This window comes from Aythya fuligula, chromosome 1 (genome assembly GCF_009819795.1).
Source record: "Aythya fuligula isolate bAytFul2 chromosome 1, bAytFul2.pri, whole genome shotgun sequence".
In the NCBI taxonomy this organism is placed as follows: Eukaryota; Metazoa; Chordata; class Aves; order Anseriformes; family Anatidae; genus Aythya; species Aythya fuligula.
This window is the reverse complement of record NC_045559.1, coordinates 63946336-64060600: the sequence shown is the minus strand read 5'-3', so window position 1 is coordinate 64060600 and position 114265 is coordinate 63946336. Positions and strand designations below refer to the sequence as shown.

The window sequence follows — 114265 nt, the reverse complement described above, 5'->3', positions numbered from 1 at the left end:
AATTGCAATGGCTCAAAGGCAGAAGTGCTTCTAACAGGAAAAGGCAGTCTCCAAAAATACCATTGCCCATTCTTTCCCTTTCTGGCTCCTCAGGACTGGATTCTGAAAAGCGTTACTGGTGGAGCTATCCCCGTAACCATCCACTGATGCTTCCAACACTCATGTGACCGACCTGAGCCTGCCCTACAGGTGACCGCCCAGGTGATCGCTCCCTCAGCTCAGACTGACAGCAGCAGCATTGTCTTGCCACAACTCGGGTGGAAAATCTCATTCACGCTCCCATCTTTTCACAGCATCACTCCTCTTTCATAGGTCTCCAGCCCTAGCTGTCCAGACAAAATTACACAGAAGTGACCCGTCCTCCCTTTTCAGCTGTAAAGAGGACATGTTTTTCCATGAACTTCACCTGGTACCTCTCGGAGCGCCTCCGTACTGCAGGTCCTGCCCTGGGAATGGGCAGGAATTGCTTTCTGTGCTTCCAAACTCCCTCTCAATGTCCACAGCACATTTACACTTCCAGGAAAAAAAAAAAAAAAAAAAAAAAAAAAAAAAAAAAAAAAGTTTTTAACTAGTTCAAGATGAGATCTTTCAAAACACCTTTCAGGACATAGTTGTTTGCCACAATGAAAGATATATCTAAATCTGTGATCTTTCTTGAAATCCATATCTTTTTGAATCTGACTAAAATCTTGCCCGAACTTCCCCCTTCCTCTTAAAAGCAGCAGTTCTTGCTTTATATTTCAAGTGATGGCGCTCATCATGCCTATGTTTCAAGTAATTTTATTAGGGATAATACTGAACACAAACCTGAACAGCTTTGCCTGTGATGACACCAGCCAGGCTTTTATCCACCAGAGCTCGCATTGAAGGAAAAAATGTTTAACTGGGCAGTGCAGGAGTGACTCTCTACTGAGCTAAGTGTTTGCAGTGAAAGTAAGTCAAGTTGAACCCTAAATCAATACAGGTGAATTCAGCACATCCTGGATATGTTTCACCAGGGTAGATCCAGGTTTTTTATTAATTCATAGTGAACTCATTTCAACAATGAAACCCTTAATGTCTGAGTAATTTAGCATTTTCTTGCTTTGACATTGAAATACTACCGTGTAGAAAGCCTCTCTGGACTTTCTGAATAGAAACCGGTAACGCATTTTTACTCAGTTGTAATTTGTCCACAATCCAAAAGCAATGCAATTTGTAAAGCACGCAGTTTGGTCAGTATAAGTGAATACTCGATCCCATTGAGGGCTCTGTTTATAAAGTTGCGTTTGGAGCTTACTTGAAAGGCAGCCACGCTGACTCATATTCGAAGACACCCATTCTCCAAACAGTTCACTTGGTGCTGCATGGGCAATAGCACAAGTCCACCCCACCATTCTCAAACACTACGGCATGCCAGAAGTGTTTCCTTCCAGCAAGTTAAATTCCAGTTACTTCTGATGGCACATTTCAAAGAGAAAACCCTAAACAATTGATGCAACTTCAGAACTGAAACAAACTTCATTCTTTACACTGTGCCCAAATCCTATGAATACAGCAGTCCAAAGGAACCGTTACACTTTCACCTCTCACACCTTTTGAATCTGAATGTTTTGGTATGCAACTCCAGTCCACATGCTAAAAATTTACTGCTACAGCTAGACTTACAAGTTTAAGAATACCTGTTTAGGGGGGTTAAAGGGGATATGTCTTACAACTCAAAGCAATTTAGGAATCTAAAAGCAAAATGTTGCAAAAAAGTAAAGAAAACTTAAAATGTCCCTTGTATACAAACAATCTATTATAGCACTTGGAATGGGGACAAAGTGACATCTTTATTAGGCTTCTGAGCAGGCATGAATACATTCCGGTGTAACAGAATTAGATGCATTTGTGAGCTGTAATTAGAAGTCTGAAAGACATAGATTTCCATGAATATGTATAGATCTAACAAAGTACACAGGGATATTGCCTCTAGCTAGTCTTAAAAAAATGTGGCTCATTATTTATCAAAGAATTACTTCCTGGCCTACATACACACACAGTTCCAGTTTACATTGTCCAGAGAGTCCATCCACACTGGCAAAATGTGTGCATTTCTGAACAAACACTTATGCAAGCAATTTGAGCACAGCTCCTGCATACAAGCATCTGTTCCTATTAGTTAGAGCCATTCTAATAGCTGTCAGAACTGTTGTTACAGTTAATTTGCCTAAGCACAGTCACAGCTTCAATTAATTTTGGAATTATTGCAAGTTGTGGTATAGGAAAAACATGAGGTTTTGTGGTGTGTTTCCCCCCTTGTGTAACCTTGCTGTGTAGTTTGAGTCAACACAGTTCCTTCTTCTATTAAGCAGCTTCATGAGTGCCAGAAAACTCTTACTGATATTGCCTATGAAAAAAATCATAGGTTCAAAGGTAAAAGGGACCATTAAATAACTTCCTGTCATTTCACGTTGTATTTTATTAAGTTCTTATGCATTGAGCCTAGTAACTTATTAAAAGAAGCTATCTTTTCCAGAGGTGCAATCATTTTTTTTAATTTTAGGATAGAGAAGGAAAATGTTCTCTCTGCTAAGTTTGTTATAATGACGGAAAAAAAAAAAAAAAAAAAACTATTTCTGATTTAAAATGTATGCTTTTTTTGGTTGTGTTTGTTTTTTTTTTTTATTGGGCTCCAGGCTTCGGCTACTGGTTTTTGCTCGGCCTCTTTTCGTTTGTGTTGTCGCAATACACGTATATTAATGATACATGTGTGTTAATCAGATCTAATGTAATACAACATGAGCTCTTGCACAACTTTTTCTCCTCTGCTGAATCATCTGTAGTTCTGTGCCTTGCCCAATATTTCAACATCCTTTCTGAAACGCATGCATTCCTTCCTTGCCTAAATAATGCTATACAATTAGTTTTCCCTTACTCCTCACGTTTCCCCTACACAAGGAACAATTTACCATCCTGTTGCACAACGTTTGTCCAGTTCCAACCTTTAATCCTTACCAGTCTCTGTATTCCAAGAATCAGCCATTTTAGAGAGATGTTACCAATTCCTCGTACCTATGTATATAACATAGCATTTAGTTGTGTTGAAATGACACAAGTCACACGTTATTAACTGCAATTAGCAAAAAAGAGACTCATTCTTTAGACTGAATGACTTTTTTTTTTTTAGTTTTCTTCACAACAATTGTGGAAGAAAATTGACTAATATGGGGTCTTGGCACCTTTTTCAGGAAACCTTTAGGAAATGCCAATGGTGCCTTACTGACATCTTAAGAGCAGTTGTCAGTGGCAGAAAGCACTTGACTTTTTAAAGTAATTCTTGGCTGGAAGGTCCCCGTTTGTTTTGGCAACATGAAAGCAACATTTCACATGATCACGTGATGTCACAGAAAAAGCACGTACAATACCTTGCACTTTCTGCCCTTGGACATATATTCAACCTTCCAAATAAAATGGATTTACAGATCAGCACTACTGTAATTTCCTCCCCTCCTCTAATAGAAAGGGTTCATAACCTAATGACAAATGAAAAATAAAGTTCAAGATGCACTTTGATGTGGAAGCACCAGCAGAGATATTGGGAATGTCACCATTTTATTCTGTTCAATCTTGCAAGGTATAATAAACATCAGTAAAGAAGACAGGAAATTAAACATTTACATCCTTCTTCCCCCAATACTTCCTCCCAGTCTTACAAATGTGAATGTCCAAGCCTACAGCCTTTGTCCAGACACACTTTGTGGCTTTCAGGTGAGGAAAATCAAATTTCAACAGCAACTTCTAGCTTGGAAAAGTTGAAAATAAGCAGAACACCATTTATTTCTACCAATTCAAGAGGCTTTTTTGCTAGCTACCCATCAGCTGAATTTAAGGTATGAGACTAAATGATGGATTGCAGTTTAATAATTTTCCTCAGCTGTCCACATAGTGTCAGCACCTAAGCTGTTCATCAATCCATCTCTGCACCATTTAGCATTTTCAGCTAAACCTGTCAGCGACAACACTTTCAAACAGCCTCTTGTAGTAGCAGTTGAACATCGAGGTACAGATTGTCAGCCACCCACACCGAAGTCTGTCTGTGATGAATCTGACTTCAAGCTTAGATGTGCCCAATGAGAGCCAAAGAACAGGACCATAAGAGACAGCAAGCTTTTCACAGAGAGGTTACACAATTGAAACAAGTCCTGACTTTTCAAAGGAATTTCCCCACTGCATTGTTTCAGCTGGTACTATAAAAACATTTTTTCCCCAAATCTTCACAGCACAGGAAAAGCAGTATATACACCTCTCCCAAATGCTGCGTCAGGATCTCCATAGCCACTACCACGTCCAAAAGAAACTGCCTGTTATTGCACACCAAGTAATTCTCAAATGGGAAGGAACTGCTGGTACCCTCTAAGTATAAACTTCAGAAAATTATTCTGCTTCCGTCACATTTAACAAGTTAGGGAATGTACATTAGGAAATGAAGGCACTGAAATCACTTTCCAACACAGATATGCTTTCCAAGGTGGACAAGATTTGCTGACGCTACAGTAAAAATACAAATAACCCACATTTATAAAAGTGGACTGAAGCCTCATTGCAGCCCTTTTCACAATTTCATCTGTTTTCAAGAACAGCATTGTCCTGATGATATGAAGATAACCACTACATAGCTAGAGTTATATTTATCATGTAGCAACTAGGCACTGGCTTTTCCACCCCAGTTTCAGTTACAGTTCAGTGACAGCTGTACCACAAGCTGACCATGACCTGTTGGTGCATGGCCATGGTATAGTTTAAAGCTACAAAGGTAGATAATAGGAGATGCCTTTTATTATGAGCTTCCTCTGTGTGTTAAGATAAACTGGGAGAAAGGGGACAGGAAGATGAAATTAGATAGTGCGGTATTTCCCTCCCCTCCACACATTCAAAGCAAGAGTGGAGGTTGCTTGTTCTTGCAGATGAGTTCTAAAAACAGTTACCTTTTCCCAACATATTAAAATCAGTCAGGTTTGTCCTGGCTGGGTTAGAAATGAACAAAGGGAAGACATTTTAAAATAGTTGTGATATCAAGGGTAGAGTCAAATGTAATAGTACATACTTTCTACACAAGGTCTTTTTCGAGGAAAATTTGCAGTCACATGCTGAATTGCCTAGGCACTGTAACAGTAACCATTTAAAAGTTCCTTCTCACACAGGGTAAGGTGAACCAAGCAAACTGGATTTTGAACTAGATCCTTCAGTGATCATTAATAATACATCTGGTTTGTCATCTGCTCCAAATAAAGTTTAAGACCAGTATACATTGCCCCCTACACCACAGATACGAAGGCAGGAAGTCATAAACATATTCCTAATATAAGTCATCTGGTACTTTCTGTACCAGTCTTATCAGGTGCCATCTCAACTGAACGAGCAACCTCATTTGGCTTGTTAGAAATGGCTCACAGACCACTGATGGATGTTATGACACTAACTGCAGATTTCCTCGAGCCTTCTGTCACTGGATGCCATTAAAGAGGCAACGTCCCCTTCCTCAAACTATGATGCCAGCTAAAACCTCAGCTTCAGCAGACCCGCAGTTCATTCTCTAAGCCATAGATTTTTGCTTTTAAGTTTTTTAGTTCTCCTTGAATTTTACGGGTTAGCCTGTTTCCTTGACGGACCTCACGGAGGACTTCAAGATCCTGGTCTGGCCCAAGAGTCAGAGTCACCTAAAAAGGAAAAGAGAAACAGATTAATACAAACAACATTGTACAGAACACAGTTTAGAGAGTACAGTGAGTCTATCTGAAAGAGAACTCTAAAGGAGATGCTTTGTAGCTAGCAAAGAGGATGCTTAAGCTATCATCACTGGGCTAATGCATATCACCAACAGAAAAGTATTCCAGAACCAAAAAAAAAACCAACAGATAAAGCTTTCATACATTAGGGTGTTACAGTATTGGTGAAAAATAAATCTGAACAGAATATTATTAAGTTTACCTATAACCTTTTGGGTTATTTTTACTTCCTGTATTATCTGGAGAGCCACAAAAAGAGGCAAGTTAAAATACTTATCAACTTTTATATGGCTCTAAGTTTCTCTTTTGATAGGAAGACAGTTTATCATCTTTTGCTGTTAGAACTAGAAGTGGTCTAACTTCTGTGGCCAACCCACCGCCTTCTGAACCACATACGATTCAAGTACAATTCCTAATCTCAGGCCAGGTCATATAGTTGATACCGAGCTGAACAGAAGCTGCCAGGTAATCATAGTTCCTGATGGCAAACTAGGAAGGGCTGCCATTTCCTGTCACCCTGGAACTGGATAGTCTGCTAGCCCGGTCACATTCAACATCACAGCAGCACAGACGTGGAAGCTGCTCTCAAAGCTCTTTTCTCTTGACCCCTCAGGGTGTCTCATTGTCATTGTGTAGTTCTTGGTCAGAGAGTTTAATATACCATTCAGGAAATGTAGTCATCTATAGTTATTTTCACTTAAGAAGTAAGGATTTAAGTATCACAGGGTAGACTTCTAACAAGCATTTTATTCTTCTGCCCTCTTGTGGCTGGAAGTGTAAAGAAATTAGGAATACGATTAAGAACATACCCAGAGTAACAAAATATACAGTTCTGAGTAAAGATAATCATAGGCAATTTTTACCCCATCCACATATGGTTGAAGTTTAGACCTCAAAAAACAAAGTTAAACCCAGAGCCAAACAAAAAAAAATCCAAGCCTTTAGTGAAGACAAATGTATTAATCTAAATGAACCGAGCTGTGTGCCAAAAACACAGAAAACAAGCAAGTCTGTGGTGCTGCCAAATAGACGACTGAAAGAGTCAGTTGGACAAAAGCAATGCCTAGTGATCCTCTCAAGCATATATTAGATAAATATCACATTGTAAACTCCAGAAAACATCAAGGCTGTGGCTTAAGGCCCGTCTAAGCTGTTCTGATATTCATCTGCACATCTAGAAGGTGCATCTTATCTCAAAGTTACACAGCTTCAGCTTCAACTTCAAGCCATTGTTTCTGCTGTGATTTTTGCAGTTACAAATGAGACATTTAAAAAGGAATAACAGAATATTCACGATACTTAAGTCAGTATTCTACCTCTTACTGGAACAAAACCCAAAACAATGGCCCCAAGGAAAAAAAAAATCAACATCATATTCTTTGCAGAATATTCTTCTACAACAGACTATCGTCCTGTCTTGGACTTTTGAGACAGCTCAGACAGCTGGAGGTATCAGGTAACTTTCAGAGCTGTAGTAAAAAGATATCGCTAATGTAGAAACAGGACAGTCCCTGGACAAACTTGATGCTTGACTGATTAACAATGACAAACCATTTTTGCTGAATAAAATACATAAGAGGGCAAACTTTATCAAGCATTAATATCTAAATGGCCATTTAGGAAAGTAATTATTTTCCTTAACTCTGGGGAAATACTGCATTTAAATACTGAGACTACACCTCTATTGGGTAAGCCCATAATGATCTGCTTCAGCAATGAGTTGTTACCTTAAACAGCTGCTTCTCTACGTCTTTCAGCTTCTGTCGAAGCTGTTTAATGTCATTATTAAAGCCTTCCACTTCTAAGTTACGCCGTTTTTCCAAAGCCTCATATCGCTGAGTCATCAGCTTCAGGCGCTTCCCCATCTTTTCTGAGCGTTCCTATGGAGATGAAAACTCAGTGGGGTAGTAGAATAAAGGCTGAAAGATCATCACATAGCTGGCTGATGATTACAGACTAATTACCTTAAAGAGTTCTCTGCCAACATCTCCCTCCTCACGAATCCTAGCCAGCTCACTTTCCAGGGTGATACACTGCTCTCTGTACATGTTTGAGAGCTGCTGCTCCTGCATCAGTTGCTCTTGCATTGACTAAGATGCAGAAGGAACAGAAAGAATTAACTCTAAAGCCAGTGCTCACGACATTTCCCCTGCTCTGGAAAATCAAGTGTGACAGATGGACAGTAAGGTTAGCAAATAACAATAACTGGAGCCAAAGTTAATGGAATAACTAGGTAAGGACCCCTCCCACAATATTCTAGAGCCCCTTCCATCATCAACACATCTTAATTAGGTGATCAGTTCTTCATGACAGTTCAAAGAACTCTCTCCACTTCCCCTTAAAAATAATAACCAACAATAGTGCTGTAGTTCCTGTTTTCTCAGCTGCTTGCCCAGTACAGCACTTCAGAACAATCTGCATTCAGTGGCAGATGAAAACAATTCCCTATTGTCTGTTTACTTGCAAAGTCCTTATTGCTTATTTACCTGCTTCAGATCTTCTCGCTGGAAGCATATTAGAAGTAGAAGAAATCCTGACTGCTGCAGAAGTGCTACGGGACACCAACTGAAAGGATTTTATTCTCCCCTAACAACAGGGAGGAACAGACACCACATTCTAAGTCCATTAACTGGAAGCATTTATACTTAAACAAGAGCACGTGCAACAAGCAGGTTAAGAACTGTTGGCCCATGTACCATGTGATTTGCACTGGGCATAAGAGAAACCAATAGTGAAACACTACCATAAATATTAGCTATACCTTTCACCTGAAATTTAAAAACACTGCAGCAGGAGAGCTGAGTTGTTGTTTTTTAAAAAACCACAGTAGTGCCAGCAACAATGCAGCTTACAGCAAACGTGTATAGCTTGGCAACAACTAGCTACTGCCTATCTCATCAAGATCCAAATGCTTGCAGTTTTCCAAAGACTGTTAGAAAGACCTCTCCCTGTGTCAAAAATTTACCTTTATTTCTCTACTGTGGAGTTTCCAAGCTTCATGACCTGTTTGAGGCATCTTCTTGGTATCTCTCTGCTTCTTCTCTTTTTCTGACTCCCTGCTGATAAGTTGATCTGGATCTTTGTCAAGTTTCCTCAACAGACTGTCTTTCTCTGCCATCCATGCTTTCTCATTGGCTCGGGCATCAAACTTGAGCTGGAGAAAGTCACGGGTACTCTCATATAAGAGATTCTGAGTCTTATGGAGTCTGTAAAAAGGGATCCCAGTGGAGTTAATTCACTTTTTTCCTAGTTCCTGTCCTAATTTCCTCAGTCTTCATTGCAAGTTGGAAGAAACATAAAACTTAGGTAGAGGTATTTTCCTAATACATTTAGTTCCTCTAATGGAAAAAGTGATGTTCTTTCTATGTGAAACCGTATTTTTGATATGTTGACTACCCTACCTCCTTCCACATACTGCCAAGCAGATGGCTGCATAATTTGCTTTTCTGCCTGCTGCAGCAAGCAACATACTGAAAGCCAACATATTTTTGTTGCTCCCCCTCTTCTCATCTCATGACTACATTACATCATGGTTATTCTCTCACACTCACTTATCTGTTAAAGTTTTAATCTTGTCCTGGTCCCTCTGATGCTGGACCTGGGCTTCCTCCATATGAATCCGCCTGTCCTCTAGTAATGCCTCAAGCTGTTCCTTGGATAATCGCGTCTGTTCTTCTAGCTGAGCTTGCAGGGCCTCCACCTGAATAGGCATGCAGAGACATTACTGAGGAAGCTCTCACAGCAGGCCTGCTCCTGTCCTTGCAAGTCCCTTTTAAATTACAGAATTCAAGTCAAAGACTCTACCCAACAATAATTTCTAGAGTTTGGAATTCTCATTTTTTGTTTTCATTTTAACATTGATTTTCTCAAATAACTAAAACATTTTAAGAAAAATATTCATGCCATGAGCAAGACAGGTATACTATACAGCAGGAAAAAAATAGAAACAACAGACAACAGAAGCAATAGATAGAAGATAATGGCAAGATTTAAACTGCACACAGGATGTAACAAATCCTGTGGAATATGCAAGCAGACTTTTCTCCCTCTGCTATCAACTTCCAATGGAATGGTGATAATTAAACCCAAATTCCAGGAAGGCAGCAATTCCTTTCATCTTGAAGAAAAGAAATTGCTCAGCTAGAATGAAGCATTAAATGCACATGAGATGAGTGAAGGAGAGAGATGCAAAGAGTCTTGACCTGGGTCAGGGAGACAAATTGGAACAAGTATTTGAAAAATGTAAGTATGTCATATTATAAGGCACTATTTGAAAAAACAAAACAAAACAAACAACTTGACATGAGTTTAGATTGCTTATTTTATGACAATTTTCTATGATGTTTTTACTCCAGAGTAGATGTTATTATGACAGGCAACTGCCCACTAGGTCAGTGACTACTGTTCTTGAATGAAAATCTTGATCTGCTGTACAAGTTTGCTATTTGCTTTTCTTGACTCATCCTTCCTCATGCTTTACATCTACTTTCTGCTATCTTCCCCAGTTCATGATTCTGTACATTTCGTCCTTCACTCTGTCATGCTATCTATACTGTCTTTCACTGAAGTCTAGCACAGGGAACTTTTTTTGCTGTACTAGTGCATTTTATTGTGGAAGACTAATTCCATCTGAGACCCATTCCTTTTGTCATACTTCCATGAACCACCCAAACCTGCAGATTTTCCATGAATTTAATGTAAATTGATAGCTGATCAAGGAAATTATGAGAGTTAACATCACTTAAAAATTCTGTATTTAAAAGCACCATATTCAAGTTGGCTTTCCTGGAACATATGCTTACGTAAAGTTTCCAGAATCAGACCCAAGCTCTTAAATCTAAACCATTCATCACAAAGAAACAGCTAAGTAAACTGACAGAAAGTGGGAATCGTTAGTAAGATGTGGGACTAATAAGTTGGTAGAATCTGTATCTTATGTAGGCAGACAGCACATTTGTCTACCAATTTCCTGGATAGCCAGAAAATATGTCCTTCGGTTAGTGAAAGATTTTACCTGAAGTAGGAGTGTTTGGTTGTCCCTCTGATACCTCTCAGGACTTTCTGGTTTCTCTCCTTTTGCTGCTCGTTTTGAAGAGCTCCTCTTGGTGCCTATTTGCAGAAATCAATGAGAAGTGGAAAAGTGTACTCCAGTCTAAGTGTAGTACCTTTCCAAACACGGCGTGCTGTATGCACTGGATGGCCTACAAGAACAGGAAAAAAATTGCAACTGCGACAGTCACAAAGACTTCCAGAGGGCTACCTGGATGAAAAAAGCTTCAGAGCTTATGGCTCAGAAACTTTTATCCCACACTATCACACCTCAATATTTAGGCAACCTACCTACTGATTTTCTTGGCATATTCAGAAAGTGAACTTCACAGATTTTCTTAAGTAAAGGATGAATAGGCAGACAACACAGCTGCACAAGCATCAAACCTTGAGTGAGTTTTGAGCTCAAGAGCAAATCCCTAAGTAGACATACAGACCCAAACTACTGTCTGCACTAAAGACAGGCAGAACAGCACATCTTGGAATGGCTTTGGCTAAGAGTGCCCATCCAGTTCGTACCTGCATGGGCCCAGAACAGCCATTCCACAGTCACACCAGCTGCTTCTTTAGCTGAGCAGATCGAGGACATGAGACTCAGCTCAGGTTATTTTAAAAGATTTTGAAGGGAAGCCTAGAGTACTGAATGCATAAGGATGCATTACTGAATCCATGGATACATTTAGGGAACTTAATGGAAGCATACCAAAGTACTCAAAGCACATAATTGTTTTGATAGACTGGACAAACGCACAAGTATCAAGAGCTGAGCTGCTGTTAGACCCTTGTGGTACAGTACCTGTTCTAGAAGCATCATATCCTTCATGTGGATCTCTGGATTTATCTGGCCTTTGCAGAACAGTAACCTATAGAAACAAGATCAGATATCTCAACATCTGACTTCTCTAAAGTTGCAGTAATCAAGAACAAATCTTAAAGATGAAAACGGATAAAGATATCCAAGAGAACAGCAGTACCGTACTTCTGTCACAAGAAAAAGAAGATATTCACGATTTGAACGGACATGTTGAAAAAAGTTGCCTTTGTAATGGCTAACTTGCCATTTCTGCTTTTTTTTTCCCCAAAAAAACAACTGGAAAGTAATCCTGCCCTTGATGGCTTCATTAGGATGAAAAACAGCACCCTCAACAGGAAATAGAGCATTTGGGGGCAGACAAAAAGAGAGAAGGTGAAAATGAAAATTATGTTATTTCCTTCTTTCATATTCCTTCTCTTAGCAGCCCAAAGAAACATGAAGCTTGATTTATCAGCACATTCACTCAAGCTACTAAATAAGCCTGGGATAAATACTAATACAGCTAATGAAACAAACCAACTGTTGAACTGAAATCCACTTAAAAACAGGAGGCCATGACGGAACAGGTTATAACCCCAATGCTTATCTCACAGCAGATACTGTATAGCATGCCTAATTTTAGTGCTACTCTGTATTACAGAATTTTAAAGCTTCTGCAAGATTTTTGCACTGCTTGAGCAGTGCAGAACAACAAGAGGATGCAGAGTCCAGCCTCTCTCCCACACCTTACTCCATGAGAAAGCCATACATTCCATCATACTCTCCGTATATTTGAATCCTGCAACTTTCTTGACAAGTAGGTTCAGATACACTGTTCTTCATATGAACTGCCATTTAACTGGTTTGATACTATTTCTTTATTTCTGAAATATGCAACACAGTATTGACTAGAGGGGATGGCTCTTCTGCAGTCTCCTGCACAGGAATTTGCAACAGCCATCTCAGCACTGCTTTACTCTTTACTGAGATCCTAATGCTACCTTACAGTGGTAGTCTGAGATAGCTGATCTTAAAACAGCAATACCAGGTGATTTTCTGCACTTCCTTTTTTTTCTTTTGTTTTTGTAGTCCTCTCTCCAGCTTCTCAATAACCATTAGCCACCTGGCTTCAGACTCCTGACATTTAGGAGGCTGATCTGTGGGTGTTCAGAAGGGGGCTGATGCTAACAAGACCTACCTTCAGTATGCCTGTTCCCATTTAATATCTCAGCAGCTATACTACATCCTGGTGTTGTTATAGAGCTACAGATCTCTCCCACTTCGGGCTTATTTAGCAACTTTTGACATGTGGGACAGATCTGGTCTCTGGTCAGTCTCTCATGTACAGATCTTCATGTTGCAATTAAAAGCACAGATCTGTAGAAAAAATGAACTTGCCTTATGTGGTGGCTCCTTGTGAAAATACGTTACTTCTCCTTTGTCTGTTCCCACTAAAGCCAGGAGGTGCTGAATTTTTTTCCTATCCTCCAGTTCCCTAGAATTCAAAGAAAGGTATAAGTGCTTTACTATTTTTAAACACATCAAGACGTTGTGACACGGTCTTTCTAGTTTACTCACTAATGTTGTCTCCAAGTTTTCCAAACTGTTCAGCTCTTGAGAACACTTCTTCAAAAAGGAACTCCCAAAGAAATTACCGACGTGGCATATTTACAAAGGAAAATACCAATTCTGTTGGCATTGGGAGGCATTCTTCCTTCCAAACATAACAATACTAGGTCGATAACACATGGTAGCAAAGAATTTGCATTCCAGAGTTATGAACTACCTAAAAACCTTGCAGATACTTCATTCAATAGATTGTAAGCACGTCGTTTTTTAAAACAAACTAGATTAAGTGCTGTATCACACTTCTGTCACACTCCTGAGAAGTGCCACAACACATCAACACATTTTTTGACTTAAGATCTTAAAACTTTAACAGAAAGCTTGGTATCACCCACACAAGTTCTTAAGAAGCTTGGAAACTCCTTTGCCACTGGCAGCCAGTCCCATAGAGCAGCGTGTACTTCAGTTCAACGGCTACATGGCAATAGAATGGAGTGGCTGCCACCATGATCCCAGCAAGTCAGGAATACTATTTGTTTTCATCTGTGTTTTCTACTTGAGTTTAAGTGGAAGACTGAGGGAAGACATTGTGCCAGGCAGGTGCAAGGTCTACTTAAATCAAAACCTCCACTGGCCAGCTTGATTCAAACATGTTCATACGTTCAACTTCTACTCTTTTTTTTTTTCCTGCTACTGGTATAGGATGTATAAGTGGAAACATATTTAGTAGCCTGACAGATTGTATTCCACCTTCAAGACTGGTATGATTTCAAAGAAGCCCTCCTTGGGAAGTGTGGCCTGACTGCTTCTCTGAAAACTCTGTATCTGGGTGAGAACTAGAACGTAATGCACACTCGCGCTACCACCAGTGACCCAGTCCACAATCCAGACACACCTGATTTTCAGCCGGTCGTTCTCTGAGTAAAGGCGGAGGACATGTTCCCTCTCCTGGAAGAGGTAGACTTGCATGTCACTCAAAGCCTTTTGCAACTCCGCAATTTCCTCTTCTCGCTGACGGACTTCCCACTGCAGTTTGTGCTAGGTAAAGAGAATGAGGTACTTGAAATGATGCAGAGCACTGGGCAGCCCTCAGAAAGTACAAACTGCTTGCGCCAGCCCCTGAGCCTGTAACTGGAATGTACCAACCGTCAGAGTAACTTATTGATCTCTTAAAAATTTGACCAGATGAGGGCAGTATTGGAAAAATTTTAAGTGGGTTTCAATAGGGAGCTCACAGTCCCTGTTGTCGTCATGGTCAGTATCCAACACCAGTAAAAAGGCTCGTGCTGAGGGCCTCCAATTTCCAATGGTTACACTTCTGCGCTGGCAGCCAGAGTGGTGCAGGTAAGAGGAGTCTGACTTCAACAAGAAACTAACAAAACCTGTAAAATAGTACCTATTCTTAAAAGCAGCTACTGAAGAATAAACACTGATCAGTATGGCTTAGCAGTAGGAAATTTGTCTAGTTACTATGTTTCATCAATGTTTGTCTACCTGGAGTGGAAAACTGACAAGCCCTATAGAAGACTGTTCCCATAGGACAGAAGGCACTATTTTGGAACTTCAGACCTCTTTTTCCTATATCTTGAATTAAAGAAGTTTGGATGTCTGAAGGCTTTAAGGCTGCTTCAAGCATGGCCAGTAGCTGAGGAAGCACCTCAGTGGCCATTCTGCTCCCAAAGGGATAATAATAATAATTATAATAATTATTATAATAATATAATAATAATTCTGTCATTCAGAATTACAAAGATGCCAGCTAGAGAGATGTATGCTGTTGAGGCGTATTAGAACACAAATTAAAGATAGCCTCTAAGATTTTTTTTCCTCTTTAAATACAGAGATATTTAAGTTTTAGAATTTCTTTTAAGTTTCTACTTATTCGCTGTGTAGTACTCCTGCTACATATAGCCTATGGCCAAGCTTATGAATTCCACTGCAATAAATACTAATTGTATCTGTATATCAAAGCTCATTAAATTTGCACAAAAGCACACTCGTTCCTCACATTAAGAGGCAAGGAAATTAAACTGGATGCCATCTGAACTGAATATCTAAACTCAGGCTTCAATTTAAAAGTAAAAAGAACAGGAACAACCAGTATGGAAAAAAAAAAAAAAAAAAAAGCAAACTATAATAAATTAAGAATAGAAGAATATCGTACAAGTGTGTTTCCCTTTGCTTTGACAGAGGGCAGACAGCTAGATTTCGAAATCAAAGCCTGAGATCCACTTATTTCTTCCTAGCTCAGTACTTCCCTATTACTGGTAACCCTTCAGACCAGGCGTGCTGAGCTCTGAAATGAAGAAAAGCATTAAGTCTTCACAAGTCAAGGAGTTTTGTGTAACAATACGCAGCCTATCAAAAAAAAAAAAACAAAGATCTTTTCCTAACCTGCTCATCGTATGTTTCTTTGTATCTCTCCAGCCTTTTTACCAAATCCTCATGCTCCTCGTCGAAGTCAGCAATCTTCTTGCGGTAGTATTCCAGCAGCTCCCGGGAAGGGCGGAGGAAGGCCAGGCGCTCGTTGATGGACGGGAGAGGAGTAGAGTCCTCCTGGTTCTGAGGCTGAGAACTAGCGTGTCTGGATGAGACATGGGGCGTTGCCAGCCTGGACAGAAACATTTTCTAATGACATGTGAGCCTCAGATAATACAATAAAACATTAAAAAAAATATATAAGTTAAACCATGAGATTTTTGCTTTTAACACAGACTCGATTTTAAACATTGGCTTGTCTGTGCTCCAGGTATTCATGGGAAATCACAGCATTTAGGGGAACCAAAACGTTCAACAAAAAGAACAGCTGGCAGGCTTACTATATTGCGGAGATGGGGCACCTTATGGAAAAGGGAGAAGGACAAAAATGTTAGGGGAGGAAAGTCTGATGGGTTATTTGGGGAGGGTAAATTTGAAAGGAAGAAGAGGCAAGAAAAAGAGGAGAGAGAGGAGAGAGCAAAGATCGCAAAGTCTTTTGCTTTGGCATTAAAAGCAGCAGGCACTATAGGATAAAGACAATCTGTCATAGTTTCTCTGATAACCAGAGAGAAAAACACTTTCTAAAGACTTCTGATTAAAGAGAACAATTTCAGGTTAGCTGATGCACAAGCCCTCATAACTTAAGATGTAGGTTTAGGAGTCTATGTGCTTTCCTTTTTGGTGTTATCCACAGAGTTTGTCAACCCTAGACAGTGAAATGGAAAATCCCAAATCACTGAATTTGGTGTCGAGGTAGTAGGAAGAGACTGTGTTGCTATTACATAAATCACATTAAGAATACGTATGTGCATTTTAAGCAACAGTGACTGCATTCAGACATTTAACGTGCTCAAATGACCATCACATTTGCTTATCCATAGCTGCACACAATTCAAAATTCTCTTGTGTTTTTTTTTTTAGTTATGTTGAACTGACACACCATCGTTTTACGATACCATCAGTATCAGAATTAAAGCTAAACAGCTTCTTTAGAAAAAAACTATTTAATGCTGTAAGAGCTCTCTCCAGAACCTGGTTCTGGAGCCTGAGCTTCGATCAGAGGCCTCTGGCGGGTGACACAGAAGCTGTGGTGACCCTTAACGAATACTCATCAGGGCTTACAGCAGAACCCCAAAACATCCATAGAAACCTTACGTGTGCCAAGCTCCTTAATTCCTGTCATTGTAAGAAAGCGATAATTAAAAGCATCCTGATTATTTTCTGTAGGAACTTCCCCAAAAAAAAACTGTGTGGAAAAGAAGCTGGACAACAGACACGCTTGAAAAATAACAGCAACAAGGGAAAACAGGTGAATACTTTATTACTGGAGCAAAGGACAGCAGAAGTAGGCAGAAGAAGGGAATAGGAAAGCAGAGCAGCGCAGGAGCGGGCACAGCAGCGCCTCGCCTGAGGCAAAGCCCGGTACAGGACACGGAGGGGAAAGGCGGGCGGCAGGGCCCGGGGTAGCGGCCCCTCTACCTTGCGGAGCGCGGCGAGGTGCCGGCACAGCGATCCGCGGCGCTCATGGCGGCCACGCAGAGGGGACCGGCCGGGAGCCGCCACCGCCTCCCTCACGCCGCCCCAACGGTCGCCTAACGGCCGCCAACCGCCCTCCGCCGCTTGAACGGCCGGCCGCCCGCCGCCTCCTCCAATCACGGGCAGCCTTCCACGCAGCGCCGGTCGGCTCCACCAATCAGCGCTGGCGACACGGACGGCCCGCGCAGGAGCCTCTGGGAGTTGTAGTGCGGCGGGGCGAGGGGGGGCAACCCGCGTAGTGGCGGGTGCCGGGCACGAAGGGGTCGCGGGGCTCGGTGGTTCAGGCGGCCTCTCAGTTCGTACCTATGTTTTTTAGATCATCGAGGTGCTTTTTAGCCCCATCCTTCCCCTGTGTGTCTCGCCATAGCCAGCAGCACTTCTTACAGTTTATGCAACGCAGCGTTTCCTAAGCTAGGTACCGTGTCTGCTAGGAAAAACCATGCACATTAACAAGATTTTTTTTTTCCTAGGCTTACAAAGCTATGAAGTTCTATTTCAAATTTCCCCAGTTATTTCCAGGAAGCTACATTTTGCAGGTGAGAAGAATTTCCTCACGTTTCAGTGAACACGCAATACACACAGGTGATGGTTGATAATTTTCAGGGCGAAGTCCAGAACGCGGTCCGTTATTAGCCTTGGTTAGCCGAGCTGCTTTCTCCACTTCACATAAAGCAGTTGGAAATACAATATAAGAGGTTTAAGTCTCCTCTCAGCAGGGGAGTGCTAAATAGTTCCAGATGACCAAGAAGAACAAAGATTGACTTGAGGTCCACAAGTCACAGCAGGCTCCAACGTTTCAGAGGCTAACAGTACCCAAACTGGAGAAAGTAACCGAGAAAACATAATATTTGATCTCATAAAAGGAAATTTGCAGAACTGATTAAAAAAAAAAAAAAAAAAAAAAAAAAAAAAAAAAAAAAATTCCCCTAAGTGCCCCTTACATGTAATAATTTAGGGCTTTTAATCTTTTTACTCTCAGGAAAACCTGCACTCTTCCCTCCAGTGCCTTCCAGTACTCTCCGCTAACCAAAACACACAAATGAAACAGCCTTGACTAGCTGAGAAGGAAACCAACAAGGGACTAGTTCTCAAAACAAAAGTTTTGCACCGATTAGGTGCTTTCTAGCATGGAGTTTTTCCCCCCATACTATTTCTGGCTAAATCATTGCTTATCTCAGAAATCAGGTATGTTGGTGATTCAGCTCTTGGGAATAGTGACTATACACATACATGCCCTCAGGAGAATCTGGTACAGCTCATCAGAAAAAACAGGTACTACCAAAAAATAAAAAAAAAGTTGGCAGGAGTATGTAGAAATACAATTTCTAGATGCTGGTGAGGCAACATCTGCACTCCACATGCTTTTGGAGTCATAAAAATACCAGGCATCCATGTCAAGAACCCCTTGCAAAAATATGTAAGGCTTTGCAACAACACAATCTGCACTGGTAAACTCACTCAATGTTTTATAATATCAGTTTGCTGTTACCTATAACTTTTGTCAAAACTAACCATTTGCATTCAAGCCGTTTGTTTCCCATATGCAAAACGCAGGCAACAGCTCTTCAATCTAGCAGGAAAACGATGGAGATAAATGTATTTGTCTGTGTGGAGCACATGTTGTGACAGGGTAACAGGGGGAGGAAATTGCATGTTCTGAGACTGAAACGGTATGCCAGGATCAAGGCTGTGACAAAGTAATAAACAATTGGTTGAAGTGTGAGGTATGGTGAATGCTGAGATCAGCCTTGGTTAAAAAACAAACAGTATGCACTTCTTTTTTTGAAGAGTGTGTGATAATAGGTAGGTAAAACTATCCAAGTCCTAAGGTGTGAGTGCTTGACTTGGGAAGGAAAACGTTCTGCATGGGGTGAGTGCAGAGTGCCTACATGTAACAAGGAGGTTGGGGGTTGTTTGGGGACTTCTTCACGTAGCCTTGTCGTTTAGAATTATGGAATAATTAAGGTTGGAAGAGACCTCCAGGACCATCTATCTGGTCCAACTGCTCCCCAACCACCAGTGTCACCCACTGACCATGTCCCCAAGCACCACGTCCAGCCTCTCCTTGAACACCCCCAGGGACAGTGACTCCACCACCTCCCTGGGCAACCCGTCCCAGTGCCTGGCTGCTCTTTTTGAGGAGAAATCTCCTCATTTCCAACCTGAACTTAGCACTGATCAGGCTTGCGGGATCTTAATTAAGAAGCACCAGGAGATGCTGTGGGCTGGTGGAGCTGCCAACGGGCACAGGTATGTGTTATGCATATGGACAAACAGACAGATACGTGTTACAGATATGTGTTATGCATGTGGACGTACATGTATGTGTCATGCACACGGATGCAGATACGTGTTAGCACCGGGTCATTTAAGCTCAGGGCTGCCCATCCTGGAGCCCCCCTCAGGCCCCAACATGGCGGCCGCCCCCTCCCGCCTCAGGGCGCCCCCTCCCCCCCACGCCCCCTCCCCCCCCGGCTGCCTGGGGGGGCGTGGCCTGGCGGCGAGGGGGCGTGGCCTGCGGGCGGGGGGCGTGGCCGGGCCGTTCCCTGACGCCGTGCTCAGACAATGGGCCGAGCCGGCCCCTCGGCACCGGAAGCGGATGGCCGCGCTCCCCTCACGCATTCCTCCGCGGCGGAAGTCGGCGGCAGCGGCCCCCTCCCTGCCTCCTCCTCCTCCTCCTCCCCCCGCTCCGCTCCCCGCAGCCGGTTTCGGGCCGGGCTCTCCCCCCCCGCTCCCCCTCCCCTCCCCCTCGGGGAGGCGGCCGAGCCCCGGGAGCTGAGGGCACGGCGCGGCGGAGGGACTACTTTTCCGCGCGGAAGCCTACTTTTTCCCTCCCCCTCCTCCTTCCGGGTGGGAGTGCCGGCACACTTCGCGTAACTTCCGGCGGGCTGGAAGGCGACCGAGAGGGGCTGCGGTGGGGGGAGGCGGCCCCGGGGGACGGGGCCACGACGCCGCCGCCGCCGCCTTCGCCCGGCAGGAGCCGCCCCCCCGCCCCGCCTCCGCCGCCCCGCCGCCCGGGGATGCGCCCCGGCCCCCCGCACAGCCCCTGAGGGCCGCCCCCGGCCCCGGCCCCAGCCCCAGCCCCAGGCAGCGGCGCCTTCCTTACCCCCCCCCCCAGCCCCAGCCCTCAGCGGCCATGTCGGGGCCCGGCGGCGGGGCGCGCTACGCCGCCGAGTTCGTGCCCCCCCCCGAGTGCCCCGTGTTCGAGCCCAGCTGGGAGGAGTTCAGCGACCCCCTGGGCTTCATCGGCCGCATCCGCGGCCTGGCCGAGAAAACCGGCATCTGCAAGATCCGGCCCCCCAAGGTACCGCCCGCCGGGCAAGGGGCAGGGCGGGGGGAGCCCCGGGGCCGCCCCCCCTCGAGGGGCTTCGTGTCCCTGCCGGGGGCCCTGTGCGGGGCTCCGCCGCCCAGCTCTGTCTCTAGGGTGCTTTGGAGGAGGTGGGGGTGTAGGGCACGGCGGTGCCCCGGGGCTCGGTGCTCTGCTCCCTTTAAAAGGAAAAAAAAAAAAAAAAAAAAAAAAGCTGCAGCGGTGCTGGGGGAGGAATGAGGCGTTTGCGCTGGGAGGAGGAGGATGTTTGGTGTAAATGGGTCACTGTTTATAAACACAGGCTTCGAGCTGTTAGTGGAGGTGCGGCCAGCCCGTGGATGCGCAGGATTTGCATGTTTATGCTTGGTAGCAGAGAAGGTAAAGCTTGGAATCTCCTCTGCCTCGACGCACAAGCCATTATTTCATGGTGACTTGCCCTACGAGCCGGTAAAGCGTTTAGGCAAGAAGATCAGGCAACACGGGAGAAGGCAGTCAGAGCCCTTCGTAATTAAAGTACAAACAACCCTTAAATGTAGCCATAAAACAGGAGATTGAAAACAGCAGAGGAGAGAGAAAAAGAACGCTGGAAGAAAGAGCAAAGCACAGCTTGTTATGGGGGCTGCTGATTAGATTTCATGATCCTTCCTCTCCTGCCTTCTCCGTGTTGCTGGAACCCGTTTCGTTGCTTTGATGACACGGTGAAAACTTGACCTCCGAGTCAAGTTTAGAAAGGGGCTGCCCCTTCTAAAATAAGCAGAATGGCTTAGGCTGGGAGGCCACGAGAAACCGAGCCAGATGCTGTTCATTGAGAATAACTGGAACTTTCCTCGCCGCTGAACGCAGCCGTGCTGCTTCCCCGGGGTTGCCCAGCCATTTGCACTGCAGCGTCCTGCTGGAGGCGTGCGGCGGGTTGATTTGCGACCTGCAAGGAGGACTAAATCAGGCGGTGTTTACCATCCTGGCTGATTTGTTATTCTTTGCCGTTATTTGGAGCTATAAATGTTTTACAGTTGTACTTGGGGCCTTTATTTTCTGCAGCAGCGCAGATAATACGTGCTTAGCGTGGCTTGTCCATCTGGATTGTTGTGTCCTTCCTCTTGTTGTATTTACTGCCCGGTGGGCTATCACCATAAATTAAGCTTTCTTAAAAGGTACTAAAGAGCTGAATTGTACTTGTTCTGATGTCAGAGCGCAGTTTTGAGAGATGGGGCTGGGAGGCACATGCGATTGAACCAGCGACTGACTGTTCAGAATGGCGTTATTTAGGATTGTGTTTCTGTGAAAGCCCTGGACTCCTGACTGGGAGTTAGTATCTCTATTGAAATATGACTGGAGACAAAGAGGAAAAAAGTTAGATGCCTAATAACGTGCTTCATTTGGTGTTTGCCGCTGTTGACAGTGAGAATTTTGCGTTGTGTAGGAAATATAAAACTTCATTTCTTTTAAGTAAATAAATGCCAACGAGCAACGGGATCTCTCGTACGTGAGCTCAGTATGAGGTAGGTCATACTGAAATGCTTTACGCCTTATTTTCTTTTTAACTTTGTGAGGATCTCTTCCCACAGAATTTTCGTTAGATGAAAGAACAATATTTTAAAAACATCATAATTGTATAAAAGTAGAAGATACTATAAATTGTAGTGAAACTCGTTTACTAGTAGGACCTTGTTTATTCAAGTGATTACTAGGGCTTTTGTGCGTTTTTTTGGCAAAGTTTCTTTAAGCATTGAAACGTCTTTCTGTCTTTTTAGGACTGGCAGCCTCCATTTGCCTGTGAAGTACAAAGTTTTCGTTTCACTCCACGAATTCAGCGCCTGAATGAGCTGGAGGTGAGCTTTTCCACTGTTGATACAATTTTGTGTTTGCGCTGAAAGCTGTAGGTCTCTTTGCTCGAGATTTGCATCTTGGCAGGTTTCTGGATGGAGAGACTTTAGAAACCCATAGACCACATCAATGTTTATACTTGGCAGTGGCAGACTTCATATAAAATAACTCTCCATGGCTTTGAGAAATGTCTGGTTTTTATTTTATTACCCAAAATAACCACAAGAGTCTTTCACATTCAACTGCAAATGTCTCAAATGAATGTCAATTACCATGTTGTGTAGTAAGAGCAGCCAGTGTCTAGCCTTCAGTGCTCCACAGGCGATGTTTGATTTATTTTTCTTAAAATATTTACTGCTGTTGTGAAGCCCCTGGTGTATATTCAACCTTATATTCAACTATCGTGATAATGCCTCTTCAGCATTAAAATTAACTGCTTTGTTTTTATAGGGCTGGTTATGCTTGGTTAATTTTACGTTTCAGAAATGTACGGGAGCTTTTTTGAAAGCAGTGTGAGTCCCGTTCCGTCCTGGTTTTCCTTTTCCCTACAGCATTTCTCAAAGCCTTGCTCTGTTCAGATACCAAAACGTCACGTATCATTTGGCTTGTAAATGGGTCTCCTTATGGAAAGTGATTTGAGTACTCCAAAAATACTCAAGGGAGGAGGTCCTTCTGCATGGTGAAGGCATACAGAAAAGCTGTTTCTAACCCCCCTTACCCTCATAGGCTTTATTAATTGCTCTTAGGTTTCTCCCTGGAATGCTGATTTATTTATTTATTTATTTATTTTACAAGTAGGCATTTTGGTTTCAGAATGAGAAATTGTTAGGTAGGAATTTGGCTTATGGGATCTTAAATGCAGAGAGCAAAAACGTGTAATTTTATGTTTATAAAGATCCTTCATCTTACTAATATTTTTAATTCTACTTTTTTTTTTTTTTTTTTTTTTTACCTATGGAATATTTGGCCTGCCAGGTTGCACTTTGAAAACGTAAACACTATAAAAACTTACGATATGTTTTCCCAGGACTATAAGGTACCGTCATGCTTGTTTTGGGACATGTGCATTTGTCTTCTGTTACTGATTGCAGGCAATGACAAGAGTGAAGCTGGACTTCTTGGATCAGTTAGCAAAATTTTGGGAACTTCAAGGGTCCAATTTAAAAATCCCTGTGGTGGAGAGGAAAATACTGGATCTCTATGGTCTGAGCAAGGTGAGCAAGCAGTTGCTGGATTTGGTCAGACAGACTTTGTTTTTCATTCTAGCTTGGGAAGCCAAGTAACAGGGAGGGCTTGTTTTATGGCATTAATCTCAACATGGAGATTAAATCTCATTGGGGAAAAAAAAAAAACATAGTGAAAGAAACTTTATAAATCACCAGGTTGTGGCAGATGTGTCAAGCATATTTACATCAGCTGTCTTCAGTTGAATTGTATACAGCTTGTATTTGCCTTGAACTGTAGTGCTTGAACATCCTGCTGTCTGTCTGTCTGCTGTTTGCCTTTGGCCTCTTTTATGTATGGCAGAGCTGCAGGAGTTTGAGGTGGTCTCTGAGAAGGTAGTAGAGATTTTCCACGTGATGTAAATGTGCGTCCTTGAGAGTTTGTGTTGTTAGCTTCTGGAACAATTGTTTTAATCTGTTTCCAGTACAGCCTATGCTTAAGGCTGGCTAAAAATTTTATACTGCTATAGTTATGTTGTTTTTCTAGATTTGTACACAAATAAAAAGCCTTTGCTGGAGGTGGCCATTGCCCTGGCAAAATGTACGTACTGCTATAAACTTGCCTGCAAGAGAAGGATCATTAGTATAAAGAGGTAGATTTCTTTAGCAAGGTGAGGAACTTAGATATGGAAGTTGTAGCATTTCTATGCTAACGCACCGGTTTCCATTCCCCTGTTAAGACTTCTTCCTCTTTGATAAGCAGAAATGTAAAGAGGTGGTTAGAGCAGCTCAAAGCCCTTAACTTTTTTTTTTTTTATGTGTTTCAGATTGTTGCCAGCAAAGGAGGCTTTGAAGTAGTCACTAAAGAGAAGAAATGGTCTAAAGTGGCAAGTCGGCTTGGCTACCTGCCAGGAAAAGGCACAGGATCGTTACTCAAGTCTCATTATGAACGGATCCTGTACCCCTATGAGCTCTTCCAGTCTGGCGTCAGCCTTATGGTGAGACACTTCTTTTCCAGGGTGTAAAGATGGGATCCGAACTGCCCCTAGAATGCTGTTTGTTACTGCACATGGAAGTAGAACATGGCCTACGTTTTTAGAAGCTGCAGCTCTGTAGACGGACACACAGCTGCCCTCATGCTTACTTGTGACAGAATAGTGCTAGAAGTTGTAACGTGACCTTGTGTAGTTATTTTTCTGGTTGCAATTTCTTTATAAGGCTGGAGCCAACCCTACAGAGAAGGAAAATAGGGCAGAAGATGATGACTGATCAGAAAGCTGTCTTTGCCTCTCTTGATAAGCTGGTGGCTGAGATTCAAAAAATCATAGAACGGTTTGGGTTGGAAGGGGCCTAAAGACCCTCCAGTCACACCCCCTCTGCCCTGGGACACCTCCCACCAGCCCAGGTTGCCCAAAGCTGTGTCTAGCCTGGCCTTGAGCACTTCCAGGGATGAGGCAGCCACAGCTTCTGTGGGCAGCCTGTGCCAGTGCCTCACCACCTTTATAGGAAATAACTTCTTTCTCTTCTAAATCTTCTCTGTTTTAGTTTAAAATTATTATACCTTGTCCTTAGTACTACACTCCCTGATAGCCTCCCCATCTTTCTTGTAGGTCCCTTTAAGTACTGGAAGTCCACTTCCCTGCAGCCTAGTCTTCTGGGCTAAGCAAACCACAACCTTCTCAGCCTTTCTTCATAAGAGAAGGGTGCCAGGACTAATAGCCCCTTGTACAAATGGCACGTGTGATGTGATTTCACAGATTGGCCTGCTTCTTAACAAAGTGAATTGGTTCACAGCCAGTGGAACGATCAGCGCTGCCTGCTCAATCACCCTGGTGTCCTTTTGTGCTCTGATCCTCTAGGGCATCCAAAAGCCAAACTTGGACCTTAAGGAAAAAGTTGAGGCTGAGGACCTCAGCTCAGATGCCCAGGCTTCCCCAAAGCAAGGCTCAAGAATGAACGTCGTGCTGAAGAGAACCAGGCGTGTCAAGTCCCAGGTACCCCTCTTGCTTGGCTCTTTCAGACAGGATGCTTATTCCTTGCACCAGCGGAGCAGCACTGGAAGTGCATCAACAGGTTGCCTGTGGGAGCCTGCTCAAAAGTGCCGTGAAGAAGCAGTCTTTGCTTAGTAAAAATCCAGTGGAAGATGTCTCTCTGAGGCTTGGTTTTCTTATGGTAGATGTGCTTTTTACTGAAAAACATCTAAAAGATGCTTTCTGTTTAGTTACAAGTAGGCTATGTACCTTGGTAGTGTGCGTGCAAATGAAGCAGATAAAAAGCCATTTGTGAAATGATGTTGAAGCTTATGCTTTTGCAAAGTTTGACACTTCTTTATTGTTTTCTTAATATGTCTTTTAGCTACCTGACTGTAATTGTGTGTGCATAACTCTTTGTTAATTGTGAAAGTTAACAGTGTGATGCTTGGGACTAACCATTTTTGTGAAGAAATGAAACGGGTGGGAGGGTGGGTGCTCAGTGATGGCATGCGAATTCCACAGGCTTTCTGCTGAGAGTTGGTTTCTCTTCATCTGCATTACCAGTATTACAGGAACATCTGTTAATCCACTAGGTGATATTAAATCCTGGGAGCACCCCCCTATGTCTCAATTCCAACGAAAAGACTGCTACTTTATATGCTGCATGTTTGGAAGCAGTCTTGGAGGCTTATGCTGACAGCTTCATTCCTTTTATTGCACTGTTTAAAGCAGGCCTTCACCTTTTCACAAAGACTGCTGTTGCAGGCAGCATCTGAAGCTTTTTCAGATCAGCTCTAGTGGCTCCCTGCTGGCCAGTTGGTGGAACATGGGTGAAAGGTGGATTTACATGTAACATTCTTACTCCTTGCTTCATGCTGTTCTAGACTTGGTTTAAATGCCACAATGTTTTGTCAAATGCTGTTTTTACAAATTTATTTTTTCTTGACACTGAGATTTTTTGAGTGCCCTTTTATAAACTTTCATGTTTTTCTCTGACATCATGGCTGACTCAGACAAAATTGTCCCTTTTAGCCTGTTCCCTCTACTAACCGACACTGACTTGACCTTATTTATTGTAAACATAAAACAGTGCCTCATGCAAGCAGTCCCAGGCTGTGATCTTACCAGATCTCTCCACTCCTGTATTGTTAGCGAGATGCCCAGGAAAACAGAATGGTGCAGGAGCTGCAGCAGCCATTCATTAGGTGGAATTCGGCTTTGGATTTGACCCAATCTTCTAGGATAATACCATGTAGGAGGAAAGAGGTCACACTAGCATAAAAGCGTTATGAAGTTATTAATGTCCCGTGGGATCTTTTCTCCTGCTGATTTTAGTATAATGATGATACCTCTCATTTCTTATTGGAAAAATCCTTCTGGGGTGATCCTGGGTACAGCACAGCTACATCATTTCACGTAAAGGTGCTGCATTTAAGAAGTGAGAGAGAGGATTTTTACTGGAATGATCTGCAAAAAGTCAGCATATATATATATATTTAAATGCCTTTTAAAAGGCCATCAGCCACATTATCATTTAAGCATTACAGTTACTAAAATAGGGAGAATGAGTTCTTAAATACAGAAAAAACTCAGCCTACTCACGTAGCTTCCACCACAATCAAGAAATACTTATTTGGCTATGTATAAATATGTAAAATCAACACTGGAACTGTATTTAGAAATAGAAATTTGTCCTCAGTTGCCCCAAACCGTAGAGGCATAGATATCTGGGGAATGCTTAGAAACTGTTCAAGATTTCAGTGTAACTCACTCTGGACAGTGCTCTTCATGTTGTTTGAAGTGCATACCTGGAATTTTACCAGAGGTTAATTCAATAGTCTTCAGAGCAAAGACTAAAAACAATGTAAAAACAACAACAACAACAACAACAACAAAAAACACCAACAACCTGCTAAATAAATGCCATTTTATTGCTAACTACACTGAACAGTGCATCTCAGAAGACTTTCCAAGATCTAAAAGTATTTTCCAAAGGCGCTCTGTGTCTTTTTGCATGTGAATTGGAAACGAGTAAGAAAGCATAATCAGAATATCCCGAGTTGGAAGGGACCCATAAGGATCACCGAGTCCAACTCCTGGCACCACACAGGTCTACCCAAAATTTTAGACCATGTAACTCAGTGCACAGTCCAAACACTTAACCTCCACCAGGCTTGGTGTAGTGACTACTTCCCTGGGAAGCCTGTTCCAGTGTGCGACCACCCTCTTGGAGAAGAACCTCTTCCTGATGTCCAGCCTAAACCTCCCCTGCCTCAGCTTGACACCGTTCTCATGTGTCCTATTACTATATAAATATAGTAATTGGAGATTACTGAAATAAACAGATCTTCAGTAGTAGGAGATGGCACATTTTAGAGAAGCAATTTTTTAATTTTTTTAAAGCAAAAAATGAAAATAGGGAATGACAATTCTCCTTCGTGGAAGGAGGAATTTTATTTCCAAAGAGAAAGAGGACAATTTAGGTATGAGACATTCTGTTCAAAAATAAATGGAACGCTTCATTCTCTTTCTCCTGAAGAAAGCTATTAAACAAAATGTGGAGAAGGGCAACTGAAATACTTACGAAAGGCTTGTAAAGATACAAACAACAAAAATAAAAAGGCAAATTCAGATTGGGACAGGGGAATATCCTTCAAGATAAGTTAAATTTAAGGGGATCTTACGGGGAAAAAATCTTCACAAGTTATCTTTTAGGATGTATTTTAACTGACAAGGGATTTGTCTAATGAGGTTACATCATGATGAGTTCTGGTAAGGAAATGCAGTGCTGGAAGAAAAAGATAATTAAGTGCTGTCTGGTCAAATATGATCAATTTGGATAAATAATAAGGATATTAATATCCAAGCAAATTTGGGAAAAACTAAAAACAATTGTGGATGGTTTTAGAACAACAATAAAGCGATTTTTTTTTTTTTTAATTTGAGAGATTTATTTGATGGCAATAATTAAGTAAAACAAAAGAACTCTGAGATGCTGACAAATGGGCAAAGAACACACATTTGAATTCTTGTTTGCAACTATTCTCATCATTTTACGTGATTTGCCCTTATACAAGAAAAGCCTTTGTATTGTGTTTTCTGTTGAGAAAGTAAAAAAGATATCTTCATCAAGCACCCTTCAGGAAAAAGAATTTCGATTTAATCGAGTTAATTTTGCTTTTCATTTTACAAAAAAACTAATGCAAGAACATGAAGTTTTGTACTATTAATAATGAAAAGATGGCAAGGAATGTAAGATACCTGTTTTTATGTACTCATGGTTTTGAATTGGGTGTTGTTATACTATTGTGAAGGATACCGTGGAAAGACTCCTCATTAAGCCTTGTGAATGCTTTTGGTTTTCACAACTTACAATATCAACAGCCTTGCAGCATTTGTAAGGTTATACAGGAATCTGTTTTTTAAAAAAAATGCTTATGTTCTAATATATAATCTTTTTTTTTTTTTTTAATAGTATAATTTTTTTTTGGCCTGAGCATGGATTATATCCACTTAGTTTTAGTGGAATCCAAATAAATAAGGTCAAAGGTGTTCTGAAAATAGTATTTAGGCAATGCAGTTTTAATCAAAGCTATAAAACTGAAGAGGATGGTAGAACATCAGTGATTTAATTTTAGTAAATATAATAGTTAAATTATTTTTTGGGTGTCATTGAGAAATTTAAGTCACAATAGCAGGAGGGATATTTTGGAGATTATTAATAAATGTTGCTCAAGTGATGGAAAATCATACTGTGATGAGATGTGTGATGTGGGCTGATTCAGTCAAGTTCTGTTCATTGAGAAAACGGACAAAATATGAACAAATTTCAAATAGGAACAAGCCTAGGTTGTAGGCTTTTCCATACAGCAAAAATAAGTCTGTATTTCCTTATGACTTGTTAGCCAAATACTGAAGAGTTTAAGAGGAAAAATTTGCTAGCTGGGGTGCAATTTCAGAGTGGACTTAACAAACAAATAATAAATATATATATATATATATAAACTGAAAATAATAGTAACATTGAATTCATAAATATTCAAAATAAGAATATTAGCGATAATCACTTTGGCAAGATTGAATACGCAGTTCAGTGGGAACAGGGCCTCTAAATATCACTGAAATTTCCCTGGGTAATAATGACTAGGAAAAGAGATTTCTTTCAGTGTGTTCTGGCAACAGAAAACAACAACTGATTAAATGGAAATGGATCTACTTCCAGCTTTGCAAAAAGTACACTTGAATTTCTTATTTTAAGCACTTTCTGGGAGAGGTCATTTTGGTTGTTTTGATTGAAAACTGTGAATATTTCTCTCCCCATTTGTCATATGGGACAAATCAGGTCTCAATTCTGTGAAAAATAACACGAAATAACATGAGTAGGTTATGTGAAGATAGCCACTTCAGAATTAGACACTGATCTTCTAAATTGATAGACTTGCTGAGATCTTTTAAGATCAGCTAATTTCAGGAGGAAGATTGTGAATGGTGACAATTTGGTGGCTTTACCAGTCTTAGAAAGGGTTTTCAACATGCAAGGCGACAACATAAATACAAATACCAAGGTGATTGTGTTGTAGATAAAACCAGAAAATTGAGGTTCTTTGTGCTGCTAGGTTAGCAGATGTGATGTGGGAGAATGAGATTGGTTGTTAATGGGGGCAGGAAGAAGTTCACTTGAACGGAATGCTTCAGGAATGCTACAGGTCCCTGGAGGTGTGTCATCTAACTTAATAGGTCTTTTCATCTCTGATTTTCAGGTTGCAAAGGCACAGAGAGTAGCTGTGATCTCAGTTATAGCTTGCCATCATGAGTAAACCCAGGAAATAGATTGGAACTTAGTGCCATATGTCTATTCAAGGAAGCATATAAAAACTCTTGTTGAAACATGATTTGTGTTCCCTTCCAAGCACTTCATGGTATTATGGCAGTCTTGGAGGGATAAAAATGCTGTCTTTTACTCCATCTGCATTCACTCGTTGGCTTTAGGAAAAGAAAATCATGTTTTTTCATGCCTCTGTTGCCTTTTGTTTGAAGAGCTGATGTTGGGTGTTACGAGATTGAAAAATAAGCAAATGACGGGGAGAGCTGGAGGAGAAGCATCGTTAGTTTGTGCTGATGTGGTCTTATTTTTATTTTTAGGCGGAGACAGGAGAGATGAGTAGAAATACTGAACTCAAGAAGCTGCAGATCTTTGGAGCTGGACCCAAGATGATGGGACTGGCGTTGGGAGCAAAGGATAAAGAGGGTAATTAAATATTGGGCTCATTGCTTTGTAAAGTAGTAAGGCTATTAAATCTTTCTGCATGTCTCCAGAGACAACATTAAGAAGTAAGCAAATCATTGTAACTGGAAAAAAAAAGCCAAGTATTTTAGATTTTAATTCATGAGAAAGATTTACAGGGTGCTTCATGTAACTTGGCAAAGTTTCATCTCTTTATGTACTACAGAGTAACCATAACAATTAAGCAGCTGTTGCATGAACTGAATGACTGAAAGGGAAAACAGGATTTGATGATTCTGAAACTGATCCCACCAGCTAAGTGCACAAATTATGAGTGTAATTCACTCTGTTTTGTCAGGCAATTGGGATGAACCGGGAGGCTAAGCGAAATATATGTTCCTAATCCCTGTTTAGGTGGTGAGGTTACAGCAAGGCATTTTGTCTTTCTGTGGACCATCGGGTAGTTTCTGATCTGAAAGGCAGGACACCCAACTGGACACCTGTGGTTTTTTTTTGCAAGTTGTGTCGTGTGATATTAATAACATTTAACTTTATTTTACTTAAAGATGAAGTGACACGAAGACGCAAGGGAACCAGATCAGAAGCATTTGGAATGCAGATGAGGCAACGCAAAGGAACTCTTTCTGTCAACTTTGTAAGTTTGATTCTATTACTGTGGTTTCAGGTAATAAAAAAAATCCTCGATTTATTGTTTTTTTCCCCCTGAAAATCCCTCCCATATAAATAAGTGGATGGACACTGCCAAATATGATACAGCTAGTGTGGGAAAAATGAACAGTATTTTGGAAGATAATTTCTGCATAGGTTTTAGTTTTAATCTTCCAGACAGGAAGGGTGTTTCAACATGAAGGTACTTGCTGATTACAGGTTTGAGGACTTCCTTTGCTGTGCACTTCTTGCATGTCTTCAACAGCTCGATTGCAAATTGAGCTCCCCTTTGTGAAGCAATAATACAACTTCTCTTCCATCAAACGTGTGATGCGCTCCAGTATTTTGATATTAGCATTTTTAGCTGTTTTTATCTTGTCTTTGCTGTTTTGAGTTTAAACTAGTCATTATATAAGTCAGTGCAGGAGGAAATGAGGAGAGAACCCAAGGGGAAAAATGAAATGTTAAGCTCTCTGATGTTTGACCATGGAAAAGTAGTGTATTGCTGTTCTTAATATCTTTAGTAGCACGATACTTTTCAATTTTAGTGCAATAATTTAGCATGTCTACACAACAGTGAATGAAGACGTGCTTTTAACGTCTTAAGAAATAAACTCATTCACTAAGAATTTAGCTGTTTTTTTTCTCAGCCCAAGAACACTTAAAAAAGTTTATTTTAAGCTAGACCATGGAAGGCCAAGGCAGCCAGAAGTCTCCAGTAATCATATTTTTATATGCGAAAATGCCTTCTGGGGAAGAAAATGTGGGAGAAGTTGGACACTTAAACAGATCATTGTGCCATTGTAGCTAAGTTAAGAGACTTGAATTTTCTTTTAAACTGTGTCACTACTGAGTAGATGGTATTCCTAGGCAGTGTAAGTATTGCAACCATTTTGTTAAAGTATGCTTTCATTTAAAAATATTTTATCCAGCATCTGTTTCTGTATAGAAGACTATATTTGTATACGTTCTGTTTATTCCTGTCTAAAAGAGAAAATGGAACTACTGTAGCAACAGAACTGCTATTTTGGAATGGAATTCCTCTAACTAGAGTCTTCTGAAATAACTGTGACTTAGTACCATTTGGTTCCATGCTTTTTTTTTATTTTTTAATGTGATGAGAGACCTTCAAGGAAAGCAGTTTTGAAGTGCACAGGTGATACATCAGCCTTATATAACTTGTCTGAAAAATACTGTGCTGCAGTTTTGTTTATACTTCTCCCTCAGCCATTTATGCTTTTGTGAGAGGCAATAAATAACATATACCTTTTTTCTTTTTATCCTCTCCTCCCCCCTTCTGAAATCTATAATCATGTATCATTATAGTCTTACTGTGTTTTAATTCCATGGCTAGGAGGCTTACTTGTGGTTACTGTGTAACCACAGGTCTGCATTTTGTGAACACGTGTTTCAAGGCAGTCTTTGTGTTTGACAAATCATCACTAGGGTTAACAAAAAGTTACATTAGTTCATATGAATTTTGAGGGAAGAAGGTGTTAGCAGCAGCAGGTAATGTTCAACTAGTGAATATCATAGGATAGCCTCCTATTAAAACTGCTATTTTAATGCATTTTCAGTTTTGGGATGAGAACCTGGAAATGTTAGATAGGTTGCTAAGGTGCCTTTCTCCCTTTTATATACTTGCAAGGCAAGTAACTAGTTATTTGTTAACTCATTTAAGATAGATGTGATCTTCCATATTCAGGTCTTTTTTGGCCTTAAAAAGGGGAAAATGCTGAGTTTCTTGATAGAGCTGCATTATTTTCTAACATTGTTTCTTAAGATAGTTATTAAGCAATCTTCCCCTAGAGAAGTTTCTTATTGCGTAGCTAGGAAGTTGCATACTTAACCAGGCTGGCATAACTCAGATGGGGTTGTTTTCATGTGTTTGACATAACTCTGTGAGTTTAATGACCTGAAAAGCACATGTTTTTTTTTGACAGCCTGACCAGAAAGAAAAAATGACAAATCCTTCCTAGCCCCCCCCCCAAACTAAACCCACCCCTTCTGGAGGATTTTGAGCCGTGTGAGGAAAATACACAGAACCTGAGTTGCTCAGTGACTGTGAGAGTAGTACTGGCAGAATTTGGAGAATTTAGTGGAATTTAGTGTTATTTGTAAAGTTCATATTATTGTTAGATGTTTATATTGAAGACATTTTTTTAGTTGTGGTAAAGCAATACACAATTTCTTCATTTAGATTCCATCACAGATCTTTGGTTCTGTATTAAATGTTTAAATTAAAAGTCATTTGGACAGTGCATGAAGCAATAGCAGAGAAAATTTGAAACCTGATGACGTCCCTGAGACACATCTCCCAGTCAGTGTTCTTGCTGAGAGGTGATCTTGGGCAGACTCCTGCTATTTTTTTTCTCTGTTGTGTTGGGTTTAATACTTCTGTCATTTGGAATTTATATCCTCTATTTTGGAGAAAGCAAGAAAGGGTTTCCTACCTTTATATCAGTTTCCTCCCCTTCCCCTTGGAATTTGATTTAAATGTGTAGGTTAGTTCTTGTGTCCTCTTTTCTTGTCCATTGCAAACATAATCACCGCTCTGTTGCAATTGATGGCATGGATGTTTCTGAAACAGCATATGATTGAAGAATATCTCCAAAAACTGTCCGTAGTGATTTCACTTTGAATTGTTCTCAGTGCTTGAAGCTCAAAGAGAGGGAGAGCATGAAGTGTTAAAAAACGTAACCTACTGTTTTGCTACTGTTGTTTTGGGATAACAAGTGAGATGCTACTTTGAATTATCTAAAAAACAATTACCCAACTGAACTGGATAGTTATTTCCAGCAGCTATTTCCAGTTATTCTCCTCCACCCCGACTGAAGCACGATCAATTGTTATCGGTGCTTCTCAACAACCAGAGAAGGTTGTGTTGATGTTCATATCGAACTTCAGGATTACATCTTTTCTTTGTTAGGAAGAGGAAGGCAGGTTCTGGGTGAAAAAACTTTTATAACAATTTTTTTTGTTTTTTCTTCTCTATGCAGGTTGACTTGTATGTTTGCTTGTTCTGTGGCAGAGGAAATAATGAAGACAAATTGCTACTATGCGATGGATGTGATGACAGCTATCACACCTTTTGCTTGATTCCTCCTTTACCTGATGTACCTAAAGGTGATTGGAGGTGTCCAAAGTGTGTTGCAGAGGTATGGCTGAAGAACTACGTGAGCTTTTTATGTATGGTTGTGGTCCAGGAAACATCAGAAGAGCTGCAGTTCAGCTCTCATTGTTGTTCCATCTGAGTAGGAGCTGTACTTTTGTTTGGAACTTTGTCAAGATACAAACTGTGAATCTCCAGCTGTTCTTGGCTGATGAGCTTTAAGGAGAGAGAAATATTCCTTCCAGAGCCTGGGTATAACTTTTGTTTATGACACTGCCACATGAAAGCTAAAACTCTAGCCTTTATATTTTAAGAGTTGAAACTCAATTTGATGAGCTGGTAGCAGCGAATTAAGTGAAAATGAGGGTTGTGATAGGTGTTTCAGCACAGTGATGAGAGGTTTTCTAAGCAACAAAGTAATCAAAGCATGTGATTTGGGCATAGCAGGGAGCTTTGATTATTGAGAAGTCATTATGACATTGTTCAGAATAGCATGTTGCAGAAAGTGAAAGAACTAATTTAAAAACTAGCTATTTTAGGTCTTGTTTAGACTCAGAAAGCAACTCAGAAAACTCTAAAAGTGGAAGCTAGTTTGAATTTCTTTGCTTAAAAAATACCATGTTCAAAGTGACGACTGATCAGCAGCCTAAAGGCAGCAAACATCAGTTTATTGGCTTGGTATTTGCCTTAAGAAAACAAATTTTTCAAGCTCAGAAGATAGGTAGATGTAGAATTCATATAAAAAAAGCTTGCCATTTCTAAAGCTGTAATTTTGTCACTGGCTTTAACTTTTTAAAAAAGACCATGTTTCTAGACCATGTTTTTTCCAGAAAGGGGCAGTAACACGTGCATACTTATTTATACACTCATTTCCCTGAAGAAAAAGAAAGTACTGATCTTGAATTCCTCTTTAGTCTGGTTTCATTATGACTAAACACTGACCATTAAGTCACTAATTTTTGTGCCGTGTTAGTGCTCAAATACATCTTGTATACATAAATACTGTGTGAAAAAGACATTGTAGAAATGGATGGGAACAAGAGCAGAAACATAAGTTGGTCTTTTTGGACTCTTGGTATGATTATAAGACAGTGGCAGATTTGAAGATCTTGTCAGATGGACTCTGTGTTATTAGATATTACTAGTCAGCTGCTTTGGTACGTGTTGCATTGTTTTGATTTTCTTCTTCCTCCTTCTTACTTCCAATGTGCTAAATCAGCTGATGTTATGCTGTGTTAAGACTGAAGCACTGGCAGGATTACTTCCTTTGCAGCTATTCTGCTTGTACTTGAATCCAGTGCGTCTAAGAAATGTCTTCAACACTAAATTCATCTTGTGCACAGTCACACTCTGCTGCTAGCAGAACCGATGATGACACTTAGCTTGGACAGGCAAGCAGGAGTGTATAGTGTTGGGGTTTACCATGTTACATTAGCTTCCGTACAATCAATTCTGCTGTTTCCATTGAGGTAGGACTTCCTCAGCTAAGAAGAACACTAAGAACTGATAGCTTATTGTGTTTGTTAAGGACTCAGATGGACACAAGTGTGGTTTAGAGAAAAACAGGAAGTGTGACGGTCTACCATAATCTGCAGGGGACAATATTTTCATGTTCTGTCTCTTAGGAATGCAACAAACCCCGTGAGGCCTTTGGATTTGAACAAGCTGTCAGGGAATATACTCTCCAGAGCTTTGGTGAAATGGCTGATAACTTCAAGTCTGATTATTTCAACATGCCAGTCCACGTGAGTTTCAACTTTTGTTGTCATTCCTTGTAGGGGAAAAAGAAAAGATGTTTCAGCTGATCCTGAATTTCTGCTGAGGCATCTTAGGTTTGTATAAAGAGGCACAATAAGCTTCAAACATGTAAACAAATGATTTAGCTTTCTGGCATCTGGTCTTGCTTCAACTTCATTTCACCCTTTTCCTGTGATGGATAGATAGCTTTATTGCTTGAAGGGCTATACTCCATTTAATTTTTTTCCCTTTTTGATTATTTAAACCAAGTATAGAACTGTTATAGTTTGTCATAAGGGTCTTTCTCCCACCCTTCCTATGGCTTTTGTCTTGGTTTGGTTTATCAAAGGATTGTTTTTCTCCCTGTTACAGTCTTTCCTTGCAAACAAGTCAATAAATAGACTGAGTCTGTCAATCTTTTGTGGGTTGTGGTTTGTGTGTTGTTCTGCACCTCAGCAGCATTTCCAAAACTGGCACGTCTGTTTTGGCACACCTTTGTTATTCCACTGTCACACATACTGTATGAAACACCAAGCTACTTCTTCTCAGCGTTCTTTGGTAATTTATGGGCAGCATTGTCAAAGCTTCCAGCTTTTAAGGACTTTGATTTATTGTATGGCTTTGGGACACTGAAAATAAGCTTTTTTTGTTATTTTGTTCTAACAAGCTTCATAACTAAATGCTTACAAGTATGGGGGTGTAATGAGATATATGAAGACTACACTCTTGAACGCATTTATCTGAATTTTCTTGCTGTTATTCAGAGGTTTTGGTTATCCTCTGAAACAGTTTGGAATGTGCATGCTATTTATTCTGTTTGCTGCTTGGCTTCTGCTGGTTGTCTCCTTCTCCCTTTTTGTCTGTCAAGAATTAACCTTGTTTTAGCTGCGCCTCTGGTAACCTCATCTTTCTTGTTCATTCCATCCCTCATGGTGTGGCATTCTCTTTCTATTTCATTGCAGCTACTGTTAGGGAATACAAACTAAACTGCCAAACTGTATGACACTGAAGAGATGGTGGTTTGAGGGGGAGTGGCCTTAGTATTTGGAGATACGTGGGGGATTCAAAACAATGTATTGCTTAAATAGTAGCTTTTAGGTTGGATCTTGTCTGCACATACCCTAACTTTTTTGCTTTCAGATGGTTCCCACTGAGCTTGTGGAAAAGGAATTCTGGAGATTGGTGAGCAGCATAGAAGAAGATGTCATTGTAGAATATGGAGCTGATATATCATCCAAGGACTTTGGAAGTGGCTTTCCAGTGAAGGATGGCCGAAGAAAGTTGATGCCAGAGGAAGAGGTGAGGAACAGGAGATGCAAACCAAGCCCATTCTTTGTGCTACATAAAATTTCACAATAAGAATACAGGTCTGGAATCAATGTGGTTTTTATCATGAAAATTAATAAACTCTTGCTTACACTTAACATTCTTTTTGAGCAGGGCATTTATCTGACAGTTTAGGTTCTTTGCCAGATGAGGTTGCTGATAGCTAGGCTGTTTGTCATGATTGAAGTCACACCTGTTTTATATCATTTAACAACTTGCGCATCTTTGCCCGTATTATGGGATATCCAAGTGTAAGGAAACTGATAAGATTTTCTTTTCTTGTTCTGAAGAGTTATCTACCGAAACATAATTCTAACCTCCTCAGGAGGTTCATAATAAATAAAACAGACTAATCAGATTTAGCTTGTTTTTCTGGCTGTGCATACTGTAAGAATGAAAAAAAAATGTAGCATCCTATTATGGAAAATAAGATAAAGAACATCTGGTAAGTATATTACCGACTTTTCCTGAGACCTTACTGTAGCATATCAATTTTATGGCTGCTTATATGTTTGAATTCTTACAAAATGAGATTAAGGGTGTGTTTTCATGATTACACAGCACCCAAATCAATTCATTGCAATCCCTGGAAAAGGTAATCCTGCTCACTGTTGTCTTCCACCCATGTCTGCACCTTCCTACCTGTGCCTTTGGTGGTGCAGTGATTTTGTAACTGCTGGGTGAGTCAGAAGTGCTTGTTGATCTATTTGTATGAAAGTAGTAATTAAAAGAAAATACTTTCTAGCCAGATCATTGTACTCACTGCTTTATCTTTAGTGTCAGTGTGACGGAAACAACAGTAACATGGCTGAAGTGAGGGTGGGACCATTCCTTTCAGCAATTGTAGGATATGCCTAAGCTGACTGAACGTGTGCTAACAGCTTTCGTTAAGGTTAAGAGTAGAATGGTAGCAGCAGTCTGAGTTTTCATTTTTTTTTTGTACAGACTTGAGCACATTTTGAAGTAAATGTGGAATTGCTTAACTAGTGGTGCTGATTTCTGTGAAATAAGTTTGGGAATTTCTTCTCTTGAAAACCTGCTGAAATAATTTATGAAGATCAAGATAAACTGCAGCATAGTAAAGCAGGTCTCTCAAAAGCTGAAATAATACCATGAGTTTCATTGTGGTATTAAAAATTATAAGTTACCCCATTTTATTGAAGACTTCTATCATTTGCTTTTCTGGTAGTGTTGGTATTTTTTTTTTCCTTCAGAAATGCATGAAACTTGGGGGAGGATCAAAGTTTAAGTAGATGAGCGTTGATCCAAAAAATAAGGCCAGTTCTAGTATTTCAACGTACATAGCCCATAGTCTGATTAAATGCCGACTAAAGAGTTTAAGGAAGTATTTCCTAGTTCAGGTGCTTCATTGTTGGAGAATACTGTGCAATGTCTGCTATAGAAATGGATAAGTTGATCTTTCTTTGTACTTCTCTTTTCTAGAGTTAATGTCCTTATGGTCATCTGCTTTGTTGAGAATTTTCTCCTTTTCTTTCTTGCAGGATTATGCACTTTCTGGTTGGAACTTAAATAACATGCCAATTCTGGAACAATCAGTCCTTGCTCATATCAATGCCGACATCTCTGGCATGAAGGTACCTTGGCTGTATGTAGGGATGTGCTTCTCCTCGTTTTGCTGGCATATTGAAGACCACTGGAGCTATTCCATCAACTACCTGCATTGGTATGGGCCCTCCTTTGCACATCTATCTTACACTTCCTTGTTTGCTTTTAGTAAATTTGTTTTTTTAATTGAAAATACCTATGCTTCCTCATAACTTTTAAACCAAAAGCTATACAGCTATAATGAACAGTCCCTACTCTTAAATGAAAAGGAGAACACAAATACTGTTTTAAGCACTTCAATATTTTTCATGATCTGATTAAATATTCTTGTGTTGCCAACAATCTAGTATCACTGCAAAATCATGGTTTAGAGGCTAACATCTTTTCTAAGAAAGTTTTTGGTTTTGAACTGACTTGGAGTTCACTGGTGTGGAATATAGTGTGGAATATCGACAGATTAACTCCTTGCATTGCAGTTTTCCCAGTTTATCAGGGGAGTAGGATGAGGGGAGGCTGTAGGAAGCACCCCTTCAGAAAGGAAAGTTTGTCGTACATCTGGTAAGGATAAGTTGATAGCCTTTAGACTGTGACTGCATGTTTCTGGAGAACTATTTGTTAGTAAGTTCTGATCCACAGGCTGAAGAGGAGGATTCAGTTTGTTTAGAGTTCAGTTATTGTCCTCAGCATGCTATTAACTGGATCAGTATGTGAGGAGTTTGTGTTAGCTGGTAAGTTCCAGCAGCCCAGGCAGATATAGAGCAGTACATACTTACTGGGGCTTGCTAGCTGTGTCCGACCAGCAGATGTCACTGAAACCTGTCGGAACCAAAGATAATGCTACACCATTCCTTGTCTAACTTTTGGGAGGATTGGTGATAATAAGGTTATTAATATAGTTAGATAGCAAGTGCTATATAAATTGATTCAGATATTTCAGCAGATATTGTACTTCTTAATAAAACAAAATTAATAAAACCCCAAAATTTCGATACTATAGTTTCTAGATCATTACAGTTTATTTTGCTTAACACAGGACTGGAAAGACTAGAATGATATGTTCTCAAGTAACTCTGTTTGATTTTGGCCCTGCGTGTCCTTTCTTCTCTTGTACTTAAGTAACCCATTTTATTAAGTATCTTCTGTCTTAAGGGTCCAGTGAAACACTGGTTTTTAATAACTGGTTATGCATATTAGAGGGATTGATTATACTTCTTCACACTGGTTCATTCCACTTTCTTTATGTGATATTCTTTGCCACTGGTTTCAGACATAAGACTTCTTCAAGACTAATCGAGAGAATGGAGGAATACCGTGATGTTTGTGGTTTTTTTCTTTTCTATTAAACAGTGGCTGTAATGGCCAAGATTTTGCTTGATGTATTTTCTTTTCTGCTTCCTAAAGGAAAAGGATTGCCCATTTTATCCCTTTAGAGCATGGTAAATGACAGTATCTTCCATCTTAGGTTTGTCATGGCAAATCTGCTGTCAGATGTGTTGATAGTTGTTTTGTAGAGTAATTGTTTTTTCAGATGAAAATTATACATGATGAAAAATGACACACAACATCAAATCGTTTTTGATTAAAGTGATTTTGTGCCTACGTGTAAAATATTTGGTTTGTGTGCACTGTGCGGTTAGAAATACACTTTGCAGTTGGTTGGCATCATTGCTTCTCTGTAAATAACATGTTGATTATTGTGGTTATTTTATTAGGGGAGAGCCGAAGACGTGGTATGGCGTGCCATCTCATGCAGCAGAGCAACTGGAGGATGTGATGAAGGAGTTAGCTCCTGAGCTATTTGAATCCCAGCCTGATCTCCTGCATCAGCTGGTCACTATCATGAACCCCAACGTACTGATGGAACATGGTGTACCAGTGAGTAGAACACGAGCGTTTTATCCGCTCACTTTGTCATTCTGTGCCAAATCTCTGTAACAATGGTTTGACATAACTCTGAAGGATTTTTGCAGTGGACGTTTACATCTCCAATTCATTAGTTATGGAGTGGTTTTAAAATACATTTTCTAGTATCCTTCTCTATCATCATCATGAAATTTTAATCATCTCACGTCAGAAGAGCATGCCAAACTTCTTACAAAAAATATCTTACAGAACAAGAGTACATTGTGTTACATTTCATTTTTATTGAAAATAACTCCTGCTATAGCAGCACATTTGTCTGTGAATTGGTTTTAATATTTTTTGACAGTGAAACATTTATGTTTTATAGAAATCTCAGCTTTACAAACTGTTTTGACCAAACACTATTGACAGCAGACCTTTAAGCAGCAGTCACTATCATTTGCTTTTTTGTTAAGATAAATTTCTTCTCTGGCAAATACTGTAGAAAAGCAAACCATAAACTGTTTCCAAAAGCTTTTGCACTTTGTGGTCTGGTGGATTAAATAATGATAGAGAAACATCCCTTTTGGGATTCATAAAGAGAGTTTTAAACTGTTGAGTTACATATCTAGCTTTTTTTGAGTAAGGCTATGAACTGAGGATTCACTTTGAGAAGACAGAACCAATCCTTAACGCTTTTGAGATGGCTGTTTTGCCTGTGATGGTTCGTAGGTAGAGAAGGTGTTGTTCAGACACCGCATAATAATGTCTTAACCTCTGTTGCAAGTTTCTTTTTATTTTTTCCCTTTTATCCTCACTTTTATTAGGTATACAGGACCAATCAGTGCGCTGGCGAGTTTGTTGTGACCTTTCCTCGTGCCTATCACTCTGGGTTTAACCAGGGATACAACTTTGCTGAAGCTGTGAACTTCTGCACTGCTGACTGGGTCTGTTCTTTTGTATTTGTTTCATATGACTCTGCTAGGTGACCTTTTGCAATGAGAGTGTTAGTAGTTTTTATGCTACACAGTATGTTTTATGTTTCTGGTTCCTGGTACAACAGTGAGATTGATGTCAATTTACATTACAGAAAATGATTTTGAGCACATAATTTTAAACAGCTTCAGACTGAAACTTCTGCATTTGATCTTCCTTTTCAATTATTGATTTTACAGTACCTTTAGTTAGTATTTCTGTAATGCATCTTTCTGGATTTCATATAGATTAATGTACTGTATTGAATATCTGTTGTCATTTGCTTGTTGGAGATAGCTATATAACTGTCTCTTGTTCTCCTTTTGAGCCATCTCATTGTATCTTTTAATTATATTAGCCCACATTATGATAGCCATGGCACGGCAGAGCATAGCTTATGTGGATTCTCTTTCAATAAGATGTCAATAGTGTGTCCTATCACTATCCAGAGTTTACAGGTGGAAGATAAAATCACATCTCTAGTTTATTTATCTCCAACTTCTGTTTTAATACATTTAAGTACGACTCCTGGTCATTAACCAGAGACGTTTGTTCATTCATCAGAGAAATTGTCTGCGGGATTGTCAGTGGTCCCTTTTTCTGTGCTCATGATGTGGTCTGTGTATAGCCCCTGGGAAAACTTCTAAACTGACACGAGGCATGTGAAACTTCTTTTCTTTATGCAAAATGTAACCCAGAAATCTGTAGCAAATGTATCTAGTATTTATGTTTTTTTTGTTTTTTTTTTTTTTTTTTAATTTTTTTTTTTTTTTGCTTTAAAGGCCACAAAATGAGTGGTACCAGTTTCAGTTAACTTTTAGTCCAAGCATAGTAATTTCCAGAGGGCAGTGTATTTCACCTTAACAGAGACCAGGTGACTTTATTATGGTTCCAGTTCCCTTCACTGAAACTAAAAAGAGCTTAGGAGAGCTCTTAAACTTGTATCTGAAAGTTAGGTTATGGCAGATGCCTGCCTGCCCCCTAACATGCCAATGGATATCTTGTTTATCCTCATATGTGATATGATTTAACGCTTTTATATTTGTCTCTGTCATGAAAGATACAATGGTATCTCTGAGTGTCAGTCTTTCCCCAGGTTTTGTGAAAGGAAGGAAAGTTGGGGTAAGAGATGATCTTGAAATGTCTTTTCCCAAAATGACAGACGTGGTTTTTGCTTCTGTTTTTTTTTGTAGCTTCCAATTGGACGTCAGTGTGTGAGTCATTACCGAAGGCTGGGACGTCATTGTGTTTTCTCCCATGAAGAGCTGATCTTCAAGATGGCTGCAGATCCAGAGTGCTTGGATGTTGGGCTGGCTGCCATGGTCTGCAAGGAGATGACATTAATGATAGAGGAAGAAACACGCTTAAGGGAATCTGTTGTACAGATGGTGAGTAATAAAAGGCAACTCTTTTACTTTGTTTGCAAAAGGAATTTTGCTCCCCCCTTCCCTTCCTGTCTTGCCTGGATTAGAGTTTGTAGCAAGTGCCTTATTTTTTTTGTTAGGGAGTGTTGATGTCTGAAGAAGAGGTGTTTGAACTTGTTCCAGATGATGAGCGTCAGTGCACAGCTTGCAGAACCACGTGCTTCTTGTCAGCTCTTACGTGTTCTTGTAATCCTGAGCGTCTGGTGTGCCTATACCATCCTTCTGATTTATGTCCATGTCCCATGCAGAAGAAGTGTTTAAGGTACACAAGTGTGTTTTTTTTTTTAAATCTTTTCTTCTTGTAGTGTGCTGGAGGCAGTGGCCAAATATAACATTTGGTGATGCTTTTCTTCCTTTAATCAAAGAGGTTTTTATCCTCTTTGCTTGGTTCTTGCATTCAAGGCAGAGGATATTTTGTGTTTTTCTGGCTTTTTAGCTGGGAGAACTCAATATAAGCAATATCATGGGTTTTGTATGAGCATTAATACTCTAGCTTGATTTTCTTTCTGCATCTCCAGGTACCGGTACCCACTGGAAGACCTTCCTTCCTTGCTGTATGGAGTGAAAGTTAGAGCACAGTCTTATGACACTTGGGTCAGTAGAGTTACAGAAGCTCTGTCTGCCAACCTCAACCACAAGAAAGGTCAGACTTCTGTTGTTCATTGCAGGAGTTTCAGGACGTCCCACTTCCTTTTCCCCTGTGTTCTCATTTTAATGAGGGAAAACACTGTGTATTGTTTAGTGGAAAAAAGAAATGAGCTAAACTGAGAGTATAATACTACTCATCATTGTGTGTTTCAAATTGAACTAGCCTGTTGGAATGTTGATTGAAGGCTTTGGAAGCGATCTAAAATGTCTTTTGTTTCTGCATACAAACTATACGCTATTATTACAGATGTCATTGAGTTGAGAGTGATGTTGGAAGATGCTGAAGACAGAAAATACCCAGAAAATGATCTCTTCCGCAAGCTGAGAGATGCAGTGAAAGAAGCAGAGACCTGTGCTTCAGTAGCACAGCTGCTTCTGAGCAAAAAGCAAAAACACAGGTAGGACAGACTTTTTCTTTAAAGTTTCTAAAGTTGTTATTGGGTTGGACTTGGAAATATGAGAGCCCTGAGTTTCTCACTTCCTACCAACTTCTCTTGGTGTTTGCCCGTAGTGAGGGGTTGGGGAGACAGATACAGTGACACAAAGGGCCTAACAGCTCTTGGAGTGTGTCAAACATACTGTTTTCCACTGACCTATCTACTGAAACATGAAATCCTTCAGAAAAATTGTTTGATCGCTGATCAGGTATTTTTCTGAATTTCTGGGGACAGAAATTAACCACAGAAAAGTAACCACCTTTCTTGTGCCAAAGGTTGTATGATAAACTTTTCTTAACTTGGATTTCCTATGTTGAATATAAGAGTTGACTCTGTATTTTTGTATGCATAGTTTTTGGTGTAAAATGTAAGGCTTATTTAAGGGAGGGAGGTGAAAAGTAAATATGTTGTGAATTATAATAGCCAGCTTTGCTACACAGGACATAAAGCATCATCATTGCTTCAATTTGAAAACTGAAATCTTAGAGTTATGCCACAGGCCTAATTACATCAGGTATTACACCTTGAAAACTCTTCTTTGGAATAGAGAAGCATTTTTGCTGAATCTGAGCAGGGGAAAGAAAGCCCATGTGTTTATTTTATAATTGCTTGTAGGATCCTGCTAGCGCAAAGGTACGGTCACTTAGAACTCTGGTCTGGATGGAGGAAGCAGAGCTACAGCTGTTGTATTGCCCTGTTCCTGGTAAACTTTAATTATTTTGGTAGTTCCCAGATGTTTCGGATCTGTTGCTGCTGCTTCCTCCTCCAGCTGTTGGAGTATGTCAGCCTTCTCTCCAGAGACGTGCCTCCAGTTAATTGGTGCATTTCCAGGCCTTTTGCAACAAGTAGATCCGTTAGAAAGAACCAACAGTTGTCAGTGGTGTATCTGAACTAAGATGAATCCCAGGGGTCAAGGGAAGACTTTCATAACCTAAGGGTGGTTGTATGCTAAGTCGCAATGTGATACAAAACTGAGGTTTGAGAAGTTTTCCAAAGCAAATATTTTGAATCCTCCTTAAATGGTGTTAGGAAGTTTAAATATGGAGGTTGCCTTCAGCTTGTTCTTTAACATTTATGCTCATATTTAATACACTGAGGTGGGTCACATTTACACAAAGGATAAGGTTATAAATAAATCAAAAATGGGTGTTGAAACTGAACTACTTGGCAGGGAATAAAGCAGCAATAAAGCCATGATCCAGGTGTAGCTAAGGATGTAGCATCTGATGGTATGTAAAACAGAGAAATAGGTGACACAGAACCGTGGCGATGGGTTCTATACCCCCACGCTTTTTCTCTCCCTTAATGCTGAAAGTTGTGAGTTTTCATAGGCAGGGGTAGTTGTACCTTTTTGTGCGCCACGCAGTGCTGTGGCAGTCTGTGCCTGGACTAGGGACAGAGCACTAGGGTGCTGTGGAAGGAGAGCGAGCCCTCCTGCAGGGGTGTCTCTTGGAGCTCTGTGCTCCGTTCACTGTCACACACAAGAGTACTGGAGGCACAGCGGGTCCAGTGCAGCTCCCTCTCCTTCTCACTGTCTGTCATAGCAAATCAAGCCTACAGTATTTTTTTTTTCTCTCTGAGACTTAGATAGCATAATTACATGTGATGATTCATCTAAATTTTATATTTAAGACCATGGGTTGAAAGACTGAATGTTGTTTTTCTTTAATGTAATAAAATGTAGATTGCTTAGCAGGGAACAGCTCTTCAGTCTTTAAAATCTGTCCTGCTAGCGAGACTGTTGTGCCTGCCAGTGATAATTTATACCAAGTGTTTAATTTGTGCAGTGTCACAACTGCTGCATTCATCTGGTTTGTGATACTTGCTTCAAGTGATACTTGATGGAAGTGTCTTTGCAGGACATGTTCTACTCTGTAGCAGTCTTTTCCTGTTGCAAGGCCAGTTTCATCAGTTCTCTGGCAACAAGTGAGACAGCTTTAGAAAGTAAGACTTCTTTCCAGAGCTTATTGCTGTTCCATATCCAAGAATTCTCATCAGTGCCTGTCATGGCAGTCAACTGCTTGAGCAAGTACATACCCCACATGGATCTTGGAAATAGCTCTGTCCCTCAAGCTAACTACAAGAGAGGATCATTGCTGAAATTAGTTCCTTGGAAATGTCTTATGCTATCAACTTAGAGACAGGGAATCAGTGTTACTTCTTTTTCCTTTATTTTTTGGCCCATACGGCTTCCTGCATACCATTTTGCATGCCTCTTGCTCAAAATCTGAATTGATGAGAAAGATTCTGCAGAAGTCGTGGCATCATCACCACTGATGCTGTTTAACTCCATGCCCTTCACTTCCAGAAATGTTTTTTACAGTTCCCACAGATTTGTTAACCATAACCTCAACCAGTATCCTTATGGGTAGATACATCCCTTGCTGGAGGTGCCCAGGAGTTGAATTCTGAAGGTGTTCATGTATCAAGTGTTCTGAGACTTCTTCCATTTCAGTTTTTTTTTTTTTTTGGAATAGGTTTCTATGCTTGAGTGGTGGGTTTCTTCAGGTTTTGTTTTTTACTATATTCTCTCCCATATGACATGGAGACCCTTACAAAAAAAGCTTCTGCTTTCATCTGGAGGGGGTTTTGAATGTGTCTTCCAGTGCCTTGAAGATGTGTAGGTCTTGTGCTTCAGAGCAGTCTTGTTCTTCATTTCTGTTTTCATCAATTCCTGACTTTGTCCTTATCTGCATCTGATCAACCTGAGTAATTTTTGAAGGGGTTCCTCCTTTTCTTTCCTTTTCTGTTTCCTCACATTTGAGGCATCTTGAATTACTTTATATTTGAAGCACCTGGGACTTTATATAGTTCATGTAGCTGCATAATGGATTTGTGTAGTTCATTCAGTGTTTTTTCCCTTACTTATTTCAACCAGTGGCATTTTGTGTCTAATCCATTGGCTTACAGGAGGAGAGAAAGCAATTCTACCTGCCATTTACTTGCCCTGGTTATCTTATGAAGCTGTGACCACTATTCTACCAAAAACAGTTTGGGATTTTTGTTCTAATCAGAGTTAAGTAGTTCTGAGGAAAACAAACAAAACTCCCCCCAAAAAAACAAACACAAACCAACCACCCAAATTCTATTCATGCTGCTTTTTGGGGCTATGTTCTTTTACTTATTTGGAATAAACAATTGGAAAGTCATCTAGACACTCCTGCTTCAAAGAATAGGGTAAATTCTCTTGAAGATGGTTAGAGGAATTACATTAAATATAGTTTTTAAGATACTGGAATTCTTGGGAAGGCTTTTTTTGAGTTTTGAAGTGAAGAATTTTTTTGTAATTTCTCAGTAATCTTGATAGATTTCTGTCAATGGGATTAAATCCAGGGATCATTGTCCTGTCTCCCATATAATACTAATTTTGTCCATTCACGCAGCAGACAGAGCCAAGACAGTGGAAGGACACGGACCAAGCTGACGATGGAGGAGCTGAAGGCATTTGTGCAGCAATTGTTTAGCTTACCCTGTGTTATCAGCCAGGCCCGACAAGTAAAGGTAAGTTTGCATCTCTTCCTTGGATATACTGTAAGTGTGATGTGCCCTTTGCTTTGTTCAGTGTTTTTTTTTAACAGATAACATTGCCTGGTATAAAGGACGAAAGACGTTACTTTAAGGATTAGTCCTGCGCTGACAGAGATGAATTGAATGGGGTGTTTCATAGCAAGTAGTTGCTTTGTAGTGAAGTTCGTAAAAAAGTAGAATACTCTGGATACATTTAGCCTGCCTTATTGGGTAATCTTAGTGTTATTGAAGTTGTGCTGATGACATGTTGCCATCTGTCCATGCTGGAATGGCGATGTGTATTTCCTGCTCATCTGCAAGCATGTCTGCAAGTGGGCAACAATGGTGTTCGTGCTATGCTAGCGTGCTCGTGTAGTCCTAGCAGCTTGATATGTAGGGTTCAGTTTGGTCACCTAAACCTGGATATCTAGTGGCTCTAAGCTGTTCTGTCTGGCCTCCATTGCCATTCTGGAAGAATACCAGAGATCTTGTGTGGCAGTCTCAGACAGAGGTATTGCATGGTGGCCAGCACTTAGGCAACTGAAACAAAGCATTTTATGTGAACATATATTTTCAAGGTGCCTGTTGCACCTTGACACAGTCAGGTGTGATGGTCTTATAGCTACACCAAGATTAAAAGATCCCTTCTACCTGTCACTGTCCAAGCAGCCCAATTTTATCTCAGTCAGGCAGTTACTCTTATTCCAGCATCTTTAATGCTGTCTATAGTAGTGGAATTTCCTATTAAATCATACCCTTCATATGTTCTGAAGGTTATCCTGGTGTGCTCCTTTATGGGAGCAGGGAGGCAGTAGCACATTGGCAATTCTTCACATCACATCCTTCTCAGCCTTTGCTTTTCAGGTTATAGCCCACTTAATCTGTATGCGTGGCCTGCATTTCTTGTCCTTCGTATATATCTGTGCACCTGTCGTTGAGTGAATCTAGACTAATAAGCGATCCAGATCATACTGATACCCCTGGCTGCCATTATCATTTATCACGCTGGCAGTTTTTATCACAGCAAGTGTTTTCAGCAGTAATTTTAATTTGTTTCTGTATCACTGATGAAATGTTAAATACTGTTTGGCCTGCTAACCAGCCTCTAGAAAAAAAACATTCAAGAAACATCCTTTTCTTTTTTTTTTTTCTTTCTGATAAACAGTTCTTGATGTATGTCAACCATTTATTAACTCATATGATCTCTGTTGATACAGTTTTAAGAAGAATGTTTTATAGTGCTAAACTCAGGCCCTAAAATTCTAAATATTACCATTTGTGCAGCTACTTCTACATAACCAATTATCTAGGTTAGAACATAATCGAGTTAGTCTTGTTTGAAAAGATTTGTTTTTCTGTCAAAGTGTTTACTATTGTTGGTTAAGACCTTCTTCATCCGTGATTCTTTGATATTGATACGACAGAGAGACTTAACATTGGACTTGTTTCTTGTCTTGATGATATTGGTGGTGGTGTTGCTGAAAACAGGTACCGTCAGTAAGCTCTGTAGGACTGCAGGATTCTGATTATCCAGGCCTGTTGACTCTAATCTTTATCCTTCAAAGATGTTTCTGAATGTGTTTCCCAGCAGTTAATTGAGTGGAAGGTATAAGATAGGAAGATCTTAGTGCATTTCTTTCCAAATACAAAACAAAGTACAAAAATGCATTTTCTTGTCTGCCTTGTGAAATTTTATCATCTACTAATAGACCCGTAAGATTGTTAAGAGCCATTTGATTATAATGTCTTTAAAACCTGCTTCTACTTAAGGCATAATCCGTAGATGACAGAGTTGAGGACATCATTATATTCTTTGCCAGTTTTCTGATTGTCACTTATTATATAGCAGTTCCATGCTGTTGCATCCTTTTTCTGGGTGGCTTATTAAGGCTTTTTATCCATTTTGTAAACTCTTTTAAGAGTTTTAAATTTAATTTTTTGCCTAAATATTTTCTCCCAGCTGGTCTCTCTCTAAAGCTGTGGGGTTTTTTTGAGCACTAGGGAACTAGTTTTGTTGAAGTACTTTGTGCAAGTGCGTGTCCTTGAAGCTTCAACAGTCCCTAGCTAGTAAAATGGATAAATATTATCATTTTGCGGGTTAAAAATCATAGTCTTAGTTTTTGAATGAAGTCAGATAATGATCATTTATGCCTAAGCACTCGCTAACTTTGAGCATGGCATTTGAATGCAATTATCCATCATAATGAATTGCAAAATAATTATCATGTTGGATGATGAGTATTTTCTAACACAAAAGCCATTATAATTATTAGACTGTAATAATTTACTGTTGTAGCTATGGAACGTTCAGCATATGTTCCCTGCATCAAAATCCTTATAATGTGGGTCTTGTTCTTTTTTTCTAAATGTCTTCTGGTTTCCAGACAGTCGTGAAAAGCAGCATCAGACAAAAAGGGCAATAAGCTAAGGGATAGGAAATGCAGGTTTTGCTCTTCATTCTGCTACTGAATTGCCATCAGTAATATCTTTCTGTAAGAGTCTCGGGAGTGAATCAATTGAGTGTACTGGTTGAATGTCCTTGAATAAATCTCCCACAGAGATACTTTCCTGTCAGTTTGCTTTCTTTGATTTTTTCACTGAAGTTCCAAAACATGAGGATGTGGACAACTGCAGCAGTGCAGTTGAATGTCTGTGAAGTTCTCCTTTCATTAGAGGGTGCTTGTATTTTCATATCTTTCCTTTATAAGCTAAAACCCTGACGTATTTAAGTGGTGGGCATACTTTTAAAACCTGACCATTGTTCTTTTAATGATATTTTGGTTTTCGTGTCCTTGTACGACTCCAGCTTGTTCTTTTTCCTCAGCATATTGTGTTTTGTTGTGCGTTACCATCAGCAGTGTAATGCCTCCAACACTAAATTGGAAGGATGAGATGTTTGCAGAAGTCCCTCCTCAACCCACTATTTTGAAATTAACATTGACTGGGCAGTCCATAATATTCTGTTTTGTTGGGATCTGTAGTTAGTTGCAGCCATACTATTTTAGGTGCAGAGTTTGATGTAACTAATATGCATAGTGCATGAAATGTTAGGTCAAATGTGTTTAGCTGGTCCCTGACTTATGTCAGACTTGATGGCTGTTGACATTGTTTGTAGAAGCTTTGGCTGATTATATAATGATCCCATACAAATTCACAGCTGACTGATCCTGCAGTCAACTTTCTGTTCTGATTCTGTTTTTTTTGTTTTTTTTTTCCTAATCACTCTTTACTGTACGTTACTCCAGAATCTGCTTGATGATGTGGAAGAATTTCATGAGCGTGCCCAAGAAGCTATGATGGATGAGATCCCAGACTCTTCCAAGCTGCAAGAGTTGATAGACATGGGCTCTGGCCTTTATGTAGAACTTCCTGAACTTCCAAGGCTGAAGCAGGAACTGCAGCAGGCACGGTGGCTGGATGAGGTGAGGTCCACCCTCTTGGATCCCCAGAGGGTCACCCTAGATGTGATGAAGAAGCTGATTGACTCAGGCGTGGGCTTGGCACCACACCATGCTGTAGAGAAAGCCATGGCTGAGCTGCAGGAGCTGCTGACAGTCTCAGAGAGGTGGGAGGAGAAGGCCAAGGTCTGCCTGCAGGCCAGGTGAGTGTTCCCTTGCAAGCTGTTCTTACAGTTCACACACTGCAAGGATTCTCAGCCTCTTTCCAGGAGTGTGGTGAAAAGTAGGGGCTGTGAAGCTGCAGTATATTACTTTGATTGCTCAAAAGTTGGATTTCAGGTTGTTAATGAGTTGCAGAAGAGTTGACTCCCTGTTGTATTGTACGATGGCAGGAGGGTGTGAGTGTTGCTGCTGTTTTTGCTGTTTACCCCTCTGCCCCTCAAATGAAAAAAAAATACCACAGAGTATGCTGCACAACAGTTTCCTCAATGTTAAGGAGTTCTGATGCTGTGCCCTTTTGAACTTGATTGTGCAAAGTCCAGCAGCTTTCTGACCTCTGCTGTTACTTGGCAGCCTGTAGCACCCTCCCAGAATAGAGCCACGGTATCCTACACTGCAGTGTAGTGATGAAATTGCATCGCCAGCCTGTCAAATTTATGGCTTTAGTTGACTGGCATTTTGAGAGAAGGCTGGAATCGGGTTTTTCTTACTCTAGACCACGCCAAAGTATGATGGCTCTGGAGGGGATCGTGAATGAAGCAAAGAACATCCCTGCTTACCTGCCCAATGTGCTGGCACTGAAAGAAGCCCTGCAGCGGGCTAGAGACTGGACAGCCAAAGTGGAGGCCATTCAGGTAGGGGTTACAGCAGGGACTGGAATCTTCTGCTTGCATCCTTTTATTTAGACATGCTCTTTATTCCTAGCCCCTTTACCCACAAACGTGACCTGAAGGGAAACCTTGCCATAGCTGTTAAATATGCTTACCGTAGATGGTGTGCTTCAATTTCTTTTCTTCTTTTTGTGCTGCTGTTTCCCCGTTGGCTATCCAATTTCTATTTCCTTTTCTTTTGTGTGTTTCATGGGGGATGTAAAAGCTGACAGTTTTGTTATGATACAAATGTAACTCTAGTGGGGCCTTATTTATTATTGAAACTGTTCTACACACCGTCGCTGGAAATACTCAGCTGCAGTGGAGGAGATACTGCTTAAAGGTTTTCAGTTTTGGAGTTGGCTATGGAAACGTTTTTATTTTTCTCCCCTAAATGTGTTTAATAAATTTTTGTGGTGTAGGATTTAATGGCACTGATGGCAATTTTCTGTCTTGAAATAGATGAAGTTATGGCATCATTAGTTCAGCAGAACACTCCACTTTTCTGTTGTTCTACCCAGATAACTTGGTCCAAAAGAGACGTGGTTTCTGTGATATTCCTGTATATTAATCTCTGGACTGCAACTGTTATTCTTGTATCAGGTATTTATTGGGAGCTGAAGCAAGAATCTCAACTGACTTCACATCAGCCCCTCAGATATTTAATTTATCTTGCTGTGGAGCAGATAGGATTTAAGACTGCCATCTAGAAATGAAATGTCTTACTCCCTAAGCCAGCTGGCCACGTCAGAACAGATGTTAAAATAGAAACTGAGTGAGATGGAGTTTTTAAAGTAACAGTAAGATTGAAACCCCACTCTCCTTTCCATTCTGTTCTTATTTTCATCAGTGACTAAAATAGTGTATAGCTTGAAATTAAACCGGCCAGTGATAAAATTGTTAGAATCTTTGGATTAGAGAATTTTCTTTTACCCCAGAATGGGAGCAACTATGCCTACCTGGAGCAACTCGAGAACTTGTCTGCCAAAGGCCGCCCGATACCGGTGCGTCTGGATGCCTTGCCACAGCTGGAGTCACAGGTAGCTGCTGCACGGGCTTGGAGGGAGCGCACGGGAAGGACCTTCCTGAAGAAGAACTCAAGCTACAGTCTGTTACAGGTAAGCCATGGACAGTTCAGTGTCGGACTTCAGAAATGGATCTTGGTAGTCCCCTGCAGTCTGAATGGTTTGGTTACAAAAGATTCCATCTCCTTTTGATAATACAGTGTAATAATAAGCTTCAGCTGTACTCAGGTGAAAATGGAAAAGGCAGGAAGCCTGTGTTTGGTTGGTCTTGTTTTATGTGTAGACAGCTTCAAATGTTCCTTTTGAAGGAACGCATTAAAACTATTTCTTGGGACTAACTGACGGTGTAAGTTTTCTTGGTGGTTACAGGTTCTGAGCCCTCGGACTGATATTGGTGTTTATGGGAGCAGTAAGAATAGGCGGAAGAGGGCAAAGGAGCTGATGGAGAAGGAAAAGGAGAAAGATCTTGACTTGGAATCCCTAAGTGAACTGGAGGATGGGCTGGAAGAGGCCAGGGACACTGCAGCTGTGGTAAGGAGCAATGAAAGGTAGCGTCTCCTGATATCTGGGTTTAACTTGTCTCTAATCGGTGTAGAAATCTTATGGAAAAAATGATAAAAACCTTGCTGAAACAAACATCTCATAGTATGTATGGCACAACAATATAGTTCAGCTTTAATTGCAGCGAAAGTAAAGGGAAGCACGGTTCAGGGTATAAGTGCAGGTGTGTAATGTGAACCTGGCTACATGGATGGCTTACATTCTCTTGGTTTAAAATATGTGGCTGTTCATCAAATACTACTAATATTATTTTGACAGGATTTCAATGCATACGGAATGAGCTGTATCTCTCCCTTAAGCCGTATCACCATTTATTTGGTTAGTTTTATGCAGGATGCCAAATCGAAGTAAATTCCATTTCAAGTTGTTTTGGCTGTCATCCCTTTGATTATTACGATTGATATTAGTGGTTTACTGACATGAGTTAAAAAATGTAAAAAGTCAATTCTAAATTTGCTGACCATAGACGGTACCCACCTTACTGTAGAAAGTCTTTTTACTTCAACATTGTCCTTCCCCATTCTTGTGTAAAAAATGTCAGGCAGTTTGTAAGCACTTGGTTCTAGTGCATGGAGAAGAATGTTACATTTAATTCTTCCTTGTTGGGAGGATATTGATGCAGCTTGTCACAATATTTTGCTGTCATTTGTCTGCCCTTCTTCCGTGAACAAAGAAAACACATGCAAGCTCATTATTGTGGCTTATGCACAGTCAATTTTACTTTAGTATTCTTCATTATAGTTACTTAAATGGAGATGCTGAGGAAATGCAAGTTACTTCTTGAAGATCTGTGGTCACTCAGAAGCTCCTACTGCTGCCAGCATTAAAACTGTTCTCAGCTGCATAGTCTTCACAGGCAAATAAATGGAACAGATTTCCTGTAGACAGAATCTGTTCTTCTGGTGTTCTTATGACAGATTTAATTAGGAACTTCAGAAACTTCCTGGATATGGTGAATGTGAGCTAATGTTTATCTAGTATCTGTCAGAAGGATTCATGAGCGTAGCGGATAACGGAGGAGGTATTTTAACAAGAGTTTTAACTAGATCACAAAATTCCAAACTTTTGGGCTAGTTTAACTAAGAAGATCTCTTGGTATGTCTTTTTTCTTTTTTCTGTGTTGCTAATAAAACATAAGCTCCTAGCTGTGAAGGTCATGACCTGTTTTTGTCTTCGGACAGGTGGCTGTATTCAAGGAGCGGGAACAGAAGGAGATTGAAGCCATGCATGCTCTCAGGGCAGCCAACCTGGCCAAGATGACTATGGTGGATCGCATCGAAGAAGTCAAATTCTGTATCTGTCGCAAAACAGCTAGTGGATTCATGCTGCAGTGCGAGCTGTGCAAAGACTGGTTTCATAGTGGCTGTGTGCCCCTTCCCAAAACAAGTTCTCAGAAGAAGGGCTCTAGTTGGCAGGCCAAAGAAGTGAAGTTTTTGTGTCCACTTTGTATGCGTTCTCGAAGGCCACGGCTTGAGACAATACTGTCTCTGCTGGTGTCCCTGCAGAAGCTGCCTGTACGGCTGCCAGAAGGGGAGGCACTGCAGTGCTTGACAGAACGTGCCATGAGTTGGCAGGACCGAGCACGACAGGCTTTGGCCACTGATGAGTTGTCATCTGCTTTGGCCAAGCTTTCTGTGCTCAGCCAGCGAATGGTGGAGCAGGCAGCACGGGAGAAAACAGAGAAAATAATCAGTGCAGAGCTACAGAAAGCAGCAGCCAACCCAGACCTGCAGGTAGGGATGTGAATATCTTGCTCTTTACCATGCTCATCCTTCTTCAGTGTGTTAAAATCCTTTATCCTTCTTGGAGAACCTTAGAGGATTAGTCTGAGAATTAGAACTATTCTAGTTCAGTACCTGGGTTGTGGTTAGCTTGTTAGCAGTCTGTTACAGGCTTTGCCAGGAGCAGGTCTGTTACTCTGAACTCAATGTCACTGGCAACTGTTGAAGGTGTTTGTAAGAAGCAGTGGTTCAAAGGTAGCACCCAGCTTGTGGCCTGAAGATCGGTAAAGTAATGGCTGCTTTGATATCCAAAATTCCGTTTTCTTCTGACAGAATCAAAGGTGTCCATATTTATAATTTCTAATGGATTCCATTCTTGGGATTTCGTTACCTTGTTTGGAAATTTCAATGAGTACTCTAGGGAATCACTGGCGCATTTTACAGTTGGCTATTCATCTTTGAGACCAGTAATCAATTGTACAAAAGAAATTTGTACAACTACAGGGTGATGTAATTTGGTAGCACTGAACAACAGTAGCTAGATCCTTCTCTTCACTATTACTCTAAAACATGGAAATAAAGTGTGAAAGAATCTATTTCCTTGGATATTTCCCAATCTTTCCACATCTTGCTGTGAGTGGGCTTTTCTTTCACTGTTCAGGCAGTTGTCCTCAGGCCAAAAGAATCACAGTTTTCTTAGTGACTATGATTTCAACTTCTTTTTTTTACAGGTTTTTCTGGAAGCTTTATTGTTTCATTCTCATATTCCATTTTTCACTTAGGGACACTTAACTAGTTTCCAGCAGTCAGCCTTTAACAGAGTGATAGGGAGTGTGTCCTCATCCCCACGGCAGACTTTGGATTATGACGATGAAGAGACAGACTCCGATGAAGACATCAGGGAGACATATGGCTATGACATAAAGGTAAGTAATCCAGTGTGGCTTGTCTGAATGGAGTTAGCTCAGAACAACTGTTTTCAATTAATTCAATTTATACAAGAATATCTTAAGCTATTCTTAAGTACATTCTGCCCTGGCTTCTGTTGCAGAAGAGGTACTTCTTGGTTTTATCTAGATGTCTGATTTCTGGCATATTGGAAAGTTTTGTAGTGTTTTCTTTCAGAATTCCCAAATGTCTTGTGATCAAGTTTCAAAAGGTTCTTTTTAGTGCCAAGGAAAAAAAACTGTGCTTCTCAAAGGATTTGTTTTTATAATACCATTGAGGTTGAACATTGTCTTTATGCCTTTTTCAGAGATATTATGAATCATAAATATGAATAAGTGTCTATGGGGAGAGCTTCATCAGTTTTCACTATAGCAAAAAAAATAGTCTTTGAAAACTTCATGCTGTGTAGAAAGTTTCCTGATGTCAGAGCTTCTTTTCACATTTTCATACCATTCTTTCCTTTCATACCATTCTTTCCTTTCAACTCCCATAGAAAAGGAGATACACCTATTCAACTTCGTGTGTGGGAATATTCAGGACTTGATCTGCATCATATTGTAAAACTAGTTTAGTTCAAAAATCATAGCAGCAGTTAGATTTTTAAAATATTTTAGCTGGAGAGGAACAGTCATAAAAAAAGGCAGTTACGGAGATGGCCAAGTGTTTTCAGTGTAATGTATGTCATTTCAAAACTTCTGAAATGTCGTTTTGTTATGCGTAGAGACAGAAGCAACACCACTGTTTCTTTCTGTGCAGTGATTTCTTTTTAGTGATAGTGTCATTTCTAGTTTAAAAAATGCTAGTTTAATACTCAGCGTGGTCATGGAAATTCTTCTAAGGCAGACCTTTCAGCTCTCTGGAGTGACAGCAAATTTTTCAGCTATGATCTGCCTCAGTGTCCTGTTTTTAGTATTTTGTCTCCAAGTAGCTTTATGCAATCATATGCATTTGTCTTGTTGGCATTTCACAATGGACAGCAAGAGTGCACTGTAACTGGGTGCTACAACTTTTAATTAGGTTAGTTCTTTTTTAATAAAACTGATAATGGTTTCTTGTGTTGGAAGTAATAATAAGGTATTTCTGAAAGATGTGGCACATTCTGAGGCTGTGATAAAAGAAAGCGTATGTCAAGAAAGGTGGCATATGCTTGTTAGGATCTGAAGGTTTTGCAGAAGTGTAATTTAATTTCTGTTCGATGTATTTTGTGATGACTTCAAAATCCATTACTTACCCTTTGGGTTTGGATGTCCATCCATATATGTAAGTGTAAAAACCTGAAGTAAAAGTATAGCAAAACAAAGCAGGAAGGGACCAGAAGTGTCTTTTGTTAGGTCAGGTGTCACAGAATCACAGAATTGTCTGGGTTGGAAGAGACCTCAAGATCGAGTCCAACCTCTGACCTAACACTAACAAGTCCTTCACTAAATCATATCGCTAAGTTCAACATCAAAACGTCTTTTAAAGACCTCCAGGGATGGTGACTCTACCACTTCCCTGGGCAGCCCATTCCAATGCCTCACAACCCTCTCAGTAAAGAAGCTCTTCCTGATAGCCAACCTAATCACAGTAATGTGATTGGAAGAGAAGACAACCACAGGCAACCACGCCCTTCAGCTCTAAACTAGAAGCAGCAGAGTTCAAAGGAAATAGGAAAGTTGCTCAGAATTTAATTGTCTTTATACTGTTGACTTTCAATTTTTTTTTCCAGTTTATGGTCTATAAATGTTTTCTACTAGATTGATGTGTTTAAAAAATAACGTTTATAGATTATGACGCATTGTGTGTGAATGTGTTGTTAATTTACTGTGGACCCCATAGAAGTAATCCTTGGTTTCCTAAGGGTCCGTAGACTGTAGTTCTACGCTTCTGTCTCTGACATCTCAGGTACAGCAGTGGTTACAAAAACAAACATGAAAAGGCCTATTTGGTTATATTGTGCTTCTTCTAATTAAAACATGATTATAGCCAATGAGTACTTTGTTATGAGTGCAATAGCACTCATAAAAAAAAAATCTTCTTTTAAGATTTGTTCCAAATGGACTGATTCAGTCATCAAATTGACTGTAACTTTCCCTCACATTTCATTGCCTTCATTTTTATGTTGTCTGTAGCAACCAAATATTTATTTATTTATTTCCCTGTTGACTGCACTTTCTTTAATCTGTTGTAATATAACTAGAAGATCCGGGCGGGGACATGACCTTTACTATGTAGGGAGAAGTATCTTTTATTCATTCTGAACATATATATTCTGCTTTTTCATCTGGGCAATATAAATCTGAACGTCCCACTTCTAGTTATGAAATCAGTAGAGTGTACTTCACTTCCTTCTAAACATGTGACCGAAACCCAGAGAGAGATTACCATTCTTAAACTCCCTTTTTATGTCATGAAATGACAGGGTCTGTGTGGTGCGATGTCCTGAGTTGTCCAGTTTGGACTCACGTAGCTAATCTTCACGTAGATAGTGTCGTTAACTCCTCTACAGCCTTTTGATTCTTTTAAATCACCTCCTTGGTTTTTGTTGTTTTCTGAAAGATTTGAGTACTACACGGCATGCTGAGTGTGTTTAACCTGTTGGCCAGTTTTATCACAAATGTATTAGGGTAGGTACATTCTGGAAAGTGCTGTGGAAGTAGATAGCTCGTTGAAGAGATTATCCTTATTAATCTCACCTCCAGGGGTGAGGAAGAATTGAATACTAGTAGACATCAGGGTATCTACTCAAATGGACTTTTCTTCTCTGGATTCTCTGTCTACTATAATACAAAGCCAAAACAAAGCATTTTCCATTTTTAAGGCTTTCCTAATCACTCTTCTGTTCATGAGTCCACCTGCTGCATGTAAGGCATGTGTAATATTTGTCTCTGTAATTCAGTTAAGAAGTCAAGTAGCCATCCTATACAGTGCGTTGAGCGCAAGCCAATGCCATCATTATTCTGTTCCTGAAAATGTTCACAACAATCTTAAGTATTACAGCCCTCTTCTTTTTGGCGTTTGTATCTAAAAATAGTTCAAAATTGCCTAAAAATCCTGATCCCAAGGCAACATTTTATTTTTTTGCTATTTAGTGGCCACCTATCTGTTGATACTTAGTTCCTCTGCTGGACCACACTCTGTTTTTAATTCACTTGTAGGATCTTCAATCATTTCTTCCTACGGCAGCCATTATTTACTCTGCAAAACTGTGCCAGTCTTTACGGTCTGGCAGTCAAATTCTTCAAACAAAATTATCTAGGCGAAGTGTAAGACTGTCATTATGCTGGCTTCTGAAGACCTTGCATGAAGGACTGCTTAGTGGGGAAACTCGACCAGTGTTTCTCACACACTGGCTATAAATCTGACTTCACCTGTCTCCACAGTTGCTACATTCTTCCACTGTTTAAGTAGGGGTCTAACTTTTACCTTTTTCTGGTGGTCTTGGTGTCTGTGGTGGAGGTGCTTCCAAGAAGGTGTTTGGGAACAGCAGGACTGGTTGGTCTTCAGCAGGAAAATAGGAAATAGGTATTTAGTAGGAAATAGGTATTTGCTAGATCCAGATATTTCATGTTTTCTGTGGGTCTTTTTCAGGACAATGCCAGTGTAAAATCTTCTAGCAGCTTGGAGCCCAATTTGTTTTGTGATGAGGAAATCCCTATTAAATCAGAGGAAGTGGTGACACACATGTGGACTGCACCCTCGTTCTGTGCCGAACATGCATATTCATCTGCTTCTAAAAGCTGCTCTCAAGGTATTTGCTTTTCTATGCATTGATAGAAATTAGAACAGACAGCTGGGATGAGCAGTCAGTAAAGAGGGGAACTGCTCCGTTACCTGTGCTAATTGAAGGAGATGCTGTCTGTAAGAAGGATACAGTAACATTAAGTAACATTTAAGTTCTGTTTCCTGATGTCTGATATATAAAGCTATATCAACATTTATTTTCCTCTGGAATTGTCTCCCTCCTTAATTACTTGTATGAAACGTGTTGTTTCTTTTTTGTTTTCATCCCTTCCTTTTATCCTCATGCAACTTGCCTCCGATCTGAAAGGTTCTAGCACTCCAAGAAAGCAGCCTCGGAAGAGTCCGCTGGTACCTCGCAGTCTGGAGCCCCCTGTGTTGGAGCTGTCACCTGGAGCAAAGGCTCAGCTGGAAGATCTCATGATGGTAGGAGATCTGCTAGAGGTATCACTGGATGAGACTCAGCACATCTGGCGGATTTTACAGGCTACTCATCCACCCTCTGAGGACAGGTTCCTTCACGTAATGGAGGTACGAACTTGAAGAAATACCTTGGCATAGGGAAAAAAAACAAAAAACAAAAAACTTTTGGATATAATCTTGGATACTCGAGTGTTTAGCTACTTGACATGTTTGGGTTATAGCCAGGGAATAGGAGATTCCAGAAAACAACAGAATAACAGACCTGGAAATTCAGTCCTTGATCATTCGTGCTGTGCAGCACTGTCCTCCACAGTTAACAATATTTGGAACATTTTTTTCAGACAGGCAATTCCAAATGCAAACTTTATTCTAGAAAGGCTAATGAAATTCTGCTCTTGATTATGCTTGGAATCAGAACTGATCTGCCAAAGAGACGCAAGTATTTCCTGCAAGATAGACAGCTTATACTTATATAATATTTGTGTGTTGCCAAGCTTTTGTTGTTACTGAGCAAAGAACATTGTTTTTAATAAAACATGATTTGGTAATATAAGTAAAAAGATTCTGGTTCTCCCCAGAATAGCACAGACACTGCATTTTTTTCTTAATATTCTGTGAAGATGTGCTGACCTCTTTGCTCTGCTGACAGCGAACGAGGCAGGTATATGTGCTGATTCTAAGGTCTCATCCAAATCACTTATGCCTCGTTCATGCGGTGGCTAAATGCTTTGTGGAAATGAGGGATGTGTGTTAGATGAGAAAGTAAAATCTTGCGTTGAAGCTGTATTGGAATCCATCCTTCATCGTCTGTCAGCTGAAGATAGGGGTCAGTTTGACCGTGTGTAGTTATGGAGTGTGGGATTGCTTTTTGAGTTACTAAACAGCACAGGAAATACACTGCTTGACCTTCTGGTAGCGTACAGTAACATCAGGTGGAAGGTTACATTCTGTGAACAGCGCGGTTACGCTGGCGTTATGGTCAATTGTCTCGTTTTTTCTGTGCCCTCCAACACAATGGGTAAGTCGAGACGTTGCCAAGCTGCCACAAGATAGGCCAGAGGTACAAAGCAGAGCCTGCCTCCCAAGAAGTACCGCATTGCCCTGCTTTGACCTACGTACTTCACTTCATAAGCTTAATGCTCTTTTAATGTAATGGTTTGGGCATGGGATTTTTTTGAAGAACAATTTGAATGCCAGCAAGTAGCACTCTATGAATAGCATGCCGCAGTCTTGTATTAATAGTTAAGAACAGCTTTATGGCAGGGGATAGGGTTCAACATTTTCTGGTTAACCCCTGTGAAAGCTTGTTTGGCCAGAACTGCTCGTGTTGAATTGAATGCCTTTTACATCTATTCATATGCAAGATAGGTAGAGTTCTGTAAAATAACTGTCGGAGGATTTGGTTTAGGGTGCTATGTTTTAAGTCATGTACAGTAAACAGATTCTGTCTGTACCGGCTTATAGTATGTCCTTAATCTCTGAATATTGTTACAGTTAACGTATATAGCTGGGTTAACTGAAATCGAGTGAGGCTTGTTTGTACAAAGGAGCTATACATGCAGATCTTGCTGATATAAATAGGACTTGTCACTCTGGATGCAGTGACAGTTTGCCAATTTTAAATGCTATTTGTGATCAGAATCTGCTACTTACGAGCTGTTAATGGCACCAGGATTTTTATAGTGTGTGTCAGTTTGGGAGCTATTCAAATAATGGATCTTCTACATTCTTCTCTTGCTTGAGCTGATAATACATTTTAAGAATTCAGCAAATGTTCCTTCTTAATCTCCAGGATAGCAATTGCTTTCTCTCAAAAATAATAAACAAGACAGACTTGGGATGAAAAATAAGCAAGAACATCTAACAAATGGTTAATCTTCTTAACTTTTATTGAAAATCAATATGAGAAGGGAGTTGTGGTTACTGCCTGTTTTGTCTCCTTACTCTTGCTGATATTTTACTTTTTCCACTGGAGATTTTAAATTCATTAAACTTTGACCACTGAGGGTTTTCTAGTATAGTGAAAATAAAGTTGAGCCTTTTTTTGTTTAGAATTTGTTACAGGATGTTGTTGAGCAAGTTTCTTCCACCATACCAAGGTGTAATGGTGGAGTAAGCACATCTCGAACAAAGTATATGGAAACTTGTGTTTGGACAAAAGTAAATCTCTTTTCACCCTTTCTCTGAAGGATGACAGCATGGATGAGAAACCGCTGAAGATGAGAGGGAGGGACTCTTCGGAGAGGAAGCGGAAACGAAAGCTGGAGAGAGCAGAACAGTTTTTTGGAGATATGAAGCAAAAATCTAAAGAGCTGAAAAAACTAGAAAAACCCAAGAAAAAGAAGCTAAAACTGACCATGGATAAGACAAAGGAGCTGAACAAGCTGGCAAAGAAACTGGCTAAGGAAGAAGAGCGAAAGAAGAAACGAGAGAAGGCAGTTGTGGCAAAGGTGGAACTAACAAAGGACAGCACAGAGAAGAAAAGAGAGAAGAAGGTTCTAGATATTCCTTCTAAGTATGACTGGTCAGGAGCTGAGGAGTCGGATGATGAGAATGCTGTGTGTGCTGCACAAAACTGCCAGAGGCCCTGCAAGGACAAGGTGAGTTTTTTTGCTTAGTTCTGTCCCAGGCCATTTCATGCAAAGACAAAAACCCCAGTGCATTTTAACAATTAGGCTGAACAGCATGAGCAACAAGAAGAGTGTTACCTGAAATGTGAGAGTATTGAGTCGTATTTGGGTAGGTCCATCAGTGTAAATAAAACTTTGCAAACCTATCTCATTCTCTTTAGCTGGTTTAAAACATCTGATGATGAAAAAATAGAGTCTGGGAAGAAGCACTCTGCCTTGGTTTGGAAGTTTAACCTCTGCAAACTGGGCTCGGTATTGTTATTTGCTGGTAATGTGAAGCGTGCCTTGTCTGATTCAAAGAATTCATTCTGTGCCTCTGCAAGAAATGGGCAGTATGTAATTGAAGTACATTTGCTGTATTTCTTGCATACTGACTGTGAACAGTAGTGCTGCAGGCTGAGGGATCTGCACACTGCAGTGCTTCGGCTTTCTTGGGAGATGAATTAGCAGTAATTTTAGACCCAATAGGATTATGATTTAAAAAAAAAAAACAACAACAAAAACACCTTGATCTGCCTCTCTGTGGCAGTGCCTGTCCTGATTGTCAGCTTTTAACACGCACTAATTGATGATCAAACGTCACAAAATATTTTTCAGAATGTTTTTTCTGCTTTAAAGAAAACAATCAAAAACCCTACTCCCAGTAACTGTGGGATTCACCCTAAACAGCACTGGCTTACACAGGAGAGTAGGATCAAATATAAATATCAAAAACTTGGTCTTTTTTGCAGAGTTGAAATGTGGAATTCAAGTGTTCAGATAAGTGTTAGAAGACCATTTCTGAAGTCTTTATCTAAAGCCAAAGTTAGAAATTAGACTGGAAGATAAATTGCTCATAAGATGATAAAATCTTGATACAACTGTTCTCTTTACAGATAATTTGGGTTATGGTAGCACATTTTAAAAAGAATCGAGATTACAAGAGGCAGGAGAGTGCCTTTCAGTTCACCTTATAAAGAGGGTCATACCAGACTCATCAAATTCCCATAAATGAAACTGGATAATATCCTTAGTTATATAATCAAAGCTTTTATTTGAACACCCGTCTGTCCATAAAGTTGGACATGTTTTTGCACATTCAGTAAGTGAATGCAGTACAAGTGCAAAATGGTAGCTAGGGAAATGTAATGACTGAAGCTGCAGCTGCAGTTGTCTGTTCCTAGTCACTTTAAAAATATGTTCAGGAATAGTTTTCCTACAAACTAAATTTTAGCTATGTTGCCAGTACTGTTGTTTTTCTAATATATTTTCATTTTCACTTTGACCTGCAAGGCAAAAGCAGAACTAGAGCAGTAACAATCTTGGTAGCTGTAACAGAACGTTAAAGAATCTGTGTTTGTTATCCTGCAGGTCTCAGTTTCTGCTCCTTGACTCAAATTAACATGCACTTTTTTACTTGGACAATTACAGAAATCTAGTAATTCATCTTAATTTTTCTCCTCCTTGAAGTTTAATTTACTTTTTATGCCTTTTCCTGATTGCTCTACAGAAAATTCAACCCAGATTGAAATATTTTAGCTTAAATTTTCTGTGGCTTTAGAGTTACAGTTGTTACGTATTTTGGGTGTTCAGAGGCTTGCTGTATGCCCATAGCGTGCAGCTAGTGGAATGACAATAAAGTTGCTAAAGTCAAGTGGCTTTTTTGTGGCCAGCAGCAGTAATCAAGTCCCTTTGTTTTCTGTAATTTTGAAGTTGCAAAAGCCACCACTTGACAATGCAGTCTGAGGGAATATATGCAAGTTAGCGTGCGTATTTGTAGGAATTCACTTACACTGAACTCCTTGAGCATGCTCCTACCTAAATGTGTTCTGGTGTACCTGTCTTTTGTTTTAGGGCAGCTGAGCGTCTTCTCCCTCATTAGTAGGAGTCTTGTAGCTGGGCTGGACTAAGGATGCAATAGGGACAAGCTTTGTTGGAAGAGTATTGCTTCCTAAACTGAAGCAGCTTGTTAAAAACAAACTCTGTAGGACATCACTTTGTGCCAAAACCTGTTCGTGTTCTGAGTATATCAGGTGGGTTTAACAGAAGGTATTTTCTTCACAGAGCCTGTGCCTAATGCTGCCGATACAATCTCTTGCAGGTGGACTGGGTGCAGTGTGACGGTGGCTGCGATGAGTGGTTTCATCAAGTTTGCGTTGGTGTCTCTCCCGAAATGGCTGAGAACGAGGATTACATCTGTATAAACTGTGCAAAGAAACCCATGCAGGGACCAAGTAGCCCTGCTCACGCACCACCTCCTCCTTTCTTATTGAGCTACAAACTACCATTGGAAGATCTTAAGGAGACAAGTTAGCAACTACTCGGTGGCTGGAACTTGCTGGGCAATGGACCACTGAAACCCCTAGAGAAAGAGAGGGTTTGAAGCTGATGTAGCCACTGAGCTTCTCTTCCAAGGATGTACAGACCTGCAGCGGAGTTGGTCCCTTCCTTACAGCTGGCTTCCTTCATTCAGTGGGGACGTCAAGGCACAGTGGTACCGACTCATCTATGCAGACACCGCCTCATTAGGAGCTCCAGCCGGTGTTTTGACTCGAGTATTTCCATCTTTGAGAGCGGCTGCTGCTCTTAAAGACTGAGCAAACCCGAGGCTGTTAGATTAGACGCTTCAGGGTGTTAGAAGTACATGTTGGCAGCGGAGCTGGCCTGGAATTGGTGGGCTCAGGCTGGAGCTTTTAGCCCCACCAGCTTGCCCAGAGGAGGTGACTTTGGAAGTTATCTTTTGCCTCCCCATGCCACCCCAGTGAGAAGGGCAGTGTCTTAGGAGAGTTAAGTTGCCTCCGTATCCAGGCGGCTAACACTACACTGTAAGGATGGGAGCAAGTGGATGAATTACTTTTAATTTCTGTTTAGTAGCTAAAGGGCAGAGGAGCTCATGATCTCAGAAATCAGCAAAGGTTCTGTTTACCAAAAAGAAACCCAACGCTACTCCACTAGCAAATGTTTTTCCTTAGTGGGGAACAGCTGATCTTCCTGTCCTGAGGAGGGCCAGAAAACAAATTGATGAAGATGCCTAGCTAGACCAGAGCTTGCGAAAAGCAGAGCGCTTCCCTTTCCCCAGGGGTGCCCTCTCCTGTTCTAGGCTTTGCTTAGAGTTGTGCACTCCTGCGCATTAATGTTGTCTCACGCAGGATGGAGCTGGCAAGGAGGTGCAGCGCCCAGGGCGCCAGCTTCTGTGATCTGTACCAGGGACGGGAAGGAAAGAAGACAGCCCACTTACCTCAGAGGTTACACTGACATGTGCTTCTGTGAAAAGTTTCACTCACAACTATTTCCAGTATCACCAGGCTACGGGCATGGCCTCAAGCGATACCAGCAAGCAGTCTGCAGATCCTGTTCGCAGTGCAAATCCCCCTCCCTGCTGGCTTTGCTGGATGTGTACCAGTGTACAATCAGCAGCAGTTCTTGGCTGAAGTTGCCCCTGGCTTTGCCAGAGGACCAGAGGGCTTGGGGTCATCCTGGGTGACAGTTGTTTTAGTAAATCCATTTTTAAAGAAGGACTTGTTTTTACTTTTTTCTAAATGTCTCAGACTACTGACTTGTTCTATAAATAGATTATTTTTCTTTGATTTTTTTATACTTACCACTGTTAACCAGCAGCACAGACAGAGGTTCACAAAGCAAAAACCTGCCCGTGGGCTTGGGTTTTTTTACTCCATTCCTTCCTTGTAGTACAAGGAATTAGCAGTTACCTTCCCCATTCTAGCCTGACCAGCTGCCTGTGTTTAAATAGGTAAATACATTTCATGTGCTACCTTTGTGTTTGGGTTTGTTCCTATTAGTGGGGCATCTGGGCCTTAATGACTCCAGTCAGTGCTGGCTTTGTGTATGTGAATGTCTGAAGCCAGCCGCTGGGCTGTCTTGTCCCCCCCTCCACTCGCTCCCTATTGTGTTTCCATTCTTCTGCAGTTCTAGGAGTGTTGTAAGTAGTGTCCAGTCTTACTAGGAGCTGGATTGGGATTTAAAAAGAAAAAAAAAAAAAAAACATTGACAAAAACAAAAGTGTTCTGTCTTGACTGTTCTGTGTCCCTTCTCTTGTTCTCTAATATTTGGGAGTTTATTTATCTGGCAGAATTGTCCACCCCTCCAGAAAAACTCAGCTCAGGTAGATGAACTTTATTGGTTTGTTTTATTTGTGCCTGCTACCTGGGAAGAGGAAGTCATACAAGAGAAAAGAACTAGGACGAAGGGCAGAAGGTGCAGGATCTTGGGAGTTACTTGAGTGCAAATTGGGCACAGACTTCTAATTCCTGTTCCGTAAAGACTAATATGGTATTAAAAGCAAGCTGTGGTTAAGTATGTGGCTGAACAGGCACCGTAGAAGACTTACGAGTATTATTTGTTTACTTATTTATGAAGGAGTATATGCCATAGCTAGATATACCCTCTTTTTTTGCCTCCAGTTATGTTTTTTCTTCTCATTGTACATTTAGTTTTGGTAAACTGGTTGAAACAGATGTTCTTTTCCTTCAGGCTTTAACTGATGGTACTACATAAATGTTTCCCTATATGGAGTGGATAGACTCTCTGTCACAGATGTTTAATCGTTCCAGAAGTAGACTAGCACAAGATTTCATGAAGAATCCCAGTGTTCTGTATTCTTTCATGACTCCTAGAATTCGTGACACAACAGGGAAAATATGGTCAGCGTACCCTGTTAACCGTTGAGCATATCCTCTTATTACGTTCTCTGTCGTGATAAAAGTCCTTGTTATATGTAATTTGCCACCAACTGGAAAGAGACCTTTTAGTAAATACGCGTTGAATATTCCTGTTTCTCTGAGTAGAAGGTGTGGTCACAACCAGAAGGAAACAAACAGCTGTACGATGCAGTGGTCGATCGTTCTGCTTGTAGCGGGCGTAGGAGAAATGTGCAAATAATGTGCAAATAGCCACATTCTTAGTAGCTGTTTTTCATGTAATGGTATTAGGAGGCTCTTTTTGTCTTTTCCTGACACTTTCAAAAGGAGGTTGCCACACTTTCTCAGTTAGAGATCTCCCATCTGCTTTCGGGTAAGGTGTTCATAAACTGAAGAGCATTATTAGCTTTACATCTTACTGTTTAAACCTTTATTTTTAAAAGCATAATTCTGCTCAAAGGATTGCTGATAGTATAAACTTTTGAATAAATGTTGACTTTTGGAAAAATCTGTAGAAATGTAGTTAGTGGTTTAAAAAAACTTGAAGTTTCAGCTGTGATATTGTCTCTAGACCTTAGAGTTTTGAATTTTTATAAAAACATGCAAAGAAGCTAAACATCCAAAGTTAAGCTAAGGAAATTATTTTCTTAAATGTGTGCTACAGCTATAGGAGAAAAATCTCTCATGCTTTGGAGATGAAATTTCAGTTTATATAAAAATCTTAGCTCTCGTGTATCTAGAACAGTACATGACTTAATACTATATTCTACGAAGGATATTAACCACTGTTCATGTTGTTTCTCTTGTGTCTGACACAGAAGGTCAAAGAAATGACCGGAGCTGTTGTGAGGAAGAAAAAATGGACTTGAGTTGTGTATCTTATCCAAACCATGTGGTTTGTATCTTTTCAGGAAGAAGCGCCTGGACTGGGGTGGCTTTACTTGCATAGAGATAAAAGTCACTCCTGAGCTTCAGTACCATTGCTTTTAGGATTTACGTTTTTTACAGAGTTTCTGTACCTGAATATGTATGTAGCCTGGACTACGTGATAATGAGGGCTTAAGGTAAAATTGATGATGTTATGAAAACTAACTTGAGTTATTTAGAACACCGTGTCTCACACAGCACAAGGTAGCAGAAACAGATGTCTGTGTCCTCTGTTAGCCACACTGTGAAGCTTGCATTCATATTTTCTGTTTTTAGAATCACTGCATAGTTCAGGTTGGGGAGACTTCAGAAGGTCATCTGGGTCAACCTCCTGATCAGAGCAGGGCTGATTTTCACAGCAGGTCACATTTTTCAAGGCTGTGCCCAATTAAGTTTTATGTATTTCAGGGGATGGACATTTGACAGTCTCTTACTTCCTGATACAATTTTGCAGCATCTTTGATGTGATTTTTTTTTCTAATGTTCAATCAGACTCACTTGCTGTAGCTTTCCAATTGCTTCTTCTAATTTTTCTTTTGAGAAAAGTGAGTCTCTTTTCAATAACTATCCAGTACATATTTGAAGACTAAAGGTCCTGCAGCCTTGATCTCCAGGATGAAGAAACGCAGCTCAGCCTCCCTTGAGCCATGTCACATGTTAGTTTTCTAACCTTTTTTTTTGGCCTTGTGCTGCACTCAGGTTTGCTATCATCTCTTTTTGTACAGAGGAAACCAAAACTGGCCATGGTACTTCAGGTCTGCTTAACAAGTGTTGAATACAGGAGGCAAAATCCCTTCCTTTACCCTGCTGGCTGTGCCCTTCCTATGCAGCCTGGCATGGGATTGGTCTTCATGGCTGCAAGGGCGCGGGCTGCTGACTCCTGTTCAGTGTGCCCACTGTTAGGCCCACGTCCTTTGGTTTATTGTTTCTCAGGTACAGACCTGATGAACTTAATTTTTGCTGTCAGCCCATCACTCCAGCCAGTTGAGATCCAACTGAATGGATTTTCCTCCCATGTTTCAGATTGTTTTGCTCCCTTCCTCCCCTCATCATTCAATTTGGTGTCCTCTCTACTCTGTCCCATCACTCAGGTGAGTAAGACATAAAACAGCATTACTCCACTACCAACCCCCAAGTATTCCACTCCAGTTCACCACCTTCTAGATATCAAACTACTGGCCACAGTTCACAGCAGAGCACCCGTTTTTTCACCCACCTTGTAGGCTGTCCATCCATAAGTGCTTGATTTCATTATAAGACAGCGTAAACGACCACTGCTCCCCAATTATCCCCAGGGCCCTTCAGAGAAGGCAACCAGATAGGGCTAATAGTATAGTGGTGACTATCACTGGTCACCTTAACCTTCATGGGCCTGGATGTGACTTTTAGGAGGATTTGCTCCGTAATCTTCCCAGGCATTGGAGCGAAGCTAGCTGCCCTGCATCCTCCTCACGTTCCCTCTTCACTGAGTACGGGCATGATGTGCAGAAGGGTTTGTCAAAACCCATCAGGAAAATGATCCTCTGTACAGACATTTCCTGGGCTCTTCATTCATCATCGTGGCATGTAAGATGAGAAGGAAATAAACGCACTGGAGTTGCAGTTTGTAAGATGCACGGAAACCTTTAAATGGCAGGGCTGAGTTCCTGCCTCAAGTGCTGCTCATACCCAAACTGTGTGGGCTGGTAAGCAGTTACATCAGCCCCACGTATCCAGACACACGGTTCCAAGCTGGTTTGGTTGAGGTCAATGTTACTGATGCATAGCCCTTCACTACACAGCCCTTTGCACTAAAAGAAAGGCATAACATGAGTGAGAATGAATGAGGACAACTAAGCTTTGCTCGAGGAGAAAAGATGAAGCCCACCTCTGTTCACTCAGCAGTAGGCTGTTTACTGGGCGGCTGCCCAAGGGTAGCTATCACCTTCACTTGTGTTGTAACAGTTATTTGCAGATTTGTAGCAAGGTGAAGCCAAAACAAGGTGGGTATTCAGCAGTTGCTTACCAGACATGCCTTGCTGTCATTCCAGGGCCATTGCATGCCTTTGGAAAAATGGTGACTGGCTGAGAACACCCTAGGCATCAATGGGTGTTTCATACCCTGGAAATGAAAGGTTTATAAAAGGTGGAAGAAGCTTCTTAAAATCATTCCCTCTGAAATCAGCTCCTGCCTCTGTAAGAAGTTGAGAGCTACGGGCTTGCTAAAAGCAGGGTTTGAGGCTTTGTCCCATTAGGTGCAAACGGGCAGCAGGGAACTCCAGCTGCAAGCACTAAGAATGTGTTTGGTCAGCCTGCCTGAACCAAACAGGAACTCTGCTTGGAGCGCCAATAGTCATGGGGGAGATGCAATAAATTCAGCCCTTATCGAAATTCTAGCCACGCTGGCTTTGGAGGGGTGATAAATGCGTAGGACAGCTGGGAACTGCACAGCCAGAGATTTAGAGCACTGAGCCTTAGGTAATGAGATGTCTTGGTACAAATGAATGCTAAGTTGCAAGGTAAAGGCATTGAAAGTCGTGAGGCTTTGTAAAAAAAAAAAAAAAAAAAAGGCAGAAATATGTGTAAGGATGTGTAAGGAGACATGCTCTGAATGCGTTCAAAACAAAAGCCTTGCTGCGGTGAATAGTTTTAAATCCTAGATGGGGCATAATGTCTAAATTGGAGCTTTTTCAGAAGCCGATTTTTGGCAGTTAGCATATCCCCCCTTACACCTCCGCAAATAAAACAAAACAAAAAAAAAAAAAAAGGAGAAATCCATTAAAGCCAAGTGCCCAAGTAACTGCTGTGGGTATGAGGGTCTGAGGAGAGCAGCTGTCCCTGAGACAGCCGATCACCTTGGCCAGCCCAGCATCAGCTTTTAACAGGCTGGTGATGTGCCAGCAGATCAAGCGGCTGCATGGGTCAGTTCCCAAGTTGCTGCAGTCCCTGCTTGATCCCGGAGCAGCTCGGTTGCCTGCCAGGCACCAGGGGCAGCACTCTCCTCCCTGGGGTAGGAGGGTATTTGCTACTGCTGTTGCACGATAATACCAACAGAGCCTCCACAAATCCAAGTGATGAATTTGAGAAACAGCCCAGATTTTGGGGAGATGCGAGGCAAGTAGCACAATATTTACTTCTGTCAACTGATAGTTCAACTTTTCCCTTTGTACAGCTGGAAATGTTGTTAGCTGGCTCTTAACACATGTCCCTGCAATGGCATTATCAGCGCACAACACTGTAGAGATCGATATCTAGGCGTTATCAGTGCACTGATAGCATTGCATCCCATTATTTCCTTGCCAGCCTTCCTGATAGCCTCTTGTGCAGGAAAGAGGCAGGAGATGGATGCTGTAACCTTGCCTAGAAGCATTCTTGGGAGCCTGTAGGGAAGGAGACCGTGGAGTAGCTTGCCAGAAGGAAATGAGTCTTTGCCACGAGGGGCAGATTCTGGTCTGGGGATAGAATTCCCCAGAAATGGGAATGACTGGGGATGGACTTCCCTGATAGTGAACACACATGGAGAGCCTGCTGATGGCAAAGGAGGGAAGAACCTAAACAAATCTGTCACTGACACCCTGATCTCAGGGAACATAGGTGCAGAAGAAAGGGGATTGTGGTTCTCAGAAGAAATTAAGGGATTCAGGAGAGTTCTCCCTGTTTATTGTGCTTTAAGTAAAGATGCAATTGAGTGTTTTAAAAGGATCCTGCACTGTTCCTGGACATGCATGTGTGCACAAGGAGTCAGAGACAGGAGCACTGATTGCCCCTGGCTTCTGGTAGGAACACACTTGGAATGGTTTGCTTAGACCTTGCACCCCAGGATTTAGGGGTGTTAGGGAACTAGAAAATACATTAATAAATAATTAAGAGACTACCTGGCAGCAGCAAAGTTCCTAACTTGGAGCATTTTTTTTTTTCCTCTTACTGAGTAAGTAAGGCAAGTTTAGGAAGCCAGCAGATCAGATTCTGGTTTGGAAGCAATCCCTTCACATGCTTTCTTCCCTCAGGCCTTCCCATTATGCCCTGAGAAATCCCAAGGGAGGTGAGGCCAAAGGAAATGGGGCTGGATTTTCCTTTGCAGGCAAGCTGTGCTCCTCCCCGGCTGCTTTCCCTCCCTGGTGGGGAAGAGCTAACCCCTAACCCCTGGTTAGGGTGAAAATCCACAGCTCCTGCTCTAGCAGTAGGGTGTGTGCTGACACTGCTACACAGTTTGAACTTACAGGGAAAATAGGATCAAAAACTAGCCTTCCTTTTCCTTGTGGATCCCAACTATAGTAAATACCAAGATTTAAGGTTTGGTTGGCTCCATATTTTTAATTATTTCCCCCATCTGGGCATGTCACCATGGAGTCTTACATCTTTTTCTCTGATGGCCATGCAAACTGCGTGTCTGGCCTGGGCCTGACCTAACGAAACCCATGTCCTGCACTCCTCAGACAAGCTAAAGGAGATATTAACCTATGATGGGAAAACCTGTCATAAGTGTGGATTTCTCTCTCTCTCCTTTTCGTGCAGCCCCTGCAGGTTTTGTTTCATGTGGGCTTCCATATTTGCATTCATGCTGGCAAGAGAGTAACGTGACTTGGGGTCTTATTGAGAAGGGAGAGCAGTGAAGCACGGGAGCAGCAGCAGTACCCCTTCTGTAGGTTTTGGAGAAGGCTGCTCCCAAGAAGCTGCCTGCTCCATGCAGCACGTGGCTGTGCTAAAAGCTCATCCCTATGCCTTGTGCCTGGGCACCAGCCCTCTGCTCCACTGCTCTTCCTCCGCCTGGCTGGACGGGTTACCTTTCACAGAACAGCTCGGGTTGGAAGAGGGACCCTAAAGTCATCTGAACCAGCTCAGTAGATGAGTGATAGGGAGCACATTTGCAATAGGTGAGCTCTGTTTTCCTGTCTGCAGTGGTACTCTGTGCTCTGTGCCTCCACGGACTGCTCTGCAGAGGCCTCAGCAGCTTAGAGACAGAGGCAGCACAGGGCCCTCCGGCCCTTCGGGGCTGGCAGCACCTGCAGGAGCAGACAAGAGGCTCAAGCCCCTTCTGAGGGGCAGCAGCACCCTGCAGGGATGCTCTGCACAGCCTCGCAGGGCTGCCTTGCCCAGGCAGTGCTGTCCTGGCTCCCCTCCTGCTGAAGCCGGGGCTGCTCAGGATGTTTTGAAGAGGTAACACCTCCTGGCAGCACGGGTGCCTTAGCAAAATTGGCTGTATTTAATTTTTGGGGCTATTTGACATTTGAGGCTGGGAAAGCTGGGTGAGAGCTTTATTTCCTACTGACCTCTTTGCAATGCCAAGTTTTCTGCTTTGTCATCTCTTGCTTAGAAAACTTACATCTGAGAATCTTTTAAATTAGTCACTTGTGGACAAAATGAGACAGGTCGCTGGATTTCCTCCCAGAATGGAAACTTTGCGTTCTGAGTACTTACCGGCCCTGTACAGCTCTTGAATTAAATATATATATATATTTAAAAAGTATATAGATAAGTATGGACAGATGATGTGTGAACATTGCTCAAGCCTTGCCTATTTAAAACCAGGTCGTAGGTTTTCTGTGAAAAAATCAGTTAAACAGGTACGACCATGTCTCACCTCTGAGAAAAGCTTTCCCTTTTCCCCTCAGAGCATCCATCTTCCAGGCAGAGAGCAGGGGCATCTAAACATCCCAGCCCTGTCAATGGCTTTGATTTTGTTCCTACTGCAGTCTGTCAGACTGAAAACCTTTACCTCAGAGGAATAAGGTGTGCAGAGCACAGGGAGAGTGCATCATCCCCAGACCAACACCCAGCTTCTCTGCCCCCTGACCTACACTGTCAGGGGGCATCTGCTGGTACCCCCTGACACCTACACTGTCAGGGGGCATCTGCTGGTCTTTCGTCTCACTTCTGGGCCACTTGCACAACACTGCTATTGTTAGGCTGAAATTATGCTTTCCTTTGGCATATGGTTCGTGATGTGACAGTGCCCTCTAATTAGCTCTCTGGCTGCAGCAGCCAACTGCTGAGCTTTATTTTTCCACGCACAATACCCACCCATTTCCACACCGGGAGGTAGATGGCCGGTCCTCAGGAGGGCCGTGGTTCCTATCCCCTCCCTGATCCGAGCTCGGGCTCTGCTGCTGCAGCTGCTCCGCGGGTGTCTGCTCAGGCTGCCCAGCCTCTGGCAAGCTGCAAGAGACGAGCCCCAAGGAGCTGCTGGAGGTGGCAGCAAGGAAGGAGATGCCAAAATGAATGAACACTCCAGTCTCAGGAGTCTTTGCTTGCTACTCAGCTCTTGCTTATATTGCATGTTATATTATAAGGACATGCATGGTGCTGTCCTGCCTTCGGGCTGCTCCCTGGGCTCTGCCCCTTTATCTGCTGTCCGCAGAGCCACCTATCTCCGCCACCCCGCAGGTGCCCAGCACAGACATGGGTTTTCTTGCCTTGAGGCCCTGATCGCTCAGGTTGCTTGTCAGAGCAAGTGTCCTCTGAGGAAGCCACGTTTCTCTGGGGCTGGCCAAATGGCTGCAGCAGTGTTTTCCCTCACCAAAGGACCCACAGGCTCTTTGTGATGACTTCTGGCTTCTGCCATGGCTATTTCAATCTACACGAACCTTTCTCTGAAGCCGGCTGAAGCAGGAATCAATCCTTTGTGCTTATTTCGGCTTCTTTCTCTGCAGTATCAGTCTCTATTATCCCTGTGTGCGCGTACTCGTGCGAGCTGGGCTTTCTATACAGCCGTTTCCACTTCAGCCTAATAACGTTTCCAGGCTGAAGAGGCCGGTGGCCCGGTGGTTATCAGATAGAGGAAAGGCATCGTATTTGCTCTGGCCTTTGGTTCCCAGATAACACAACGGCAAATCGTGTTCCTGGAAGCAGGGGGGTGGCTCTCGAGATTACGGGGCGCTGGGGCGCTGGGCAAAGTGGCCCCACGTGGAGGGGAAGCAGAGGGGGAGGTGGGGCTGGGGGCCTCCGCTTTGGGATCTCGGCTAGTCCATGGGGCCAGCAGCTCCTGCACCTTGGGGACAACTGGGCAGCAGTGGGGCTCCCCTGATGGTCTTTTGGTGGGCTGGGGTGTTCCCCTCCTCTTGTCCCCTCATCAGTGCCCGGAGCTCTGCTGGCTGCAGAAATGCATGCACCTCAGCTAGGCCGGTCCCCTCCTCAAAGGCTCACTTCATTCCCTATCTCTTAATCGTTTCTAGCAAATTTCCTAAGCTTTTAATGCTGCTTGTCCTAGTTCTTCTGCTTTTGGCTTAGATATCTGTATGGGTGCAGAATCTCAGACAGCTAGATGGATTTCATCCTTTGCATTTTTCCCTTTGGATTTTCATTGCCTCTGACAGACTGATTAAAGCCCCCCCCCCCCCCCCAGTTTCTCTGCCTTCTGCAATTTTAAAAATGTGTATTGAACTCATCTTTTTCTGTAGTCTTAAACGATCCTTTGTGATATGTGTTGGTCCTCTTCTCATCTTTGGTAAAAAGATACAATTATTTTGTAAGCTCTCAGCTCTCTCAAGTAACATCTCCCACAACCATACAGACTTTTTCCTGTTTCTCTGCAGAAGACTTGTAAAGGGAGATTTTACTTAAATTCACTTTATTCAGGATTTTCTGGCTTTCTTTTACACTCATAGATTTAGCACTTCTCTTGGCTGCTTATGTTTCTGCTGAACACTCGTTTTCTTTTTAAACTTATTGTTGCTTTCAGCGCAGTCCTATCTGACCAGGCAGAAGTTAAATAGTTTCTTACTGATTACACCGTTTCCTATCATAGTCCATTAGTGCCTGCTAATTAGTTTGTTTTCTGTTTGAATTGTTGATAAGAACATTGTCAGTGGTGCACTGTAGTTATCACTGTTATCCAGGGATATTTGTGCAGTGATGCTGGTGCCTACTAGAGGTTTGAGACATGTTCCCTTATTCACTTTCCTCTCTTTTTTATGCAAATCTGTTGCACAAGGCAAGGCATTATTTGGCTTTGCTTTCATTTTTTAATCCACGTAGCCTTACCCTTACTGTTTAACAACTATGCTATTGACTGGCAGACGGCTTCCTTTCCACAGATGTTCTCCCATCCTCTCCCTCCAGCATTAACTCCCCTCTGCGGTGTTTTCCCCGTTTTCCAGCAACCTCTGGGTTGAGGACTAGAGCTGTTTTTTTATTTGGCCCATCTGCTTAAATCGCTGCAGCAGCAGAGTCCTGTGTGAATTTCCCTGGTCACTTTCTGAGTGCTGTGCCTGTGGCAAGAGCCACGGGTACTGCATTTCATCCATTATGCAGCGTACCTGTGTTTTTGTGTGGAGAAGTGTGTCCTTTTGTTTTAACTCTCAATTTCATCTGGTGCCGTAAGTTGCTGCTCTATGAGATGTAGTGAGTGATGCATCCACCTCCTCTGCTATGTCCTTGTTTCCTAGACCCCCGTTGCCTCCCTCCCTATCTCATCCTTCTCTCCCCACGATGAGGAGTTGTGGTGTATGTGCTCACCCCTTGGCTGGATCCAGTCCTGTTCCTTGTTCCCTTTCCCTATTTCTTCCCGTGGGAAGTCCAGTGCCGTGTGGATGTGGGCCCACCATAGATTAATGTGGTGTGGCTGCACTATTCCTCTCCTTTACCTAATAACCCTACACGCCTACAGCCCAGGCTCTGCTGCTGCTTTGCAGGCCTGACTCTGAACCCAAAAAGATGATACTTTTTTCCTCTCTTGCCCCAGATATTCAGCAGCAGATGTAATAAAAATATTTTAAAGCCGTGTCTCACTTACATCCTTGGACCATCACAGCTGTAGCATGCCTTCTGTGAACAAAATCCAGCTCTGTTTGCCTTATTTATGGCCCCCAAGCACGGCCGTAATGCCTTCAGATAACGACCGGCAGCGGTACCAAGACCTCCTTCCTGCTGATGTTGCAGCCCTGTGCACCACCAGGGCTGGTTTTTATCCTCGTGCATGGTTTTCCAGCTGCTGCTTGGCTCTGGCTGCTGGGGCGATGTGCGGCTGGGCGCTGCCCCCTGCCCACGTCCCCTTCTCCCAGGAGAGACCCCGTTAAATGGGGTTTCGGCTCTTACCTCAGCCCTTGGTTTTGGCTCCCTTGGGTGCTCCCGTGCTTCTGTGGCCAGCGATGGGGAGCAGCACGGCCACGTGTGACCCTGCAGCAGCCAAAAAGCCACCGGCCAGCAGGGAGGGCGAGGGACGGGCGGCCCCAGCAAGAGCTGCGGGCAGGCAGGGGGAAAGAGCCCCTTCGCCCTGGCCATGAAATCAGTCATGTGTAGGTTTTTGTCCGGCCCTGGGGGGTGGGGGAAGGAATGTGGGTTGGGCGAAGTCTAGGATTACACCAGGGCTGAATTTTTTCCCTTTCCACGCTTTAAATCGCCAGCACCTTTGGGTCCTGCCTTCGCCTCTCCCGCCAGCTCGCGCCCCGCCGGCCCCGTCCGCCAGGTAACCGCTGCGCGCCCACCCGCCCCCCGCGCCCACCCCTGGGCCCGCGCTGGATGAGAGGTCACCGCACGCTTTCTGCTCGTTTAATCATTTTCCAGCACCCACGGTTCCTCCCGATCCGCTGCTGTCAAACTCCTGCCAGTGCTTCTTGCTCCTCTCCACCTCCCCGAGGGCTTTGCAGGGGGCTACGCAGGGGCAGGGAGGGAGGGAGGGGGTCAAAGTGCTGCTTTGCCTGTTTTTCTTTTTACTTTTTTTCCCCTCCCCGGATGGGGGAAGAGTGTCCTTTGCTGCCGGTGCCTTTTCCTGCTCTCCTGGTGTGAATGAATGGCCAAAGTTTCCCACCGTAGGCTGAGCTCGATGGGCTCAAGCTCAGAGTGCGAGGGTCAGCGGCAGGCACCACGCAGAGGAAGGCTCCCTCCGGGGCACGAGGGTCTTCGGCGCTCCCAGCTGTGGGATGGGGTTTGGTTGGGTCGCCCTTTGCCCCCAGGGCTCTGCAGGCAGGAGGGCATCCTGCCCGCAAGGAACAGGCCCAAACACCCCCAGCCTCCTAAATGGCAGCCGCAGAGCTGGGGAGATTGCTCCTAACAGCTGCCATCACTGACAGCAAAAGCTTCTTCCCTCCTATTTCAGTTTGCCCCTTTCCCATATCCAAGACTTTTGTGTCCTTTCCAGCTTTCACCATACAGTCTGTAACACCAGACCTTAGTAAACAGCAACAGGTGAGAGAAGTCCTTATAAAACATCTCTTTATGTATTTAATCCCTTCTCTCACCCCACTCCAGCCCCAATGCTGTTTCCCGGTGCGTGCTGCAGTGGGAGCTTCTGTAGAAGGATGTGCTTCCACAAGCATTTTGAGATGGGTCATTTAAAAATAATGAAACTGGGAATGGCTTTTTAAGGACTGGCACAGCCAAAGCTCACACGTGGCCTTGGTGCCCTCCTTCTAGCAGGAATCATTACAAACAGCCGAGTAAGGGTTCGGCACATGGGTGTCTGTGCGTGTCCTCTCCCCTCTCTGGCCTTCCATAGCTCGGGTTTTGGCCTCGTTGCATGGCTTGTTATGAGCATAACAAAGGAAACTCCTCCTGAAGGTGGGATGGATTACAGAGTCCCTGGCGCCGTTAGCAATGGCGAAACGGTGCCCACACGGCCTGGTGTGGAAAAGGAGAAGGAAGAGGAGAAGGACCAGACCCTGGAGCGAGGGCAGTGGAACAACAAGCTGGAGTACGTCCTGTCGGTGGCTGGGGAGATCATCGGCCTGGGAAACGTCTGGCGCTTCCCCTACCTCTGCTACAAGAACGGCGGAGGTGAGTGCAGCCCTGGTGCCACCAGCATCTCCCCGGTGACATCCCTGCCCAGCCCCAGTGCACATTTTCTTTTAGCTTGAGGCACCCTTTTAGGAGAGAAAAATGAAAGCCCAAAGTTTTTCTCAAGCTCGGTTCGGTGGCAGGTGGGGAGGGAGCTGCTCTCCCCGTTTGGTGATTAATTGCTAATTGGGCTCTCCGGAAGGGCAGGGCTGGGGGAAGCGGCACTTGGCTGGGAGCTGGCGGGCACTGGGGACCAGGGCTGAAATCCCCCGGCGTTAGCTGGAGCTGGGGGCAGTCTCATGGGCCTCACTAAACTGCTTTCATGCCGGTGGCATAAAAGAGGATTAGCCGCTGTTTAGCTACTTTCACGCTGTGCTTTGCCTGGTGCGTGTTGCTTTTCACCAGGTGCTTGGGAATTTCATTCCCTTTCGAAAGGCAGCTCGGGATTGCTTGGACAGAAAAGAGGTTTCTCAGCCTTTTTTTTCCCCTCAAAATGGGCCTGAGGCAAAGCCCCGTGAAGTGGCAGAGGCAACGAGGAGTTTGAAGTCTCGGGCAAAGTTTTCATCCTGTGAGGCAGGGGAAGGATGCACGAGACTGGGGCACAGAGGGCAGCAGTTCTTGGGGCAGTGAGGTGAAGTGAGGCCAGGCAGCAGCAGGAGCTCTGCCCTGCCTCCAGAGCCCAGCCCCGTCCTGGCACCAGATCCCTCATAGTGCATCGAGATTGATTTTAAAGGCTGCCAGGTTTTTAAAACCTGGTTTGGTTCTGTGCTCCTTGGGGAAGGCTGGTCTAGCCACTTGCTTCTCTGGTGCTTAAATAAAAGTGAGGGGCCTTTATTTAATTTCCAGTTTCAGGGCAGCTGTGACCAGCCTGTCACCAGTGTTACCATGCAGCTCCCAGTGACTTTTGCTGAAGCGTTTGCAGGCAGTGGTGATAACTCTCCTCAGCTTGTGCTTTGCTTGGCTCAATGCGCCGGGCTCTCCACAAAAGAGATCTGCAAAATCTGAGTTATGTAAATAGGGGCAGCCTGTCACCTTGTCTTTCTTGAGGGATATTTCCATATAGCAAAGAGTCTTACATATTTAGTACTCCGTGTGAGATACCAAGGTCCTGTATAGTGGTGGGAAAAACAAAACAAACAAACAAAAAAACAACAAACAGTAAAAAAAAAAAAGTTATTTTCACTCTCGTTCGTGCTTGCTTTTGCCTCCCATGACAGGGTCAGGCCTTCCCTGGGCAGGCTGGCCCGGCCGATTGGGAAATACTGGGGAAGCCTGTCTGGTGGTGCGGCTGCTGGCGCCGCAGGGGAAGGGGAAGGGGCTGGGGCGACACTCGGCACACCTTCCACGGGCATTGGGGTCCCTGCCACAATGTCCCACCACGTCCCTCTGGGAAAAAGGCACCGCTTTCATGGTGCTGCCAGGAAGCTCTCTCTGTGCACTTTTTGGGTCACTTTTTTTGCAGAAGGGGAGGGCTGTGGCTCTGTTTCCTGACGGCGTGAGCATAGGGTGGGACTTCTGGCCCCAAAGAGCCTTCTCCACATTCATCCATACCAGCCAAGCTTCTTAATGAAAAATCTTGGATTTTGAGTTTACTTCTGCTCCAGAATTGTTATTTCTCCTGTACTCCCACCAGCCTGACCCAAGAGCCAGTTAATATCTCACTGTCTTGGAAAAGGACTAAGTGAGGGAAAGGCAAGGCTTGAGCAATTTCCACGGGGTATTAATGAACCTGGGATCATCAAGCAGCTCATGGGGATGTCCCTCAGGCCCTGCAGGGTGAAAGCTGTTACTGCATTGAACACTAACCCTGGAGTAACCAAATGCCTGACACATTTTGTCCTGGTGTTGACATCCAGGCCTTATTTCTCTTGTATGCTGCTTGAATCTGCCAGGTGCCTTCTTCATCCCCTACCTCATCTTCCTCTTCACCTGCGGGATCCCCGTCTTCTTCCTGGAGACGGCGCTGGGGCAGTACACCAGCCAGGGAGGGGTGACAGCCTGGCGCAGGATTTGTCCCCTCTTTGAAGGTGAGTGGGGTGAGACTGGGGCGACCCTGGGGACCCATGGGGGCTCTGTGCTCATCTTCTGCCCATCCTTGTGAATCCCAGCCCTTCCCAAAATTAAGCCAGAAAAGTTGATCCCAGCTTCCTTCTTCATGTCAGGCTCTGGCTGGGAGCTTTGCACCCAATAAAAATTCCTCCTAGCTCTAATGATGAAAATGCTCCTGGCAGTTATGCAGAACCTGAAATATACTGTTATCTTTCTAAGATGCTATGTCATTTCCCTGAGTTTGTGGAGGGCTTAAAACGTTAGTGGTGAAAGGTGTTAGCTGTCATTAACTGTCAGATCCACTTCTACCACTATTTCAGCACAATCATCCACTCTCAAGTCACTTTCCATGATTTCTCAGGACTGAAAAGTCCCAGTTGCCTGAATTCCCTGTACCAAAACCTTGTAGATTAAGGCCCCAGGAGCTGCCTACCAGCCAGTGGTTTTGTGTATTCATCCCACCTCAGCTGCCCTCCAAGCCCATCTGCTGGTGCAGGTTGGGTTAAAGCACCTGTGTAGATGGTGGGATTTTGGGGGGGACTGACACCTCGGGTGGTTGATGTGCTGGTGTTCCTCCAGCAGCACTCACCATGCAGAGCAGAGATGAAGCTCTGAGCGAGCACAGTGGGGGACAAGCTGGGTGGCGAGGTGCTGACCCCTTGGTGGAGCCTGGTCTTCAACAAGTGGTTCACCCCCTCTGGGGGCCTCCTCTCCGCAGGAATTGGCTACGCCTCGCAGGTCATCGTAGTGCTTCTGAACTTCTACTACATCGTCGTGCTGGCCTGGGCCCTGTTCTATCTCTTCAGCTCCTTCACCATCGACCTCCCCTGGGGCAGCTGCAACCATGAGTGGAACACAGGTGGGTGCGGAGGCCCTGCTGCTCCCCTGGGTCCAGGCACTGCTGAGCCCATGAAACCCCAGCTCGGGTCGCACCGCTGCCTGTAGGGGTGGGGAGCCCCCAGTGACCACAGTCCTGATGGTGCTTTTGGGGATGAGGCTGCAGCCACTGAGGGTGTCGTCCTCCTTCCTTCCTTCCATCATCCTGTGCTGTGTGTTAGCTACAAACCCAGGGATGGCTTACCATGCCTGCTGGAAGGAAAAATTAAATGTCATCTTCTTAATTGTCCTAGGTTTCTTGCCCTGGAGGGGACTCCTTTGGTGCATCAGTGGGACAGTACAAAATTTGTCTCTGAGTCAATGTCACTGGGTGTTGACCCTGTGGATGGACAGGGAGCGGTTTCCTCCGGTTCTCCAGTCACTGCTACTCACGCCCCCTCTCTCCCCGGGCCTCTCCCGCAGGGAACTGCATGGAGCTCCAGAGGGCGAACTCGACCCTCAACGTGACCCGCGAAAACGCCACCTCGCCGGTCATCGAGTTCTGGGAGTAAGTAAAGCACGGCCTGTACTCCTCTTCCCTCCGAGACGTGGTTGTCTGGGGCTGTGCTGGCATGCCTCAGCCAGCTGACTTGTCCTGCCCTTATGCCTTATTGCTATCCCCCTGGACTTTTTGGGCTCCTCATTCTCACAGGCCTTGGTGATGGCCAGCTGACTCTGTAAAAAACTTTACCTCGCTGTTGCTTTACTTCCTTTGGGCCTTGACATTTCTTCTTCTCCCTTATTCCTCCTCTGTTTGTGTTGCTTCTCTCTCTGCTTCCTCTCATGTTCCTCAATTCCACCCGTGAACTCCCTTGTACAGACATTTCCTCCAGCAGTGTAGGTGAATTGCTTTATCTTCCTCATCCCCAAACTGTGGATCAGGCTTACCCAGGGTGCAAACCTCATTAAAATTAGAGTTACTACCTCAGGATATGGTGACCATTGCCCTGTGGCTTGGGTATGGTTTATGTGTCTGCTGGATTATCTACTGCTCTCATTCTGTCTAAGCACTCTGTGTGTGCAGCCCTTGACCTACCTGTTGGCTACATCCACTGTAACCACGCTCAGGACACAAGAACACATCTGTGAGTGTGGTGCGATCTGTGGTGATCCACCATGAAGCAGCTCTCTGTTGGGTCTTTGTCTGTAAGCTTTGTAAGCTTTAGAGTATTCACCTGTTTAAGAGGAGACCTTAAAACCCTGTGAAGTATTGCAGGAGCCCATGCTGGTGATGCAGTGGGTGATCTCTTTCCTTTGGATCTATGCTCCTGTGTTGTACCAGCATGTTCCCAGGAGACTGTGTCATGGTGGATGGTGACTTTTGTATGCAGGCTAATCTTCATCTCAAAAATAGAAAAAGAGGTGATGCTTTTACTTCACTGTCTAATATGATAGCTATACTGAGGGGAGAAGCTCACCGAAATCAAACTTGAGTGCTGGGTTCAGCTCACATCATGGTGATATTCGCTCCCTCCTTTTCGTTGTCTTTTTCCTTTGTGCGTTGGTTAGCCCAAAGCACAGAGTAGCTTGATTTCTGGCACAAAGGCATAGGCTGCAGGCGTGCGATCTCTGATGATGCTCAGCATCTCCTGGGAGAATGGGCACTGCCCAGCTCCGAGTCCTGGCTGACAGACCAAGAAGGCAGCCTCTGCTGCCACCACGAATTTCCCTCGTGAGCTGAGGCTGGCAGAGGGCTCTGCACACTGTGGCATCCCTGGGGCAGCACAGGGCAAAGCCCTGTTCTTGCATCTGCCCATGAGCAGTGATCGTTACAGACTGCAAGGCGCTGGGTACATACACTGCTCCTAATGAGCTTATGGTAATTCCTTCCATAGATGGGATTTTTCTTTTCTCCTACAGTGCACTTGTATTTTTTCTTTCAACCTGCTTGCATGCAGTTAGATGCTGGCCTGCCTCAGACTGCTCCTCCTGAGACTGGCAGCTGGAAAAGTTGGTCTTCTGTGAGCATCCCTGTGTTTCTGGGGAACCAGCACACAGGACTGGAAATTTCCACTGTCTGTCCCTTTTGATGCAGCGTCTGTTCCTGCCCTCCTTGGGCAGGGGTGGAGGAGGCAAGGGTTTCCCTGAGATGCACTGACCTGCCACTGGGGTGATGGCATGCTTCTGGCTGCAGTACAGTGTCCAGTTAGTTATGGTCTGTTAGCATCCTTCCCCAAAGGTTACATAGTCCACGTGCTTAGAAGCAGGGAAAGAGCGAGATAACAACAAAATACTCAGAGGAACAGCATGATTTCTTGCGATTCCCTTCTTATCCTCTTCTTACCATCTTAGACTGTGGTTCTCCAGGAATGTAGCCTTTATTTTGGGATAATTGCAGCCTTTTACAGCAGGGCAGGCTTGTGAGCATGCTCCACATGCAGCTGCTGGGGCTCCAGCAGGTCCCTCTCTGCCTGTCTCAGGTTCAGGACTGCACCATGGTATCACTCTCAGATAAAGGGAGTAGAAATGTCTAACCCAACAGGCCAGCGCCGGAGTAAGTGCAGAATCAGGCTGGTGGTACTGCAGTAGCAGTCTGCGTGTGGGGTGCTGTTTGACACCTCTGTGGCTTGCAGCTCAGAGCTAGGCCTTGTTTGTAAAACATCCCTCCTCCCCTGAGCTGTCAGGTGCTCTGGTGGTGGGGTGAGTGAGATATGGTGCTGGGAACACTGGTGGCCATCTCTGGTGACACTCAGGTGCTGTTTTCCTTCCCTCTGTGCAGGAGGAGAGTGCTGAAGATTTCCGATGGCATCCAGCATGTGGGCAGCCTGCGCTGGGAGCTGGCTCTGTGTCTGCTGCTGGCGTGGATCATCTGCTACTTCTGCATCTGGAAAGGGGTCAAGTCCACAGGCAAGGTGAGTGCTTGGCTCACGTTGAGCTCCTCCTTTGATCACAGCTGGGGTGTTTGACCCACCTGCTTCTTGTGTGTTTAGGCAAGTCCTGAAAATGCCTTTCTGAGGCAGCAGGACCCTGCAGTGCTCACTGTGCAGCACCAGGCTCTGTGCTAGAAAGGATGGGAGTGCTAGACAGAGGTGGGAGGCTTCTCAGAGCATTAACTTCCAAGATTACCTCCCACCTGATCCCTCTCCATCTGAGGCCCAGGAGAACTTGCTGTCTTTCTGCATAGTGGATGGCTGCACATTCCCTTCCCTTCTGCCACAGCATGAACAAGCAGTGTGGTTTTTGCCTCTGCTGGCAGGTGCAGATGGAAAATCTTCAAATTCATTAGATAGTTACGAAAGTAACACTGGTGATCTCAAAGCCCTCTCTGCCTCAGCATCACGGGGATATTCTTTTTGTCTTTTTGTTGGTCCCAACTCTTGCTATATTTGCTCATATTCCCCAGCAAGAGTCTCCTTTTTTTACTCACTCTGGTCACCACAGAGATATTTCTCCAAATTCTCCTAGGAAGGGTTGGTGTGATGATACAGCTCCATCCCAAGCTGCCCCATCCCTGTCTTCTCCCTCTGTTGCAGCATGTGCCACTGTTATTTGCACTGACACCATTACTTAGTTTCTACTACTGCCTCCTGACCCATTCCCAGCCAGCAAGAGCAGATGGAAGTGAAAAGGCTTGGTCTGTTATCTACATGGTGTCTTCTCAGTGTGCTTCAAACAACATGGCATGTGTGATGGGATATAAATTGTTGCCGCATCCATTTCCATCAAGTTGATGGCATGGATGTTAGCAGTTTCTCCTACTTCCAGAATGGTCTGGAATTATGAAACATGAAGGGGAAATCAAGCAGCTTGCAGAGATGATGTTTTCTGGTTTCCATGGAGTAAAATTAGAAGAAAAGAGCAACTGCTTGCTGTGGTGGCCTAGTAAAAGAAAGCAGAGGCAGTATAATAACAGCAAATATGATACTAAGATACAGCAAACATAGTGTGGGAAGTGCTGAGAACAAATTCAATCTATTTTAGATACAAGTTCTATGTAAAATGCAAGCACTTCTTAGCTAAAAGGACAAGTGATGATGAGATCTTACCACCTGGAAAGCAGAACCCTTCTTCTTATAGTGGAGAATCACTGCCCACTGGTCTATCAGCCCCTGAACTGACATTGCCCTGGACAGAACAGTCCTGCAGTGGTTTGCATCCTCAGATGCAGGGACTGCATCTCCCCGGGGAGCACTCGCAGATGCAGGAGGTTGTCACAGATGGAATCACTTTGCCGGGGCATGTGGATCAGGTTCAAATAAAACCCTGGATGTTGCTGACCAGCATGTGACAGAATGATCACACTGATCCCGGCAAGGTTCCTGGTGATGTAGCTAGTGCTAACAATGCCCAAGAAATAAAAAGATTGGATCTGAGCCAAGCAGTGAGTAATATCTCATTGGATCCAGATGTTCGTGTTGTTAGATAGAAGTTTGGCACTCTCCATCCAAGAAAACATTCTCCAAATTCAGGATGCTGGTCTCTGCAGATGTGAGTGACTGTTGAGTGACGAGCTTAACACGCGAGTTCTTGCAGGCACACGGGGCATTACCAAGATCTGAACCGTGCACCAGAGAACAACCAGGTTGTGCACAGAGTCCCTGAAACTGCTGTGATGTAGAGATCCATCTGAGAACGTGCAGCCTGCCATCCTGGAGGAATATGCACGAAGGTTCAAAGTCAATGGGTTGTCTTTAAGATTTTTGCTTTTAATCTTGCTTTCACAAGCTGAGAAAGATTAGACTTTCATCCTGCCATATCCCAAAGCAATAATTCGGTTGTGTGGCAAGTACAGGGATGACTGTTAAACTCTCAGGACCTGTAGATTTGATTAACTGTCACTGAGAAGCTCTAAATCAGAGTCTTCTTGAAACTTTGAGATTGAAATGAGTAATGGCATTTGCTGGTGTTGAAGGATGATGTCCCTGGGCTCCTTCAATGTCCAGGATGCAGATTCAGAGGGACAGGGATGGAGCTGCTCACACAGACGTCTCAGGCAATCATGAGCCCCAGCAAGGAGGTGTTTTTCACCTCTCTCTGTGGCATTCCCCAAGACTGCTGTGATATATGCAGCAAGACACATGAAGTGCATGGAGATATTGGGGCTGTAGGCTGAGGTGATAACCTAGTAAATTGTTTTTTCAAGGGTGGGATCTCTCAAATCCTTCTGTCCTTCTACATCACAAACCTGAGTCACCAAGTCTGTATTTCAGCTTAGACCCATTGCAGTGTCAGGTGCTTTGGATGCTTTACTCAGATGGAGTATATCAGGGTGGGTCCAGAAGAATCTCGTTTTGATTCACCACTTGGATCCATGAGGATTATCCAGGATAAACCTAATCGTGTTGTCCAGGCAAATCACCCTCCCATTGCTGGCAGTACCTCTGCTGCTGCAGAAACTGCTGTAGCAGCGACAGACTGCCACCACCACTATGGCGTGGTGGGCTTTAGGAGGATTTGGGAACGGCTCGTTCTGGATGGATGGGCAGGCATGAGGAACAGATCATTTCACAGCATCACACATTGCAGCTCCTCTAGAGATGTGCTTTAGCTCTTTGGTGTGTAACTGCCAAAGCTGAGAAAAGAGCTGTTGGGTAGCATTACGGCGAAGGCAAAACCTTGCTCTGCACATCCACACAGGAAAAAACTGAAGGAGCAGCGTTTCTTTGTTGCCCCAGTGTGATACAACAAACTCAACTAGTGTTTGCACGGTGGTCAATCAGTCTTGAAGGTGTGGTGGCCAAGCAGAGACATTAATGACACTACCCAAATTGCTGGTGAGGCCACACCAGCCCTCAGCTTTGGTTTTAACTGTGTGGGAAACAGGCCGCAGTGCGGTGTTGTAGCACACTACAGCAATTAGCCTGAGTAGTCCTGAAAACACCTCATTTGTCCCCAAACAGGAGGTTACGTTTATGTTCTGTGTGTGTGACTCAGCCCTGTAATCAGGGTGGGGGCGTGCAGCTCCTTTGCTGATGCACACAGGGATTGCTGCTGCCTTCGGTGGAGCTGCTCTGGTGACAGGCTGCTGATAGCCTAGCTCATGCTCTGTGTCTCTCCTAGGACTAGAAAGGTCTTCTCTGGCTCCAGAAGCACCATGCCACGACCCAGGTTTCCTGGGCACATTCAAAAATGTATTTCTTCCCACTGCAGGCTAAAGCAAGGCGCTTGGTGCGCTCACACCTGTCCTCTCGTCCTCCTCCCAGGTGGTGTACTTCACGGCCACGTTCCCGTACCTCATGCTGGTGGTTCTGCTGATCCGGGGAGTCACCCTGCCTGGGGCATCCCAGGGAATCCTCTTTTACCTTTATCCAGACCTCAGTCGCCTCGGGGACCCCCAGGTAAGGACTGTGGGGAGCCAAACGGCTGAGCTGTGCTTGCATGGATGCCTGGGGCTGTCCTCTTCACCTCTTTTTCCTTTTCATAGAATCAATCATTAAGGTTGGAAAAGACCTCCAGGATCATCAGGGCCAACCACCAGTGTCACCCACTAACCCTGTCCCCAAGCACCATGTCCAACCTCTCCTTGAACACCCCCAGGGCCGGTGACTCCACCACCTCCCTGGGCAACCTGTTCCAGTGCCTAACCAACGCCTTCTCGCTCTTTTTCTTCCAGTTTGTTCTGTCTGTTTCCTCTTTCACCCTGCTGGGCATAAGGCAGAGCTGAGATATGGGTAGATACTGTGGGTCCCCATGCTCCCTCACCCTCAGCCTTCACCTCTCCCTTTCCTGTATTTTCTAGCCTGAGCTGGGTCTGAACTACCCAGGGGCATGGGCAGAGGTGGCAGATTAACCCCTCTGTGAGAGCAGTTCCAGCTGAACCCCCCATTTCTTGAGGAGACCCCTGTGCTGCTGCAGCACTGTGGCACATGGGGAAGAGGAGGAGGAAGAGGAGGAGGATGGCTCTGTGCACCCTTGGGGCCTGGCTGCCCTCCTCGCCTCCCCGTCCCCATCAAGAAATTGCTGCCTGCAGAAACAGAGGGTCGGCACCCGACCGCTGCTGTTAATCTCTTTGGGACAAGTTCTTCCACGTTAAATCCTGGCTCCAGCTGAGCTGCTGTACCAGCCTTTGTGCGAAGGTGTTTCCAAAGGAGATTAAAGGGTGCCTGCCTGGAAAATAGGCCAGCAAAACCCCTCGTAACCCTGTTAACTCTTCCTGCTCTCACCCCGCTGCTGCCTTCGGTGTTAATTTTGCAAGCAGGGGCATCTCCAGCTGACCCTGCCCTGCCTGATGTGAGGTGCACAGGAGGGTCCCTGGGGTGGGGGTGTGCCAGGGCTGCTGGGCACCCCTGGCCTTGCTGGTGCCACTGGTGCGGTGCGGCTCCGGGTGATCCAGCTTGACGTAGGGCGTCCCATCTGGGGAGCTAAGCGCCAGTTTCCGCTTTGCAGCTGAAGGTGGTCTGCTTTGTGTCATTTGTGCAGTGCTCAGAGCTCCTGCTCAGCTTTCTGGCAGTCGCTCTCTGGCCAGCTGTGTGCCTGAGCAGTGGCTGAAAAGCTTAATTTTGCAGTGCTGGCTTCCCTCGCGCTGTCTCCCCTTGCCCGTGGGGAGGAGGTGGGTAGGACAGCCCTTCCTTTCTGGGAAAGTGCAGCACGGTTGGAAGGGGCTTTTCCAAAACACCCAGGAGCACGAGGACAGGCCAGTGGTAGCACTGTGTGTGTGGCTCCCTTTGTATTGATGTTGTATGAGGGCTTTCTGCGCCGAGATGCCATTCTCGAGTGGTGCTCCCCAGATTACACAAAGCCCCGTGGTCTTTGTGGCTGCGTCCCCCAGGGGACAGCACTGAACCCCTCCGGGCACGGCGTGGTCTGCTGCTGCTCTGTCCCAGTTACAGCCTGACCTTTGGAAACACGGCTTCCTTCCAGCCTGGGTGGATGTGGTTGTGCTGTGACCCCTCAGCACACGAGCTCTGCTCCCTCCTCCCCGACACACCACAGATGCCATCATTCCCTGACCAGTGCTTTGTTTCTGGGGAAGAAAAGGTGGATTCAGTAGCAGTGGTTGCCTTCATATACTGTGGTTTATTTGTCTTACCAAGCCAGGTAGCACAGCTTGTGGTTTCTCCTTTGTTCCCCCATCGGGGAGGGAAGGTAAGGGTGAGTGCCCCGCGTGTGCACCGTGCAAGGGCGGCACGAGCCTGGGCCAAGTCGATGATAATTGATTTGTGCCCACAAGGCAGCAGGCTGTGGTTGTTTACCCGCAGTCCTGGAAAAAGGCAAGGTTCTGCAGTTCCTGGGGAGGGGTGTTGGAGGTGGGAAATAAAAATAAAAATAAGCAAAATAAGCTCTTCGATCTGAGCCTTGTGATAAGGAGTCTTAAGGGGAGGTTTAAGCGAAGGGCGAACGATGCACAAGGGGACAAAAGGGTAACTCCTTAAAAGTATATGAAAACATATGTCAAAAGAGGGGATGAATTATTTAGCAGGTTCTACTAGGGGAGAAGGAGCTGAGATATGATGAAGTGTCAGTGTGTGGAAATCATTGCTTATCACCTGCCCAATGACCTTGGACAGAAGTGTGAAATCCTGCGCAGGAGAGCTGATTGATAATGGTCTCTGCTGGCCATAAAGTCTGAAACTCCCTAAATCTTCCCGCACCTTCATCTTCTCACTTTATAAAACGTTTGTAATTAAAACATCAGATGCAAAATATTTGATGTATAGGAAGAGCGGATTATATGGAGAACCTGCTAACCAGAAGTTTTGCATATTGGAATCCAATTCTGCTGAAATACAAGCAGATAACAGCAAAACCACCGGAGAGAAAATTGATTTTGAACGGTATGTCGCAAAATTAAAATCCCCCCCCCCAAAAAAAATAATAAAAAAAAAAGCAACCTCATATATATATATATATTTAAGTTGCATAACATCTAGTATTTTTGTGTTAGTATGCTAGCCAATGACTAAGCCCAAATCTTTTTCCCCCTCCCTGACTGCATTTTTGGAGCTCCAGAAACTTCCTACGTTTTTCATAGTTCAGGCTGTGGTTTAACAGAAAGGGGGGTCTTGGGATTTTTCACCATTTCCACATTTGCTCGCTCTGCCCTTCACAAGGAGCCTTGTGGCAATTTTATCAATTGTTTATTTCAGTGAGATAACACCGGGGACTTCCTGATGTGATTATGGAGGGAGATGCACAGCGTGATCCACTAGCAGGAGGCTGAAATGAGAGGAATTCAGACTAAAAATAAGCGTTAAGTGTGAGAAACTTGTCATTGGAGCAGTTTTTTCTCCAGCGCTCGCAGGCTGGCCATCGCTCGATGCTTTTGTACCATGACCAGACACCAGTGTTATGGACAGGCTTGGGGGGAGAGCTGATGGGCTTGGTGCAGAAAGTGCTGGCAGTGTGCTTGGGCTTGCTTGAAAGAGAAGAAATATAATGGTCTCGTTTTGCTCTGGTATCAGTCACAAGTGTTTTTGGCTAAATCTCATTGTGTTTGGTGAGTGAGAATGAAGGGGTAAAATTCCCCAGCCCCTGAGCATCTCCCTCTCTGCACAAACAGCGAGTGCTTCTCACAACATGCCCAGGAACTCCCACTCTTGTTTTCCCCCTGCAATTTCCAGAAAACACGCTGTCTTGCTGCGTGTGCTTGTGCTTTACCCTGAGAGCTTCAGAAAGCCTGTGTGTAATGTAATGACGGAGCAATCTTTACAGAGCCACTTCCCCTGTGGCCCCTGGGGCCAGGAGGCAGCGGCAGGGCCAAGGACTGCTTGATCGTGGGCCCCCCAGCCATGGGAAGGGGTCAGAGTCCCCAAACCCCTTCCAATTCAGCCCCCTCCTGCTGCTGCTCCTCTGCCAGTGAGAGCCGCTGCTTCCCAGCAAGAGGGGAAGGCGACTGTGGGCCTGCTAAATATTATTTGTTCCCCTTATTTGTTTCCTTTCCCAGCAAGCCTTTAACTCAGCTCTGCACACCCATGCCGTGCTGCTGCTGGCCCCCCACATCCCCTTTCTGAAGGCAGCGTGTTTGTCTTCGGGCAGAGCCACAAAGCCTGGGGGCCAGGAGCATCCCTCGCCCCGCTGCACCCCCCAGGGTGGGCAGCTGTGCTTTTTGGGATGAACCACAACCTGTTGTGTTTTCTTGCAGTGTTTAAAGGAAGCCCAGCAGTGGGGGAGCTCCCCTGGGTGCAAAAAGTCGGTCGGCAGGGTGGGTGCAGGAGGTCGAGGCAGGCTGGTGGTGTGTCGTGGGGACCCTGAGTGCTCACGTGCCAGTCCTGGAGGACAGAGGAAGGCAATAATCTGGGAAGAGGTGCTCAATGTGCTGCAGGTGGAGGCTTACCTGGCTTTGGCCCTGGGCGTGCTCTGTGCTGAGTCCCCGATGGGGGCAGCTTGGCACTGGGCTTCAGCAGGATTTTGCTCTGCAATGGTCTGTGTTATTATCTGTAAGTGCTTTGAGGTCTTCCTGAGGAAGGATCTGTCTCAGAACAGGGGGGCTATTAAATTCTAGCACATATAATAAAGTGAATATTGCTGAGAAAATTAAGGGAGGAAGGAAAATGTCCTCTGATAGGCCATAACTACCTTGGATAACTGCAGCTCAGGTGTGAAGGCTTTGCTTAAAAACAGAGAGTAGGAGGTTATTACAGACTGGAGTAAACAACATGTTCAAGGAAATTGAATTATGAATTAAATAAACTGGATGGCTTAGAAAACTGCAGACAGCAACCACATCAAAATACCCAGGCCACCAATGTGCTGGTGAAATCTGAACCATGGGGCGAGCTTCTCCAGTTGCTTCGGGAGCGGCGGTCAGAGAACAGCAGCAAGATTTTCTGCAGGGGAAAGAAAGAGCCCCCTGTGACCCCATCAAACCCCTTCAGTCAGAGTGGGAATATTAAAATAATGAGAGGATGCTGATCAGCAGTGTGGGATGGAGGGGGGGGGTCCTGGAAGGACTGAAATTAGCATTTCTCTGAGACACAGCAGGGAGGGGACTGAGCACAGCTTGGGGAGGGAAGATTTGGGCTGTTGTTTCCAGGGGTGGCTGCTGTGTATGGCCCCCGTGAGCCTGCAGGGCTGGGAGGAGAGCCGTGCTTCTCATGAGGAGCTTGAGGAGGAGGCTGGATGAGAGGTGGGCTGGGGGCTCTTCCAACCCCAGGTCCTGCATTGTGCTGCTCAGCTCCATCACAGGTGGGTCAGGAGCACCCATGGCATCAGTCCTGGTGGAGCCTCTCAGCCCTCAAGGAATTTAGGAACTGCCAAGGGGCTGGGAAGGAGGGAAAGGTGGCTGGTCTTTGGCCCAGGAGCCTCAGTGGCCTCTTAAAATAGGAAATAAAACTGCATACAGCCTAGGCTGGTGTTCACGGTTATGCTGGTTATGGACCATAAGCTCCACAAGCCACATTTAGCTTTATTTACACTGGTTCATGTGCTGCCTTGCCTCAGGTGGGAACAAGTGCTGAGGCAGGCCCCGCACTCCCCACAGATATCCCCTCGGATATGCACCCCGGGGGTGTTGTGTTGGAAGGAGCAGGCAGCAGAGCAGGAGCCTGCAGACCCCAGGCTGGTCTCTGCCACACGTCAGGGGCATTGCTGGCTGTAGAAAGCAGCCTCTCCATGAGCTACAGAGCTAATGAAGCTCGCTGTCTTGGTATTTGACTTCTCCCATGTCTGGTAAAGCACCATTTCTTTTCCTGCCCTTGGGATGTCTCTGGTGTCTCTTGCTTGTGTGATTTGTCTGATATTTAACACTGGTTGACTGTTCCTCCCTGCAGATTCCCTCTCAGAGGGGATGCTGAGTCTTTCCCGTTCCCTGGTTGCTGTGAAATTCATAGGTAGTTGGTTTCTTTGAGGCTTCTGCCCACTGTTAAATCTGTTCGAAACTGGGCAACTGGGTCTGATGTTGTGGCAAGGGCAGGGGGGCACCATTTGACAGCAAAAGTCTTGTAAACTCAACAAATGAAACTAAAAGGGCTTCAAAAAAAAAAAAAAACCACAAGAGAGGGGGATTCAAGTTAGAATTTGATGAAAACAAAACAAAACACAGAGCCCTAGGAAGGAACAGCAAAATAAAATTAAAAAAAAATAAACCTAATAAAACTTTCTGCCCTATCCCATGAAAAGATGCTTACATTATTGATGCAAAGGTGTCAGCTGGGCCAGCCCACATCAGTGCGTTTCTGTGCCCCAAAAAGCAGCAGAAAAGCAAAGGCCATGCCCTGGCTGCCCACAAGCACAATGATTCTTTAGGAATTATTTATAAAAAGCAAAACAAAATGCCCCATTTATTCCCAATGCTTTTGAAATGCAGTAACGAGCTAACATTTTGGTCTCTAAACCTGCCTCCCTATTCCACCCCTCTAAAACAAGTAAAATTCACTGAGATCAATGACTTTTTCCAAATCCTCGTGCCCGGAACTAACTGTTCCTGTCCAACCTCATTGTCTGCCTCTTCCCATTCTACAAACCAAAGGCGTGATCTGACTCCCTGTGACTGACAAGAAGAAGGTAGGGCTGAACGTTTCCCAAGCTGCTTGCAGGACGGCCGGGGAAAGCGGCTTCCCCGGCCTGCCCTAGCTGCTGGCACTGCTGGCTCATGCACCCCATTGCCCCTTGGGACACGAGGCCATGGATGGCAAGGTACAGGTGTTACTTGGAGCCACTGAAACCATTGCAGTGCTTTCTGTTGGCTTCTGCTCTCCTCAGGAGACGTCTTAGGGCCCTGAGCAAGGCAAGTGTTTGAGGACTCACCAGCACTGCTGCTCCACCTGGAGACTCTTCGCATTAAGCTTGTCCCCATAACAACTTCCTTCTGCTCTCCTTTCCTGACTGCCTTCCCTCCTGTCTCTAGAAGGTGGCTGCACTTCAGCACTGATTGAATGATTGCCTTATCTCTATTTTATAAACCCTCCAGGAAGAAAGATGTTAGACAGTGGAGGGGTTAATTAATAATCTTCGTCACTGCTTCGTTCCTCGCTGTTGGCTCCTGCTTTTGCTGCTCTCTGCAGAAGACGGTGGCTGTGGCTGCAGCAGTGACTGCACACAGCAGGGCTTTCGAATCAAATTTGGCACTGACAAATGTCAGCCTCCGAGCACCGGGACATGCTCTTGACAGAGAGATCGAAGTGGAGTTCAGAGGGGCTTCATGGCACTAACATCACTCTTGTATTTGCTTTTAGGAGCCGTCTTGGGCAAACAACTCTGTCTGTTTCTTATACTCCCCTCCTGTCTGGTTAATTTGCTTTTACATTTTGGATCCTTTAAAGTTAGGTCTTGGAGCAAAGGGCCACCATCAGCATGTACCTGTGCCACCCAGTGGGAGACCAGGCCTGCCCAAATCGTGTCCCCTTTCTCTGCTGGCAGTGAGGGCTCCTTCAGCTCAGATTTGTCTGAGGAAGACAGAGATGACGATGAAGAGCTGTATGTGCCGTGGGTTTGCAGGGCTCTGGCTGCGTCCCTTCCCCTTGGCACTCTTATCACCCCCAGGGCGCTTCACAGAGCACGGGAACTCTTGGCACTGTGTAGCCTGTTCCTAGCAAAGGCTTGTCCAAGCGCTGGGTATTGCTGACCACCCCAGCACTGATCTTCCTGCTGCTCATGGTGGCCCCGGGGGCTCTGCCTCCTCCCATCGGTGCAGTGTCTGCGCTCTGTGCTGGCCTTGTCTTCTCACCTGTGTTTGCATCTCCCTTGCAGGTCTGGATGGATGCAGGCACTCAAATCTTCTTTTCGTATGCAATTTGTCTGGGATGCCTGACAGCTCTGGGCAGCTATAACAAATACCATAACAACTGCTACAGGTAACTGGAGCACGGCTCTGCTGCCTTGAGCCTTCCCCTCCCTCAACATCAGCACAAACAGGCCGGTGAGGTGAGCTGCTGGAGGCTCCTGGCCTTTAGAAGTGTCTTGCTTTCCATTTCTACTCAAGGCATAAGGACACTTTTTCCACGTGTTTTTTCCTCAAATCCAGTTCTCTGTGCTTTGTACCCAAGGGGAATGCCAGGAACTTTCTGTCTGTGTCACAGATGACAAATTCCCTCTTCCACACTGCATAAAACCCATCAGAGCCAGATCCTCTTAACTGGCTTTGTGACCCCACACCATGATGTCCCCTATTTACATAGGTGCTGAAGCAGAGCTGTCAGATCAAGTGGCTCTAGACTGGAGTCCTTCCACCTTGCAATTTATCCTCCCAAGGTTCATTTGGACCTACTGTCTTGCACAGCTATCAGTGCTCTGGGTGCCTACATGCTATCTGTGGTCTGTATATAAACCTGCAGGTGTGACTCCTGTTTCTTGTGTGCTCTGCCCATGCTGAGCAGCCCTTGAACAGGGATCAGTCAAAAAAATAGTGTGAGAGGAAGAGCTCAGAAAACCGACCTGCCTCCCTTCTCACCCTTTCTCTGCTGGCCATATTGCTCTTAGTACTGGGTTCTCCCTACACCTTTTAAATTCAGATTTGTTGTCCTTGCTGTGGAAGGTCCTGGCAAACCACCATGTGGTCCTAGCTTGGCATCTTTCTCTTCGCCTTAGAAGTTAACACCTGCTGTAGGGAGGCGTTAACCCACCCGCTCCAGCAGCGGGGCTGGGACCTCTCTTCCTTTTCGTGTCCCTTCTATCAGGTGCAGTGCTCAGAGAGAAAGCTGTGGGAAGAGAAAAGAGAATAGATTGACTCTGGCCTGCTGCATGGCCTTGGGCATTGTCCATGTGTATCTCCAGTATGGATATGTGACATGGAGGGGCTGCTGAGCAGCAAAGTTGTAAAGAGGCTCACACAGAGGCCATCTCCAAGATGGCACCAAAGAGCAGGGGCTGTTTCTCATTCTCTGGGATGATAAGGGATATCATCAGATCTCCCCAGCTTCCTTTAGGGTGAAAATCTGGGGTCTCCTTTTTGCTCTGGCCATTTCCCACGTCTCACTCCCCAGCATGATGCCCCTTCCCACCTGCCAGGTGACTGGAGAGCACCTTCCAGCCCATGCTTTTCCAAGGAGGCAAAGACCTCATACATACATCTGGGAGAAAGAGGGAAGGAACACTAGGAAGGAAGAAAAAATATGTGAAATAAATGCAAGTTAGTGTAAAATGGTGTTAAGTGATGGGCAGTCCTTGACCATGCAAAGTGCTGTGGTTTGGGAGGAATAATCTGAGCTACACGTGTGATGTGGGGGTTCTGTGTGAACTCTGCTTTATCTCCAGAAATGTTTGCAGACCGTGACTAGCTCTAGTTCCTGTGCAGGGAGGAGCGTGAAGCCCCCCAGATGATAAAGATCTACAGAGTGGCAAAGAAAATCACACTGGATTCGCAGAGTAGCATTTAACAGAGTCAGAGTAGGCCATGAAATGCCGGAAGGGTGTGTTCAGTTTAGTGCAGACTATTTTGGAAAGACGCTGCAAATGTTAGTGTTGTCCCCAGGGCTGCCGCCACAGGAGGCCCGGGGAGACTGGAGCATAAAAAAGAATTGGATAGATAAGCAATGTTTAGTTTAACAAGTAGATGGATGGGAATGAGATGAAACAGAGACAAAAGGGAATAGATCAGAGGAAATAAATTGGATGGCTCTGTTCATCTTTTCCTCATAATGCGAGGACCAGGAGATATCTAGTAGCGCTGAGAGCCCAGAACATTGTAACTGGTCTGAGAAATCTATTAAGGAAAAATAAATGCCCCCCTCTCAGACAGAAATAATCTCTGGCACTCTCCCCCACAGGAGGGATCAGAAGAGAGAGAGGGAAAAAAAATTAGGCGTTTAGATGTGCAGCAAGTCTATCTCATGGGTCAGTGCCCAGGGTGGGGTGTGGGTCACCCCTGGCCCCCCGGCTGATGCTGTGCCCCCTCCTCCAGGGACTGCGTGGCCCTCTGCTTCCTCAACAGCGGCACCAGCTTCGTGGCCGGCTTTGCCATCTTCTCCATCCTGGGCTTCATGGCGGGGGAGCAGGGGGTGCCCATCGCCGAGGTGGCCGAGTCAGGTGAGTGGGGCCGTGGTGGGGGCATGGGGGGGCTGCTGGTTGTCCCTGGGGCCAGGTACTCGCCCCAGGCTGAGTGTTGTTGCACTTCACGTCCCCATCTTGGTGGCCTCCCAGCCCTCACAGCAGTGATGTGGCTGTGGCTTGCTGTGCCTCCGTTCCCTTCCTGCCCTCAGGACCTCCTCTGCGCCGTGAGGAGCTTGGGTTTTCTGCATGGCTCGTGGACGTGTGGTCCTGCACCAGCCGTGCCGTGTCACTGCCTGCTCTGAAGCCCTTCTCCCCGCAGGGCCTGGCCTGGCATTCATCGCCTACCCTCGTGCTGTGGTCATGCTGCCCTTCTCCCCGCTCTGGGCCTGCTTCTTCTTCCTGATGGTAGTTTTGCTGGGACTGGACAGCCAGGTAAAGGCGCAGGGCCACTGTCCCTTCAGGACGGGATTGAACTTGGCCGGTGGGAGTGCAGGGGGTGCTGGGGAGGAGGTGCGGGATGGGCTGACAGAGGTGGGGTCTCTGCTCTCTGCAGTTCGTCTGTGTGGAGAGCCTTGTCACAGCCCTCGTGGACATGTACCCCACCATCTTCCGCAAGAAGAACCGCCGGGAGACCCTCATCCTGCTGGTCTCCATCCTCTCCTACCTGGTTGGGCTGGTGATGCTCACCGAGGTATTTTGGGCTCAGACCACCCGCATGGTGCTCACTGGGGGCCTGGCGGGTGGTGGGGTCCATGCTGGGGCCAGATACTCACCGGTGAGCCCCATCCTGCTGCCTGGTGCCTGGGGGAGGCTGCCCTGCCCTGCCCTTCCCCACATTTTTGCTTCCAGCCCTCAGCCCTTGTGCCAGTTACAGCCCTGACAGCTCTCCTGCCAGGACTGATAATTGGAGCTCTGGCCAGCCAATATTTTGGTTATAGATTTATCTCTATATGAGCCAAACCTTTACCGCTTTGGCCTGTTGCATGGTTCGGGGAGAGCCTTTGTCCTTCTCTTCCCTCCTGTATAGACCTAGGTGGAAAATGGATGGAAAATCTAGTGTGACTGAGCATGTCTTGTATCTATTACACTGTTTTCATGTATATTCCCCTTGTGATTATTTGCCTCAGAGTTAAAACTGTTCTGCTCTAAGACCTTTGACTCCTCCTGGCAGTCTGTGTATCATGGGGTTGGTGCTGCCACGATGCCCTTTACAATTTGCATCTCCTGTGTTCAGAGGACAGCTTTTTCAAAATTTTGCCCGAATAATGTTTCACCTGCAGCCTTGTGCCTGGATGAACCTTCAGGCCCAGTCTGTAGACTGGTTTGTGGCACTGGGTAGTGGAAACACCTGTCTTGTCCTAAAATACCCCCACAGTCTCTGACGGCCACTTCCCCTCTCCTGTCCTGCCCTGGGCTGAAGGGCTGCAGAGGCTCCTGGCAGCAGGGAGCCTCCTAGGGCTGCCACGTCTCCATCAGGCCTTGGGTACAAGGGATGTGGCTTTGCTGTCAGCTCAGACGGTGCCCCAGTTAGAGGGAGGTGCCCGCAGCTCTGGGGAAGATGCTGAGTTCGTTTCCTGCTCTGGCTGGAGCTCCTGGCCTGTGCCTGACTCCTTTCCCCTCTCTCCCTCCCCACCTCGCCTCGCTGCCCGCTTGGCCCTTCCCAGGGTGGGATGTATGTCTTCCAGCTCTTTGATTACTATGCTGCCAGTGGCATGTGCCTGCTCTTTGTGGCCATCTTCGAGACTCTCTGCATCGCCTGGGTCTATGGTGAGTATGGACCGGGAGGGCCCCCAGATCTGCTCTCTCAGTCTGCTTTCCCCATCCTCAACGTGATGGTCCGTAACTCCTCTTGGCAAGTGCTTCGCAGTGCAAGGCAGCCCTCTAAACACGTGCTTTGGTGAACATGGACTCAGCTGTGGGGGCTTCCTCACAGCAAAGCCCTGGGGGATCTGCTTGGCAGATATCCCCAGTGTGTTCCTACGTGCCCCTGCTTTTGACGCCCTCCTTCCCTGGGGCTGTGGAGCTGGTTGTGAAGTGATTTCCCACCCTGTGCGTACAGGCATCTGATATTCCCCCAGCATTTTTGAGCCACCTCTCTCAGTCCTGATATTCACAAGAGATGGCCACACTCTTCCTCAGGGAGCTCCCCAGCAGGGTTTTTGGCTATGCTGAGGTTACTGCCTCATCTTCTGGGGAGCTCCCAAATGGTGGTGAAGCAGGGCCCCCACTCGCCATCCTCCCTGGGACACACAGACCCTGCAGCCCTTGTTCCTGGTGGCAGTGAGGCATCCATCCTTCCCTTCTTCTACAGGTGCTGAGCGTTTCTACGATAACATTGAAGACATGATCGGTTACCGGCCATGGCCCATCATCAAATACTGCTGGCTTTTCATCACTCCAGCAGTTTGCATGGTGAGAGCCCATGGGAAGAGGTATGGGGAGGGAGATGGGCAGAGCCTGGTGCCTCTGAGATATACGTACATATATATGGAGGTGTGTGCATATATGTAGAGGGTTGTGTAGCCTGTTCTTCTGCACATGTTTGTGACATTTGGGGTCGGGTGTGGGGCAAAGCAATGGGCAGAAGGGCCCAGATGAACAGTGACAGATGTGTCTACTGCTGGGACGAACTCCTTGGGGCTGTGCATGGGGACTGCCCTAGCAAAGCTGTTTTGACTGGTGTCTCCTCTGTTGCTGTCCCAAGGAGCTCTTTGTTACTATAAAACTGTGCAGGTGTGGAGCCTCCAGGAAGATATATTTTCGCTAACAGTTGCTTTTCTGGCACTTCTCCTCTTGGTTTCTTCCACCCTGCCAGGCGACCTTCTTGTTTTCTCTGATCAAATACACCCCACTGACCTACAACAAGAAGTACGTGTACCCGTGGTGGGGGGACACCCTGGGCTGGCTGCTGGCCCTCTCCTCCATGGTGTGCATCCCTCTCTGGATCGTCTACAAGCTCTCCACCATCAAAGGTTCCCTCAGAGAGGTGAGGCTGATGCGCTGGGATCAGGGCTGTGCTGCCGTGGTGAAGTCCAGCCTTGCAAGGTTTTTTCTTTGTGTGTGTTGTGGGTTAATTAGTAAGGAGCCTGGAATAAATCAATTGAATGAGTTCATTGCTACAGTGAAACTGTTGGTTTTATTGAGTTCTGCCTGGCTGCAGGGCTGCTCCAAGCTGGCTGTTGCCTCTTGGTGTCCTTACTTTATTGCTTTTGTCTCTCTGCAACCACCATTAGGAATAAACTCATTAGGTGGTGAGGACAAAGATGGTCTCCAGTGCCTCAACTCAATTTGGAGGCTGCCGTTGACTGCAGCCAGGAGTCTTGCTCCAAGGAAACTCCCAAGCCTGCCTGTTCTCTGCCTCCTGCATGTGCTCGGGAATGGGTTGTGATAGCTGGCTGAATGAATGATAACCATGACTGGAAGGGGAGGGCCCAGGTTAGCTTTTGCCCTTGTGGCCATACTCAATGCTTGCCTTTGCCTTCCAGAGGCTCCGCCAGCTCACCTGCCCACTTGAGGACTTGTCTTCCAGGCTGAGCACAGGACTGCCCCTTCCCTCCACCAGATCAAGCCTCCTGATGCTGACAGAGCTGGAATCTCACTGCTAGGACCTGTGTGGCTCTCCCTCCCTCCCCCCAGGACGGTTTCTGTGCAGCCTTTACTACCTGTCGGAAAACACAAGGATTCTTCACCCACCGAGGAGAGAGGGATTTCTGGGTTCTGCTCCCTTCCCTGGAAGATTTGAAGGGCTGAGGGAGAGGCTGCCATGGAGATGGTTTGTGTGGAGTTCGCAATGCACCTTAATCCTCTCCCTAGAGAGGGCTCTGAAGGGGCAGATCAAGCACCAGTGGTGTTCCTGAGCATCCCCAGCCTTCTGGTAGGCAGAAAGGAAGGACTGATCATGGAGTGGAGAGTGCCAGAGAGTCTCAAAGCTGTGGCTCTGGTCTGGACTTTGGGAGCTTCTCCGTTAATTCCATTAAATCCTTGTATTTCCCCTCTAGATACACTCTGTCTCAGTTTTGTCTGACCTGCATCCACTGCTAGGGCACGCCTGGTGGGCTGTTAGTGCAGCTGTGCCGGGTGTCCTGGTCTGCATCTCTGTTGCACTGGCACGTTTGTGCAGCAGCATGGCCAGAGAAGAGGAAGCTTGGTTAGGGTAGGAGGGGAAACGGGGAACATTGATTAGGAGGCCTCTGTAAGCAGCATGCTTGGGGTTCTTAGGTGGAGAGCGTGATGCCACCTTCTGCTGGAGCCACTGCCAGCTCCCAGCCAAAGGAGTCACCTGGCTGGGGAGTCACTGGGGCCTGAGAGAGGTGTGTGGGCTGGCGTTTCTTCACGCAAGTGAAGGACCATGGCAAACTGCCCCTGGCATCTGCAGGTCTAGGCAGTTTCTGTGCTGACTGGCTTCGAGGTGCTCTGCAGCCAGTTATTTTGTTTTTCCTGCGTATGGAAAAAGGGCTGCATGGCTGAGACAGGACCTGTATGTTATGTCAACACTGCCGCTAACAGGGCCCCTCATTTCCACAAAAAAAAAAAAAAAAAACAAAAAAAAAAACAACAAACAAACCCACCAGGCATCAAAGAGCTGCTGTTTTAGATGGTGTAGCCTCAGCATCTGAGGAGGGCAGCCAGAGGACACGTAGCCCTGGGAAGCTGGATGGCTCTTGGGTAACCCTGAGGAAGCCGGAGCCTAGGAAGAGCTGAGTGAGTGAGCAGAGCTCGTCTTTCCAAAGGATCCATGGACACTGGTGGGCACCACAGGTATGGCCTGGTCTTCTGGAGCACCCATCACGGGGAGAGGAATTAAAACAATCCACGCAATTAGCCACCAGGTGGCCCCAGGACTTCACCTACTGCTGGCAGCGGAGCAGTGAGGTGCCAGGCTCTGTCCCTCCTCGGGCAGGCTGGTGGCACTAGGAGAGGTGGCCGGGTCTCCACATCACCCGCTCCTTGCTGCAAGGAGCTGAGGAAGAGGAGATGCTCCAGCTCCCTGCCTGATAGGGCTGGGGCCATGGGGCTCCTGGGCAAGCACGAGGTGTAGGTGGTGTATGGATTTCTGCAGGAAAGGGTGCAGGAAGGGTTGGAGGAGACCCTTTCCTTTGGCACAGTGTCAGCTCTTGCCTTCCACACATATCCAGCATATAGATAGTTGTCTGTGGGAGGTAGTGCTGATTCCTGTGCTCCGGGGGATTTCTTCCCTGCCCTTCTGTAAAGATGACGATTGACCACAGCCAGCAATTGGCAAAAACCCCAAATCTGTCTCAGAAACCAGTCTCCAAAGCAGATCAGGAGATCCTCTGAGCTGGGTGGCTCTTGGGCTCCTCCTGCATGGCTGGTGGCAGGCAGTTCACCAGTGTTAGGACCAAGGAGGGGATTTTCCCTCAATCATGATGATGGGGGCCCTTCAATCCCTGCTGCCTGTCGACATTTTCCAAGCTGATGCTCTGCAGTCAGTTCCCTCCCACAGGGACCATGCTCCTCCCAGCTGTGGCACAGACGGCTTTAGCCTCCTAAGGACCTACAGGTTGGTGCTCATCTGTGAGCTGAGGGTCAGGAATCATTTAGAAACCCGGGAAAAGGCCCTTTTGGAAGAGCCCTGCAGTGTGATGGGGGATGGAGCCATTACACTTGCATGCACTGCTGGCTGGTAGAAATGACTGGTAGAAACGAATGAATGGAGTTTAATGCAGAAGATATTTTTTTCTGTTGGCTTTCTGTGTGAATCATATTAGAAGCTCCAGCAACAGATATTTTTATACGTGTCATTCTAATTTCAAACAAAATTATGCTTTCATTTTCCAGTAACATCCATAAGAGGTTTGTCCCACTGGGAAAGTAAATTAAACCTAACATAAAATTGTCCGCAGCTCTCTCCAGAATATAGCTGAGGTAGAAAGCCTGCTCGGCTGCTTTTAGGCAAAGTGGGAGCCTGCTGAAAGGCTTGTGACTTGCTTTGTTTCAAAATAGTTTGGTGTCCAATGAATTGGGCATGTGGTTTATTGATCTGGTTATGTATGAGCCAGGAAACCTCTGAAGCCTGTGTTCCTAAATGACCTAATGAGCTTTGGATGAGCTAGGCAGGTCAGATAAGCAAGAAAACCAAAGGCTTTGTTGGATATTCTTATTCATGATAGGACTTCGGGATGAAATATTGGAACCTGTGATGCCTGGCTTGAAATACGACTCAGTATATTCTGCATTACTCACTGAGCAGACTGATGGATTAAATCTGAAATGAGTACACTTGAAACTTCCAGATACGGTATTTTTCACAGCACTTTTTTAAAGACTCTGTGGTTAGATCACAGCAGCACAACCTACCACTCACCAATTTATGGTGCCTGGAATTTTGGTGAATATGGTGATTTTTGGTGATTTGGAATATAGTGAGAGGAGTTTATGTTGCATTCAAGAGAAACGAGTTTATATTGCATTCAGTACACACCCTCCTGCAGTCTGTGGCATGTGCCCCTACTCAGCATCTCCCCAGACAGAGAAGGCACGATGTCTCTTTAGACAGGAGACATGTAAATCTTTGAAATTTCCCCCCAACCTTCAGAATCCAAAATTTGCATTGCAGCCTGAGAAGTCAATCCATAAGTTTCAGGAATATGGGGATGAGATTAAAGACACATTTTATTTTTCATAGTGTTATTCTTCTATTATTTTTTCTTTTGGTTTCAAATGAGAAAGGACATAGAAATAAAGGAGTCCCTGAGATTCTGCCTGGCGTCATCAGCGCTTGGAAAGACTGCCAGGGTCCATCTGGCCATGAAAAACAGGCTCTGCTTTTCCCACTGCGGTGCTTGTATCAGTGGTGCCTGGGGAAGCATCTCAGCCCCCTGGTCAGGTGAAGAAGTACTGGTGATGCTGCTGTCCTCCATGGAACAGGATGCATCTGATCCCGTGGGAAGCAGCCTGAACCTTAGATCTCCCCAGGGGTTCAAATGGATGCCCTGAGGGATCCTTATCCATTAGCCATGGGCTGTGTATAAGGCAGTTTTTCTTTGGCTACTGAAGAATCGTGCAGTGTGAGTTATATTGGATACTCAGGTGACAGGGAAGGTGGATGTGTGGGGTGAAGACAGGGCATGGTGTGCACACGGAGAGAGCAGAGTAAGATTAACATCTTAATATGGGAAATACTTAATCCTGTGAAGCAGACATCCCCAGATAATCTGCTAAATGTGGCCTACAGGCCAGTGCAAATGAGCGTATCCCTCGGAGCAGGGTGCTTGGCTGAGCCCTTGTCTGTTAATGTGGTTAGCAGCCTGCTGTGAGGGGATCTGCACAGCGCTGATAAGGCAAGTGCACGGCAGGAGCACGAAGAAGCACAGGGAAAGCTGTTGCCTCTGAGATATTAGCAGTGACTTGGTTGCCCTCTTTCTCCACCTGACCTGTCCAGAGTTACATGCCTTCCTCTGTCCCCACAGCCCGACCGTGTCCTTCACATCCTTGTGACAATCCGAGGTATTTGCTGTCACAGCGTGCGCCCAGCACTGGCAGGTTTGGCTGCCCGGAGGAGGCAGGGAGGACAAGCAGGAGCAAGCGAGCCTGCACCTGGGTCCTCTGCCTGAGGTTTTCCGTCATCCTCCTTGGCCTCCGATCACCAGTAAGCACTGGTGTTAGACTCAGAGAGGCTGCTAGACCATGGACATCACCCTCGCATCTCTAATCCTCCCCACTGCTGTTGCCAACACCAAGCTCCTGAGCCATTTGCCCTTGCCTTGTCCTCTCCCTTGCCATGGGTGCTGTGGAATAAGGAGATGTCTCTCCCTTCATGTGCTTCCAAAGGCCTTCCAAAAGCCTTCTCCTGAGCCCTTGGGAGAGTTCATGGATAGTAGGTGGCACTGAGGAAGGCACAGCGGGGCCCCGTGCTGGGGCGGTGCTGTGGCTGCCGAGCCCATTACGGTTCTGTAGGGCCTCATTAGCACTCGTTACTTTGGTTATGTTCACTTGCGATTAGTTACGCTGGAATTGTTGTAGGAAGTTGCAGGCTTACTTAAGCAGAAATTAACCATAAACATAAAAAATAAATTATAAGAATGCCTAGGGGAAACTCCTCTAAAAATATAGCATTCAGCCGGCAAGGCAAATTCCTGATTAAACAAGCAGCTGCTCTCTGTCCGCGGGGGAGGCGGCGTTTCTTCAGTTTCATTAGCAAAGGTGCCAAAAGGTTGGATCATTGTGGATGAGCAAGGACAGTGGTGGCTTCTCTGGCTGGAGGCCCAGTGAGGTGGAAGCCAGGTCTGCACCACGCTTTGTCCTCAAAGGGCAAGAGAAAAAGGGAGGTGAGGGTGCACTGCCAGCCAGCCAGCAGTGAGCAGGGTGGGAAGGGGGAGACATTTGCTGGGGTGTAGGATGTGTCCTCTGCCCTTGACCATGGTGGAGGAGGAAGATGGGACCTGAAGAGACCCATTTACTGTGCCAGCTGCCTTCCTTGGGGGTCCCAGGTGTGGAAACCCTTCACAGCAGTGCAGCCCAGAGTACCTGGCTGGGGCTGGGGCTGCCAGCAAACACGGCAACTCACCAGGGAGCCTGTCACCCTTCCCTTGTCCTCTCCTGGGCTTGCACCCCCCTAGCTGAGCTGGTCAGAAGGTGATTTCTGCTCTTTGATCTGGGCTGTGACACCAGGGCAAGTCCTCAAGCGGAGGCTGCCATGGCGGGATGAGGTTGCCCCATGTCCGTAGCAGGGTTTAAAACACGATGAATTATAGCCTAGGGAGAAACTCCGAGTGTTTGTAACTTCTGGTACTCTCTGGGCTGAGAATTGGAAATAGCATTTTTTTTCCTGATGAAGAATGATTTTCACCCATTGATGGATAATGTTTTCATTTAGGTTGGCTTTCTTCTTCTTTTGCCTGAATGCTGCAGGTCATTCCCATCCACAGCTTGCAAAAAGCTGCGATGTTCTTGTGAAATACTTCAGAGACATAAATCAGGTTTTCAGGTCAGCTCTACTTACCTAGGCTTATCTCAATCCCCTCTTCATATCAGGATAACCTCTCCTGCCCCTCTTCCCAGCTGCCCTGGCTGCTGCCAGTGCTCTGTGACAGGACGGGCAGTGGCACCGTCCTTCATCAACAGGGACCAGGGCAGTCCCAACCCACTCAAACAGCCCAAGTGGAAGGTGGAAACCAGGGCTTTGAAACATGACACGTTCGGAAAGTTTAGCCCCAGAGATGGGGGTCATCTTTCTATGTCTTCATGCGGCTGTCCATGAAGAGGCTCCACATGCCCCAGCAGGACCGTGGCCTCAGGGCTGGGCGTAGGCTGTCTCCAAGCCCCCAGCCCTGGGGACATCCCCCAGAGGTTGTCCTGAGCCCGCCTCGTGTTCCCCAGCAGCAGGGGCTCGGAGACCAGAGCAGAAGGGGAGGTTTTTGCCCCACAGCCCCCAGTGCAGGGCTAGGCCCTTTGTCCCGAGGATCCTGCCAGGCATGAGGGTGGCTCCCATAGTGCTCCCTGCATGTCTCAGGCACGTTATGTCCCTGGGGCAATCCAGTATTGCTCCAATATGACATGATTCACTGGCTTTTGGCACCTAGGAAGGGTTTTATTGAGAGACAAGATGACAAACAACCTCCGTGGAAAAGGCAGGCATGTAAACCTACTGCCCCCACCCCATGGTGGCGAGGGCTGCTGTCAGCTCTCAGGTGACCAGAGGATATTCATCTGGTGAGTGCTGACACGGGTGAGAAGACCGGATCATGTGGTGGACACGTCCTATCTTCGATCCCGCACGCTGCTCCCGTTTGACCGCGTGGGTACACGAGCACGTCAATAGGAATTTGGCAGGCACATTGGCAGGCAAACCAACAGACAAAACCGAGCTGAACTGTCCTGAGAAAAGCAGCAAACCCAGAGTGCCTGCTGCTGGCACTGCTCACGAGAAGCACTGAGATGGATGCAGAGCCGGGGTCCTGCCATGGGGTCTGTTGGGGCACAGCACCCTGCTGCCACCTCTCCAAGGCCCCAGAGCCACCCACGGGTGGCTGCGGCTGAGCTCTGCGAACCTGGGGCCTTTGCCCTGCCCGACTATGGCTGCTTTCTATTCTTGCTTCCCTGTTGGGGCCACAGTTCAAGGGCTGGGGAGGTATGTGGTAAGGGAGCCGGGGAGAAAGTTCTCCCTCCCCGCTGCACCTCCCTTGCTACCGCCCTGCCACCCACCTGCCAGCCGGGTGGCAGTGTGCTGGGGGAGCTGGTGGAAGGGGAGGGACAGGAGGAGGAGAGAGGGGAGTTTTGGCCTTAACTCTCGCTGTATCTCTTTGGCTCCTGCTGGATTCCCTGCCTGGACGCCGGTGGGACGGGACGGGCTTGCCCGGCAGAGCTCGCCGGGTGCAGGTGAGCTGGGTGCAGGTCTGGTGGCTGTGCTGGTGTCTCCTGTCCAACTCTGCCAGGGGAGAGCTCCCAGCACCACGCAAAGGGAGAGAGGGTGAGAAATAACCAGCTTGGAGCAGCCCGGGGAAGAGGCACTGGAGGCTGCAGCAGAGCAAGAGGAGTCCTCAGGCTGAGAAGAGAGCAGGGCAGAGATGGGGATGGAGGGCAGCGATGGCTGGGTGCGGGTAAATATGGGAGGAAAGGTGCTAGGGCAAGCAGGAAACAGAGACGTCCTCTCCCCCCATCCTGCCCTGCAGAGGTGCTGGCCCTCTGCTGGCACATGGATTTGGGGCTGTGGTTCCTGGAGGTGTGTTCGGCAGTGTGCTGCTGGTTCTTCCTGCTCTGGGTGTCCCCACGTCTGTTCCTGGTTCGGGGTGAAGAAAGGGAGGGCATGGAGAAGGCACAGTCTGTGCATGTGCTAAACTCTGGGCATCAGCGGGTGTTTTTGTGAACAAACCCAGGCAGAGCGCAAGGGGGTTTCATAACACCTGACCCACATCTCCTTAAATCAACAGTGCTTTTAAAGTAATCACTGCTAATCAGAGCTTTCATGCAATGTCATTGGAAATGTTATTGCCCCGCTTCTTCCTCTTTGACAGCCGCTGATAGGAGAGGCTGAACTTTGGACCTGACCTCTGCAGCTCTGCAAGAGCCCAGCATTGCTGGACTCACGGGCACAGATGCAGTCCTCGCCGAGGGCTGGCTGATGAATCCCGTGCCTTGTCCCTGCCTGCCAGTGCTCCTGGGCAGGGCACCAAGCCCGCAGGAAAGGTGTGGTGCCCTGCGGTGAGGAGCAGGCACATCTCCTCTTGCAGGCGCAGGATGCCGTGGCAATGGGTGGGTAGGATGCATGTACACATGCACTGCCGCAGGCACTGCTGGCAGTGGGGCACAGAGCCCTCGAAGTCACAGCCAGCAACCTCCTCTCTGCCTGCCCTGATTTTGTGTGTTGTGCCTGTCCTGAGTCTACAAGGCTCAGATTTTAGGTGCTGCAGAGGTTAGGGTTTTCATGCACAACTGCATTTGGGCATGCTCCCCAAATTTGCAGCCCCGGTGAGGTGGCTGCAGGGCTCCGTTTCCATTGCCCAGGACTGTGTCCTATCCCTGTGGGGTCCCCCCCAGCCTGCACATCAGGTCACTGCCTCCTGCTCCTGATCCTGCTCTGGTTGCGTACTATGGGGTCTTGTGCTACCGGGCAGTGGGTACGGCCAAGGTATAAGCTAAGCAAAGGTCTCAGGTGTATTTGATTCAGTGTGAAGGCAGAGAATGGTTTCTGAACACGTTTACATCCTATTTATGGACTTCATTGGTTAGTCTTGAGTTTTTTCTAGGCTACGTACAAAACAACCTGTATATCTGTCCTCTACAGCAGGGACAGTGAACCACGGGCATCGGGAGACTAAGCCAGCAGGGAGAACAACAGCCTATGCTGCTTTTAGCAAGGGATGGGATGCGGGCAACAGGTCCAGCCTCTGCTGGGTGCTGGGCAGGCTCTGGTAACAGAGGGCCGGGCAGGAGCCATTTTGTGCTTCCCGATCTGGGGCTGTGCTCTATGAAGGACAATGCTCATACTCCTCGCAGCTTGCATCACGGATGTATGTGTTGTTAGCATACCCGCAGTCGCTCCTCATCTCACTCTTGCTGGTGTCAGTAAGCAGCAAACTCGCCAACTGCAGGAGCGTGGCCCTGGTTTCACACTGGAGGGAATGGAAGCAGGGTCTGAGCCTTGTGGCAGCCTCCTGTGCCCTATGAACCTTGCTGAACAGATGCTTTGAGAATGCCCCGTAGCCCACGCAACCTGCAAGTTGATTAAAAGTTGTAAAGAAGGCAGCTAGCTTTCAACAGCTTGAAAAGCAAGGCATTTTAATTCTGACTGCTGTCCTGGAGCTGATCATTTTTTTCTCTTGCTACACCTTTCCTTGCCCTTCTCCTTCTTGCAGCTGCAGTGAGCAATGCCCCAGCAGTGTTTGGGTTTGGGAGCAGCTGTCCCTATTCATGTCGCTGCTCTCAGACTGTCTGGGAAGCACTTACTGCTAATATTTTCCTGTCCATCTTGCAGATATGACCTACTCCAGCAGCAGCCCTCATGCACTAATCCAGCTGGGTTTGTTCCCTCAGCTGTGCCCTGGCTCTGCTGCTCCTCACAGAGCCCTGACTTTCTGTCCCTGCTCCCTCCTCCTGCCATCAAAATGCGATGCAGGCTTTCGGCTGCTGACCAGCTGCCAGCTCGTATCGTGCAACCAGTGAATTTTCTGCGTCCTCCTGCTCCTCCTTGTGTAACGCAACCTAGCCTTCCTTCTTTCTGATTCCTCCCTCCCCACCTCAGACTGCAGTTTCTGTGCTTGGCTGCTGCTCGTTCCACAACAAACCCAAGAAGCACAAATGCAATGCAGCTGTCTGCAGCATCGCCTGCAATTCCTCCTCCTGCAGCTCAGGCAACCCCTACGAGTGTCCAAAGGTGCTTTAAGTTGTGTGTCATCTGGTAAGCGTTATCTAGTGCTTGTTAGCAATGTCTCAATTGCTGTTTCATTGTTTGCACATAAGATCTTCCTCCTCTCATTTGCCTTGAGATAAAAGAGCAGAAGAGGTCAAACAGACGGCGTTAGCTACCCAGTGGTAGGAGCTCCTGTGTGATGGCACTAGGCTTGGGGGAAGAGCTGCTTCAGGAGAGTCTCTGATGGCTTCTTTCTCCTGCAACAGAAACCCAAGCAGCTTCTTTCTCTTGTTCCTCATCTCATATGAGCAGCCCTCAATAAGCCCTTCTTGCCCTAGGAGTGGTTGAGGTGCCACCACATTTTGCTTTCAAAAGACATTTCATTCTTCTCTCTTTCCAGTTCCTGCCTCCTCCCTTTAATGATAGCCTGCTCCCAAGGGAAGCCAATAAATGTTTATCTCCTGCATCATGCTTTTGGCATGTTGCACTGAAGAGGTGAGCATCCACAGTGCTTCAGGTGTGTCTTTGGCCTTGCTTGCCTTGGGTGGCCATACCTGATGGATCCCGTGCTGGTAGGTGCAGGACAACACGGCCCAAAACTTGTGACCATGGACAGACAGGGCTACCTCCATCAGCTACTGAGGAAGGGACTTGTTTATGACTGCCTGCATGCTGCCTGCCTTTTTTTTAGAATCCAGGTGGGTTCTTATTTTTGCAGCATTAAATCTTGTGGAGAAAAAATTGGGCTGCCTGCATGCACCAAGCCTGTTGCTCTGGGTGGAAGGGAAGCCCTCTCTCCTCTGTGGGAAGAGGACAGGTCATGTCTGCCAGGGGTACTCCAGGCTTCTCAAAGCACTGAGGGATGAAAATAAAGCAAGGCACCTCTGAAAGAAATTGTTGAGGTCTGAGAGAGCTGAGGACAGAAGATGGAGGTGGTGGCTGAATGGGTCCAGGAGAGGGTCAGGATGGCATTTTAGCCATGGGAAGAGCTTTATAGCAGAGGAAAAAATAGGCTGAGAATGAAGAGGATTTTTCTCCAAATTTTGGTAAAGGGAGAGCAGTAAAATCACAGGCAGGCAGTGAGAGGCAAAGTTTTTTCTCCAAACTTGTGTGTTAAGGACAAGAGAATCGAAAGGGAGATGAAAATGCCTGCGTGTTGGGGAGGATGTAACACGGCGGGTGGCTGGGCTGCTGTGGGAGATTCAGATTGTTCCTAGCTGGAAACAAGAAGTTATCTGAGTCCCCATCTGGCCTGAGAACGTATAGGGCAGGAGCACAGTAGGAGCAGACATTCAGGAAAAGAGGCAGGAGGTGTGTGAATAGGCTTTCTCAGAGAAACAGCGGGCAATGCAGAGGAGGGAGATAATGGAGAGGTGTAATGCTGTGTCCTGCTTTGCCTGGGAGGGGAGAAGCTGGAGCTCATGCCACAGAGGGCCCAGATTTTAGGCTCTGGTTTAATCTACCACCTGTACACGGTTTAAAATAGGAACATAAATCCACCAGCACAGGATCTCCCTCTCCGGTCTGTGTTTTCCCAGCCAGTGCCCAAGCTTCTGGCTTTGTGTTGGCCTGGTGTGGAGCCCGTGCTGGGCACAGAGTACCAGCCCTGCTCCAGACATCCCGAGGCACTCGCTGCCTGGAATGGGTGAGAGGAGGTCTGAGCTTGCTCTCCCTCTGCCCTGTGTGAGACAGGCCTAACACAAAAACAGGAAAAACACAAATATTAGCAGAAATAGGCTGGCTCTTGGATCCTCCTTGCATTAAAAGAATAAAAGCAGAGAATTAGCTAAGTCCTCTCCTGTCAGCTTCTCATGACATCCTCAATAAGCCCAGACTTAAGCACCATTGTGCTTGATAATGTGCCCTGGACTGCAGCAAATTGGAACGTGCCAAGGACTGTGACAGATCAAACACGTTTCATTAAGTACGAGTTATTTTTTCTCTCCCATTTGACAGCGCGTGGAGCTCTGCTCCTCTCAGAGACGAGGAGGCTGTGCTGCAGCATCTGAATGGACTGATTAGCCAGCTGGCAGGCCGTGCAGCAGGCGGGCTCCTTGCAGGGGCTGAGAAAAGACTGGCAGCAGGACCTGGTCCTTCCACCTCCCCACCCAGCCCGGCAGGAAAGCTGACTGGAGGGGGCAAAGCTGGGGCCGAGAGCACCGCCGTGCTGGTGAGCTGTTGATGCCCCGCGAGCTCTGCACCAGGCAGCATTTGGTGCTCATGCCCAGACCTCTTTAATTGTGGGGCTGGAGGCCAGAGGGCTGACCCAGCATCCCACTCAAGTGCAGATCCACATGTGCTGTAGGACCTGGTGGGATTGGGGCAGTGCAGGCCATACCTGTAGATAGGTGCTTCCTGACATATAGAGCATAAAGGGCTGGGGAAAAAAGAGAGGTTGCTCCCTTAGCGCCTCGGTGCATCTACATTTGGCTCTTGAAGCGGTGGTGCCTGCAATAGTAGTGCCCTATATATAACATTTTATTGGAAATAACTCTAAAAAAAAGTCTTTCAGATTTAACAGAGGAACAGAACCTTTCTGTTTCTTTTTTTCTTTTTTAGAACATGCACCTTTATAGTCAGGAAAATGGTTTTCATTGACCCCTGGCTGCCCTCCTCCATGCTTTATGCTCCCCTGCTCTTGCCGCAGCTCCTCTTACTGAAGGCAATGTTAATGCCTTGCGTGAGATTCAGCCACCTGTGCTCAGAGCCTATGGAAACGTGCTGCTGATGTCAAAGGGAATAGGATGGGGTCATCAGCACTAAGGGAGAGGGGGAAACAAAGACCTGGGCACTTAGAGAGCAATTGGTGGATTGCAGTGCGAGGTCTGTTTTCTTTTCTTTGCTTGGATGACAGGCAGGAAGCACACCTTCTGCCAAAAGCTACTTGCTTTGCTGTGAACATTTACTGAAAGTGGTCTTTTCATGTGCAAGTGTCTTTCTCTGCCCTAGGGCCTGATGTATCCAGCAGGTTAGCATTTAGAAAATCATTCCATTTGCACCGAGCACCTTACAGACACAAATGAGATGCTGATAACGATGCTGTCTGGTGTGGAGCAAGTGCAAACATGGCCCCTTTGGAGGGAGAGAATGGTGTCCTAGTCCCATCTGAGGGTGCCAAAGATTGTTGCATAAGTTCAGAGGTCCTATAACATGGAGGAAGTCAAGCGTGGTGAGGTATTGCTCATTCAGTCCCTGGGCTGAGCTACCCCTAGACCCATGCCTGGACTTCTCCTGGGACAGAGCTCACTGCAGTGGTTCTGAGGAGACCCAGGGG

General features: G+C 44.9%; 3 protein-coding genes across 3 annotated transcripts; 2 read left to right on the top strand and 1 right to left on the bottom strand.

Annotated features, from left to right (window-relative positions):
- Positions 1–3573: 3573 nt before the first annotated feature.
- CCDC77 (coiled-coil domain containing 77) lies at positions 3574–17162 on the bottom strand. The gene is made up of 11 exons (XM_032183830.1): positions 17116–17162; positions 15553–15769; positions 14054–14196; positions 12991–13087; positions 11596–11662; positions 10765–10859; positions 9302–9450; positions 8716–8956; positions 7715–7840; positions 7478–7630; positions 3574–5681 (listed from the first exon to the last, which is right to left on the bottom strand). The coding sequence occupies exons 1-11, from the start codon at positions 17160–17162 to the stop codon at positions 5535–5537; spliced, it is 1482 nt and encodes a 493-aa protein (XP_032039721.1). The 3' UTR covers positions 3574–5534.
- Positions 17163–20308: 3146 nt separating this feature from the next.
- KDM5A (lysine demethylase 5A) lies at positions 20309–67507 on the top strand. The gene is made up of 28 exons (XM_032189064.1): positions 20309–20476; positions 22231–22308; positions 23395–23517; positions 24294–24464; positions 25326–25460; positions 30582–30687; positions 31230–31318; positions 34332–34490; positions 36070–36189; positions 37322–37480; positions 39010–39191; positions 40786–40948; positions 41743–41862; positions 43084–43278; positions 43395–43576; positions 43833–43957; positions 44210–44360; positions 47783–47900; positions 51152–51507; positions 52020–52158; positions 53112–53291; positions 53568–53729; positions 54941–55492; positions 56263–56406; positions 59999–60158; positions 60459–60679; positions 62761–63171; positions 65282–67507. The coding sequence occupies exons 1-28, from the start codon at positions 20309–20311 to the stop codon at positions 65492–65494; spliced, it is 5082 nt and encodes a 1693-aa protein (XP_032044955.1). The 3' UTR covers positions 65495–67507.
- Positions 67508–78124: 10617 nt separating this feature from the next.
- LOC116492879 (sodium- and chloride-dependent GABA transporter 2) lies at positions 78125–102180 on the top strand. The gene is made up of 15 exons (XM_032193859.1): positions 78125–78147; positions 79239–79454; positions 81347–81481; positions 82222–82362; positions 82803–82887; positions 85099–85231; positions 88523–88657; positions 95946–96049; positions 98095–98219; positions 98503–98615; positions 98737–98874; positions 99848–99950; positions 100495–100595; positions 100999–101169; positions 101669–102180. Exons 2-15 carry the CDS (start codon positions 79244–79246, stop codon positions 101786–101788), a joined length of 1815 nt encoding a protein of 604 aa, XP_032049750.1. The 5' UTR covers positions 78125–78147; positions 79239–79243; the 3' UTR covers positions 101789–102180.
- The last annotated feature ends 12085 nt before the right edge of the window (positions 102181–114265 follow it).

Excerpts from the sequence above, each read along its gene's own strand:
- LOC116492879 (XM_032193859.1), top strand. The coding sequence starts at position 79,244 with ATGGATTACAGAGTCCCTGGCGCCGTTAGCAATGGCGAAACGGTGCCC. Across the intron at positions 99,951-100,494 it reads CTGCATCGCCTGGGTCTATG|GTGCTGAGCGTTTCTACGAT; the intron begins GTGAGTATGGAC and ends CTTCTTCTACAG. Across the intron at positions 100,596-100,998 it reads TCACTCCAGCAGTTTGCATG|GCGACCTTCTTGTTTTCTCT; the intron begins GTGAGAGCCCAT and ends CCACCCTGCCAG.
- KDM5A (XM_032189064.1), top strand. The coding sequence starts at position 20,309 with ATGTCGGGGCCCGGCGGCGGGGCGCGCTACGCCGCCGAGTTCGTGCCC. Across the intron at positions 34,491-36,069 it reads GTCCAAAGTGTGTTGCAGAG|GAATGCAACAAACCCCGTGA; the intron begins GTATGGCTGAAG and ends TCTGTCTCTTAG. Across the intron at positions 39,192-40,785 it reads TCCATCAACTACCTGCATTG|GGGAGAGCCGAAGACGTGGT; the intron begins GTATGGGCCCTC and ends TTATTTTATTAG.
- CCDC77 (XM_032183830.1), bottom strand. The coding sequence starts at position 17,162 with ATGAGCGCCGCGGATCGCTGTGCCGGCACCTCGCCGCGCTCCGCAAG. Across the intron at positions 10,860-11,595 it reads ATATGATGCTTCTAGAACAG|GCACCAAGAGGAGCTCTTCA; the intron begins GTACTGTACCAC and ends TTCTGCAAATAG. Across the intron at positions 9,451-10,764 it reads ACCAAACACTCCTACTTCAG|GTGGAGGCCCTGCAAGCTCA; the intron begins GTAAAATCTTTC and ends ATGCCTATTCAG.